Source organism: Molossus molossus, unplaced genomic scaffold, assembly GCF_014108415.1.
Source record: "Molossus molossus isolate mMolMol1 unplaced genomic scaffold, mMolMol1.p scaffold_m16_p_12, whole genome shotgun sequence".
NCBI lineage: Eukaryota > Metazoa > Chordata > Mammalia > Chiroptera > Molossidae > Molossus > Molossus molossus.
Window position 1 is genome coordinate 13,014,610 of NW_023425347.1, and position 143,369 is coordinate 13,157,978.

The window sequence follows — 143,369 nt, forward strand, 5'->3', positions numbered from 1 at the left end:
CATCTAACACTGTGACTGCTACTGAATAGTTTCTCTGAATAAATGAAAACACACTGTAGAAGTGTGGCCTAAGAGATAACACATACTTGAGGAATTGACCCTTATAAGGAATGGAAATACAAGAGTAGTTTTTCTCCAGATGCTATATGCGAAAACAAATATAAGCAGGAAGCAAACATAAGCTTTTCTCTTGCCCTTCCCAAGTCTGGGAACCAGATTTAGTGAATCAAACAAGACTTGGTAGAATGAATTGGAGCAAAAGCAAACAAAATAAAGGGCAAACCAACCAACTTTCTATAGAGAACTGAAAAGGTAATCAAGACTCTGCCAAGCTCCAAATCTAAACGGCACAGATCTAAATGGCAGAATCTAAATGAGCTCAATAGACGCACAGGTGTTCCCGGAAGTCCCGCCCCTCCGGGAGACACGGTCTGCACGACGGGGCTGGGCTTGTCCGGCTCGACCACGCCCCTCTGTGGGCGGGTGTAAACTGGAGGGCTGCGCAGGAGCTGGCGCACACCCGCCGTTTCCTAGGAGATGAAACACACAAGACGCCGGAGCTTCACACCCGAGCAAAGGAGGTAAGCGGCCGGTGCGGGCAGATAATCACGAGCCGGCTGCGGGGCCTCCACCCTCCGTCCTGCTCAGGCCGAGCCTGTTGTGCGAAGCCGGCCCGGCATGTCCCCTCGACGCCCAGTCCTACCAGGGCCAACCTCCAAAGAGAGAAGGGGCCCCGACACTGGTAGAGGGAGGGGTGGGGGGAGGAGATCCGGGAGGGGCGGGGCGGAGCGGGCAGGAGGGGGTCGGCCTGCGCGGTGCGCTCCGCGCTCTCCGAGGCGCCCTCGGCCACCTGCCTGCGCTCCTAGGCACTGAGCTTTGGTCCCGAGTGGGAGGATGACGGCGGGACATCCATAACCTGAGTGGCCCCGGCCCCCGAACCTCTTCCCCAGGGTCCCTCATGCTCACCTCCCTGTCGCTCCCTCTACTGCTGGGGCCGGAGGGGAAACAAAGTACTTTTAGGAGTGAGGGGCGGGCGGGGGCGGGTCTCCGGAGGGCAGCGAATGGAGTTCAGAACAACCACAAAATAAAAAAGGACAGGGAAGTCTTTTTAACGGCCCGGGTTTGCAGAAAAGGGGTCGGAGCGTCGGTGTAACGAAAAGTTTTTCTTTACTGCAATTAAGACGGGTTGGCAGGCGGGGGGAGCAAAAACACCAGCAAAACTGGTGTTTGGGTTTGTAATCTCAATTCTGAAAGGAAAGAGATTTATGTAACTGTGTTTAGATCACCTTTTCTTAACGAGCAGACATTTGTTCTAATGATAACGGAATTCCATACAGCCAGAGTTCTCAGTCTTATTTGAATCAGACAACCTACTGAGTCAAAATAGTGGTGGAGGCAAGTTACTTTTCAGCCTTTTGAGCTGCGTGGTGGGGAGGGGAGGTATTTTCTCGCAGGGCGGCCGCTTTCTGCCTAAGCGAGGCTGGACTTGGGCAAGGATGTTTGATCTCTTCGTTGGGGTGAGGTTTTTGTTTTTAGTTTTAAAATGATTTGTGAATATTAGCACAAAGCACTAATGCTTTTATATTTTAATACGGAATCTTTGTTTTCCCGTTGTAGAAGCTCCCCTTTTAATTTCTGTCAACATGATTTCGTTTGAAATCATTTTTCTGTTTGGCTTTTTCAACAACTTAGTGATTTTTACGATGTTATTTTAAAAACAAAACAAAACAAGAAAAACGTTAATGCCAACCTTGGAGTAAGTGGTAGATATTACAGTAGGTTCTTCAAAGACAAGTTGGAGACATCCAAAGGGCATCTGTTCGGTGACTGGCCGACTCACTCTCCCTTTGCCCTCTATGTTAATCTCTTTAATCCTATCTAAACCCCTACTTAACTGGCAGAAGCTGTTGAGAATAAAGCTCAAGTTCACAGTAATTGTGCATTTAGATAAAAATATGAAGACTCGAGTGGGAGAGAAGTTATATGGGTATTTATTTAATGCAGGTCTATAATTAAGCCTCTAAATCAGGGGTGGGGAAACTTTATTCTTCCAAGGGCCATTTGGATATTTATAACATCTTTCTCCAGCCATACAGCATTATCAACTTAAAAATTAGCCTGTTATATTTGGGCAGGTTAATTTGGTGAGGCTGTGATGTTAGCTGGTATTGATTTTGTGGGCATGACGTTCCCTACCCCTGCTCTAAATAAATGTTTTTTTCTTTAGATCAGAATATAAGGTGGTTTAACCCATAGGAAAGTACCTAAATATTTTAGCTTGATTGTAGCAAATTCCAAGTTCCTAACAGTTCTGTTAATTAATTGAGGATCATAGTTATATATACTGTACTTGTGTTTTGCCTTATTCCATGTATATGGAAATAAATAAATATGGAAATATTCGTCTACATAAGAAATCATGCTAATACATGCCTATTTTGCAGAATTAGCTTTCCATAGGTCAACAGAGAATATATGTAGCATGTAGAGAAATACTATTGTGTATAATCTGGGGACCCATAGGCAGTCTATGTTTCATATTCTGCTTTTGACTAGTAATCAGTTTAGGACCTTGCTGTGCTACACTAATAAAAGTAGTTGTTTCTGTGAGTAGGTACATGGGAATAATGATTTTTTTAAAAACCCTTATATTTGTGCCTCTTCACATAAGGCCATTGTAAGGGGACAGCTGAAATGGTCAGCATCTCACCCTGGAAAGCTGTTTATTTTATAATTAATATGACTCAAAAGAGGCCTTTCCAAAGTTTTTGTTTGAGAGCATAATATGTAAATTTATTTTACTAAAAGGTCAGGTAGAGTCATATCCATAATCTTCACCACTCCAGCCCCTCAAATTAAAGAAGCTGGGAAATGACCATGTCCCTTGTTTATTCTTCCCTGAATATAAGTATACCTACCCTGTAGCCATTCTCGCTTGGAACAAACTTTGTATTTGGTTGGTTGGCTAGGCTTGGAATGAAGTTTCCCATAGCCACTTTAAAACTGTTTGGGCTTTGAGGCCAAATGCAGAAAGTCATCAGTGACTGAATGATCTGTTGTGTTAATAGTACTGGTGATGGTGGTTCATGGTCTTAATATGGAAGAGAAAAAGGCAATTAATTCCACTTTTACAGGTTGTTAATCACTGTAAGGTGAAGTTTTGACCGCTGTTTCTGGCACACTCCCCTCTGAACTTCTGTTCCCACCTGGGCAGCTCCTTCTTAAATGACCTTCCCAAGGCATATGGTGGTAACGTGAAAATAATGGTTGCATATGAAACAACTTTGCAAAGGAAAGACAATGCTATTATCCTACTAAATGTCTTAAATAATTTTCAGGATAAGGTAAAAAATAACGTTTTCATGAGGGGAGCTAAAGGTAGACACCTTTCTCCCTTACTCACATTTTCTTTCCTCTCAATGTCTCCGGCCTATTGTTTTTACAATGTCCCTCAGGTATAGGATAAGCCAAATGTAGTCCCAGATTTTGTTAATTAGGGAACACTGTACTTTCCAGTTTGTCAGTAGCATCTTGGCGTTTTAAGGTGAGGAGTTGGGTTAGGAATCTTCAAGTGTGGGGTGTGGGGAAGCTTTCATTCTGGGGTTGTTTAGAAATTAGGGACTACAATAAAAAACAACAACAAAACAGCTTCAGGCTAATACAAGTTTAGACTGACTCCATCCTAGATTCTCTGACAGATAGGTTATTTAATCCTTTTGTGTGTTTATTTTATGATTTTACTCTATAGTGGACATAATGGTCTTTTGGACATATGTGTTCTCTGCATTGTTATTTATACAGTAAAACTATAGAGAACACCATTTCCTTAAAAGAAATAGGTGTTTATCACCTTAAATAGGGTAGCTAGAAAAGAATGTCAAGTAATTTAACATGTTGAGAGTAAATTGCAAAATACTGACTTAATACAATTCTAAATGATCAGAAGAAATACATTTTAGTTCATAGTTTAATCATAGCACATAGAACAAAACAACCCAAGAGATCTTTCAGAATTATATTTCTTGCCCTAACTGGTTTTTCTCAGTGGTTAGAACGCCCCCCTTGGACTGAAGGGTCTCAGGTTCAATTTCCGGTCAAGGGCACATGCCTACGTTGCATGTTCGATCCCTGGGCCCGGTCAGGGTTGTTCCGGAGGCAACCAATTGATGTGTCTCTCACATTGATTTCCCTCTTTCTCTCTCCCTCCCTTCAACTCTATCTAAAAATCAATGAAAAAATATCCTCAGGTGAGGATTAACAACAACAAAAAAATTATATTTCCTTATGCAGATAAAGGAAGAATTAGTAAGAGCAAATATATGTTTGGTCAGGTACTCTGCAGAGGAATGTTGCCTTTCTGTATATTAACACCTTCATATTTAGAATATCTATGTATAATGTAAAGGCCACTTGCAAAAAAACTACATAAATAGGGAACCATGTGCTGGCATTTGATAAAACCATTAGCTCAGACATAAGCTGAGAAAAATGAAGGAACCTCTAATAGAACTGGAAACCACTCTCGTGATCTCTTTGTCAAGATCTTGGCCACAGAGTTAGCATAACCTAGATTACTTCCCTTGTGGCTTTGGAGAGGTTATTATCTGAAGTAAAATAAATGATAAATTAATACACACTCCATTTATTGAAACATTCCAGGGTTCTTCCAAAGTTTCCTGTGGACAAATACATTCCTGAATATAGGAAACAACATAGTTTTACTGTATTGTCTACACTTGTTCTTTCTCCAGGAACCCTGTAGTTGGAAGTCTTAGTTACTTTAACAAGTACATCACATCCCTGTTGCTCCTAAATTTATGCGTGTAATAGAAAAGCAATTTCTATGATTTGTTTTGATTTTGATGACATGAAACTGTTACAGCTGAAAGGAAAATAGCCTTTGAATGAAGTACCAAATTATGAAAGGCAGTTTAAAACAACACACTGTTGCCCTGGCCAGTTTGGCTCAGCAGTTAGAGCATTGGCCTGTGGTCTAGAGAGACCCGGGTTCGGTTCCCACGAAGGGCATGTACCTTGGTTGCAGTTTGTCCCCAGCCCTGGTTGGGCTGTACGGGTGGCAGCCACTCGATGTTTCCCTTTCACGTTGATGTTTTTCTCTCTCTGTCTCTCTCCCTCCCACTCTATCTGAACTAAAAACGGAAAAATGTCCTGGATGAGGATAAAAAAAACAAAAACAAAAAAAACCAACACACTGTTTAGCCTTGCCGGTGTGGCTCAGTGGTTGAGCATCGACCCGGGCACCAAGAGGTCGCCAGTTCGATTTCTGGTCAAGGCATATGCCCAGGTTGTGGGCCCGATCCCCAGTGGGGAACATGCAGGAGGCGGCCATTGATGTCCTCTCTCATCGATGTTTCTATCTCCCTTCCGCTCTCTCTAAAATCAATAAAGAAAAAAAAAATTTTTTTTAATAAAATTAAAAATAAACCATACTGTTTATTTTAATGGTGCTAAACATTCTAAGCACAATAGAGACTTTTAAAATGAAAATAAAAATGAAAAATAGGTGTGAATTGAGAAATAGTTTCTTGAAGTGTTCTAAGACAGAACAATGGGAAGAAACCCATGTTGTAATGAAGTACATGCTAAGGCTAGTGCTTTGTTTTTCTGTAATCATAGTAATAAAATCAGAACCTACTGAAACCTGTACCCCTCAAATATGTACAGATCCACAACCCCTTATTTGTAATTTTGAAATCCACAAAGCTCTGAAAGATGAAATTTTAAAAATAAATTTGTGCAAACTAATTTACAACAAAATAGAACCTGAGTGGTTCCGTGAGGCCATTCATAGTCTTTATTTATTTTACTTAGTGTACTTTTTGTACATTTTTCTGTAGGTACATTAAGAGGCTAATGGAAGTCATATGGTATATGCACCATACTACTTTTCTAAAACATGGAAATTCCCAGATTCCAAACAGATCTGGCCTAGGAGTTTCACATAAGGGATTGTGGCTCAAATTAAATATGTTGCTGAAATTGATTCCAAGGATTGATGTAGTAGATGTCTGATTTTCCATGGTCTCATTTGGGATAATACAGATTATATTCAATAACAAAGGAATCATACATATCACTAAGCTGATGTTTATTGAACATTTATGGGATAAGTAGCACAGTACCATGCAAATGAAACATTCACCAAATGAGTATTATTCTGTTATACGTGAATTTCCTTCCAAAAAGCACAGATGATGTACTGACGAATGTTTAACACATTGGTATTGATATTATTTATAATTTTTCCCTGTGCTGTAGATTACCAGTAAATTTTTTGAAGAGATTCTTTTTTTTTTAAATTCCTCACCTGAGGATATATTTTTTTCCATTTATCTTCCGATAGAGTGGGAGGGAGAGAAAGGGAGAGAGAGAGAAACATTGATGTGAGAGAGACACTTGAACTGGTTACCTCCCACATAACCCTGACCAGGGCCAGAGACCAAACCACAACCAAGGTTCGTGCCCTTGACTGGAATCAAACACGAGACTCGTTGGTCCATTGGCTGATACTCTAACCACTGAGCAAACTGGCCAGGGCCGAAGAGATCCTTCAGTGAAAATTTCTTGTATTCTTACTTTTTATAGAGTGTACATAAGAATGGATGTACTGTTTCCGTGCCAGATTCCTTATTGCTGTAGCTCATGAACCTACATAATCTTGGGGAAGAGCCTATGTTTAATGATGACAACCTGTCACCAGTGTAGCAGCGACAGTCTAACAGCAAAAACAAATTAAAATAACACATTTAAATTTATATTCAACAAAGAAACCATTGCAATCAATGATTTCTGCTGCATTATTTTTCCAAGATGAACCGGTATACAACCATGCGACAGCTGGGAGATGGCACCTATGGGAGTGTGCTGATGGGCAAGAGTAATGAATCTGGGGAGCTGGTGGCCATCAAAAGGTACCGTATACCACACTGCACAACTTACCTTTGAAGCTGATCTCTCTTTTCCTTCGTTTGCTTGAGAATACGTGTCTTATTGTAGACGATCATAGAGTTCGGTACATAGAGTATTTATTGAGCGCTGAACTAAGCAGTAAACAAGCTTTTCTCAAGCATTAGTTTCTACTTTATAGCTAAGGAATTTGAGGCACAGAGAGGTCATTAAGTAGTTCATCCAGGACCGTGTAATGAGAGAGCTGCTGAGCGAGGATTTGAATCCAGGCAGTGCAGTTCCACAGCTGCATCCTTTTTTTTTAAATCCTCACTTGAGGACATATTTACTACAGAGAGAGACAGAGTGAGAAAAACCTTCATGTGAGAGAGAAACATTGATTGGTTGCCTCCCATATGCACCCCCATTGGGGATCAGGGATCAAACCTGGAACCTAGGTATATGCCCTGACCGGGAAGGGAACTCTTGACCTTTTGATGCATGAGACAACACTCCAACCAACTGAGCCACACTGGTCAGGACCACAGCTACATTCTTGACTACCATGTTGTGTTGCTAATCTTTATGCTGTCTTTCCTTTCCTTATTTCCTTACCCCTATGTATTATACTTTCGTAGAGGTTCAGATTAATTCCTATAGGAATTAGATTAATAAACAAGGATAACTTTAAGCTTCCTGAGAATCTTATAGAACATCTCAGTAGGAAATTAATTAAATAAAATCAGTAGGGCATATAGGGTTTTTAGTTTTCATAATCCAGCCTTGTAATTTTTATACCCGAAGAAACATTTTTTTAGAACATGAATCCTGCCCAGCTGGTGTGGCTCAGTGGGTTGAGTGTCATCCCATAGAATGAGAGGTCCTGGTTTGATTCTGGGTCAGGGCACATGCCTGGGTTGTGGGCTCGATCCCCAGTAGGGGGTGTTCAAGAGGTAACCTACTGATGTTTCTCTCTCACATCAATGTTTCTCTTCCTTCCTCTCTCTCTCAAAAAAATCAATAAAAAATATTTTTGAAAATTTAAACAAAAACACATGAATCCTTTTTTTTCTTGTCTTCCATTTTACATGGTGATTAAAAATCCATTCATATAAATAATATAATCTCTACTTATGACACATATAGTGGAATTACTTTATTACCCTAAATTCATTTTTTACATATTTATTTCTAATGGTATCCAGCATTAGCATGGAAGAAGGGAAGTAAAGAACAGAATTCAAGAAAGCTATTTCTAAAGTTTGTTTACTTCTGAATTACTGCTGATTTCAATAAATTACTTTATGGGCCTCTTGTTTCAAGTTGAGGTAACGATATATAAGTTGTCAGACAAAACATTTTACTAAATTTGCTACCAAAATTTATCATTTCTTTCCCCACTCCACCTAATTATAGTATTTCATATTTAGCTTTTAAATTCTAGAAAGAGAGGGGGCATTTGGAAGGAGCCCTTGTAGAAAAGCACAGTAAAACTGATTAGAGAAATGTTAGAATTCATCCAGAAGAGAAGATTAATGATGAATTTTTTACTTTTGTGTTAAAGCAGAGTTTCAGATATGACCTAGTTGTGAACTTGTACCAAATAGTCTTGAGATTTATAGAAAGGAGGCGATTTGCTTTTAAGGAGGAGGGAAGAGAGCCATCAGAATGCGCCCAGAGTGAGCTAATAACAGAGTAGGAAAGCCAGTGGTGTAATTCTTGCTTTCAAATCCTCAGTCCCTGTACACTGAACTTGTCCTTTTTCAATTTCAGGATGAAGAGAAAGTTCTATTCTTGGGATGAATGTATGAATTTGAGAGAAGTTAAGGTAAAATTCTAGAGATGAAAGAAATGGAGAAGGCCTTAACTCTACTTCACACCTATCTCATTTCTGAGGAGATTATTTTCTCTGTAGGAAGCAGTACAAAGATAATTCTTTTTCTTACTTTTCCCATTATCTTCCTAAAGTAATTTCTCATTTCTCATCAGAATACCATTGGAGAACAGAGAATAATGACTATACCCTCATATTTGAGAGTACACTCTCACTTTTTAAAAAAATGTTTTTATTTTTTTACTCTCACTTTTTAAAAAATATGTTTTTATTGATTTTTTAGAGAGAGAAAGGGAACATTGATGTGAGAGAGAAACATTGATGTGAGAGAGAAACATCAATCGATTGCCTCTCGTATATACCCCAATCAGGGATTGAACCCTCAACTTGGGCACATACCCTGCAGAAATTGAAACAGCAACCGAGCCACAGTGGGCCAGGACTACTCTCATTTTTAAAAGAGCATTTTAGCCCAGCTGGTGTGGCTCAGTGGTTGGGCATTGACCCATGCACCAAAAGGTTGCCAGTTCATTTTCAGGTCAGGGCACATGCCCAGGTTGTGGGCCCAATGCCCAGTGGGGGCATGCAGGAGGCGGCCAATCCATCTCTCTCATCGATGTTTCTGTCTCTCCCTCTCCCTTCCTCTCTCTCTAAAATCAATAAAGAAAAAATATTTTTAAAAAAATAATAAAAAAATAAGAGCATTTTAACATATTATCAAAGGAAAGACAACTTTTTAAATTACTACATACCATTTCTTTATGTTTTATGCTCTATGACTTGGATAACTTTTTGGAGACTTTTGCATGGGATTTCACATGGTTAAGTCAGAACAAAGATAGACCTACTTAGTAGACTGAGAAAAAAAGCAACAGATTGAAATGTTTCGTAGCTATTGTTGACTTGGTTTATTTTTGCACTTAACATTCATTACTTAAAACAATTTATTGCTTACTTTAAATAGGTGTTCTAAGATGTTTTGAGACATGTAAATATTGTAGATATTTAAATAATTCATTAATGAATTCAGAAGAAATGGAATATTATTTAAGATAATTATCATACCTAGTATTGCTGAGATTTTGCCAACTTTTCTAACTTTGCTGTAAGAATTTTAATGCTTATTTGCTGTGTTGCAGTCTCTGAAGAAACTTAATCATGCCAACGTGATTAAACTAAAAGAAGTTATTAGAGAAAATGACCACCTTTATTTTATATTTGAGTATATGAAAGAAAACCTCTATCAGTTAATGAAAGACAGGTATGTCTGTATTATATGAAAATTGTATTTTTCCCCTATTATCTTCTCCATAAGTTTGCATCCTTTCAACATGTCAATATCTCACACTTTACAATATACAGATTTATTTCTCTAAGAGGTGGATTTAAATTAATTAGTTGTTATCTTCATCAAAGGATAATTTCTAACATTGAAGAACTAGCTATGATATAGCTGCCATTTTTCTGCTATAATCTCTTAACAGTCAAAATAAGTATTTCTATAAACACACATACTATTTATTTTTCTATTTATATTTCTTTTTAAAACAAAAACCTATTTATAGCCCGCCTTGTGTGGTTCAGTGGTTGAGCATCGACCCATGTACCAAGAGGTTGCTGGTTCGATTCCTGGTCAGGGTACCTGCCCAGGATGTGGGCCAAATCCCCAATGAGGGGCATGCAGGAGACAGCCAATCGATGTTCTCTCTCATCAGTGTTTCTCCCTCCCCCTTCCTCTTTCTCTAAAATCAATAAAGAAAAAAAAGATCTATTTTTAATTTTGTTGTTAATCCTCACCCCAGGGATATTTTTTCCATTGATGTAGAGAGTGGAAGGGGAGGGAGAGGGAGAGAGAGAGAGAAACAGAAACATGGATGTGACAGAGACATATCAATTGGTTGCCTCCCGAATGTGCCCTGACTGGGGCTGGGGATTGAAGCTGCAACCTAGGTACATGCCCTTGACCAGGAATTGAACTCCAGACCCTGTGGTGTGCAGACTGATGCTCTATCCACACTGGCCAGGCCTATTTATAATTTAATAGTCAGTAATAAAGCTGGTCTTGGGCAAAGTTGAGAAAATTATCTTCATTGCTCTCCCAAGTGTCTTGTGAAAGGTTAATGAAAGAATGGAGGAAGGAATGAAGTAGCTTTCTAAAAAGGATCTAATAAACTCATTCATTAGAATGCTTAAGTGAATGATAAAACTTAATGTGTTACTCATCCCAAGGAAGTTCTCATTTTAATATTTAACCTATGAACAGAACATATAGAGGGAGAGCTTCAGTCATCTGCCATGAGTTTGGGAAGGATAATATTTTGGAGGTAGTTGCCAGCACATCTGGGGGATTAATGTTTAAAATTTTGCCTGCTTTTATTTTTATTTGCTTATTTTTTTATCCTCACCTGAGGACATTTTTCCATTTTTTGTTCAGATAGAGTGGGAGGAAGAGAGAGGAAGAGAGAGAGAGAAACATCGACGTGAAAGGGACACATCGAGTGGCTGTCACCCGCACAACCCAGCCAAGGCCGGGGACAAACTGCAACCGAGGTACATGCCCTTAGCGGGAACCAAACCCGGATCTCTCTGGGCTGCAGGCCGATGCTTTAACCGCTGAGCTAAACTGGCCAGGGCAAATTTTGCTGGCTTTTAAAGCTAGAGTTGAACAAAAGATCTTCAGATACTTCAGAAATAAATTTCCCAGTAGAATGATGTTGATTTCTTTCTCTACTTCTTTCATACATACACTTACCCACTCAAGGCCTCAGGATGGTGAGTGAGTTTTTCTTTAATCATTATTTTTCCTTCTTTTAAAAAAATACTTATTGAATGCCTGTGATGTTCCAGGCTGATATTATAACAGCAATAGCAGTTAAAATAAAAAGTAAAGAAGATTTCTATCTCCCATATCAGTGCTTATTTTCTAGAATTCTTTCTAGCCCTTCCATAAAGGCATACATGCTTTTTGGAGTTGTAATTTTAGTAGTGATACATTATTTTAATTTGTTCACTTACAGGCATTTTTAAATGCTGATATATAATATTTATAATTACCATAGTATGTTCTGTTAAATGACTATACCAAGCTTCAGTTAGCGCTGAACTATTTTAAAAAAACTGTCAATGGGACTTCCGGTCAAGATGGCGGGTAGGTAAACGCAGTATCTCGTCCTCCCACAACCACATCAAAGTTACAACTAAACTACAGAACAACCATCATTCAAAACCGCCTGAAATCAAGCTGAATGGAAGTCCTACAACTACGGAATTAAAGCAGCAGCCACATCCAGACTGGTAGGAGGGGCAGAAGCGGATGGGCTGGTCCCACACCCACGTGTGGCGGATAAAAATCAGGAGGCTCCTGCGGCTGGGAAGGTTCTTCCTGAGGACTGAGGGGTCCCCATCCCACACCAGGTGCCCCGCTCAGGGTTCCAGTGCCAGGAAGAGAAGTCCCCATAACTTCAGGCTGGAAAAACCAGCGGGAACTGAGGCTCAGGGATGCTGAAGCGGCTGGAGCCCCAGGCAGCTCCTTAAAGGGCCCGCGCACAGACTTATCGGACTCTCTCCCTCTAAGCTTGGAGAGGAGGCAGCTCAAGGGGCACCAGAGACATACAGGGAAGAACTGAGCTGTTTGGCACTGGAGCGAAGGCTGGAGACGGGGCTTTCTCCGGGGCAAATGGGCTGTCAGAGGCCTTTGTTCCTTTGGTGAGCCCTTCCCTGGGGCGGCAGACAGAAGCCATATCTGGGACTCCAGCAACCTGGCTCACACTGGTAGCCCCGCCCTGCTGACTCCCTGAGGCCCCACCCCGCCCCACCCAACTTTCAGGCCCACCCAACTTTCAGGCCCACCCAAGCTGTTGCCACTTGCTTAACCATAGGATTGGCCTGTCTTGGATCCTGCTTCAGGTTTTTCCTAAATTCTTTCCAACGAGCAGCATCTGGTCTCAGCTAGCCCCATACCTCTCGTTAAGTAATACACTGAAACAAACATAGGGAGGCAGCCAAAATGAGGAGACAAAGAAACAGGTCCCAAATGAAAGAACAGAACAAAACCCCCAAAAAAGAACTAAGCGAAATGGAGATAAGCAACCTAACAGATGCTGAGTTCAAAATACTGCTTATAAGGATGCTCAATGAACTTAGTGAGAACCTCAGTGAACTTAGTGAGGGCCTCAAGAGCATAAAAACGGACCAGTCAGAAATCATGGATGCACGGTCAGAATTGAAGGAGGCATTAACTGAAATAAAGAATAATTTACACAGCTTCAATAGTAGAGTACATAAATCCAAGGAGCAAACCATTGATTTGGAATATAAGGAAGCAAAAAATGCCCAATCAGAACAGCAAAAAGAAAAAAGAATCCAAAAAAATGAGGATAGTGTAAGAAGCCTCTGGGCCAACTTCAAGCGTGCCAACATTCGCATTTTGGGGGTGCCAGAAGAAGAGGGAGAACAAGAAATCAAAAACCTGTTTGATCAATAATGGCAGAAAACTTTCCTAACTTGGTGAAGGAAACAGACATAAAAGTCCATGAAGCACAGAGAGTCCCAAACAAGATGAACCCCAAGAGGCACACACCAAGACACATCATCATCAAAATGCAAAAGGTTCAAGACAAAGAGAGAATCCTAAAAGCAGCAAGAGAAAGGCAGCTAGTTACCTACAAGGGAGTTCCCATAAGGCTGTCAGCTGATTTCTCAAAAGAAACTTTACAGGCCAGAAGGGAGTGGCAAGAAATATTCAGAGTGATGAAAAGCAAGAACAACCAAGATTACTCTATCTTGCAAAGCTGTCATTTAGAATCGATGGTCATATAAAGACTTTCCCAGACAAGAAAAATTTAAAGGAGTTCATCACCATCAAACCGTTATTATATGAAATGATGAAGGGTCTTTTTGAAGAAAAAGATAAAATATATGAACAAACAAAATGGCAATGAATACATATCTATCAACAATGGAATCTACAAACAAAATGAACAGGTAGAACAGAAACATTCTCATAGATACAGAGAACATTTTCTTGGTTGCCAGTTGGGAGGGGGGTTGGGGGAATGGGTGAAAAAGGTGAAGGGATTAAGTACAAATTTATTGCTAGACTGACAAACCTCAAAGGGAAAGGGGTTGGGAAGAAATAAACCAAAGAACTTATATGTATAACCAATGGACACAGACAATAGTGTGGGAAAAGGCGGGTGGGGGGCAAGGAGTGGGGAGGAGGGGGTCAATGGGGGAAAAATGTGGAACATCTGTAATACATTTTACATTCAACAATAAAGATTTAAAAAAAAACTGTCAATGGGAAAATAGGTAATACAGTGCATAATGTTGATAGAATTACCTTGTAGTCATTAAAAATGATAATTATAAACATTATGAAAATGCTTATAAGTAGATAAAAAACAGAAAGCAAAGTTGTATTTATGTAACATCGACACGTAATTTAAAAATTACACATGCAAATGATTAGGATTAGATTAGAATACTGAACAATCAAAATAGTTTCTTGCCCTGGCCGGTTTGGCTCAGCGGTTAGAGCATCGGCCTGCGGTCCTGAGAGACCCGGGTTCGGTTCCCGCTAAGGGCGTGTACCTCGGTTGCAGTTTGTCCCCAGCCCTGGTCAGTTGGCAGCCGCTCGATGTGTTCCTTTCACGTCGATGTTTCTCTCTCTCTCTCTCTCTCTCTCTCTTCCTCTCTCTCCCTCCCACTCTACCTGAACAAAAAATGGAAAAATGTCCTCGGGTGAGGATAAAAAAAAAGTTTCTTAATAGGAGGTGAGATTATGGGTAATCTTAACTTTTTGGCTTTTGATAATAATTTATGCTGTTTAAAATATATGAAATGATAAACATGCATGATCTATCAAGATATAACTCTTGAAGAAAATGAAATTAAGTACATAGAAATATATGTCAGTTGAAGTGTTTAATGTAATAGCAAATGAATACTAAAAGAATCAACTTCAGAATTTCATGATTCAATTCAGGATTTCTAAATTAAATGGAAATAAAAGTGATATTATTTAGAAAATTTTTCAATGTCAAAGGTATACATTTAGCCATTAGCAAGTGTATATGGTAAAGGGCTGTTTGAGGTTGAGTGGCAGTTTCACACACTGTTTTTAGTAGCGTAACTTCCTGAAACATTGTTTTGAGGATCCAGATTAATTTAAAAGCCTTTTCTATTCAAGTGACTTTTCCATTTCAGTTGGAGACCAATATACACTAACCTTTGTCCTGATACTATAAACTGTACCTTCAGCATATAGCATTCTTTTTGCAAATTTAAATTTTTGGCAAGGATAAAAATATTTTGTTTCTTTTGAAATCTATAGTTTATGAAAGTCAGTTTTAAAAATAGTTCAATAATATATAATCAATACTGTTTTCAGGCCCTGGCTAAGTAACTCAGCTGATTAGAGCATAGTTCCAATACGCCAAGGTTGCGGGTCTGATCCCGGGTCAGGGTCTCTCTCTCTCCATCTCTCTCTACCCTCCCTTTCACTATTAAAAAAATAATAGTAAGTAAAAAATTTTTTAAACAATACTATTTTCAAATTTGGTATAAGACTAGTGTTCATCTTTATTGTTTGCTTCTAGCTCATTTGGTGGGGCATTTTGGAATATTATATAAACATATAGTTAACAATGTAATATTTTAAAAAAATAGGCCTTTTCCCATGTGTCAGGAACACTTGAAGAAACATTCTAAATTAATCCAGTCAATCATGCTGAAATAAAGATGTTGGAAAATGTTGAAATTTTGATAAAGTTGAAAAAATTAAAATGATTACTTCTAAAACATAGCATGGTTTCAGGGTAAAAAAAGAATTAATTCAGTGTCAGAGAATGAATGTCAATCACATTAATTTGTGGCATGCTGTTAACTAATATGTGTCAGCCTTAATTTAGCCTTTATTTGGATCTTACTTTGAGCCTTGAAATACCATATAAACTGCACTGTCCAATGCAGTAGTTATGGGTCACATGTGGCCATTTTGAAGTGTGGCTAGTCTGGATTAAGCTATAAATGTACAATAAATTACACATCAGATTTTGAAAACTTGATACAGAAAATAAAGAATGTAAATTCATTTGTAATTTTTAAATACTGATTGGCCTTTTATGTTAAAATAATATTTTGTGTAAATTGGGTTAAATAAAACATTGTTGAACATATAAGTGGTTCTCATTTGTGGCTTGGTGTGTAAGGGTGTGTGTATTTTTTTTAATCCTCACCAGAGGATAGTTTTCCTTTTTTTCTTTTTTTTTACCTCCAGACAGAGTAGGAGAGAGAGAGAAACATCGATGTGAGAGAGACACATCGATTGGTTGCCTTCCTCAGGACCCTGACCAGGGCCGGAGACAAACCACAACCAAACTACGTGCCCTTGACTGGAATTGAACCCATGACTCTTTGGTTTGTGGGCCAATGCTCTAACTGCTGAGCCAAACCTGCTAGGGCTGGCTTGGCATATATGTATATGTATATGTATATGTGTGTGTGTGTGTGTGTGTGTGTGTGTGTGTATTTTTTTTTAATCTCACCCAAGGATATTTTTACATTTATCTTCAGACAGAGTGGGAGGGAGGAGGGGGAGAGAGAGAGAGAGAGAGAAACGATGTCAGAGAGACACATCAGTTGGTTGCTACCCACATGACCCCAACCAGGGCCGGCAATGAACCACAACAGAAGTACATGCCCTTGGCTGGAATAGAACCCGGGACACTTTGGTCTGTGGGCCAATGTTCTAACTGCTGAGCCAAACTAGCCAGGGCTGGCTTGTTATATTTTTATTGGACAGTACCAATGCACAGTGTAGAACTGAAGCAGTTATACCCTTGAAACTCTAAAAGTCTGCTTATATAGTGCAGATTTGCACACTTGGCTTATCTGACAGTTATTAGTTTTCCAATTAACTTTGCTCCTCTTGGGACAGGTTAGAATTTAGCTATTAGAGTTTTACCGCCCAGCAAAACAAAAACAATTCTAATTTTCACTTTTTAAATTTATGACCTTTAGCCCTGGCCGGTTTGGTTCAGCGATTAGAGCGTTGGCCTGTGGTCCAGAGAGACCCGGGTTCGGTTCCCGCTAAGGGCATGTGCCTCGGTTGCAGTTTGTCCCTGGCCCTGGTTGGTCGTGCGGGTGGCAGCCACTCGATGTGTCCCTTTCACGTCGATGTTTCTCTCTCTCTCTTCCTCTTTCTCCCTCCCACTCTATCTGAACAAAAAATGGGAAAAAAAAAAATTATGACCTTTAGCATTATGAAATTGTGAAACTATAAATCATATCTTTACCTAGTATCATGAGGCCAATAGGGGCTCCAAGGGAGGAGGAACCTTCTTATTTCTTTTGGTTAGTTGGTTAGCAGAGTATATGACCATTTATTTGTTCATTTCTTCACAGAAACAAGTTGTTCCCTGAGTCAGTCATCAGAAATATTATGTATCAGATATTGCAAGGGCTGGCATTTATCCATAAACATGGTAGGTTTCTTTTAAGTTTCATATCTCTGCCTCTTTAGTTATTGTCAAGATCATGCACAGGAATTGTATATATATTGTTAAATAATGTTATATTTGGATAACTGCAAGTTTGGAGTCTGTACCTACACATTGATATTTTTGTTTAATAAATTTAGAATTTTCATCATTCTATATAAAATTAAAAAATTTTAAATAGTTTATTGATTATTAGAGAGAGAGGAAAGGGGAGAGAGAGAGAGAGAAACATCAGTGTGAGAGCACACTTTCTATTGGCTGCCTCCATGTGCACACCCCTCACCAGGGATCGGAATTGAACCTACAACCCGAGCATGTGCCCTTTGACCAGGAATTGGATAACACTCCACCAACTGAACCACACTGGCCAAGACTAAAATAAAATTTCTATTATCTGTAACTATCTTTCCTCTATAGCAGAATTTTTTAACAGTTTGATCATCATCAGCTTTTAATCTCAGTCATTATAAGCCCATCCTACAACCTCATTTGCCCTATTTTTACCATGAAATTGAAAAAAATAAATATGTAAGACCCGTGTTTTGGAAAAGATGGGAATGCTTGGATCTCCCAAGACCAATTGTTCATATTTAAGTAGTTTAAATCACCCATGCTATGATATTTTATAGTTTCCCTTGGTATTTACATTTAGTTGTTTCTGTTCTTTAAATGAAATTAAAGCAAGTGATTGTTCTTATTTTTATGAATTCTTTATTTATGTAATCTTAATTTATATAGGTTTTTGCATTTCTATCAAACCAAAATAATTAGTCCAAAAAGTTAGTATGGTTATTATAAAAAATGTTAGCGAACATTTGTTTAGAATCACTAGATGTTTAGATACTAAATTCGAAGAGTTTCTGCTGTACCACTGCTGCATTCTGAACATAGGCACTCAAAAAACACCATCTTTAGTCTGCGTTCATGTTTCATCCATATTTTATATTTTCTCTTCTCCTGTAACTGCTATAGGAAATAATTTATTTTCTAAAAATGCTATGCAAAATTCCACAGAAGCACTGTGAGAACATGCCTGAATATCTAGTTGTTTTTCTTATATAAGCTGTTAAGGTCATTGAAAGTCTAAACCCATGGTAACATACTACAACCCTTTGGTCAAAGTCAATCATTTGTTAATTACATGGTAATTAAAAATGCATGCTGTTTTATTTTTTTATTTTTTTATCCTCACCCAAGGACTTTTTCCATTTTTTGTTCAGGTAGAGTGGGGGAGGGGGGGAGAGAGGAACAGAGAGAGAGAGAGAAACATCGATGTGAAAGGGACACATCGAGTAGCTGCCACCCGCACAACCGACCAGGGCCGGGGACAAACTGCAACCGAGGTACATGCCCTTAGCGGGAACCGAACCCGGGTCTCTCAGGACCGCAGGCCGACGCTCTAACCGCTGAGCCAAACCGGCCAGGGCAAAATTCATGCTGTTTTAATTGTTCATGATCTTCAGCCCAAAATATAAAACTGAGTGAATATATAACGTCATTGAAACTGCTCTGGATGGTAACTCTTGATATTTGCTTGATTTACTTTATGCTAATGAAGCAAGTATTGTGTGGGAAATCAGAAGCTTCATGAGTTATTTGATATTTGTGTTTTATTGATAATTTTCAGGCTAGTAATAAAATTGTTTTAGTTTCCTTAGATGTATATCAACTATCAGCAACTTCAGAGCACGAAGGATTGAAGGAAGTTAGTTTGGGATTTTAAAATTTCTGCTGAGTATGGCTGGTGTGGCTCAGTGGTTGAGCATCGACATATGCCCAGGTTGTGGGCCTGATCCCCAGTAGGGGACATGCAGGAGGTGGCCAATCGATGTTCTCTCTCATTGATATTTCTGTCTCTCTTTCCCTCTCCCTTCCTCTCTCTCTAACATCAAAAAAGGAAAAAAAAAATTTTTTTAAATTTCTGCTGAAAGTAAATAACATGAATAATCTGGAGTTAGTGACATAATTACCTACACAGTGATTTGGGAAACTGGACTAAAAACAATAGACATTTTTACAAAACTTTATTTGCTGTAGTTGATAAACATCTTAGATGTGGTATTTTTTTTATTGTTGGAAGTATTACAGATGCCCCCCTTTTTTCCCATTGACCTCCTCCTTCCTGCTCCCAGCCCCCTCCGGCCTTCCCCAGCCGAGTGTCCATGTTGATCGGCTGTGCAAATATGCATATAAGTTCTTTGGTTTATCTCTTTCCACCCCTCCTACCCCCCATCTCTCTGAGGATTGTCAGTCTGTTCCCTACTTCCATGTCAGATGTAATATTTTTAAAATAGTAGCTGTAAAATAAATCGAGACTAATATTTTAGTTAAAATAGGACCAAGTTTCCCATATATTTATATTAGTGAGGATGAGGAAAATTTCAACTGTACAAATATGTAATTGGTTTAATTCTAAGATTTTATGGATTAATGTCACTTTATCATCACATGTGTTCCCCTTCCTGTCTTCATATTATAAAAATGCAATGTATTTCTCTTGGAAGTTAGTGAAATGGATCCTAACAGCTATTTTGAGTAAGAAGTACCAGGTAAACTGAGTTCACATATAGAGCCCACACTGGCTTTGAAAGAATTAAGAGAGTTTAGGCTTAGACAGTCTTCCTAGCCCAAAGCTACATGAAAACCCTCTCATGATGATCAGTACAACCGATGACCACCTTGCAAGGTCATTAGAATACAAGCCATCTGTGTACACGCAGTGTGCTTTAAATCTCCTGTAGAAATTTGCAAGGAGGGCTTTCATGTTTTTCTTCTTCCTGAGTTTTCTGCTTTGTTTTCCTTGGACTGCCTTTTAGCTTCCATACGAACCATTTATTTTTTATATTGATTGGTAAATAAGTATTATAATTATTGGGTTTTCAATAAAGCAACTACCAGGGAAGAACTGAGCTGTTAAATAAAATAATTTTAAATGGAAAATTGGTTGAAATGTGTAGAGTTCCATTTTTGTTTAATAGACATTTCAAATACGTGCTTATACTGAAGGAATCTCTTGCTCACTGTGATAGAGCAGCTGTAAGACCAGAGGTATTGACTTAAGCCTGATGCCGCAGCCCTCCTCAAGCTTTGGTCGGGCTGCCTCTCCCTGGGCCTCAGCCTGCTCATCTGGCACACAACAGTGATCATAATACCTCCTTAAGTTTGTTTTGCAAATTAATGGAAATGATCATAATGAGGCAGTATCTAGCTCAGTGCCTGAACTTACTGGAATCACAAATAGAAATACATGTTATTTTTAATGACCTTATATTCTGTGTGAACTTTTCTTTTTGTTGTTTGTTTTTAAATTAATTAATTAATGTTTCTTTTTTATTGACTTGAGAGAGAGAGGAAGGGAGAGGGAGAGAGAGATGGAAACATCAAAGAGAGATCATCGATTGGCCGCCTACTGCATGCCCCCTAATGGGGATTTGGCCCACAACCTGGGCATGTGCCCTGACCAAGAGTTGAACTGGTGACCTCTTGGTGCATGGGTCGACACTGAACCACTGAGCCACACCGGTCAGGCCTGGGTGAACTTTCTTGCCAATTATTTTGAAAGTAGAGTCTCCACCTCCCATCACTTTTTAGATAATAAACATAGTTTATTTTTCCCTAAGTTCACATTCCTAGTTATAACAGAGAGGCTCAGTTCTATTTTGTTTATAAGTATGTTTAAACATGGTAATTTATTAGTTTTCCCTCTTTATATTACCAGGTTTTTTCCATAGGGATATGAAACCAGAAAACTTGCTTTGTATGGGACCAGAACTTGTAAAAATTGCTGATTTTGGACTTGCAAGAGAATTGAGGTCACAGCCACCATACACTGATTATGTATCCACCAGGTGGTGAGTATTTTATGCAACTGTCCAGAGGCATGTGTCTATGTTGACGTTTTCTCCAGTACATAGCATTCTGGAGGTTCCATGGTTAAAACAAGACATAGAAGTGACTTTGTGTTCTTTGGAGAAAAGGATTGGTTCAGACTATATTAGTAAGAGAAGGAAAAAGAATTTCATTCATTCATTTATTCAACAAATATCTATTGAACACCTACTGTGTGCCAGATACTATCTTAGGCACTGGGAACACAGAAGTGAACTAAACAGAAAATAAAACCTGCCTTATACACAAAAAAGTTACAAATATCATGAATTACCAACAGAAAGACATAATAGGTATTCATCAAAAAACATGTGATAGTCCCAAACTGCAAACTGCCCACATCACCAGTGGAGGATACATTCACTCAGTGAAATGCTTAAAGCAATGAAAGCGAAAGGCCTGTAACCACCCACATGCACTGATTTGGATGAACCTCCCAGATATAATGTTGAGAGCAAGAGGCCATACTGTATGACCCCATTTACAGAAAGTGCAAAAATAGGGAAAACTAGTGTGTACTGTTAAAAAAGTGGGGACAGTAGTTACTTGGCAGGGTTGGCGGGAGGGCAGTAGTGACTGGAAGAGCGCAGGAGAGGAGCCTTCTGGGATGCCGAGAACATGCAGTTTCTTGATCTGGGTTCTGGGTCCATGGGTGTGTTTTGTTTGTGAAAAGTCATCAGGCTGTCCTCTTATGATATGTACATTTTCCTGCATGTATATTATACTCTGAAACAAGAATATTTGTATAAAGATGGAGAAAAATGAAATATGGAAAGGGAGTTGGGGGAGATCAGGGAAGAAAGAGAATGCTGCTGCTGTGAACAGAGGGTCCAAGAAGAGCCTGGCAGGACACGCCAGGGCGAGCAGGGGCTTTGCTGGGAGAGAAAATGCCGAGGGTAAAGGCCATGCTGGGTACAGGAGTGCCACGTGTGGATTCTCAGGGCACAGAATGAGTGAGGAGGGTAGTAGGAGGAAATGAGGTCAGAATGTTTAGGGGCGGCCATATCTCACAGGTCCACTGAAAGGACTGTAATGGCTTTTTTATTTTTTCTTTATTGACTTTTTGAGAGAGAGGAAGGGAGAGGGAGAGAGAGAGAGAGAGAGAAACATCTATGAGAAAGAACATCGATTGGCTACCTCCCGCATGCCCCCAACTAGGGATTGGGCTTACAACCTGAGCGTGTGCCCTGACCGGAAATTGAACCAGTGACCTCTTGGTGCATGGGTCAACGCTCAACCACTGAGCCACACTGGCCCAGTTGTAATGGCTTTTTTTTTTTTTAATTTATTTTTTTATCCTCACCCGAGGATATTTTTTTGATACTTTGTTCAGATAGAGTGGGAGGGAGGGAGGGAGAGAGAGAAACATCGATGTGAAAGGGACACATCGAATGGTTGCTACCCACACGACCCAACCAGGGCTGGGGACAAACTGCAACAGAGGTACGTGCCCTTAGCGGGAACCAAACCGGGTCCCTTTGGACCGCAGGCCAATGCTCTAACCGCTGAGCCAAACCAGCTAGGGCTGTAACGGCTTTTTAATCTAAGTGACTGGGGTTTTGAGAAGAGGTGTCATATGATCTGACATGATTTTTTTTTTTAATTTGTTTTTATTGATTTTTTTAGAGAGAGAGGAAGGGAGAGAGAGATAGAAATATCCATGGGAGAGAGAAACATCGATTGGCTGCCACCTGCACGACCCCTTTTGGCGATCGAGCCCAGAACCCAGGCATGTGCCCTGACTGGGAATGGAACCAGGACCTCTCAGTCCATGGGATGATGCTCAATCCACTGAGCCACACCAGCGAGGCTGATCAGACATGTTTTAAAAGTAGCTCTCTGGCTGTTGAATTGAAAACAGGTTTTAGAGGAGCAAGGGCAGAAGCAGGGAGACTAGATAGGAGGCTGTTCTAATAATCAAGAAGGAAATGATAGTGACTTGGATCTGGTGACTGAGGAAATGGTGAGAAGTGTAGGATGCTGGGTATGTTTTTAAAGTAGAGGAAATGTGAGTTCCTGATAAATCAGATGTGGGGGTATAATATAAGAGAGTGAAGTTTTTCCCCTGAGCAACTGGAATGATGGAGTCAGCACTAACAGAGAGGGAAATCTAGGGACCTCTTGGTGGGGAGGGGGGAAAACACTTCAGTTTTGGGTTGAGTGAATGTCGATGCGACAACCAAGGGGAGATGTCAAAGTAGACAGGTGGATCTTTGGGCTGGAGTTTAGGGGAGAGGGCTGGGATGAAGATGTAAAGTTAGAAGACCCCAGTGTTAAAAACCACAAGATTGAATGGAGTCACTAAGGGAGCAAATGTAGTTAGAGAACAGAAGAGGTCTGAGGACTGAGCTAGGTAGAGTAATCATATGCCCTTTTGCCCAGGGCAGCTCAGCCAATGCCTGTTCTTTTTTTTTTTTTTTTTTAAATTAAATTTATTGGGGTGACAATTGTTAATAAGAGTAGAAAGGTTTCAAGTGCACATTTCTGTGATACATAATCTTCATATTGCATTGTGTGCCCACCACCCAAAGTCAAATCATCCATCACCATATAGTTGACACCCTTTACCCTTTACTACCCCCAGCCCCATTCCCTCTGGTAACCACCATTGTTGTCTGTGTCTATAGTTTTGTTTGTTTTTCTTGTTTCTTAACCTGTTGCTTTCAGTTTTATATGTCACATGTGAGTGAAATCATATGGTTCTTAACTTTTTCTATCTCACTTATTTCGTTTAGCATGATATTCTCAAGGTCCATCCACGTTGTGGCAAACGGCAGTATTTCATCTTTTCTTATGGCTATAATGCTGCAGTGAACATGGGGGGTGCATATGTCTTTGGGAATAAGTGTTCTCAAATTTTGGGGGTAAATACTGAGAAGAAGAGTTGCTGGATCATATGGTAACTTATTCTTAATCTTTCAAGGAACCTCCATACTGTTTTCCATAGTGGCTGTACCAGTTTACATTCCTGCCAGCAGTAAACGAGGGTTCCTTTTTTCTCCAAGACTTCTCCATCACTTCTTATTACTTGTCTTGTTCGTAATAGCTATTATAACAGGTATGAGGTGGTATCTCATCGTAGTTTTGATTTTCATTTCCCTAGTAGCTGAAAGTTGAGCATCTTTTCATATATCTGTTGGCTATTTGTGTTTTCTTGGTGGAGGTGCCTGTTCAGGTCCTCTGCTCGTTTTTAACTGGATTATTTGCTTGTTTGGTGTTGAGTTGTAGGAGTTCTCTATATATTTTGGATATTTACCCCTTGGTCAGAGCTGCTGTTTGCAAACATCTTATCCCATTCAGTTGGTTGCTTTTTTTGTTTGTTGTTGGTTTCTTTTGCTGTGCAGAAGCTTTTTAGTTTGATACAGTCCCGTTCATTTATTTTTGCCTTTACCTCCCTTGCCTTTGGGGTCAAATTCTTTATATAGAAAATGCTAAAGATTCCAACAAAAAACTGTTAGAAACAGTAAATAAATACACTAAAGTTGCAGGATACAAAATCAATGTACAAAAATCCACTACATGCCTATATATTAACAATGATATTTCAGAAAAAGAAATGAAAAAAAGAAAAACAATTTCTTTTGCAATTGCAACACAAAGCATAAAATACCTAGGAATAAACTTAACAAAGGATGTGAAGGACTTATATACTGAAAACCACAAAGCATTATTGAAAAAAATTTTTAAAAGACACAATGAAATGGAAAGATATTTTATGTTCATAGATTGGAAGAATCAACATAAAATGTCCATATACAGATTTAATGCAATCCCCATCAAAAATCCCACTGACAATTTTTTTTAATGCTCACCTGAGGATATTTTTCCATTGATTTTCAGATAAAGTAGTAGAGAGGGGAAGAGAGAGAAAGAGGGAGAGAGACACACCGACTGGTTGCCTCCCGCATGTCCCTGACCATGGCCGGGGACCAATCCGCAACCGAGATATGTGCCCTTGCCCAGAATAAAACCTGCAACTCTTTGGTCCACAGGCCAATGCTCTAACCACTGAGAAAACTGGCCAGGGCCCACTGACATTTTTTTAAAGAAATAGAATAAAAATAATTAAATGTGTAGAACCACCAAAGATCCCAAATAGCCAAAGCAATCCTGAGAAAAAAGGGATGAAGCTGGAGGTATCACACTCCCTGACTTCACATCATTACTACACAGCAGTGATCATCAAAACAGCATGGTATTGGCAGAAAAACAGACACACAAACCAATGGAACAGAATTGACAGCCCATAAATAAACCCTGTGTACATGGGCAAATAATTTTCAACAAAGGAGCCAAAAACATACCATGGAGAAAAGAAAGCCTCTTCAATAAATGGTGCTGGGGAAATTGGAAAGCCACATGCAAAAGTTAACTCAAAATGGATCAAATACCACCCTGGCTGGTTTGGCTCAGCGGTTAGAGCGTTGGCCCGTGGACCAGAGAGACCCGGGTTCCGTGCCCGCTAAGGGCACGTACCTCAGTTGCAGTTTGTCCCCAGCCCTGGTTGGGGCCATTGTGGGTAGCAGCCAATTGATGTGTCTATCTCACATCAATGTTTCTCTCTCTTCCTCCCTCTCTCCCTCCTAATCTATCTGAAGATAAATGCAAAAATGTTCTCGGGTGAGGATTAAAAAAAAAAAAAGATCAAATACCTAAATATAAGACCTGAAGCAATAAATTACATAGAAGACATAGGTACTAAACTTATGGACCTTGGTCCTAGAGCGCCAATGCCTGTTTTCAGTGTTTCATTCAAATGAGCTGGGACAGGTCTGAGAGCCCTCCAGTGTATGCTTCCTGCTTCCTCCGTGGTCTTACCTGGTAACGTGAGAGACATGTGAACTGTGAGCGATGAACCAAGTTCACACATTAACACATGGTTAATTTGGAGATTTCCTGTCTCTCTATTCAAACCTTTCCTGAAGCAGTGTAACAAAATGTGCTGAGATAGGAGTGGTCCGCAGCCAACTGGTTCATCTTGGGTACTAACAGGAGTAATATTTGATACCCTTTCCCCTGCCAGGCACGTGGCATACAAGCCACCTGTGCAGTGGTCTTTGCCATAACCTTTGAGATGCCAGTGTGGTGGGTCATGGGAAACATAGACAGTTATAGGTTAGGTGTACAGGAAATATGTGTGGGAAATAAATATTCAGCAGGGTACTTGTAGGGCGTATAGAAAGTGGTTGGGATATTCATTTTATAGTGATTATTACATAATCTAAATCTATGACTATTTTGCTGTTTGGTGTGAGTTGAATTGTACCTCCCAAAAACATATATTGAAGTCCTCGCCCTTGGTACCTGTGCATGTGACCTGATTTGGAAATAGCTTCTTTGTAGATGTGATCAAGTTAAGATGAGATCATTAGGGCAGGTCCTAATCCAGTGTGACTAGTGTCATAAGAAAAGAAGGGACACAGAGGCACACACGGGAAAGACGTGAAAACGTACAGGGAGAACGCCATGTGAGGACGGAGACACAGACTGGAATGACGCAGCGGCAAGGGACACTGAGGCCTGCCGGCAACACCAGCAGCGAGGCGAAAGGCCCAGGACGGGTTCTCCCTTCCAGCCTTCAGAGGGAGCAGGGCCCCACTGACACTTGCTCCAGCCTCCAGAACTGTGAGACATTAAGTTTTGGTTGGATTAAACCAGTCATTTTCAACTGGTGTGCCACAAGAATATTTAAAACATGCAGTACCTGACTATTTAGTCAGGGGCACTGACCTCTTCTCCTTTAGATTATCAAATTAAAGAATGACAACAGCCAACACAACAGCAGCTAGCTGTCCAGTGTGCATGAATGAAAATTGTACCTTTTTTTTTTTTGTCAGATGGGCAAAATATATATTTTGGTGTGCCTCAGAACTTCAGTAATTAGTTTGTGTGTGCCATGAGATGGGAAAGTTTGAAAATTGCTGGTTTAAACCATCCAGTTTGTGACCTTTGTTATAGCAGCCCTAGGAAACAAATACGTTTGTTAAAACAATTATTTTGCAATGAACTCTGTTTTTCAGCAGTGATCTCCAAAAATAAAACATGCGTATTTAGTGAAAATTTAAGTCCTTTTCTGCTTCTCAAAAGAAGTTGCCGATGAACTTACGTGAAATGTTTGTTGGCGGTTGCCATCCACCACAGGAGCGTAAGTCATGGCCAGGTGAAAACCAGAGCACACACTCTGCCAAAGCAGCTCCAGCATCAAAATAATAAAAGTTAGTCGCTGTTTTAAGAAGCCTCTCCAAAGGCAGCCAGTAGCAAGTCCATCTGTAGAAGATGGGTTTACACGTGACTCTGAGGCACTGCTTTTCACTTAGATGGATGAATATTCTAAATTTCACTCTTTTGTCATTCCAAGTTTTCTTTTATTCATTTATTTATTTATTGCATTTATTGGGTTGACCTTGGTTAATAAAATAAAATAGGTTTCAGGGCTACAATTCTATAACACATCATCTGTATATTGTATTTTGTGTTCACCACCCCAAGTCAAGTCTCTTTCCATCACCATTTATCCCCTGTTTATCCTCAGCTTTTTCCCTCCACCCCTTTGTCCCTCCACCAATCACAATATTGTTGTCTATGAGGTTTTTTCTCTCTTAATCCCTTCATGTTTTTCACATAGCCCCTCTTTCCCCTCCCCTCTGAGAGCTCTCAGTGTGTTCTCTGTACCTATGAGTCTGTTTCTGTTTTATTTGTCAGTTTATTTTGTTCATTAGATTACACATACAAGAGAAATCATATGGTACTTGTCTTGCTCTGACTGCATTATTTACTTAATATAATAATCTCCAGGTCCATCCATGATGTTGCAAAAGGTAAGATTTCCTTTTTTTTTTACGGCCGAGTAGTATTCCATTGTGTTAATGTACCACAACTTTTTTATCCATTCATCTACTGATGGACACTTGGGCTGCTTCCAAATCTTGGCTATTGTAAATAACACTGCAGTGAACCATTGGGGTGCATATAATGCAATTAATGTTTCAGGTTTCTTCAGATATATTGCCAGAAGTGAATCACTGGGTCTTAAGGCGGTTCCATTTTTAATTTTTTGAGGTAACTCCATACCACTTTCCACAGTGGCTACACCAGTCTCCATTCCCACCAACAGTGCAGAGGGTTTCCTTTTCTCCACGTGCTCGCCAACACTGTTGTTTGTTGATTTATTGATGATAACCATTTGACAGGTGTGAGGTGGTATCTCATTCTGGTTTTAATTTGCATTTATCTGATGATTAGTGATGATGAGCATTTTTTCATATGTCTATTGACCATCTGTATGTCCTCTTTGGAGAAGTATCTATTCAGGTCTCTTGCCCATTTTAACTGGATTATTTGTTTGTTTGGTGTTGAGTTTTATAAGTTTTTAATAAATTTTGGATATTAACCCCTTATCAGATGTCTCATTGGCAGATGTGTTCTCCCATCAGTGGGTCATCTTTTCATTTTGTTGATAGTTTCCTTTGCTGTGCAAAAACTTTTTAGTTTGATGTAGTCCCATTTGTTTATTTTTCCTTTAATTTCCTTTACCTAAGGAGATATATTAGAAAAAATATTGCAATGAGAAATGTCAGAGATTTTACTGTCTGTGTTTTGTTCTAGAATTTTTATGGGTTTGAGTCTAACGTTTAAGTCTTTAATCCATTTTGAGTTTAATGTTGTGTATGGTGTAAGAAGGTGGTCTAGTTTCTTTTTTTTTACATAGCTGTCCAATTTTCCCAACATCATTTATTTTATTTTTATTTATTTATTTTTAATGTTTTTATTGATTTTTTAGAGAGAGAGGAAGGGAGAGAGAGATAGAAACATTGATGTGAGATCTCACTTATTTGTGGAATATAATGAACATAACAGTCTGAGGATCAGGGTAGTCCCAGAGACATGGAAGTGGGGTACAGACTGACAATCCCCAGAAGAGGGTGTGGGGGGGAGAGATAAACCACAGAACTTATATGCATGTGTGCATGAACAATGGACATGGACAACAAAGCTGGGGACAGAGCAGGGAGGGGAGAGGAGGTGGGTATCAGTGGGGGGAAAAGGAGAATCATCTGTAACAAAAATTAATTAATTAAATAAAAAAAGAGAAACATTGATGTGAGAGAGGAACATCGATGATCAGCTGCCTGCTGCATGCCCCTCACTGAGGATCGAGCCCGTAACCCAGACACATACCCTCACCAGGAATCGAACTGGGACTTCTCAGTCCGTGGGACAAGGCTCAGTCCACTGAGCCACACTGGCCAGGCCCAATACCATTTATTGCATATACTATCTTTACCCCTTTACATGTTCTTGCCTCCTTTGTAAAATATTAATTGACCATTATAGTGTGGGTTTATATTTGGGCTCTCTATTGTGTTCCATTGATCTATATGTCTGTTTTTATGCCAGTACCATGTTGTTTTAATTATTATGACCCTGTAGTATAGTTTGATATTAGGTGGCATGATTCCTCCAACTTTGTTCTTTCTCAAGATTGCTGTGGCTATTTGGGGTCTTTTGTGGTTCCATATAAATTCTTAGACTATTTGTTCTAGTTCTGTGAAATACGTCACTGGTATCTTGATAAGAATTGTGTTGAATCTGTAGATTACTTTGGGTAGTATGGACATTTAATTCTTCCTATCCATGAACATGGTATATATATGCTTCCATTTATTTCTATCTTCTTAATTTTCTTTCTTCGATGTCTTATAATTTTCCAAGTACTGGTCTTTTACATCCTTGGTTCAATTTATTCAGAATTTTGGTGTTTTTTTTTTTTTTAATGAAATTATAAATGGGATTTTTTTTCTTAGTTTCCCTTTCAGCTAGTTCTTTATTGGTATATAGAAATGAACTGATTTCTAGATATTTATTTTGTATCCTGCCACTATACCAAATTTATTTATCAGATCTAGGAGCTTTTTGATGGAATCTTTAGGGTTCTATATGTCATCTGCAAATAATGATAGTTTTTCTTCTTCCTTTCCAATTTTGATGCCATTTATTTTTCTTCTTGTCTGATTGCTGTATCTAGGACCTCCAGTACTATGTTGAATAAGCGTGGTGAGAGCAGACATCCCTGTTTTGTTCCCAATCTTAAAAGAAATGCTTGTAGTTTTTGCCTGTTGAGTATGATGTTGGTTGTGGGTTTTTTATATATAGCCTTTATTATTTTGAGGCATGTTCTCTTTATTCCCACTTTGATGAGAGTTTTTATTATGGATGGGTGCTGGATTTTATCAAATGATTTTTCTGCATCAATTAATATGATCATGTGATTTTTATCCTTCATTTTGCTTATGTGATGTATCATGTTTATTGATTTGCAGATATTGTACCAACCTTGCATCCCTGGAATAAATCCCATTTGATCATGGTGTATGATACTTTTAATGTATCCTTGCTGGATTTGGTTTGCTAATATTTTGTTGAGGATTTTAGGATCTGTGTTCATCAGGGATATTGGTCTATAATTTTTTTTCTTTGTAGTGTCTTTATCTAGCTTTGGAATTAAGATAATGGTGGCCTCAGAAAATGAGCTTGGGAGTTCCCCTCCCAACTCCCCTGAAATTTTTGGTAGTTTAAGAAGTGTAGGTGTTAGTTCTTATTTGAATGTTTAGTAAAATTCACCTATGAAGCCACTCGGTCCAGAACTTTTGTTTCTTTGGGGTTTTTGATTAGTGCTTCAATTTCACTAGTTATAATCTGTCTATTCAGATTCTCTGATTCTTACTGATTGAGTTTTGGAAGATTTGATGTTTCTAGGAATTTATCCATTTCATTTAGGTTGTCCAATTTGTTGGCATGTACTTGTTTGTAATATTTTCTTACAATCCCTTGTATTTTGTGAAGTCAGTTATTACTTTTTCTCTTTCATTTTTGATTTTATTTATTAGGGTTTTCTCTCTCTCTCTCTCCCTTTTTTTTTTTTGATGAGTCAAAGTCTTGTGAAAGGTTTGTGAATCTTGTTTATCTTTTCAAAGAACCAGCTCTTTTTTTTTTTTAATCCTCACCCAAGGACATTTTTGCATTTATCTTCAGATAGAGTGGGAGGGAGAGAGGGAGAAAGAGAGAGAGAAACATTGATGTGAGAGAGACACATCGAGTGGCTGCCACCCACACGACTCCAACAAAGGCCGGGGACAAACTGCAACCGAGGTACATGCCCTTAGTGGGAACCGAACCTGGGTCTCTCCAGACCGCAGGCCAATGCTCTAACTGCTGAGCAAACCCGGCTAGGGCCCAGCTCTTGTTTTTAATGATCTTTTGTATTGTATTTCTAGACTCTATTTTATTTATTTCTGCTCTGATCTTTTTCATTTCCTTTCTTTTATTCACTTTGGGCCTTGTTTGCTGTTCTTTTTCCAAGTTTTCTTACACAAGTAAGAAAAGTAAAGTGATTGCCTGTGTATATACAGGTTTTTTTTGTTTTGTTTTTTGTTTTTAGCAAAGGAAGAACTTTACAATTAAACAATGCAAGTTTTAAATGAGTGTCTTTGAAAGCTTCAAAGAGAAAAATCAATTATTTTATTTCTAATAATGGTTTGATTTTTTTTTTTCATTGCAATTCACAGAATCAAAAGTAAAGTTTCTGGAAGCTCTTTCTGAAAAAGGTAAAATGTCTGCATTACTGTGAATGCTGTTGTAATTCTGGTTTAAAAGTTCAGCATTGAAGATAAATTAGTTTTTGCAGTGATAATACAAATGCAAATTTTAGTGGAGCATCATAAAACCAGAGTCCTTTATCAATTAAGAAGCCTAGAACAATTGCCTATTTTTATGTAACTACATGCGAATAAGCTCCCCCCACCATTTTAAAAAATATATCAGGTGGCACTTATTTCCATAAGCAGTTAAATCGGAATTTGACTAATCAAAATGCAAGTTGTAGTTGTCAGAATTTACAATTTACACATACACACAGCGTCACTGAACTACAAAATTTTTATGTTGACTACAAAAAATACTTTAGCGCAGCCCTGGCTGGTCAGTGGTTAGAGCATAGGCCTGCGAACCAGAGAGTCTCAGATTCAATTCACGGTTGTGGTTCGCTCCCCAGCCTTCGTTGGGATTATGCAGGAGACAACTAGTTGATGTGTCTCTCACATTTATGTTTCTCTTTTTCTCCCCCTTCTGCCCCCACTCTATCTGAAGGTCAATGGAAAAATATACTCTGGGGAGGATTAAAATAAAAGTTGTTTTTAAATACTTCAGCGCAGCATATGCTTTTTCTCTTTGCTGTTACTCAAATTTTAGAATTGTTTGAGCCTTTGGAGAATTCCTTTGTAAATCGATTTAAGTAATTTACAGTGGTATCTAGCTTCTTTGTAAACAAATCCTTTATATTATGGCTACATTTTGTTCCAAATCACTTGGAAATCTTCCATTGGAATTTTTGATAAATGGATCACCAAAAACCCAAGGTTTTTGAAGTTTACAACAAATTGTAATTATTGAAAATGAACTTGGCAAACAGGGAGGCAATGATTTTTATCCTTCAAATGCAGAGGAATTGAACATATTATAAAGGACTGAAACAGTGTACTAGTTGCATTTTTTAAATTTTATTTTATTTTATTTTATTTATTATTATTTTTTTTAATCCTCAACCGAGGATATTTTTCCATTTTTTGTTCAGACAGAGTGGGAGGGAGAGAGAGGGAGAGAGAGAGAGAGAGAGAAACATTGACGTGAAAGGGACACATCGAGTGGCCGCTACCCACACGACCAACCAGGGCCGGGGACAAACTGCAACCGAGGTACGTGCCCTTAGCGGAAACCAAACCCGGGTCTCTCTGGACCGCAGGCTGATGTTCTAACCGCTGAGCAAAACCGGCCAGGGCAGCATTTTTTTTAAAATGTATAATTAGGTTTAGAAAATCTCTTCTTGCAGAAAGAATCTTTTTAAGGAGCTTCTATTTTCAACTGGGTAAATTGAAGTTCTATACTGAAATGGGATGAAATTAAGAAGACTTGTTTTCAGCATCTAAATTTGGCAAAACATTGAAAACAATTTTTGTCTCATAAAAATATTAGTTAAAGCAGATAATAACAAGTGTTGGCAAGGATGTGGTGAAATTGGAATCTTCATACATTGCTGGTGGGACAGTAAAGTTGTACATACAGTCTGGCAGTTCCTCAGTGGTGAAATGTCTAGTTACCATGTCACTGATCCAGCAATGCCCCTTCTAATTATATACCCAAGAGAAGTTAAAACACTCATTCACACAAAAACTTGAACATGAATGTTCATAACAGCAATACTCACAATAGCCAAAAAGTGGAAACAACCCAAATGTCCATCAGCTGATGACTGTATAAAAAATGTGGTATGTCATTTATTTTCATTTTTTGTAGAGTACAGACCTCATTAACTTTTTTTTCCTTTTCATTGAATTTGTTGGAGTGACACTTGTTTACAAAAGTATACAAGTTTCAGGTGCACAATTCTACAGCGCGCCATCTGTACGCTGTATTGTGTGTTCCTCACCCCAGGTTATTATTTGACATTTAAAAGGATAAAGTACTGATACATGCTACTGTATGGATGAGCCCTGAAAACATGTTAAGTGAAAGAAGCCAATCACAAAGGAATAGAGAGTATATGGTTCTATTGATATGAAATATCCACAATAGGTAAATCTATAGAGACAGAAGCATTAGTGCTGGCAGCATAGGAGATATTGGAGAGGTGTGGGGTTTCTTTTTAGGATAATGAAAACGTTCTAAAATTGATTGTGATCATGATACACAAGTCTGTGAATACTTAAAGCCATTGAATCATAGACTTTTAAACAGATGAATCATATGTTTGAATTATATCTCAATAAAGCGGTCAAAGAAAGGTACTCTGAATAGAAGCAAAAGGCAATACAGCAGAGCATTTGGGCTGAAACATTTACACATTTCAGTGTTGAAAAAGAGCTAGAATTGAGACTATCCTCCACCAGGAACTTTTGCTCTTATTTTTAAAAATTAAAAATATTGTTAGTTGAGGAAATTGAGTCAATTGAGGGAATAGCACTTTCAAACTGATAAGCAAAAAGAAAGAAAAAATACCACTACTCAGGGATAATCTTCATTAATCTTTTTTTCTTCTGGCCTTCATATGGATATAATGCTTTGTAAAATTATACAACTGTTCCCATTCAGAATATATCTGCTTCCATTCGGAGCCCCCCCCCTTTTTTCTGAATATCTCAGATAGCACATTTCCATATTGATTCGAGTTCCTGTTGTAGGCTATTTGGACATTTCATTTCATTCATTCATCTCCAGCCCTACTACTTGTTTGTGGTCTAGGAAAATGAGTGATGTCCAGCACACTGTGCCCGTGCCTGATGCCCAGAAGGCACGTAAACCCTGTTCCTTGATTGAAATGCTTGACCCAACAGAACAGCATCCTACTGCCACTTCATCAGCCAGACCACGATCAAATAGTCTGTTTCATTTTGTTTTCTTTTCTATTTCACAGGTATCGTGCTCCTGAAGTTTTATTAAGATCTTCAGTTTATAGCTCTCCCATTGACGTGTGGGCTGTTGGGAGTATAATGGCTGAATTATATACATTAAGACCACTTTTCCCAGGGGCAAGTGAGGTTGATGAAATCTTTAAAATTTGCCAAGTTTTAGGGACTCCAAAAAAAGTAAGTACTCTTGTCTTTAAGTTGTTATATCTTTTGCCTGGCTATCTGATATTTTCATTTTCAAATAGGCTTATGATTTAATGGTTAATTTTCTTATAGTTCTCAATTTATCTTAAATTAGGGTGGTATGAGGATTATAAGAAACCAGAATCCCACCAGACTGAAGAAAAAAGGTTCCTGCCTTTGTTTAAAACCTAAGAGAAAATGCTATATATTTAGAAGTCTATGTATTTAACTTTGGGTTGATGACCAGCTGACATCTACATAGACATCCTTGCTAACACTCTTTCCTACTTGGTCTGTGAATGTCCATTGGCATTACCCTGGGTGTCCTGGATCTTATTTTCTCTTAACCTTTCCTTGTTTCCTTTTATATACCTCTGCCATGGACATTTGACTTCTTGAACTGAAAACTTTTCAGTTAACTTTTATTCAGCTAGATCTTACTTTTTGAGGTGTACTTAATAAGTTTAAGTATATTTGCATCCTAATTAAATTAGTATGTGCCCTGTGGTTAATAGTAGCTACTAAAGCTTTAAGATAATTGTCATTTCCCAGCTATGTGCAGTTTTTAACATTGGATGCAATGTGTAACCTATGATGAGTATCTGTCATAATCAGGTGCTTTGGAAAGTAGGTGTCCTTATTTGTTCAGAGTCACTTGGGTGTCGTCGTCATCATCATCATCCAAATACTAGACAAGTATTATAAAAGTGCTTTCTCACTTTTTTCTAACTCAGTTCAATGTTCTTTCTATACTGTTTGTGGCACTGAATTGTATATTTGGTCTAGCATTTCATTCTCTCATTTATTTATATGAATCAACACTGAAATTTTCACGTGAGTGATTTGTACATTATTACCATGTTTTAAAATTGATTGCTCATTTTTTTTTTGCTCTCCCCCCGCTTATATATTTCTTAAACAGAGTGACTGGCCCGAAGGGTACCAGCTTGCATCCTCGATGAATTTCCGTTTTCCCCAGTGTGTTCCTATAAACTTAAAGACTCTTATTCCCAATGCCAGTAATGAAGCTATTCAGCTTATGATGCAAATGTTGAATTGGGATCCAAAAAAACGACCAACAGCAAGCCAGGTAAAATGAATCTCCCTGGTATACTTTTGTTAAATGTTGAAGATTTATAATATCAGGGATATTTTCTTTTTAAAATTTTATATTTATTAATTTGTTTTTGTTACAGATGTTTCTCATTTTTCCCCCATTGACACCCTCCTCCCCACCCCATCCCAACTTTGTTGTCTATGTACATTGGTCATGCATACATGCATGTAAGTTCTGTGGTTTACCTCTTCCCCCACAAATCCCCCCCCATCTCTGATGCTTGTCAGTCTGTACCCCACCTCTATGTATCTGAGTTAATTTTGTTCATCAGTTTGTGTAGTTCACTGTATTCCACAAATAAGTGAGATCATGTGATACTTGTCTTTCTCTTCTTGGCTTGTTTCGCTTAGGATAATACTCTCCAGGTCCTTCCATGCCATCTCAAAGAATAAGTGATCTTTCTGTCTTACAGCTGCATAGTACTCCATTGTGTACATGTACCACAGCTTTTTAATCTACTCATCTACTGATGGACACTTGTTTTGTTTTCAGATCTTAGCTACTATGAACATAGGGGTACATATATTTTTTCTGATTGGTGTTTCAGGTTCTTAGGGTATATTCCTAGAAGTGGAATCACTGGGTCAAATGGCAGTTCAATTTTTAACTTTTTGAGGTAACACCATAGTGTTTTCCATAGTGGCTGCACCAGTCTGCATCCCCACCAGCAGTGTACTAGAATCCCCCTTTTCTCCACACCCTCGCCAACACTTGTTGTTTGATGATTTGTTGATGGCGGCCATTCTGACAGGTGTGAGGTGTTACCTCATAGTTGTTTTAATTTGCATCACTCTGATGATTAGTGATGTTGAGTATTTTTTCATATGTCTCTTGGCCATTTGTATGTCCTTTTTGGAGAGGTGTATATATAGGTCCTCTGCCCATTTTTTTAAAAAATATATATATATATTTTTTTAATCCTCACCTGAGGACATTTTTTTATTTCTTGTTTAGATAGAGTGGGAATGAAAGAGAGAGAGAGAGAGAGAGAAACATCAACGTGAAAGGGACACCCGCACGACCCAACCAGTGCCAGGGACAAACTGCAACCTAAGTACGTGCCCTTAGCGGGAACCGAACCCGGGTCTCTCTGGACCGCAGGCCGATGCTCTCGCCGCCGAGCCAAACCGGCTAGCCTCTGCCCATTTTTTAATTGGGTTCTTTGTCTTCCTATTGTTGAGTTGTATGAGCACTCTATATATTTTGGTAATTAACCCCTTATCTGATGCATCATTGGCGATTATGGTCTCCCATATATAGTGGGATCTATCAGGAATATTTTCATTTGCAAAGATCAGTCTATTCTCTACCAGGGTTTATCAAGAGAATTAAGCCCTTAAGCCTTAAGGCACCCAGTATATATAATGAATTAATTTCTAGGCATGTAAAATTCTTGGGAAAATTGCACAAATAGCAACATCAGTGACTTTATGTGTTTTGTGGTTCAAATGAATAATGCTATAAAGCTGAGGCTGAAAGCAGTAAATTTCTGAAGATAAACATGCATGCATGCCAGACAACAAAGCCGGGGATGGGGCGGGAGGGAAGGGGAGGATGGTGTCCATGGGGGAAAAATGAGAAACATCTGTAACAAAAACAAATTAATAAATAAAAAAAATGTATGCATGTGACAAGCTAGTTAGGAAGAAACTTGTCATGGTAGTAAAAAGGCATCTCTCCAATCATGGGATATAATTGACTTTCCGATGCTTACCTTTGAGGTGAATTCTTGTTCACTCTCCCACAAGAGGGCAGCACATGGCACTCATGCTTGGCTCCTTTGTGATTATACCTTAGGTTGTATCTCAGCTCTTACGTTTTCTAAAACACCATGGTTTCAAATTAAAAACGTGGGCTTTAATTTAAAAAGGCTTAAATTAAAATGCCATAGTAAGATGATTGTATTTTTATTATTAATTACATGTAAATTCAGTATTAAAATTACCAAAAAATTATTTGGCTTTTAAAAAATTTAACTTGAGAAAATGTTTTCTAAAGACCATCTGGAAGAACAAATGGAAAAGAATAGTCAAGACAGGTTTGAGCAAAAATAAGTAATTGGAATATGGTGGTAGGGTTGGACAGCTTGCCCTCTCAAATGTAAAATAGCCTGTAAAGTGGTGATAACGACAAGAGCGAAGGGGAAGGAACTGCCGGAGGAATTGACAAGCAGCTCAGAGTCGTGCAGGGTCGTGCAGGCTGCAAGTCAGCGCGAGGTAAACATGGCCTCACCAACCGGGGCAGGGACACTGCAGTGAGGTTCCCGGGACAATCAGTCAACTCGTAGGGAAGTGAGTTTAGGTTTCACTTTTTACTGTACTTTACAAGTAAATCGCAGAAGGTTTAAATGATGGGGGAGGGGGAACTAAACTAGTAAGAAGTAAAGAAACTGTGGGTGAATATTTGACGTAAGATAAGAAAAAGATGGGAGTAAAGAGTAATAGAAAAAAACACAAAGGGAAAACTCAGCAGATATGATTATAAAATTAAAATTTTTTTCTTGGATAAAAATCTTAAATCAAAAGACAATTACTATTAACAAATATGACCATGTATTTTCTAATGTTTCAAACACTTATTATTTATGTAACAGTAGTATAATAAGTCTTTAAAATTTACCTAAAAAAGAAAAGTGGGCATGAAACATGAAAAAAGAATCACAGAAGCCCTGGCCAGTTTGGCTCAGCGGTTAGAGTGTCCGCCTGCGGTCCAGAGAGACCCGGGTTCGGGCATGTACCTCGGTTGCAGTTTGTCCCTGGCCCTGGTTGGTCGTGCAGGTGGCAGCCACTCGATGTGTCCCTTTCACATCGATGTCTCCCCCCCCTCTCTTCCTCTCTCTCCCTCCCACTCTGTCTGTAAAAAAAATGGAAAAATGTCCTCGGATGAGGATAAAAAAAAAAAAAAGAATCACAGAAAAATAAATTAAAATGACCAAAAAATTTGTTTTAATGTTTAGTCCTTGCTCACCATCATAAAATGCAAATGGAAATGAAATCCTTTTTTTTAAATCAAATTAACCAAAAATAAAAATAGTTTAAAGGCTATTTCTCTAGCCCTAGCTGGTTTAGCTCAGCAGTTAGAGCATTGGTCTGTGCACTGAAGGGTCGCAGGTTTGATTCTGGTCAAAGGCATGTACCTAGATTGCAGGTTCGATTCCCAGCCCTGGTCGGGTCCTGCAAAAGGCAGCCAATTGATGTGTCGCTCTCATGTCGATGTTTCTCTTTCTCCCCTCCTACCCCCCACCTTCCACTCTCTCTAAAAATCAATGGAAAAATATCCTCGGGTGAGAATTAACAAAATAAACAAATAAAAGCTATTTCTCTAAGTACTGATGGAAAGCAATTTTGCAGTATATGTAAAGAACCTTAAAAAATGATTAGGCCTGGCAGGTATGGCTCAGTGGTTGAGCATCAACCCATGCACCAACAGGTTGCCAGTTCAGTTCCTGGTCAGGGTACATGCCCAGGTTGTGGACCAAATCTCCAGTGGGGGCATGCAGGAGGCAGCCAATTGATGTTCTCTCTCATCAGTGTTTCTCTCTCCCTCTCCCTTCCTCTCTCTGTAAAATCAATAAATAAAGAAAGAAAACAAAAAAATGATCAGACAGTTGGGTAGATTTATGCGTAAAGATGTTCCAAGCTAATTAATTAAAAACTGCCCATTGGAAATATAAACCTAAAATGTTTCCAGGGCAGTATTTAAAGTATATACATCCTTTTTTTTTTATTCTTCACCCGAGGATATTTTTTCGTTTATCATCAGATAGAGTGGGAGGGAGAGAGAGAGAAACATCGATGTGATAGAGCCACATTGACTGGTTGTCTCCTGCATGACCGCAACACAGGTATGTGCCCTTGACCAGAATCGAACCCATGACTCGTTGTTTTGTGGGCCGACACTCTAACCGCTGAGCCAAACTGGCTAGGGCAGTATATATACATCCTTAATATAGACTACTATACCACAATTAAAAATGAAAATTTTAAAATAGAGTAACCATTTCAGAGAATTCTCAAGCTCAATTTTATTTTAAAAATGTTATATTGCTAGAAAGAAATACTGCTCAGAAAAACACCCAAATGTGTGCAGTAGTTTTCTCTTGGTGTTGGCATTAGAGATTATTTTAATTTCTCCTTGACAGCTTTCTTTACATTCCTTATTCTGTGCAATGATCAAATATTCCTTTAATAAACAGGAAAAAATAAATTTTTTTTAAAGATTCTCTTGAAGGATGGTATCTGGTATCTTAAAAACAAAAAGTTGTCAGAAATGAAGCTTTGAAATTACAAAACACTTTCATAAAGGTTCTAGCTCCAAAATATTTACTTTTTATTTAGGAGTGTTGACATACTAATTAATGTGACTTAATTCAGAATTTGAGTGCCTTCTGTGCTTAGGTATTTAAATTGTCTGTATTTGTTAAGTTCTACTTAGCAATGTCAGTGTAATTGACACATACATCAGTTGTGGTAGGGGACATCTTAATAACTCTTTTCACCTCCACCAAAATATAACTCCCTACCCTTAACCTTTTTCTTGATCACTATTTTGTAGCCCTTCTTTTTTTATTGTTGTTAATCCTCACCCGAGGATATTTTTTCCATTGAATTTTAGAGAGAGTGGAAGGGAGGGAGGCGGAGAGAGAGAGAAACATCAATGTGAGAGAGACCCATCGATTGGTTGACTCCCGCACACGCCCTCACTGGGGCTGGGGATGGAACCTGCAACCCAGGTATGTGCCCTTGACTCAGAATAAAACCCACGACCCTTCAGTGTGGGGTTGACACTCTATCCACTGAGCCACATGGGCCAGGACTTATAGCCCTTCTTTTTAGTGTAAGTAGAGAGCGGTTAAGTTATAGGCTACATGGCCCATGTAGAGCGTTGCTTCCTTCCCTTACATATCCGAGAAGTTAACTGTGGGTCAGGGCTCTGTTCACATAGGGTAGGAGGTGCTGTCTTCCCTCCTTCATCCAGGCATATGACACTGATAGAGGGTCAGTATCCAGAGCTGAGCTTCACGAGGCTTCAGACATTCTCTAGAGCAAGTTTCATCAACCTCAGCTCTGACAGTCCCGACCAGATCATTCTTTGCTGTGGGGACTGTTCTGTCCACGCAGGATGCTCAGTGCATTCCTGGCAGATGCCTAGATGCCAGCAGCATTTCCTACCACCACGTCACGACAATAAAAATGGCTGCAGACACCCCCAGTTGAGAACCACTGTCGCCCAGTCAGTTATCAGGCCCCCACCCCAGCCCACGCAGTAGCAGCACCTGGATGACCGATCTAGTTAAAACGCAATGATCACTTTTATTAGTGGTTTTATATTTTCTTCCCATAAATATCTTCTCTTTGCAAGTGTATTGATAAATACACTTTAACATGTATGCATTTATAATCTTCCTTAGGATTTTTTTTTATTACTAATAGGTATGTTGTTATACTTAGGCTAAGAATAACTCTGAATTTTACATAATATTATAGTTAATGATTTTAAATAAACTACACAGAAGATTTCCTAATTAATTTCTTAATGCCTTTGGATGACTTTAAACCATTACCAGTATCCAGCACTTTAGTTTGAATTGATCACATCAAATTTAGCCAGTGCTTATAAGCTGGATTTTGTTTTTATACAAAATCTTAAATAGAATGGTTGCTTTGCCTTGATGTTAAAATTACAAGTGAGTTTTACATTCTTCCCACTAATTTGTACTTTATTTCTCTTGAAAAACCATTTTTTCCTGTGGTGACTTTATCTTTCTAAAGTCGCCACATGCGGGAAACTGGCTGCTCTCTAAGTCTTTGGAACTCACCTAGGCTAGTGATGGATGCCTGGCCCAATGCCGAACGGTAGCTCATGTGCAATGAATTTAGTTGAAACCGTTTTCCATTTGTTATTTCCATGCTTTCTATAGGCATTGAAACACCCGTATTTTCAAGTTGGTCAAGTATTAGGTCCTTCCTCACATCATCTGGAATCGAAACAGACTTTGCATAAACAGGTGCAACCACTAGAATCGAAGGCACCTTTAATTGACCTAGAACCTAAGCCTCTTCCAGACATAAATGATCAGAGTGCCAGGCAGCTGCAGCCAAAACACAGCCACCAGCCACTGCAGTCCATCCAGCCGCCCCCGAACACGAGTGTCCAGCAAGCGCCAAGCCAGCAGAGCCAACAGAAACAGCCGCAGACGCTGTTTCCATGTATCATCAAGGACATGCCAACCGTGAGTAGCCCGTGATGCTTTAGGGGCAACGGTTTGACTAGTTCACCTAGGATTTCATTTCTAGGCATTCCTAAAAATGTCAGGGAAGACATAAAAGGTTGTTCTTGTCAGAGCCTCTGCTTCCTCTGGCAGGAGCTTGGCATGAGATTACTAAAGTTCTAAAATGAAACCTCAGAATGAACATAATCAAGTTTGCATGCTACGGACTTTCTTTAAGTTACTTAGATGCAGAACTAAAAAGACTAAAAAGAACTAAAAAGTTCTTTTACAAAGAACTAAAAAGACTCTGGGGCAAAAGAGAGGATTTTTTTTTTTTTTTTTTTTTTTATCCTCACCCGAGGACATTTTTCCATTCTTTGTTCAGGTAGAGTGGGAGGGAGAGAGAGGAACAGAGAGAGAGAGAGAAACAGCGATGTGAAAGGAACACATCGAGTGGCTGTCACCCGCACAACCGACCAGGGCCGGGGACAAACTGCAACCGAGGTACATGCCCTTAGCGGCAACCGAACCCGGGTCTCCCAGGACCGCAGGCCGACGCTCTAACCACTGAGCCAAACCAGCCAGGGCGGATTTTTTTTTTTTAATCCTCACCCGAGGACATTTTTTTTCCATTTTTTGTTCAGATAGAATGGGAGGGAGAAAGAGGAAGAGAGAGAGAGAGAAATGTCGACATGAAAGGGACACATCGAGTGGCTGCCACCCACACGACCAACCAGGGCCGGGGACAAACTGTAACTGAGGTACGTGCCCTTAGTGGGAACCGAACTCCGGTCTCTCTGGACCGCAGGCCGACGTTCTAACCACTGAGCTAAACCGGCCAGGGTGGATTTTTTTTTTTTTAATAATCCTCACCCAAGGATATTTTTCCATTTATCTTCAGATAGAGCCTGGGGGTGGGAGAAACATCGATGCAGGAGACATTGATTGGTTGCTTCCTGAATGACCCCAACCAGGACTGAACCTCAACTGAGGTACATGCCCTTGGCTGGAATCGAACCCGTGACTCTTTGTTCCACAGGCCAACACTCTAACTACTGAGCCAAACTGGCCGGGGCTAAAGTCTCTTCTTATAAAGGCACTAATCCCATCACGAGGGCCTCACCCTCATGACCTCCTATAATCCCCAGTTACCCCCTAAAGGCCCCATCTCCAAATATCATCACAGTGGAGTACAGATTTGGGAGAGGGGAACATATAAATTCAGGGGGGATGTAAACATTCAGTCCGTAACAGTGCTGCTTCACCTTTGTTGTCCTTTCGTTCCTCCATTTCATTGACGGCACGAAAGACCCTACCACCTGCTGTACTGAATGAAGTCCACGTGGATTATGTGTTCATGGTTCGCTTTTTATGAAAAATGGTGGCCACTTTTATTACCAGTGCCCAAAAGCTTCCCTTTAATAAATAAGCTTAGACTCTTTTCCCTCGTTCTATACTGACCTTGTTAATAAGGAGTTTGTAAAAATCCACCTCTACTTTATAAAAATTATATTTTCCCCTTTCCAGTTTTTGCAAACATACAGAACTGCTTGATATTACTGACATTGTTTAGCAGCAAACGGCATCAGCTCCCTAAAATACATAATTCAACTGAAGTAAGAGTCTTGAACTCAGTTAAATTTAACCTCTAATTAACTCTACTCCTCTGGGGCTTTAAATATTTTTATTCTCACCCAGTGGGTGTGGCTCAGTGGTTGAGCATCGACCCATGCACCAAGAGGTCGCCAGTTCGATTCCTGGTCAGGGCACATGCCCAGGTTGTGGGCCAGATCCCCAGTGGGGGACATGCAGGAGGCAGCCAGTCTGTGTTCTGTCTCATCAATGTTTCTCTCTCCCTCTCCCTTCCTCTCTGTCTAAAATCAATAAAGAAAAAAATTTTTTTAAGAATTTTATTCTCCTTAGTCTGGAGCTCATGGTCTCTGACAGGAAACAATAGCGTCATGGAATTTAGCAAATAACACTTTTTGTCATTATCCATCACTGACACCATCAGCTTCAAGCAGTAGCATATCTATTCTTGAAGCATCTTCTTGCTCCCGACATACCTGTATTTACTGACCTTGCTTCCAAATTCCCTAATTTTCTTTTTTTTTTTCATCCTCACCCGAGGACACCTTTCGATATTTTGTTCAGATAGAGTGGGAGGGAGAGAGATAGAGAGAAACATTGATGTGAAAGGGACACATCGAATGGTTGCCACCCACATGACCCAACCAGGGCCGGGGACAAACCGCAACAGAGGTACATGCTCTTAGCGGGAACCGAACCCAGGTCTCTCTGGACTGAAGGCCAATGCTCCAACCGCTGAGCCAAACCGGCCAGGGCTCAAATTCCCTAGTTTTCAATTGCCTTTTAGATTTTTTAGTATACATGTCTCCAAACCAACTCATGTAAATTTTAATAAAACCAACTCATTGTCTGTCCCAAGCCAGGTGTTCTTCCTCATTCCTTATTTCTATTAAAAGAACCACTATTCTCAGATGATCGGGCTCAGACATTGTTGTTGTTAATCCTCACCTGAGGATATTTTCCCATTGATTTTTAGATAAAGTAGCAGCTAGGGAGGGCAGGAGAGAGAAACATCGTGAGAGACACACATCGATTGTTTGCCTCCCGCACAACTCCAACCAGTGTCAGGGATGGAACCTGCAACCCAAGTACGTGCCTTTGACCAGGAATCGAACCCGAGACCCTTTGGTCTGCAGGCTGATGCTCTAACTGCTGAACCAAACTGGCCAGGGCCAGACTCAGACTTTTAAAGTGTCCTTGCCTTTCCTTCTCTGTATCCACCGGGATTACATATAGTGACAAGTTTATGACAGAAACCTGAACACTGTGGCATAAACAATAAGGGGTTATTTTTCTCTCATAAGAAGTCGGGTGGTGGGAAGCCAGGGCTGGTGCTGCTTGTAAAAGTAACCAGACTGCGCCTGGCCGGTTTGCTCAGCGGTTAGAGCTTCGGCCCGCAGACCGGAGAGTCCTGGGTTGGTTCCCGCTAAGGGCACGTACCTCGGTTGCAGTTTGTCCCCGGCCCTGGTTGGGGTCGTCTGGGTGGCAGCCACTCGATATGTCTCTCTCACATCGATGTTTCTTTCTCTCTCTTCACCCCTCTCTCCCTCCTGCTCTAATGGAAGATAAATGCAAAAAAAAAAAAAAAAGTAACCAGACTGCTTCTGACTTTCTGTTCTACCACCCTGAGCCAGCAGCTTTTCTTCCTGTGGACACAAGGTGATTGTTGCTCCTGTAGGGTCGCATCTACCTGCTAGAAGGGGGAAGAGTGAAAGACACTGGCACACGCTCGCAAAGTCTACAAATGTCTCTCCTGGAAGTCCCTCCCCATAGACTCGTCCTGACAGCTCACTAGCTAGAGTGTCAGGTAGCTACACAGAGCTGCAAGTGAGGCGGGGAATTCGGACATTGTAACTGGACATGTTGCTGCATTGAACAAAATATTAGGAAGAAAGGGAGAATGGTTACTGGGTAGGCAACCAGCAGGGTCTGCCATACTCTCCTCTGGCCTCTGTTGAGATAGTCATAAACTCTGGACCTTTTATTCTCTGTTAATAGTAAATGTATTTTTTTGTTTTTTTTTTTTTTTAATCCTCACCCGAGGACATTTCTCCATTTTTTGTACAGATAGAGTGGGAGGGAGAGAGAGAGAGAGAGAAACATCGATGTGAAAGGGACACATCGAGTGGCTGCCACCCGCACAACCAACCAGGGCCGGGGACAAACTGCAACCGAAGCACGTGCCCTTAGCGGGAACCGAACCTGGGTCTCTCCGGACCGCAGGCCGACGCTCTAACCGCTGAGCCAAACCGGCCAGGGCAGTAAATGTATTTTAATGTGTTCTTTACAAACACTGAATCCGTGGTCCTTGTCACTGCATGCTGCTGTAACTTCAAGGCCTCCTGTTCGAAGCCTGCCCTTTTTAGCATGCCGCCTTTATCATATCACTTTTCTTTTTTTAGCTCAAAACATCCAGTGTTCTCCATTACCCACAGGGAAGCTGCAGTTTCTTAGGCAGACATCGAAGGCCCTTGATAACGTAGCGTCCGTCTGTCGGGGCAGCCCTGTCCTCCACTACTTCAGCACAAACCACCTGCTTCTGCAAACAGTCTACCCTTTCTTCCTGGAATGAACTCTGGCACTTTCCTGTTAAAGGGGACATTTTTATGCACGTCCTCTTCCAAACTAATAATAACCTAACCTTCAGTGAGTCTTACGTGCTAGGCTACCTTAAGTAAGGACGTTCAGTGTATTTTACTATTGAATTCATAAACAACAGCTTAAATAAATACTATATGTTCCCATTTAAGGAGGAAGAAACTAAGGCTTTGAGAAGTTAAGTCACTTGCCCAAAGAGACACAGCCACACATGGCAGTTCCCCGAATTACACGTCAGTGAAGAGTCCATTTTGATCCTCAGCATTCAAACCTTCCTCCAAATCAAGTTCACAGGGATCTCTCCCTGCTCTCAATTCCTGTATTTTTAGCATATGCTGCCTCTATTTTTGTAAATACTTTTAAATGTGTGTATGTTTGTATGTTACTTCCTTCACTGTATGGAAGGCTCCTTGAGAAGGGGGACTTTTAGTATCAAATATAACAACTGGTGCATAAAAGGCCTTCAGATGATTCCAGATGCTGATGACTGATTTTCCACCACAGAAGCCAAGTGGCGTGCTGGGGCATAAAAGCGCTAGGAGGCGTTGGGGTCAGACTGTGTTCAAGTCTGGAGACAGCTGGGAAGAGTCTGAGGACTGTGATTTTGGAACCTCCCATTCCAAGAAGCCAAGCATCAGTGTTTTCAAAGAAAAGAGGAGAAAAGATTCTTCATTTCGGTAAGATTTTAGATTCCTCTAGGAGGTATGTTTTTATCATGCATCAACTTTATTTTACTCATCAAATATAAGTAGCTTAAAACTAAGTCGCCTCTGAAAAGGTAAGATTCTTGACTTCTCACAGTAAGGGTCTAGTGTTAATGGCTGAATGTTGCAGGTGTGTGGAGGAAGGGATTCTTTTTTTTTTTATCCTCACCCGAGGACATTTTTCCATTTTTTGTTCAGATAGAGCAGGAGGGAGAGAGAGGAAGAGAGAGAAAACATCAACGTGAAAGGTACACATCGGGTGGCTGCCACCTGCACGACCCAACCAGGGCTGGGGACAAACCACAACTGAGGTATGTGCCCTAGCGGGAACCGAACCCGGGTCTCTCTGGACTGCAGGCCAACGCTCTAACCGCTGAGCCAAACTAGCCAGGGCTGGTGAACATTTTTGGAAAATAGTTTCCTTTATTTTTTCTCTCTTTGGAACAGAACAGGAATAGGGAGAAAAGATGTGGCACGAGTCAGGAAAATTTGTCTAATAGCTGTTTGGTATTATATAGTGCAGCATCTTCATTTTGGGCTACACAGACCTCCGAAGGTACATGAAGACTCTCTAAGGGGGACACATGCCTAGATAAGTCTTAGTCAAACAATTTCTAGATCCTCGAGTTCCACAGGACTCATCCTAAAATACATGAGGTGGAGAATAAACCTGCTTAATCACCTCCCACTTTGCCAGAGAGTCACACCTCTTAGGCATTTCAAATCTTGCATGGCATAAGGGCATAACAGCCTGCATGATGCTAAACAAGGGAGAGATCAGAAAACTGCCACCTTCAGCTGGAGGCTTTCTGTCTCCTTGTCTTACACACGTTTCTCCAAAGGGGAAAAGCCCGCGTAGAAATAGGGTGTTTCCCAGATTCCTAGATACAGAGAACTTTTTGTTGCTTGCCAGCTGGGGGGATGGGTGAAAAAGATAAAGGAATTAAGAAGTACAGATTGGTTGTTAGACTGATGAACCTCAAAGGAAAGGGGGGAGGGAGGGCAGGATAAGATAAACAAACCAAAGAACTTCTCTGCATATGTGCACAACCAATGGACACCGACAACAGTGTGGGGAAGGCAGGAGGGGGGCGGGATTAGGGAGGAAGGGGTCAATGGGGAAAAAAAGAGACATCTGTAATATATTGAACAATAAAGATGAGTTAAAAAAGAAAAAAGAAATAAGGTGTTTCCATGCGTGGGAAAGCATGGAGATTCAGAGCCACTTGAAGGACTAGAGCCTAGTGATGCTTTTTGTTTTAAGTGTACTAGAATGTTTTGTGAAACTATCTGCTATTTTTTTGTTCAGATAGAGAAGGAGGGAAAGAGAGGATATAACCTATGGATATAAATTATACATAATTTTTGAAGACTCAGAGTGTTTCATGGAATAAGGTAGTTAAAAACTTACTGAGTAATACCATGAAATACTCCAATTACAGCCAGTGCTCACAATATTTCATCCTACAGAATATTTACTTTTTTATCTGCCATTAATTGGTAACAAGAAATAAAGTTATTTAATTTATGATGAAAAATTATAGACTTCAACTTAAACATGTGCAGGGAGCTACATAGTTTTTTTTTTTTTTTTTTTAACAATTCTTTGCATCTGGAAGCAAAAGAGTTTGAAGACCATTTGTTGTGGTATGTAGATGATTTGAAAAGTTCTCTTTTTAAAACCATGTCCTTCTAATTCCAGCTGAACTTTATCATATACAGGGATGGGCAAAAGTAGATTAATAATAAGTAATACAATAATTAATAAATAATAATACAAGAATGAACTTTTGCATACTCACAACTCTAAACCTACTTTGCCCACCCCTGTATTTTTAAGGGTAGAAGATGTTTGAATCAAAAGGTATAGTTAAGATCAGGTTTGTAGTCTATATACTTGATTCTGGCAAGGGGACAATTGGTAAATTTCTTCAACATTAAATACTCCTTTTCTCTTGAAATTCTTTAGAAAAAGAGAAACTATATAACAATGACTTTTTAATGTATATTCTATTTTTATGTTTTTTTAAATCTTTAAATGGCCTTATGTACTTTAAACATGTAATAATTATTAATACACTACCACTTGTTAAGCACCTGGCTAAATTTTATTTGTAATTTTCATACTTCAGTAAAAATATCTGCAGAATAGGACACTGAGCCTCAGATAGGTTCAATAAGTAGGTCACCCAAGGTCAGATGAGGTTTAATTCAAACCCAGATCTCGTCTCTTCTGTGCCGCTACTGCTTAAGCAACAGGAGCTCAGATACTTGGTGAACTGCTTGAACTCTGTCTTCTCTGCTCATTTTCTCAGGCAGCCTGGTCTTCCCCATAAAGAATACAAAATACCAAATACTGAAGTATAAAACCTTTACTTAATGGTTATCTTCTTTTAGATTCTTATACTAAATTATATTAATACTTATATTCACACTTGGTAGACATTTACTAAATAGTTGGTTGGTATTAAACAGAGGTGTGAACATAATAGTCTGTCTTCTATTCATCAAATGTATAGCAGCAGAAATAAGACCTTCAAGTAACTATAACACAAGATTGACTGTGTATTAAGGGCCACTAATGAGAGAGCTGCAGGGAGCTAGCTCTAAGAGTTCTGTTTATGGGCAAACCACTTTGAGGAGAGGAAGGTCTTTCTAGAGTAAACAGTTTCAAAAATGAGTAGAATTTCAGCAATTGGTGTAACTACAGTAGGCGGGGATGTTACCGGTGGGGAGAGGTCCTCCTCACCGGTTGCTGATGGGAGTGGGCTTCTTGCGATATCTTGACAAAAGGAATTTCCTGAGACTCGTGCAGGAGGATGAGGTAGTGTAGAAAGCCTTTTTTCTATGGAATCAAATCTCTGAGTTTCCAAGGTCCCATTTCCCTTTGTTGGACCAAGGAAGAAGTGTAGCTGTGGCTTCAGGAGGTCTAGAATCAGAGCCAGTGTCCAGAATTTTCGCTCCATACCGGAGCAGTATCCAGTCCAGCATCAGGCTAGCTTAGTCTATGTTCCCAGTTGCAGTCCATCAGTTTATTGTGTGTGGGTCCGCATGGCTGTGGACCTCACGGGTGAATGCAAGAGAGCGAAGAGACGAAATTCCTTTGTGGGATTATGTATTCCCAAACCTGTGTAGGCTTGCAGTGGCTCTGCCTACTCTAGCCAATCCATGGTTCCCCAGGCTTGATGGACAGGCACTTTGCTTGTGTCACCCACCTCATTGTGCGTGCGTTCACCTCCCCTTAGTGATCTGCAGGGAATGGGCCGGTGGTTCCCTGGGGAGTGTGAAATTGCAGCTTCCTGGAGAAGCTGCCCAAATGACATGCCTATACTCCTGGCCTTCCCTTTGCTTCTCTCCTATTAGTAATAACTAGCTAATTAAAACAGTATCAAGGGGAAGGGAAAGAAGTCAGAAATGGGGGAGACAGTTTTTAATGAAGGGGGCCTACCTTTGTCTAGGGCCGTCCCAGAGTGGGCTGGGGTGGCCAGCAGTTCAGAGGGCCAGCCAGGCCAGTGGCGGTCTCCAGGGAGTCCCAACCAACCACACCGATTTAGACTTCACTTTGGGAGACAGGTGACAGGGCTGTGATCGTCCTCCCTTTCCACATGCTGCATCCCACACTTGACATCCACAGCTGCAGCAGCCTTGGGGAGACAGAAACATACACAGGCAATTTGCTGCTCAGTTAGAAAGCTTTCTGTCACGTGATGTCTAGTATTAGAAATTATTCTGTGCACTGCCTAATATTTATTGGGAGGAAAAGGTTGTCTGTTAGTGTTCCTATGAGGAAAAGGACTCTGATAGATCCATTTAAGTGAGGTCACCTCGACGCTTTTGAAAAGATGTGCAAAGGGTGGGTGAGAACACAGCGTCTCCTCTCATCCTTCATGCTGTGATGCTGCCTTATGTTGACTTTCAAGGCCCCCAGAGTCAGTGCCCTCAGGCTCCAACCACTCAGCAGGGGAAAACAAGAGCTTACCTGCTGCTGTTTCCCTAAAATCGGAATCCGAACTGTCAACTGCTTCAACAGCTAAACAGTACTACTTGAAGCAATCAAGGTATCTTCCAGGTAAGTGCAGAAAATAAAATGTTTACCGCTAACAATATAGAGAAGTCGGGCTCACGTGTCTGGGACTCGTTTTTGGAAGGGCGCCCGTGGAGGAGTACGGTCACAGTGCCCTTTGCTAGTTCAGCCTTGTCGGCGCTCGTACCGGGAACTTTTCTGGGCCTCCTGCCGCCGTGAAGTCTGCTCGAGCAATGTCAGCAGCCAAAAATCAAGATGAAGAACATGACTCAACAAAATAGCAGCCCCCCCTCCTAAGCTTTGCCAAAGGAAATGCCAAATTTTATCAAAACAAATCTGCACCCCCAATACGACCTTCTGTAAGATGTAGAATTTTATACTTTTCCCTAAATGATCTGATTTATGTTTTTGAAAGATCATTTGGGCTGCTGAGTAGAACATGCTAGGGGCTCAAGAAGGGCAAGGAGACAGGTCAGAAGCCGTTGCATGTGTCTGGAGAGAGAAGATACTGGCTTGTTCCAGAGTGGTAACAGCAGGTCGAGAAATGGGTAACATCTAGATGCACTGCAGGAGCGGAACAGACAGGACTTGCTGAATGATTAGCATGGGTAACAGGGTCCCTGCTTGCCAGGAGCTACTTCCCAGCGGAGAGAGAAAAGGGAAATCAGCAGGTAGTGGCAAGTGCTGCTGTGAAACAGGGAATGAACTAGAGAGACTGCGGAGGGTGGGTGGGGGCGGGGTCCTTGGTTCTCTGACGTCTGAGCTGATACCAGAAGATGAGCAGGAGGCAGTCATGGAAGAGCTGAGAAGAGATGTTTCAGACAGTGGGAAAGACACTGGCTAATTTGAGAGATAAAACTTGGAGTTTATGGGCTTAGGGGAGAGCGGTGGGAGGGGAGGTGGGGAACTCTGGCAGGTTCACATGCTACCGCCCCTTGAAGGTGAGGGAGGAACCCGGGTGTATTCCGAGTCCAGTGGCGGCCTTTGAGAGGACGTAAGGAGGTGAGGGACAGGTGATCTCTAGGTTAGAAAGACTCCGTGTGAAGAATGGATTTCAGGAGGACAAGACCGGAAGGTAGGAGGCCGGTTGGGAAGCTGCTGCAGTCCTCTGGGTAAAAGGTGGTGACAGTTCAGAGGGAAGGGCTCGTGACATATTTGGATGGACTTGCGGATGGATGTTGGTGGGAAATGAGTTTGGGGCATGAATCTTGGGTGGATTGTGGGCCGTGTTCTGAGCCGGGGAAGACGAGGAGGAACAGGATTGGGTGGGGACGAGGCAGTCGATCCCATCTCGGGGCTGTGACGTGTGAGGTGCTTGTGAAACTCCGGTGTGGAGAGGCCAAGCAAGCACTTGGAGGGAAAGAGCCAGGAACCCTGAGGAAGGAGCTCGAGCCCAAGACAACAGCTGTGGGAGTCCCCAGTGACTCCCAGACAGTGTTTAAAGCCATGGACTGAGTAGGATCGCCTGTGGACAGTGAGCTGGAACCAGTAGAGGAGGAGGAGGAGCTAGGAGGGGAAAGGAGCAGCCAGACAGAGGAGGGGCAGAAACCACAGCATGGTGGTGTCCACAGGCTGAGAAGGGAGAGCTGACCTGAAAGAGGTGTTTGCCGCTGAGCAGTGGGATAAGGGTAGAAATGTCTGGTGAAATTGGACAGTGGAGAGGTCCCTGTCTGGAACAGGGAGGGAGGTCAGGGTGGGATGGGTTGAAAAGTGATAAGAAATCAATGACTGCAAAGATAGACAACTCTTTGGTGGCATGTGGCTGGGAAGAGGAGCTTGGACATGGAGCAACCAGAATGGGGGTGCAGGGGGGGGGCTTTAGAGCAGGTTTGCCGGTGGGTGGGAATGATCCCTTCCAGAGGGAGGGACTGATAATGGCAGAAGGGGAGAGGAATCAATGAGGGAATGAAAGGCTTAAGAAGGTGAGAAGAGTTGGAGTTAAGACCATAAGAGATGGGGTGCACTTTTAAAAGAAGCAAAGATATTTGTGTTGTAAACTCTATTTAGATACCAGTAGGTTTGTAAATATTCGTGTTGAAGCCATGAGGGAGTTCTGATCTGACTGCAAAAGCAGGAGAGTAAGAAAGTTCGCAGAACAGAGATTCGTGGGAGGCACTCTTCCCTGTTCTTTGTTTTTTTGTTAAATCAAGTACACTTCACTGATTGAAATGTAGCGAATCCAGAGATGTGATACCTACAGAAATGAGCCCTCTGGTGGTGAGAAAGGCTACTGTAAATTTTTCTCAGGATAAATGGATCCAAAGCACCCCATTATCATAGTTCTGCCTCCTAATGTAGTTTTCAGTAATATATTTCAGGGTATCTGAGACCGTCTGACTGTGTCCTTTTTAAACAGAAAGATCTAAAAATTCTGAAAATTACTTTGGATCAAAAGTATGGCTGTAATTGAGATTTAAGAATTAGACTCAAAATTAGAAAGAATTGTTTGAAATCTAAACTTGAGCTTTCCTGTTTACCCTATTGACATTTTTTTTTCTTTTTTTCTTGAAGATGGTCCCTCTAGAGCTGGTGAGAGTTGGAAATAGAATTGAGCTCAGTTCAGTCACTTGGACAAACATTTATTGAGCACCTACCTATCATGAGCAACTGTGGAGGCTAAAACCCAAATGAGAAGTGGGCCTTCACATTTGTGATCCAAAGTGATTTTTATAATGGAGTATCTTCAGGAATTAAAAAAATCTCTTTGGTGGCTTTTTTTTTTTTTTACATAAAGCCAAATATAAAGGGTCTTATTAAACATCAACCTTTAGGATCATGGGAACTCTAGAAATGTACCATACAATTTCAAGGCAACATGACATTCCACGACAAGGATGGGCAGATCTGTGACACTGGCCTTCAGGGGGGGAGATGCAAGCGTCCGTTCTTGACCAGCTGCTGACCGGCTGTGTACTGGAGCAGGACTGAGATCTGTTTTCGATTTCTTACAAGGGGACTGCAGTCATCAGCTCACCCTGTAAGCCTTAGGTACTGAGTTACAGCAAGGTAGTTGCAATAGAGCCTGCAGAGGAGGCGCTGACATCTCTCCGTGGTGCCGTCCGGTCTCTGCCCGGCTCCCAGAACCAGGACTCTCCAGTTGAATGGATGCCACCATGCTGGCAGGAAGACAGCTCACTCCACAGCACCGTTGAAACCCTGGTCTGTGGGTCCTTCTCAAGTCCCAGTTACCACTGAGTGTCCTTCCTTCCACCCTGTGTATTCAATGTCCTGTATCATTTCTGTACTTATCACTCCTGCTAATGTAAAATGTCTTAACTTGACATTTGTGATGTGCCCTCTCCACCTCCTTTTGTGCCACTCCTTGGGCTTGCCCCGTCCACACTGACGTCTCAGTTCTCCCACCTCAGGCGCAGGGCAGCACTGTTGCCTCTCCCAGGATCATACCCCTCCCCCTACCGGTTCTAACCAGGATTCACATCTCAACTGAAAATTACTTTTTTAAAAATCCCAACACAAGAATATGTTTTTACTGATTCTAGAGTGAGGGAAAGGAAGAGAGAGAGAGAGAATAAAGAAAAAGAAAGACAGACACTTCTAGGAATATATCCTAAGAAGCCTGAAACACCAATCAGAAAGAATATATGTACCCCTATGTTCATAGCAGCACTATTTACAATTGCTAACATCTGGAAACAACCCAAGTGTCCATCAATAGATGAGTGGATAGAAAAGCAGTGGTACATATACACAATGGAGTACTACGCAGCTGTAAGAAAGAAAGATCTCTTGTCCTTTGAGACAACATGGAGGAACCTCAAGAGTATTATGCTAAGTGAAATAAGCCAATCAGAGAAAGACAAATACCACATGATCTCACTTATTTGTGGGATATAATAAACAAGGTGGGCTGATGAACAAAATAGACCCAGAGACATAGAAAGGAGTACGGTTCAAACTGACAAACCTCAGAGTAGGGGGGCGGGGGGGATGGATGAAACGAACCAAAGAACTTATATGCATGTGTGCGTAACCAATGGACATAGACAACAATATTAGGGGGATGGGGAGGGTGGGATGGGCAGGAGGGGGTCTAGGGAGGGGGGAGGAGAAACATCTGTAACAAATATAAATTAATAAAAATTGGAGTAAAAAAAATAAAGACTGCCAGAAAGAAATACTGATGTGAGAGAATCATCACTCCATTGCTTCCTTACGCACCCCTACGGGGTTCGAACCCACAACATTTTGATGTATGGGATGATGCTTCAACCAACTGAGCAACCCAGCCATGGCAAAATTACTTTTTTTTTTAAGAAAGACTGGTTTAATTGCTTCTATTATTTGCCCCTCAGTGCCAAATTCTTATAAACAGTTTGAATACTGCTAATTATTTACATAATGATTCATAACTATTAATGTCTCCCGTCTTATTAGAGTAGATTATAAGAGCCAAAAGGGTGGACACTGGTCTGTTTTGTTCACCACTTTTTAAAATTGATTTTTAGAGAGAGAGGAAGGGAGAGGGAGGGACAGAGAGAAACATTGATGAGAGAGGACATCGATTGGCCGCCTCCTGCATGCCCCCCACTGGGGATTTGGCCCACAATCTGAGCATGTGCCCTGACCGGAATTGAACCGGTGAGCTCTTGGTGCATAGGTCAATGCTCAACCAGTGAGCCACACTGGCCAGGCTGTTGTTTTATTTATTTATTTTTTTCAAATCCTCACCCAAGGATATTTTTTCATTTATCTTCAGACAGAGTGGGAGTGAGAAAGAGAAACATCCATGTGAGAGACACTGACTGGTTACCTCCCACGCGACCCCGACCAGGATGGGGGACCAAACTGCAACCGAGGTACGTGCCCTTGACTGAAATCAAACTCAAGACTCTCTGGTCTGTGGGCTGACGCTCTAACCGCTGAGCCACACTGGCCAGGGCTTGCATTTTGTTTTTAGATACAGATTTTTTAAAAATATGAGTGCATTTTTTGATTGTCAGGTAATGGCCTGTTATAGTTCTATTTATATGTGTTCTGTTAGAAACCAAAATCCACAAGGAGCTGTATCCCGTAAGGAAGGGAAATTATTTACCTGGTGGAGTGTTTCCTTAGCAACTGATGACAGGTGATCTTGAAGCTGAGTACACAACAACCAGGCTTGTTTCTGGCTTCAAAGCAAGGCTGTTCCTCTAGGTCTCTCTCACAAAAGTGAACCCTGCCGAGGAATTTTGTTTGTGGAAAGCAAAAGCTCAGGCCGCCTGGAAACTGTTGCTGGCTTCGCACATCAGTGGTGGTCCTCAGGGAGGCTCTGTCAAACGGGCTAAAGGAATCGCCCAGGTGTGGCCCAGAGCCTTAGGCTGTGTGATGTCTCTAGGGCCTCCTACGTTGAATTCAATTTTATTGACAATAAAAAGAAAGGAAGATTTCAAGTCTCTTAAAAGTAGTTTAAACCAACACCCTTTGACCACTAGTATCAAAGTCTGAGGTTGAATCCACATTTCAGATTTCAGAAAACCATAAATCATTTGACTGCTGAGATTTTACTCTGTGTAGTGTAGGAAGACGCTTCACAGACAGATCTTTACGCACCTGCCTCAGAACTTCCCGGCCCCCTCGTTCGTGGTCACGTCTCTTGTCACAGCCGTACCAGGTGGTCCTCAGGGTCTGGCGCAGACTCAAAACAAGTGATGACCTGGAAATGTCTTTTTGAAGAAAATTTTTGTACCACCTTAATTTTTACCAAGTATTTAGCAAGAAATAGCCAATGTTTAGTTATTACTTGTGTTACAGAAAATACCTTATGTTTATAAAATACACTGGGAGGATTTCAGGTTATTGTGCTTCGGGCTTAGGATCACAATAGGGTTCAGAAAAAAGCAAGTATTTGCTACACTGTAACCAAAAGTTATTTCCACTCTCTTCCCCCTCAAAGTTATTTCTAATCTTTGTTTGAATGTATAATATATGTTTTCCTTCAAGTTTATGATTACACTCTAAACTGTGAAATGACTGTTTTGTTCTTCTAAGGTGTGAACCCTAAGAACGTGTCTTTGATAGCCAGTGGGAAGGATGCAGATCCGTATACTTGGAGTAATCAGTTATTTCCTAAGTCGTTGAGACCCATTGGGGCAGGACTTGCTTTCAAAAGGAGTAATGCAGGTAAAGCAAGAATACATTTAAGGTATAAATTGTCATTGTTTATCTTCTGCAGATTTTCACTTTTAAATGTATTGCAGCTGCCTCCTTCCAACCACGATACCCTGGGGAGACAAAGGTTTCCACCTGGTACCTGAGCACAGCTAGTTTTAAGGGAATCATTTGCCAGATCTCAACTTCCATACGGATTCTTTCCTAAAATGAATCTGCCTGAACAAGTGTTTCTGTTCTCCTACTTTACAAAAGAAAAGAAGACTTCTCACTGTTTACTATGGTGTGTTTCCATTTCCCCGAAGTGTAAAATGTCTGGGGTGCCCATGAAAGGGGCAGTTTGATGTGTTGGTGTCAGGTGTGCGACAGTGACTGGGGCACAAAGCCTTGTTAGGTCAGGTGGTTTCCAGTTCTTAACTTTCAAAACAAATTGAAGGAGAACCTAACTGAGTTCTTAGCTGGCAGATAAGTAAAAATCACTTTTTATGAGATCACTATATGACTTTTGGTCTATGATTTAATAGAGTTCGAAGACTACAGCGAGAAAGCTTAACAACACACCTTTCATTCCCAACTATTTGTTTATGTTAACAAGGTTTTTCAGGGCTTCTAGCTAAAAAAAAAAAAAAAGTAAAAAAATTGATGTTGAATGCTGTCTGGTATTAGCAATAACTATTCATTTGTGGATACATGAACGACTTGAAAAAGGCCCATCTTTCTCGTTAGTAGGTGAATTTCCCAAAAAAATTGCTTTTCATGTATAGAATCAAAATTTACATACTCATTTTGTATTAATTATATACATTGAATTATTGTAATTATAAGTAACTTAATCCAGAAGAGTATTTTCATATGCTTATGGTGATAAGAACTTTGTTAAAGGTGTCAATTTACATGTTTTGAGTGATCAATTGAAAGACTTCTAAGCCTAAAATTATTATTTGGGTAAAATTTGGGAATTAAGTTACAAATAAAAGTAAAACTCTAGAGAGAAAAGAGATTATTGTGAGATTCCGGCTGTTAAAAATAAAACTTGTTCATGTGTTTCTTAAGTCAATATTGGTAGGTATAAAATTACTATGGTATTTAGACTCCATTTAAAGAGATGTAATAGTTTTATTTTTAAATGTTAAGTACAATATGCCAGAAATTACATCTTTTGAAACTGTAAAACTTATAATGAAAAATTTTAGACATTGGCTTAAAGTGTGTGAAGAAGTAAAGAGTTGTTTGTTTTTTAAGTGTGGGTGGTGTGGGATCAAAAAGTTTGAGAATTACTGTGCAGCATTTCACAGTATTTCCAGACACTTCGAAGACTCAGCTTATCCATTCAGTATGTGCTCAGATGTCAGCTCTGCAGCACTGTACTTTCTTACTTTTTCTCAGTTTAAAAAATATATATTTACTGGAACAACCAGTGAAATACAAGTGGGCTTCAGTGAGGGCGCTGCAGCCCGGGCCCCAGATGACAGCCGCGAGCGCGGACTTTCTCTGCGGCTTCTCATTAACCACCTAGTCCTTTCTCCGCTTTTCTCAAAACATTCTCATTACTCTTTCTTTCCATCTGCCTTCTCTGTAGAAGAAAGCATAATTAAACCAATTGAAAAACTATCATGCAATGAAAGTTTTCCTGAAAAATTAGAGGACCCACCAGGTAATTTCTGGACGTTATAGACTAGTACAACTTGTCCTTTGAATCTCTGTTCAGTTTTCTTCTCAACATTTACCCCAAATCTTGTCATAAAAGGCCGTGCTGAAGGCCAAGGTCTCCTGCCTGCAGGAGCCCGGTCAGGTCGAGGAGAGGGAGACACATCCCACATCAGAACACCTCTCTTCGGCAGTTGGGACTCTTAAGACCAATGTGCTCTCAAAAAGCTCTTTGCTTGTCTCCTTATGTTAATTATGACAAATTATACAAATCAAGTAAGTCTGTTGAAAAGGATATTTTCTAATTTGGTAATATATATTCCTGGAATTTTCTAAAGTTCTGAAACTTATTTTTCATGCATTAACAATCATTGAAAAGAAAATGTTAATAGAGATGGTGCATTTCCTAGAGAGTCAGTGTTGCTGCTTTAAACAGTGCTGACTGTTGGCTCCAGCCTGAAAATTGGCAGGGCCCAAGCTGTTTCAAATGGCAAGCCAACATAATTTAAGAAGACTTCATTTTCTATGCACATGTCCTTCGTAACTTCTTCCTCCAGTAGGCAGAAGCCTCCTCGTATGTTCGGTGCGTGGCTTGAGAACCTGACGCGCATGGTGTTATTCGCCGGCCTTGCGGTGTTGGGCCAGTTTCCCATCAGTAAGATGGAGGGATACTTACCTAGACATTATTAATAACCATTCCTAGGCATTTTGTCAAACTAAGCCTTTACTAAGTGTTTGCTCCGATGGTTCTGAGGTTGCTACTGAATCACTGCCTTGAACTTCCTTTCAAAAGCCGTTTGAAGACTGACTCATGATTAAAAATGAGCCCTGGAGGGAGAAGTAAGGTCCAGTTAGTCGGCTATGCTATGCCAAATTCAGTGGTGTTAAAAATTGTATCAACTGATAACCTGTTTACTGGGTCAAATCCTTTGGGGTATGGTAAGTAACGTTGTTTGACATCTGTTGGTTCAAGAGCAAACATTTACAGTGTAGCACCAGACAGACATCAGGGACACCGAAGGTCAGAGTCGAGACTTGGGAACAAGTCGGACCATGTAAAAATGCTTCAGTGGTCGCTGCCAATGAACAGGTCTTTGAAGCCCCCAAAACTGTCAGCACTGTTTCACTTTTTCTCTGCCAGACTGGCTCCTCTCTGGCACTGCTGGGCTCCTTGAAAAAGCAGTTGTTTTCATTTTCCCTCATATTTCCAGGTTGCTCAGCTCCCTGTAGTTGATCCCCGGGCTATGGAACAGCTCCTGCTAGGTCCTGGCATCCAGTGGCCAGATGCACTGGGCAGTGCTAATCCCTCCAGACCTCTGCACCTCGTGTGTTACCCCTTCCGTCTCCACACACTGTATTCTCTTGAGTTTTCAGACCCTGCTGTTGCTACGATCTACCTTGCCATTCTCTCTCCTCCACTGGGTCCTCTCCTTCCTCTAATGCTGGTGTTCCCTGGGGTTCTGTCTGGGCTTGCTCACCTTGCAGCCCCTCTGAGATGACTCCTCCAAGCCCCCAGCTCCATAACGCCATACCTGATCACTCCAGTCTCCCAGCCTGCTCCACCTCTCAACTTGAATATCCCACAGGCACCATATCGTCTCCCACACCTGATTCTCATATTGTTTTCTTAGTCACCTTAATGTCAAACTTAGGGATTTCTATTTCTCTTTCCCTTCCCCTCCTACCCCGTATATCCCCTCAGTTCCCTTCTCTGTCCCCTCCGCCTGGTTAGCTCAGACCTGCATAACCTGTCGCTTCAGCTCTAGCTGGAACCTCCTGACTGGTCTCCTGCCTTAGTTTTTCCCTTTCAACCCGTCCCTATATTGTCCTCGATGGATCACTCGCTGATCGTGGTGAGGAGGAGGAGGAGCACAGACACTGCTGAACACACACTGTGCCCAGCGCTTTGCATACGCCTCATTCAGTCCCTACAACAACCCTGGGAGAAGAGGTACTTATCACAGTGATTTCACACAGTGAAGAGCACAGAGAGCACCGCAGGGTGCGGCTTCCTGCAGGAAGTACCTCCACGTTAACCACTGGAGTCATAAAAACCTGGTATGTGCAGGGAGAACTCGCCTTGCCTTCAGATTCTAGCTCGGTCTGATGAACTGTGAGAACGTCAGCAAGTTCTAAGAGCCACAGGTGTGGGTGACCATACGCACCTAAGGGTTGTCATATGGACTGAATAGCTGGTAAACCGTAGTGCCGCACCTGAGATACAGGTGCTCAGAAATAGAATTTAGAATGAGTAGGGGTATTATTCAAAGTTACTCTCCGGTGCTTTAAAATTTTCTCCTTCTGACAATGAAACTTTGTAATACGTCACCAGGAAATCCTGGAGGTTATGCTACTTACAAGTCAGGATATGTCCCTTCCTTTCTCAAAAAAGAAGTGGGGTCAGCTGGCCAGAGGATACATTTAGCACCTCTCAGCGCAACAGCTTCAGGTAAGGACTTTAGATGCCGTTTTTGAGAATTATGATCAGAAAGGAGCTTTCTAATGTTTCTGCAGTCACTCTTCCTGAGTGAAGACTTTTTATTTGGTTTACCCTTATTAACAACACTTCTGATTGTTTTTGGCAAAATGTCTTAGTTTTCTTCCAAAGCTGTGGTTTGAGAATCCAATAATTCTAAGAGCTCCTTCTAATTAAGTGGTTCTCTCTTGTGCCCTTGAATCCTCACAAGGACCTGGTGAAATAGAGCTCTTTTACAGACCAGGGAATTAACATTAAGTAGTTTATCTGAGGTCACAGCTAGTAACTGGTGGGGCTGGGATAGAAACTCAGTTAGTCTGATGCCACAGGGGGCTGCATCATGGGAGGTGAGAAGGTGCATTTTTCAGAGCTGCCTGCTGGGAGCTGGCGCAGAGTGAAAATGAATGTTGAACCTCTGTTACGCATCATTTAACGGCACCCTCTCCGTTCCATGTGGGAGAACAGAACTAAACTGCGCCCAGCTTCCACTGGCTTGTGCTTCGCCAGTGATGAGAGGGTTTGTCCTCCAACCTCAGTGTATGACTGACTGCCCAGGTGGCCTGTTCTGTGTGGTGTGGTGTAAGACAGCCACACTCCAGGGGGCGCTCTTGAAATTGAGGTGATGCTTTTGTACTTGAGCTGATCAGATTTGACTAGCAAATATTCTCTGAATTATTGTAATCTAAAATAGATATCCGAATCAAAGCACCTAAAACAGACACTAAGGCAGATAATCAGAAGTTTAGTAAGATACTAGTTGTATCTTGTTTAAAAGTTGACTCCAAAAGTCTTCTTACAGCCTATCCTATGCAGGAGCTTATGTGAAAACTCCCATAGGAGTTGCTGATCTTTCAAGTTCACGCTGTTGGAGCTAAAATTGTAAAATGTTTTGTAATTTTTGAACTTTTGTAATTTTCTTACTACAGAACTACTTAAACAGTACTTACTCAGTTACCTTATCTGTGAAAAGAATTACTTCATTATCTCTCTGCTGAAACAAAAATATATGAACATCATATATACAGCAATAATTTGTATGAAGCCTCAGATATTTTAAGCCAGCCTTATAACAAATTAGTTATTAGCCATGGCTTAGTAGCAGAGGAGGATTTTCTCCTCCTTAGTAGGAGAAAATCAAAATGTTTCAAATTATTTTGTTACCTAATACCTGCTCTCTGAAGGTGAAAGTGGGTAGTTTTAAACATGTGTTTATAAGATATTGAAGACCTTTTTATATTAATTATTCTGTCAGATTAGCATGTATGTTCCTGTTTTCATTTTTAGTGAATGCTTTCTCATAACTTTTCATCTCTTCATTTGCTGTGCTCATCAGATTCCCCTACAGATGGTGATAGGAGGAAAGGGAAACAAAGAAGTAAATACTGACCATTCTCAAGTGGTCAGTGCAGACCCTTAGGAGACTGTTCTGTGAGAGATGTGCCCTGCGGTCCTCCCACCTGTGTGACAGTTGTCCACAGGAGAATAAAGCCAGGTCATTACCACATTTATTCCACTTTCCCCTCATTTTCTCCTTTTCAGCTGTTTTTCTTCCTCACTCTCACATTTTGAGGAAAGTTTCTTTCTCCCTCCTTATGTGATCTCTCATCCCAAACTCCCTAGTCCTTCCTCCTCCCCTGCTTTGACAGTAACAGGGACTTGAGGGGTGACTTCTTTCACGTGCTCTATATATTGCAGCCCATTTAATCCTCCCCCGACTCTATTACAGAAGTTACTACAGGGCAGGGCAAAAGTATGCAAAACAGAGTTTATCCTTGTATTGTTTATTAATTGTATTATTTTCCACACGAACAACTGTAAACCTACTTTTGCTGCCCCACCCTGTATTATGATCTCCATTTTCCAGAATTTTTTTTTAATCTTGCTGAAAGTTATATAGTAATGGCACTGATTAAATTCTTAACTAGAGGCAGACACCTTTTCCTTTAGCAAACATATTGTACAAGAAGTGAAATGCCCTCAACTGGACACATGCAGTTTTAAAAGTAAACGCACAGCAAGGGTTCGAGGCTGGCTGCCCGCTGGCCCGCCCGAGTGGTGAGGCGCAGGGCACGGCGCTGTGCGCGGAAAGCACTTCTCGCCCTGCCTGCCATCTGGGCTCCTTCGTCAGCGACTGCTTCTTCACCAAGGGTGCCTGAGTCCTAAAGCTGTTGTTTCTCAGGGAGGAATCCTAAATGTCAACATTTGCCTTCTTGACAAAGTGATTCCTTCTTTGAAGGTTTTACAAATTTTGACCTGAACAGTTTCCTTCAAATGCATTGAGGACCCAACTTTGGTTGCCACGACCGGGACAAAGGCTTATCTGTTTTTCGCTTCCCAAGCCCCTCTCTGCCCAGCAGTGTTAAGAATGGATCCCTTTCCCCTTCTCTGAATCACCTGGGCTCCTGGCCTCCTTTCCCCTCCTCCCTCCATGCCCTCCCCCTTACATGCTCTCTCCTCTGCCTGTGGTTGCACCTGACCTGTGAACCGCGGCTGAGCTCGCTGACGGAGCAGACTGATGCTCATCTGTGTTCCAGGGGCAGGAGCCAAAGGGTTGTGCCTGGACAGCAGGGTGCACCCAACTGCCTTCCAGATGCCTTGTCCCTGCCCTTGTTAGGTAACTTTCATTGGCTTCACCTTTGAGAACTTTAAAGAGTAGAGGATGAAATGACCTGTCAAACCACCAAAGGGAGGGCTCTTGGACTCTGTCCCAACAGACAGCACAGCAGACAGTGACTGTCACTGGGGTGGTTCCTCCTTCAATGCTCTGTTCCCTTTAAGCCGAGGTTAGCAGCACATCAGGAGTCCCGTGCTCCTGTTGTTCCTCCTGCGCTCCCGTCCTGCACTCCCATAGTCCCTCCTGTGCTCCCATCCTGCACTCCCATAGTCCCTCCTGCATTCCCATAGTCCCTCCTGTGCTCCTATCCTGCATTCCCATAGTCCCTCCTGCATTCCCATAGTCCCTCCTGCATTCCCATAGTCCCTCCTGTGCTCCCGTCCTGCACTCCCATAGTACTTCCTGTGCTCCCGTCCTGCACTCCCATAGTCCCTCCTGTGCTCCTATCCTGCATTCCCATAGTCCCTCCTGCATTCCCATAGTCCCTCCTGCATTCCCATAGTCCCTCCTGCGCTCCCGTTGTCCCTCCTGCATTCCCATTTTTACAGCGAAAGTGTAAAGGAGAAACAGACACCACACAGGTAGAGCATCTCTATTTATGTTAAGTATACAGGATGTTCAGACTCACTTCAAAACTGACTCGGAGTTTAATCCAAGAAGGACATAGCCACCCAGTGTGAAGAGATACTTGAATCCCAAATGGGAAGATCAAATGACCCTCCTTAGGTAGAACACGTGGTGTGGCTCAGAGTGAAGTGAGGCAGGGGTGAAGGAGGGACTGAAGACATTCAATTTCTCTGTAAAGTGCTTTACTGCTTTGTCATTTAAGATGTTCAAGCAACTTGAACATAAACTGTTCAGATAATAAATGTGTTACTTCACACAATTTTCTTCAGCCAAATGTATGAAACAAACCTTGTGATGAAAGGTTTGGGATCCTTTTTTTTTTTCTTTATTGATTTTTAGAGAGAGAGGAAGTGAGAGGGAGAGAGAGATAGAAACATGTATGAGAGAGAACATTGACTGGCCACCTCGTGCATGCTCCGCACTGGGGATCAGACCCACCACCTGGGCGTGTATCCTGACCGGGAATTGAACTGGCGACCTCTTGGTGCATGGGTCGATGCTCAACCACTGAGCCACACCAGCGGACTGGGATCCTTTTAGAAGAATTCTGTCATCCATCCTTTTCCCAATAAAAAAAATTACTTCTTGACTCGAGAAACCACATTTTAATGTTTAAAAAGAAATCTAATACATAGCTGCATGAACCCAGAGCTTTACAGGATTCACAATTCTGTATACATTTTCTGCAGTCATACCGTGTGTGAAGATCATTTAGATGTTGCCACAGTATAGTTTAACTGTACAAAGTCGCTAACACTGGTATTGCTCGTTGAACGGGGTCTCCTCGGGTGGCGTTAGTGTCTGAGCCTGATGGGCAGCTCAGCCCACGTGAGAGCAGTGCCAGGGCTGTGAGCCAGCACCAGCTTCCGGAGCCTGGAAACTAACTGGCGCCAAAGTTCCACACTAGAAGTTTCAGTGTTAATATTCTACAAACTTTTAGAGACCATTGAACTAATCTTTCGAAGATAAACATTTCTCCTACAAAATGAAAGGATGAATCACTTTTTAAATTTAATTATCAAGTAACAATTCTAATTTCTGATTCTGGTTTCTTTCAGAATATACCTGGAACACAAAAAGTGGTCGGGGGCAATTTTCAGGACCTACTTACAATCCTACAGCCAAGAACCTAAATACCATGCACCGTGCACAGCCAGTTCCCTCAGTGCATGGAAGGACAGACTGGGTGGCCAAGTATGGAGGCCACCAGTAGGAATCTGGTGCGAAGCCCCGTAGCATTGCCCCGGAGAGTCCTCTGCCCTGGGGACGACCTGCAGATGTCTACTTCTCCTGAGTTCTGGAAGGACTATATAATAGTGGGTACTTGGAAGAGCAAAAACCAACTCCTGTTTTCTTTCCTAGAAATGAAATGCATTTTCTTGGCTTCATTTCCCATATTTGGGTAGGGCTGATATATGGGTAGGACTTTACAAAGTATTGAATAAAAAAACTATTTGCCAAAGCATGAAGTTACTTGATACACAAATTAATAGATACTAAGTACAAGAAGCTTTTTTAAAAAAATGCCTCCAGAAGTGTTTAGTGTTTTCGTTTTCATGTGTTACATATTTGCCCAAATGACTTAATATTTCATCACTTGGCCTCAGAGGTTTATTGTGTTCTCGTTTTCTGTGGCAATTAGGAAGACCACAGATGTTGTGGGCTGTCAGTGATAGTGATGTGGCCAAGGCTCTACTCTACCACTTTGACGATGGCAGAAAAATGGTCATTTATCATTTGTTTTTCTACTTTGAAATTATGGAAGCAATGATAATGCCGATCTTGAGCAGGATGTCTTTCTTAGATATAAATTTATCGTTAACATAGAGATTTCATAATTATGTCATCTGATTTTAGTGGGAAAAGAGCCTGTTACTTCATTTTCACCAATACAACTGCTATGGATTCATGGTAACTGTCAAACCCAATGGCTTGATGACTCCCAAATGAACCAAGTCAAGGTTCTCCCATGTTCACATCAAGAAAGTTCTTAAAACTATGATGTGTGTTCATCAGACTTTCAAAATATACGTTTCCATGTTCCTACCAGACATGAGGAGGGATGTCAGCTGGTTCCCCAAACTCTTGCTGCTGATCACTGACTCAGCTCTGACCTTCCCAGTTGCTCGGGAGAGCAAATGCATTTAGCTGCTACAGCAATGATTTCACTTACTACATTTTTGTCTTAGTTGTATTTCTAAATTGGTATTTGAAATAGACATTTTGAACTTATGACAATTCTATTTAAACCTGCCATTTTTTGGATTGGACATTAGTACTGTATATTCTTTTTAAAGAATAATGTTATCTACTGCTGATAATTTTATGTACTTTATGACTTTGTAATAAATGGTAATGTAATTAGTATCATCTTGTGAACATTATCCAAAGGCACATTATAGTCATGATATGGTATTTTTATACAGAAAACTCAGCTCCCCTTGTTGAAAAATGTTAAAATCTAAAGAATAATTTATGTTGGGGTAATGGTTATATATATTTGTATATTTTTAACTACTGTCTCAAAGCTAAAAAATTATTTTATGTTGCTGGGACTGGTTAAACTCTGAATAGATATTAAAATTTACATGGTTAACTAGTGTCTTTTCTTTACATTTTTTACTTTATTCTTATACTCTAAGGCCTATGTGTTTAGTTAGCTTTGGGTTTTGTTTTGTTGTTTTTTTTAATCCTCACCAGAGGACATTTTTTGATATTTTGTTCAGATAGAGTGGGAGGGGGGAGAGAGAGAGAGAGAAAGAGAAACATCAACGTGAAAGGGACACATCGAGTAGTTGCCACCCGCACAACCCAACCAGGGCCGGGGACAAACTGCAACCGAGGTACATGCCCCCAGCAGGAACCGAACCCAGGTCTCTCGGGACCGCAGGCCGACACTCTAACCGCTGAGCCAAACCGGCCAGGGCAGCTTTGGATTTTTTTTTAAGCAGTTGTACGTTCATGGAAAAATTGATCAGAAAGTAGAGTTTCCATATATACTTCCTCATCACCCCCTCCTCAGATTTCCCCTTATTATTAGCATCTTGCATTAGTGTGTGGCATTTGTTATGACTGATGAACCAATACTGATACATTATTAACTAAAGCCCATAGTTTACTGAGGGTTCACGCTTTGTGTTGTACATTTATGGGTTTCAATGCCAGTGCTTCTATCAGTTCACTGATGCATATTACCTGCCATTAGCTTTTGTCAGTTACCCTTTATCTAGTCCTGTGGCTTTATGGTAAAGTTAGAAATAATAAGCTACTGCTATCACTGATTCATCATTGTTCTAGACAAAGCAATACAACAAGAGAAATAAAGTATAAATTAATGGTGGCAAGGGACAACTGCACCTAGGTTCTGGGTTCAATTCTCGGTCGGGGTTTGTATGGGAGGCAACCAATTTATGTTTCTCTCGCACATTGAAGTTTCTCTCCCTCTCTAAAATTAATAAGGACATACCCTTGGGTGATGGGGGGGTGGGAGGTCAAAAGGAAAAAACTTAAAATGACAGACATCCTTTACAAATGAACAATGATAGACCTGTAAATTTTAGCCAAAATAGATGTGAGAAAAAAATTAAAAACTTACAAGGAACACTGGAAATATGCTGAATTTGAGCATACTTAACCATTAAAAAAGAATTAAGGATAAAAATATAAAATAATAAAAGATTTCACCCCAGCAGCAACCAACATTGTCTAGCACCCAGATCTTGGTTTCTAGGATCCTTGGAGAAATGGCTGATTCCAGTACCAGGGCATGAAGTATACAAGATGAGCTTGGAGCATCTGTAGTGCCAGAAAGGGAGGAAGTTCTGAAGAAACAAAAAGCAAGCAAAAACAGCTTACATCGATGGACTATGTCAAAGGAACACAGGAGCGAAACTGAAAGAGCTCCGTCTCCAAAAACCAACATTTGAGTAAGAAAATTAAGAAGTATTAGATTATAACCAAAAGTAGAAAATACACATGAACCCATACTGATAAAAAAATTTAATAAAGCCCTGGCCGGTTTGGCTCAACGGAGCGTTGGCCTGTGGACCAGAGAGTCCTGGGTTCGGTTCCCGCTAGGGGCACGTACCAAAAAATTTAAAAAAATAATAAAGGAAGAGGAGACAAATTTCTATGCAGCAGGATTCCAAACAATTTATGTAGCTGCTCTGACCTCCAGGAGGTGGGACATAACTCCACATTCCAAGTGTGGAATGTGCACAGTGACTTCCTCTCACAGCATACAGTATGGGAAGGGGGAATAAAGGAATAACTTCCCAGCGGAGAAGCCTGATGAACACTACCTCGTCCAGATGAGCAAGGTCAACATCAACAGTAATTGGTTGTTATGAGATGAAAATGGCATTTACCTTTATGGTCTTCCTCCTAAAAACCTGTAACCCTAAGCCTACCATGAGAAAAACAGTAGACAAATTCCAATATAAGTACATTCTACAAGATACCGGATCAGTGCTCCTCAAAACTCTCAAAGTCATCAAGAACAAGGAAAGTGTAAAATAGTCACAGCCAAGAAGAGCTTAAGAAGATATGGCTACTAAACATAAGGTGGTATCCTAGATGAGATCCTGGAATAGAATATTAGTTCAAAAGTAAGGAAATCTGAATAAATTATGGACTTTATAATGCATCAGTATTGGTTCATTAGTTGGAACAAGGTATCATACTAATGTAAGATGTTAGAAATAGGGGAAACTGGGTATAGGGTGTGTGGGACCTCTGTATTGTCTTCTCAAAACTGTTCTAAAAAAATAAAGATTATTTTTAAAAAGTAGATTTGGCCCGGCCAGTGTGGCTCAGTGCATTGAGTGTCGTCCCATGGACAGAGAGGTCCCAGTTTGATTCCCCGTCAGGGCACATGCCCCAGTTGTGGGCTCGATCCCCAGTAGGGGGCGTGCAGGAGGCAGCCAATCATTGTTTCTCTCTCACTTTGATGTTTCTCTCTCTCCCTTCCTCTCTAAAAAAATCAATAAAAACATTTTTTAAAAAATAGATTTGATCAATTTCTCTATTCAGCAAATATTTACTATCTATTATGTACTAAATGTGGTATATATGGCAGTAACAAAATGGTCATTTTCCCTGACCTCACAGAACATACATGCTGGAGGTAGACATTAAGTAAACACAAATATAATCGTCCCTCGGTATCTGTGGGGCACTGGTTCCAGGACCCTCCACTGATACCAAAATCCACAGATGCACAAGTCCCTTATATAAAATAGCATACAGCCTGGCTGGTGTGGCTCAGTGGTTCAGCGTTGACCCATGCACCACCAAGAGGTCGCCAGTTTGATTCCCAGTCAGGGCACATGCCCAGGTTGTGGGCCAAATCCCAGTGAGGAGCATGTAGGAGATGGCCAATCGATGTTTCTCTCTCTCTAAAATCAATAAAGAAAAAAATTTAAATGGCATACAATAATGCATACAGTTGGCCCTCTGCATCTGCGAACTCCCAAACCACAGATTGAAAATACTGTTTCAATTGTGGATGGATGAATTCATAAGCAAAACCTGGATACAGAGTTGACTGTGTAATTACTGAAAAAAATCCATGTAACAAGTGGACCTGTGCAGTTCAAATCTGTGTTCAAGTGTCAACTATATTTGCAAATTATGATGAGTGCTGCTGAAAAAACAACAAAAAAAAAAACAGGGTGTTAGAGACTAAAGGAGGGATCTAAACGTAATGAGAAATGAATGATTTTAAGTCTAAGAGTCTAATTATACTTGAAATATGCCTGTGCCTGCTGGGTAGAGAATGACTTACTGGGTCAAAGCAGAAAACAAGGAGTGCAAATAGAAGATTAAAAGATGGTGACACTTGGCCCTGGCCGGTTTGAGCATTGGCCCACAGACCAATGATGCGCAGGTTCGATTCCAGTTAAGAGCACGTACCTCGTACCTCGGTTGCAGTTTGTCCCTGGCCCTGGTCAGGGTCGTGTGGGAGGCAACCAGTTGATGTGTCCCTCTCACATCAATGTTTCTCTCTCTCTCCTACTCTATCTGAAGATAAATAGAAAAATATCCTTGGGTGAGGATTAAAAAAAAAAAAATTAAACAAAAAAGCCCAGCTGGTGTGGCTCAGTGGTTGAGCATCGACCCATGCACCAAGAAGTTGCCAGTTTGATTCCTAGTCAGGGCACATGCCCAGGTTATGGGCCAGATCCCCAGGGGGGCCATGCAGGAGGCGGCCAATCGATGTTCTCTCTCATCAATGTTTCTATCTCTCTCCCCCTCTCCCTTCCTCTCTCTCTAAAATCAATAAAGAAAAAAGTTTTTAAAAAATAAATAAATAAAAGATGGTGATACTTGGACTTAGGTATTAGGAATGGTATGGAAGAGAAATGATTATGGCTGTTGACGGAAGGCTATTAGTTTCTGGTGTTGATCTTTCTTGTTGCTTTATAGAACTTTGACATTAGTTCTAATAGGTTTTTAGTTGCCTTTCTTGGGTTTTGTAGATAGCCAATTATATTAGCTATTTTAAATGTTTAATTTCTTTCCACCATTAATTTATACTTCATTTATTTCTCTTGTTTTATTGCTTTGTCTAGAACAATGTTGAATCTTGTCAGTGATAGCAGTAGCTTATTATTTCTAACTTTACCATAAAGCCATAGGACTAGATAAAGGGTAACTGACAAAAACTAATGGCAGGTAATATGCATGAGTGAACTGATAGAAGCACTGGCATTAATGACAGAAATTCATTTTGTTTATGAAAAAGTTCCCACTCATAATAAAAAAATATAAAATATCCTAAAATAATCTTAATAGAAATGCAAAGAACTAAATGAATAGAGCTCTAAAATATTGATTTAAGTTCCCTGCATTGAAGAGTAAATATTTGAGCCCTGGCTGGTTTGGCTCAGCGGTTAGAGCGTTGGCCTGCGGTCCCGAGAGACCCGGGTTCAGTTCCCTCTAAGGGCACGTACCTCAGTTGCAGTTTGTCCCCGGCCCTGTTGGGTCATGCGGGTGGCAGCCACTCGATGTGTCCCTTTCCTGTCGATGTTTCTCTCTCTCTCCTTCCCACTCTATCTGAACAAAATATCAAAAAAGTGTCCTCGGGTGAGGATTAAAAAAAAAAATCTAAAGGCTCATCTGCTTTGACTCAGCTTTCTATTTTTTTATTTTTTTTTCTTTATTGATTTTAGAGAAAGAGGAAGGGAGAGGGAGACAGAGATAGAAACATCGATGAGAGAGAACATCGACTGGCCGCCTCCTGCATGCCTCACAAGAGGGATCTGGCCCACAACCTGGGCATGTGCCCTGACTGGGAATCAAACCCACGACCTCTTGGTGTATGGGTGGATGCTCAACCACTGAGCCACACCGGCCAGGCTGTTTTGACTCAGCTTTTAGTAATATAACCCAAGAGTTCATTTGCACATGTGCACCAGGATTTACATAGCAATGTTCCTTGGTAAAGCATTCTTTGTAATAGTAAAAGGCTTCGAACAGGTACTTTTCTATCAAATGGTGAATTATACAGTAACATCATACAATTAAAAAGCCATTAAAAAATGAGGTAGGACCTGGCCAGTGTGGCTCAGTGGTTGAGCGTCGACCCATGTACCAAGAGGTCGCCGGTTCAATTCCCGGTCAGGGCACATGCCCAGGTTGTGGGCCAGATCCCCAGTGGGGGACATGCAGGAGGCGGCCAATTGATGTTCTCTCTCATCGATGTTTCCATTTCTCTCTCCCTCTCTCTCTAAAAATCAATAAAGATAAAAAAAAAAATGAGGCCGTTGGCCAGGGCCTGTGGTGCGCCGCTTCAGCGAGGGGCTCGACAGTGGCCACTTGGCCTGTTGCTTTTCTGGGCACCACTCTTCCGGCCCCCTCCCCCGCAACGCGACACGCCAGTAGCGCAGCACCGATTCCTCTCGTGCTCTTGGGCGCTGCTCTGAGCAGCGTCACCCTTTATACCAGAAAGCTGGCGGGCACTATGGGGAAAAAACAAAACAAGAAGAAAGTGGAGGAGGTGCTAGAAGAAGAGGAAGAGGAATATGTGGTGGAAAAGGTTCTAGACCGTCGAGTGGTAAAGGGCAAAGTGGAGTACCTCCTCAAGTGGAAGGGGTTCTCAGATGAGGACAACACATGGGAGCCAGAAGAGAACCTGGATTGTCCTGACCTCATTGCTGAGTTTCTACAGTCACAGAAAACAGCACATGAGACAGATAAATCAGAAGGAGGCAAGCACAAAGCTGACTCTGATTCTGAAGATAAGGGAGAGGAGAGCAAACCAAAGAAGAAGAAAGAAGAGTCAGAAAAGTCACGAGGTTTTGCCCGGGGTTTGGAGCCAGAGCGGATTATTGGCGCTACAGACTCCAGTGGAGAACTCATGTTCCTGATGAAATGGAAAAACTCTGATGAGGCTGACCTGGTCCCAGCCAAGGAAGCCAATGTCAAGTGCCCCCAGGTTGTTATATCCTTCTATGAGGAAAGGCTGATGTGGCATTCCTACCCCTCAGAGGATGATGACAAAAAAGATGACAAGAATTAGCTCTCCTGAGTACCAGCCCCTGTCACATCTGACTGTGGCTTTCAAGTGGGGAGGGGAAGGAGTTCTACTTGTCTTGATACCATAGAGGTGGCTTGAGAAGATGTCCTTTGAAGAGCCAGTATAGTTTCTGTGCCCTATAGCAGCCCAAGTGCTTTAAAGCTGTTCCATACTGTATAGTTTGCACACCCATCCAAGTGGAGGGGAAGGAGGATAAGTGTTTCAAGGCAACTCATTCTGCACTTTGCTGAGAAAAACAAAGGGCCTTCTATGAAGGACAAAATTTGCAGAATGGGTGTGTGGGAGAGCAAAAAGATACTGTAGATCTTCAAAGAGCATCTCCACAACCCACAGCCTTCTTCCCAATAGTGTTAACTGCATTTTTACAGCGTAGCATGTGTGTAGTTTTGGTTATTACTGGTGTATTATTTGGGGGTGGGAGGGGTGGGGTGGGAAGGGAGATGGGTAGGATTGTTTGGTTAAATTTGGGGCCTGGTTGGGGAAATGGTGAAACAGTGGAAAGAACAAAGAACGAATGATTTGGTTATGTGTCCAGAACATATTATTTTATCCAAAAATGTCATTGGCAATCTAATTGAGGACTGTGAGAGACTGTTTAAAAGCTGTGAATGCCTGAAATTTACAAGCCAAGGTATTCCCTGCCTGAGCTTAATGCTATTCCCAACAAAGGACTAAGCCAGTTGAATGTTACCAAAGCTGCCGTTTTGGGGGTGGAAACTGGTTGAGAAGGGAAAGTCTTTTATTGGAGCATATATATATGCAGATCATTCTGTCTTAGAGGTGCTAATTCTTGAAACTGACAAGAAGACCCTTTTCTAATTATGAAGCTATAAATATTAGCTAGTCCATCCAACCTACTGGCTGAGGTATTTGGGGAGGGGAAGAAGGTGGCATAGGAGTGAGAGTAAAGAGAAGGGCCCATGCTCTTAGGGTGGAAAACTCTTGGAGCCTCTGTTTTTTGAACTTTGAACTCTGAAACCATTGGTAGCAGGGTTCGTCACTGACAGCACAAGTTCATCAAATCACTTCAAGAGTTGGATTATTTCAAAAGCCCTGGTCTCAGGAGAAGATTAAACTTTCACTTTCATACTAGGGCAGTGGTTCACTTTAAAACACACACACAAAAAATCTTTTTTAATCCTAAGAAATAACTAATACCTAAAATGCTGTCTCGACTCATGAGATCCATCAATTCTTGACATCATTCAGACCTGCATCTAGAACTTCATTGTAAAATCTTTTTAGGCATGTGTTAGATTTCTGTGAAAACTTTGTTTAAATGTAAACTTCATACCACACTGTCAGTTTTTGTCTTAATAAAACTATATAGATTTATAATCCTTAAAAAAAAAAATGAGGCTGGTCTCTACATCCAGATAAGGAAAAGGTTTAAGTGTAGCACATTTATATGCTATATATGCTCAGAAAACTTCTGGGCCTATAAATAAGCTACATAATGTTACCTATTAAGTTGAGAGACAAAGGGTATGGGATGGAAAGGAGACTTAATTTTACTCTACACTCTCTGTCTTGTGTGCCTTCTTTATCAAAAACATATTTTGTCTCCATTTTAAACATCCTTGTTAACCTTGTAACTTTGGAGTGAGAAAAGACTGTAAAGCAGCGGTTCGCAACCTTCCTGATGCCGAGACCCTGTAATGCAGGTCCTCATGCTGTGTGTGGGCAGACCTGCCTGAGACGGATAGAGGAGCCGTGTCTGGGTTCCTAAGACCATCCGAAATATGTTTTCCGATGGTCTTAGGCGACCCCTGTGAAAGGGTCGTTCAATCCCCAAAGGGGTCACGACCCACAGGTTGAGAACCACTACTATAAAGCAAGGTAATAGATCTGACAATGCAAAAATGTAGATACTATGAACAAAATTAAAAGATATGTGATATAGACTGGGAGAAAATAAAATATGTAACAAAATATTTGTACCCATCATACACAGAGAGCTTCTACACATCAATAAACAAAAAGCAGCCCTGGCCAGTTTGGCTCAGCGGTTAGAGCGTTGGCCCACGAACCAGAGTCCCGGGTTTGGTTCCTGCTAAGAGCACGTACCTCGGTTGCAGTTTGTCCCCGGCCCTGGTTGGGGTTGTGTGGGTGGCAACCAGTTGATGGGTCTCTCTCACATCCATGTTTTTCTCTCTCTCTTCCCCCCTCTCTCCCTCCCACTCTATCTGAAGATAAATGCAAAAAATGTCCTTGGGTGAGAATAATAAAAAAAAAAAAAAAGGCAACAAAAATGAGGGGAGCCCTGGCTGGTTTGGCTCAGCGGTTAGAGAGTCAGCCTGCGGTCCTGAGAGACCCGGGTTCAGTTCCCGCTAAGGGCGCATACCTCGGTTGCAGTTTGTCCCCAGCCCTGGTCGGTCGTGCGGGTGGCAGCAACTCGATGTATCCCTTCACGTCGATGTTTCTCTCTCTCTCTCTGTTCCTCTCTCTCCCTCCACTCTATCTGAACAAAAAATGGGAAAATGTCCTCGGGTGAGGATAAAAAAAAAAAGAAAAGAAAAGAAAAAATGAGGGGAAAATGGATTCAGTTCAAACTCTTTAGCTTGGGATACCCAAACTACCTAGATTTGACCTTGCCTGTCAGTCTCCTCTCCTGCTGCAGCCAACCTCATATCCAGTTACACCCAACAACTTGTAGTTCCGGACTGTGCCAGGTGCCATGCCTCTGAGGCACTGCACATACTGCTCCTTCTCCCCCTGCAACATTGGTCTGCCCTTGTCTATAAATTCCTCATTTCTCAACGTTTGTCTTAATCATCATCTCTTCTGTGAAGCCCTTCAAGGCTCCCTAAACCAGCGATTTTCAACTGGTGCATCGCAAGAATTTTTAAAACATGCAATACCTATTTAGTCAGGGGCACTGACCTCTTTTCTCTTAGAATGTCAAATAAAGTGACAACAGCCAACACAATAGCTGTCCAGTATGAATGAATCAAAATGATTACCTATTGTCTTTTGTCAGATTGGCAAAAAAAAGTATTTTTTCAGTGCGCTACAGAATTTTAGTAATTAGTTTATAAGTGTGCCATGAAATGAAAGAAGTTGAAAACCACTGCTCTAAATGGAATTGACCACCCCTTGTGTGTCCCCATGGTAATGTATAGATATCTGTTATGCATTTATTTCTATATTGCCTTTGTTTAGATGCCAGTCTTCTCCACTAGACTCCATGACTGCAAGCTATGGTTTGTTCTTCTTTCCCTTCTAGGACCCAGCACAACTTTAAAACAGCAAGTACTCAGGAACTTTGAGGAAGAGGAGGGACTTGGCGAGGGCACTGGCAGTGAAGATCCCTCCCAGCCGCTCGCCCCCCTGCCCCAGTCTGTGGGTGGCCTTAGAACTGTCAGAGCTGACCACCGGTGATCTACTTTAGATCTAAACTAATTCCCACCTTCAGGAAACCTTGTCAGTCTAATGTTAGAGCCCCTCACCTAGAACTGAAGGCCAAAATTAATGCCCTCTGGAAACACCTCAGACAGATGAAAAACCAGGGCCAACATCGTGATTCAAAATGGTATCTATGGAAGCCTGGTAGGATGGTAGCTTTAGATGGTCTAGGGCCTTCTGATGGAAAGCAGACTTAATTTTACTCTGTACCTTTCTGTCTTGCGTGCATTCTTTATCACAAACATATTTTGTCTCAATTTTAAACAACCTTGTTAACCTTGTAACTTTGGAATGAGAAAAGACTGTAAGTCCCCCTAATAGTCAACAGCCAAGTATTAGTGTGTGTGTGTGTATACACACATGCATACACACATCACATGTACACATGTATGTGTGGCTGGGTTTGCAGGATATAAAATATTGACAAAAATTATTAAATACATTTAACTATATTTTAAGTAGCTACCATGACAACCACCCAAGAGCCCTTAGAACCCAAAGTAAGTCTTTCTGATGAATTAATATAGAACGAGTATTGCATTTTTATTTAGAACAATCTTTTGCTGTGCCTTGGCCCTTATAACTCATTTGATTCAAACATCTGAGTAGTAACAAGTCACTGTGTTCACTTCTACCTCGCCCTCGAACAACAGGGTTTTGTGAAACAAGCCTAACAGTGAAAGTTAGCTCTATAAACACACACCGTACACAGCTCTCCACTGCTCATGAGGACACCCAGGCCACCCGTGGGTGTTCCAATCTTTGTAACACTAACTACATCAGTTATTTTTCTCCCAAACACACTTTCCGAAAAATTTTAAAATATCAGAAAGATAATGAAATGTTCTGTTTACTGGATTTTCTTTGTCCACCTTCCCTTAGACTATATAGGACTAATGTTTAGAAAATCATGATAATGCAACTCACCAGGGCATGAAATCATAACATGCATCAATGAACTGTTTGTAAGTGTTTGTCTTTATTATTTAAACAATGAATTTGGTATAATTATATGATAAATGTAATAACTGACTATACCAGGAACTATGGGAAAATTTTTTAAGTATTCGCAAGTATGTGACATCAGGCGCTAACCCTTTCACTATCTTTGAGTAACAACTAACAGCATATGTGAGAAAAAGACCTTGGGGTCTCAGTAGACCAAAAGCTTAATGAGTCACTGCTCTGATGGGGCTTTCCAAAAATCTTATTTTGATCCTGGTTGCATGAACAGAAATGCAGTCTCCAGAATACAGTGCTTTTGTCACACCCCCTTGTGTAGAGCCCCGGGCATTATACTTTTGAGAATGTGCCCTGGCTGACATATCACATAAAACGAGGACGAGAAAACTAGGACTCTTTTCAAGGACCTTAAGCAAATACATAAAATTAACAGGTGACTAATTTATAGTCTAAATCCAACCAATACCAGTTAGGTTGGAGGTAAGTAGCAAATACCCATTCCTTTATATTCATTTTTATTTTGTGTTAATCCTCACCTGAGGATATTTTTTCCATTGATTTTTAGAGAGGGTGGAAGGGAGGGAGGGAAGTGAAGGGCAGGGAGGGAGAGACATGGACAGGGAGGGAGGGAGAGAAATATCAATGTGAGAGAGACAATTGTCACCAGCACATGTCCCAACCAGGGCTGGAGATCCAACCTGCAACCTAGGTACGTGCCCTTGACTGGGAATCAAACCTGTGACCCTTGTCTGAGGGCCAACTCTCTAACCACTAAACCACACCAGCCAGGGCATTCGTTCTTTTTTATTTATTTATTTTAATCCTCACCCAAAGACATATTTAGATATTTTGTTCAGATAGAGTGGAAGGGAGAGAGAGAGAAACATCGACCTGAAAGGGACACATCAAATGGTTACCACCCACACGACCCAACCAGGGCCGGGGACAAACTGCAACTGAGGTACGTGCCCTTAGTGGGAACCAAACCCGGGTCTCTCCAGACCGCAGGCCAACGCTCTAACTGCTGAGCCAAACTGGTCAGGGCTTCCTTTTTTAAATAGAGGGAAACTAAAGTAAGGAGTCCAGAATGAGTTAATTCTCAAAGCTGAACAATACACAGTAAAGTGACAATGTATCAGTATACAGTTAGAGTGTCCAAAGCAGAGACTCACCTAGGTAAGGTAATTCAAGTTCCACATAGGTCTTCTAGTTTCCCAATTACAGTTTAACTAGTTATCCCAAATTTCATTTTTCCTTTTGATTACAGTCCTAATTTTTTTTTTTTAATCTTTATTGTTGGATGTAAAATGTATTACAGATGTTTCACATTTTTCCCCCATTGACCCCCTCCTCCCCACTCCCGCCCCCCTCCCACCTTTTCCCACACTATTGTCTGTGTCCATTGATTATGCATATAAGTTCCTTGGTTCATTTCTTCCCACCCCCCCAACCCCTTTCCCTTTGAGGTTTGTCAGTCTAGCAATGAATTTGTGCTTCTTAATCCCTTCACCTTTTTCACCCATTCCCCCAACTCCCTTCCCAATTGGCAACCAACAAAATGTTCTTTGTATCTATGAGAATGTTTCTGTTCTACCTGTTCATTTTGTTTATAGATTCCATTATTGATAGATATATATTCATTGCCATTTTGTTTGTTCATATATTTTATCTATTTCTTCAAAAAGACCCTTCATCATTTCATATAATAACGGTTTGGCAGTGATGAACTCCTTTAACTTTTTCTCGTCTGGGAAAGTTTTTATATGTCCATCGATTCTAAATGACAGCTTTGAAGGATAGAGTAATTCTGGTTGTAGGTTCTTGCTTTTCATCACTCTGAATATTTCTTGCCACTCCCTTCTGGCCTGAAAAGTTTCTTTTGAGAAATCAGCAGATAGCCTAATGGGAACTCCCTTGTAGGTAACTAGCTGCCTTTCTCTTGCTGCTTTTAAGATTCTCTCTTTGTCTTGAACCTTTTGCATTTTGATGATGATGTGTCTTGGTGTGGGCCTCTTGGGGTTCATCTTGTTTGGGACTCTGTGCTTCCTGGACTTGTATGTCTGTTTCCTTCACCAAGTTAGGAAAGTTTTCTGCCATTATTGTTTCAAACAGGTTTTTGATTTCTTGTTCTCGCTCTTCTCCTTCTGGCACCCCCAAGATGCGAATGTTGGCACGCTTGAAGTTGTCCCAGAGGCTCCTTACACTATCCTCATTTTTTTGGATTCTTTTTTCTTTTTGCTGTTCTGATTGGGCATTTTTTGCTTCCTTATATTCCAAATCGATGGTTTGCTCCTTGGATTTACGTACTCTATTATTGAAGTGTGTAAATTATTCTTTATTTCAGTTAATGCCTCCTTCAATTCTAACTGTGTATCCATGATTTCTGACTGGTCCTTTTTTATGCTCTTGAGGACCTCCCTAAGTTCACTGAGGTTCTCACTAAGTTCATTGAGCATCCTTATAAGCAATATTTTGAACTCAGTATCTGTTAGGTTGCTTATCTCCATTTCGCTTAGTTCTTTTCTTGGGGTTTTGTTCTGTTCTTTCATTTGGGACCTGTTTCTTTGTCTCCTCATTTTGGCTGCCTCCCTGTGTTTGTTTCTGTGTATTGCTTAACAAGAGGTATGGGGCTCGCTGAGACCAGATGCTGCTCGTTTGAAAGAATTTAGGAAAAACCTGAAGCAGGATCCAAGACCGGCCAATCCTATGGTTAAGCAAGTGGCAACAGCTTGGGTGGGCTTGAAAGTTGGGTGGGGTGGGGCCTCAGGGAGTCAACAAGGCGGGGCTACCAGTGTGAGCCAGGTTGCTGGAGTCCCAGATATGGAGACTATCTGCCGCCCCAGGGAAGGGTTCACCAAAGGAACAAACGCCTCTGACAGCCTGTTGTCCCGGAGAAAGCCCCTTCTCCAGCCCTCGCTCCAGTGCCCAACAGCTCAGTTCTTCCCTGTATGTCTCTGGCGCCCCTCGAGCTGCCTCTCCTCCGAGCTTAGAGGGAGAGAGTCCGAAAAGTCCGTGTGCTGGCCCTTTAAGGAGCTGCCTGGGGCTCCAGCCGCTTCAGCCTCCCTGAGCCTCAGTTCCCACTGGTTTTTCCAGCTAGAAGTTATGGGGATTCTCTTCCTGGCACTGGAACCCTGAGCGGGGCACCTGGTGTGGGGCGGGGACCCCTCAGTCCTCAGGGAGGACCTTCCCAGCCGCAGGAACCTCCTGAGTTTTATCCGCCACACTTGGGTGTGGGACCAGCCCGTTGCGCAGCCGCCGCCACCGCCCCTCCTACCAGTCTGGATGTGGCTGCTGCTTTAATTCCGTAGTTGTAGGACTTCCATTCAGCTTGATTTCAGGCGGTTTTGAATGATGGTTGTTCTGTAGTTTAGTTGTAACTTTGATGTGGTTGTGGGAGGACGCGGTACCGCGTTTACCTACCCGCCATCTTGACCGGAAGTTACACAGTCCTAATTTTAGAAATTCTCACTACAGCCCTGGCTGGTTTGGCCGGGTGGTTAGAGCGTCGGCCTGCGGTCCAGAGATCCGGGTTCGGTTCCCGCTAAGGGCGCTTACCTCAGTTGCAGTTTGGCCCTGGCCGTGGTTGGTCGTGCAGGTGGCAGCCACTCAATGTGTCCCCCCTTTTTTATTTTTTATCCTACTCAAGGACATTTTTCTATTTTTTTGTTCAGGTAGAGTGGGAGGGAGAGAGACAGAGAAACATTGATGTGAAAGAGACACATCGAGTGGCTGCCATCTGCACGACCAACCAGGGCCGGGGACAAACTGCAACCAAGGTACACGCCCTTAGTGGGAACCAAACCTGGGACTCTCTGGACCACAGACCGACGCTCTAACCACTGAGCAAACTGGCCAGGGCTCGATGTGTCCCTTTCACATCGATGTTTTTCTCTCTCTCTCTCTTCCTCTCACTCTACCTGAACAAAAAATGGAAAAATGTCCTCGGGTGAGGATAAAAAAAGAAATTCTCACTACAGATCATTTTTAAAACCGGCAATGTATAATAACTTCCCTTGGTACTTAAATTTTTCAAAATGAGTAATCTCTAAATAATTTTTAAAACTCTCATTTCCCTCTATTGTCCTACTATTCATATCTCATTTTATGTTCCAAGCAACTGTGGCAATGAAGACACCATAGAAAATGTTATTTACAGTAAATTTTATTTTCATTGATATTTCATTTAACATAATTTCAAAGTAGGTCTGTGCTCTAAGATGAGCAAAGGAACAGATATCCTAATCTCATGAGATTTTTTTTCACACTGTTCCTCTAAGTAGGGAATGGGGTTTCAGGGCCCTCAGTGTTGACACTTAATATTTTACCCTTTGAGACTTTATGTAAAAATACAAAATGAAGAAAAAACATCAATACATGTAAGAATCAAATTATATGAGAGTATTATAATAAGCTCGTATGTTATATGATACCCACCTCTTTAGGGTTGTAATAATGACTGATAATTTTCTCTGCAAAGTTCAGTATCTTTTTTCTTTTAAGTAAAATTATCAGTATATGTGAAAATGCTCCATTTATTTCTCTTAATAAAAATAGTGGAAGTTTTAAAATTCTTCATGAGCCCAAGCTGGGACATGACTATGATCAATGGGGTCTATTGAGCACGCTAATTCCAAGTTTGGCGACCATCAGCAAACTGTTTAAAAAAACACACAAAAAACAAAAACGTCAGGTAAAGGACAGAACAGGCACTTGACTATTTTTTTTTAAAGGATTAGGGCTCTGCGGGTCTCTCACTGCAGTGAGCAGGTACCAAGGCAGAGCAGGCAGAGATGGAACTTCCACCCCTGGGAGCACGAAAGAACACACACACCAACGGGCACTTTTACGCTGTGGCCTTAAAACAGTACATACGAGTTGGAGTTCCTAATCTCACTGCCAATAACTCAGAGATGAAAACACTGGAGGCAGGCAAGACCGCGGCCTGCCCACGGCCACAGAGCTAGCTGATGGTGCATCTGAAGCCTCCCAGTTTGCTGCTCTCAGTCTACCCCAGCGGTTCTCAACCTGTGTGTGCGTTGCGACCCCTTTGGGGATCAAGCGACCTTTTCACAGGGGTCGCCTAAGACCGTCAGAAAACACGTATTCCCTGTGGCAATTCATAACAGGAGCAAAATTACAGTTATAAAGTAACAACAAAAATAATTTTATGGTTGGGGGTCACCACCACATGAGGAACTGTATTAAAGGTCGTGGCATTAGGAAGGTTGAGAACCACTGGTCTACACTAATGATTAAATTTTGCTTGACAGCATAACAACAATGACCGAATTCATAATCCTAGGTAATTCTTCCTCAAAACAGATTTTTAAAAATTCCCTTATCTTCATGGTCTCTCTATTTATGCTTAAGGGCTACATTTTTTTTTTTAAATCTGGTTTAGATTTTACAATAAGTTAATTGAAAACAGGAATTAAAAGACATTCCCTTCTGGCAAAATTTCCAATCATAAGGGCAGTCATACAACTAAGAAATAAGGAGCCCACGCTGAATGAGCTGCAGTCATAGCTTTGCAATGAAGTTTCTTCCTCTGCAGGGAAGAGCCAGGATGGACCAGACAGCAAATATGAGAACAAAACTATTTCCATAGTGAATGAATATATTTACTTCACTTTACCACTAAATCAACTACTGTTTTTTGCATCCTCTCCTATTTGTGTATAAATTAAATCATTTTAGTTGATGCCCAGCACCAGGTATACTGAAACAAGTAAATTTGTGGGTTTACAAAGTATTATGGGCATTAAGCTAAAATCTATACTGGTGAAGAACAGTAATAGAACAGAAAGTACCTGGCACCTGCAATTAAGCCTGCAGGCATAAATTTTCCAGAGTGGTAGAATCTCATTCCCATAATGCCAGCCAAGGTTCCAGATGTAACTGATGGGAAAGAAAGAGGCAAAGATAACTGTATCTTCAATTTGGAGAATTAAAATACGTGACCAAAGACCCACCTATCTTTCAAGGGCCATACTCCATCTCATACCTCCCGAGCCGGGGAGCTTCAATACCACCACCATCTTACGAAACTAAGCACAAATACTAGAATATAAGACCGTCACAATCTGGGCCCAATCAATCTGTATCATGGAGAACGAACTGCAGGGAAACTGGTGCTTGTAGGGATACCAATTAAGAAACTTCCTCTGAGCCCTGGCCGGTTTAGCTCAGTGGTTAAGAGTGTTGGCCTTTAGACCAATGAGTCTTGGGTTCGATTTCAGTCAGGGCACATACCTCGGTTGCGGTTCGACCCTGGCCCTGGTCGGGTCATGTGGGAGGCAACCAGTTGGTGTGTCTCTCTCACATCGATGTTTCTCTCTCTCTCCTTCCCTGCCTCCCTCCCTCCCACTCTTATTTGATGATAAATGGAAAAATATCCTCAGGTGAGGAATAAAAAAGAACTTCCTCAGAAATGCAGAGGAAAGAGATGGATGACTGGAATGAGGATAGTGGTCATGGAGACAGAGGAGGAGACAATTTAGGATACTATGTTGCAAGTAGTATTGATAGGACTTGCTGATGAGTTAGAAAGATGGAGAAGAATGCAGTCAAGACTTGAATGGGCCCTGGCCAGTGTGGTTCAGTTGGTTGGAGCACTGTCCTGTACACCAAAAGGTCACAGGTTTAATCCCTGGCCGGGCCACATATCCAGGGGTTTGATCCCAGGTCAGGGTGCGTGCAGGAGGCAACCAATCAATGTTTCACTTTCACATCGATGTTTCTCTCTCTCTCTCCCCTCCCTCCCTCTCCCTTTCTCTCTCTCCAAAATCAATAAAAGCAGTTCCTCGGGTGAGGATTTAAAAATGATAAAAAATAAAAAAGACCTGAATGAATAGAGAACACCAGAAGACACAAAGTGTGTGAGAACATGAAGTCAGGCCTTGAGACATTTAGATTTCAATCAGACAACTATACATGTAAGAGTAAAGCTGGGAGGAGACATAAATTTGTGAGTCATTTGTGTACTAACAGTAATGTAAGGCCTGAGCTTCAATGACATTGTTAAGGAAGAAAGTATAAAGATTAAATAAAAAAAGAGAGGCCTTAAGCACTTTGATACTTAATGGTCAAAAAAAAAGATGGGTCCAAAAATAAAAAGGAAAACCAGGAGTGAAAAATGGATTGGGGTACTGTGCTGAGAGCAGCTAACAGGCCAAATAAAATAAGGACTAATAAATGTACACTGGGTTTTGAAAAATATAGGTCACTGGCAACCTCAGGGAGAGCTACATATTTCCATGGACAAAGGGGACAGAAATGGAGACTGAAGTGGATCAAGAATGTATGAGAGCTGTGGAAATGAAGACAGGAAGTGTAACAATTTTTTTAGAGAGTGTCTAAAGGGGAAGAAGAATGGCAGCACACAGAAAAGGAAATAGTTTCACGAGAGGTCCTCTTTTTAAAATGGATGAGATGAGCACATGAGCCTCAATAAGAGGAATCCATCTGAAAGGTGGAAGACAAGTAAGAGACGGCATCAGTGACCATATAAAGCTCTAAGGTATGGGAGAAGAGACCCAAAGCTGGGGTGAAGGGGCAGGCCTTAGAGAGGAGAGATACAGGATAAGAGAAGGACTAGAGGTCAATGGCATGAAGCTCGGAGTCCCCATGTGATGGCTGCTGTTTTTTCTTCAAGCAGGAAATGAGGGTCATTTGTTAGAGTGAAGCAGGATCAAAAATGGGAAAATAGGTCTGAAAGACATTCTGGAGCTTGAGTGAGGAAGCTGTTAGGCAGAGCTGAGAGCTGGGTACCTCCTCCTTCCCAGCACACCCCAAATTTGGCCATTGCTGACTGCCCTCCCAGCCCAGGCAGACTTTTACAAACCACTGTTACCATGTTTGTTCTCCCACCACACTTGTAAGGGCCAGAACTGTGGGTTTGTGGAGACAGTAATGAACCCACACCCCTAGCAGGCTGTCAGACACATGGTTGTAGCTCAGTAAAACGTTACCAAAAGCCACCCTGATAAGAAATAATCTTCCCGCCCAGCCAGTGTGGCTCAGTGAATTGAGCACTGTCCCACGGACTGACAGGTCCCAGTTCAATTCCTGGTCATGGCACATGCCTGGGTTGCAGGCTCAATCCCTAGGGGTGTGGGGAGTGGGGGGTGTGTGTGCGCGTGCAAATGCGCAGGAGACAGCCGATCTATGATGTTCTCTCTCACATCAATGTTTCTCTCTCTCTCTCCCTAAAAAAAAAAAAAATTTTTTTAAAATAATAATAATAATAATCTTCCCTTCCCTGCATTCCTCACTGTCTGTGCTATTCACAGGGCATGTCAGCAGCCCCGCAGAACCACTTTTTATGTCCCTAATTAAGGTATAGGTTCCTTGAAGGCAAAGCCTATGTCTCACACATCTAGCTTACTGCTAAAGGACTCATGATTTCAAAATGGAAAAAATGCAATATTGATGAAAACTTAACCAGACACATGACTTTTTAGTGATGCTCAAGCAGTCTTTAGTAGGCAATCACAATGGTTAATAGACATACACTTTACTTTATGTAAGTTTAATACTAATTTCACTGGGTAAATCCAAATTCATGAGGTATGAAAACCTTTCCACATTCTGTACATAAAAGCAGGAACCTACACAACCATGCCCTCTCCCACCCCCTTTAAAAACTGTACTAGGATTTGGCAGAGCCAGTGAAAATGTCTTAATGTAAAGAACCTAACACATCCCACCAAACTAGGGCCTTTGGTAGGGTATTATGGATAGGTAATTGACTGGGGAGCACATGAAGTTGACATACCTAGGAAAACCCAAACGTTCTTTGGGTCCTGAGACAGCTGATAAGCACCCAAGCCTGCTAAACCACCGAAGAGGAGCCCAGCAGCCAGGGATGGGACACTACCTGGAGGAGAGCAAACACATAACTGTACTGTAATGTCAGGCAATCATTTCATTAACAGAATCCACCAGACTTCCCTTCCTGACAAAGGAAAATAGAAAAATGAATTCCCAACACAGTTCACAACCAAGTTCTCAAGCACGAAAATATTCTGGGGAGTTTGCTAAATAGCTCTGGTAAAATCACCAGAAATCAGTCATACCATACCACACTACTCTCTCTTCTAACAGGGAGCGTACTTCCACCTAAGAAGAAGGACTCCTACTGCTTATTAAAGCACCCATTTAAGAAACAAAAAATTATGGCTAATTGGGGTCCATTCATGTATTGCCTTTAGTTGTTTTTTAAAAGAAAAATTGTGCCTTTGAAATCAATTCCATATCATGTCTGAATGCCATACGTTTTGCATATGTATTATACAAAGGTAATGCATACTGTACTTTCATGTGTGCACATTTATCATCAGATCTTTTGTACCCGGTGGCAGCATTGTAGCGGATCAAAAAACGTTTGATATCTTAGCAATTTTGCATTTTTGTGTCTCAAATAAAAAACATTTTGATGCAAACAAAAGAAAAAGAAGACGAAGAAGGGCTCCTGAACAGGCCTGATTAACCTGTCAAGGACTGGAACTGTCCACGAACAGGACCTTGGGCAAATCCCAAAAGGAGAAGGAAATGGGGTTAGTTAAAAGTAGATCTGGAGAATAAAACTTCTGGGGTGTGTGTGTGTGTTGGGGATGCAGATAAGAAAGGGGTAGAAATGAACAGGCTCTGTGACACACCCCTGACTAATTTAATGAGGAGGCTTCAAAAAATGAGGATAAAAAGATTAGGTTTCCTGCTACTTCAAGAAAAGAGCAGAGATGGCGCTCCAGGGTCAAGGCTGATGTATGGCAATTGACGATAATAGCAATCTGCTACCACTCCTGCCCCGCACCTTTAGATAAAGAGGCACAAACAAGTGATTCAATAAGAAGCCTGGCTTAGCTCACCAGATAACCCAAAGGCAAGTGCAGGAAGCAGCCACTGCAGGAAGAGCTACCAGAGGAATTGCTACAGGACTGACATTAAGTCTGAACTCAAGCTAGAGGGACTAAAGCAAACTGGATTCAAATAAGACTGCACTTTGGGGACTCTGGGAACTCACTCTTCACCAGGAGCAATGTGAAGATCCTAAGGGATTAAGTAACTATAAACCATACCTGCTTTGGCATAGCCAATGATCCCACCAGAAGCAACCAGTGCTGCATAGCCAAAGCCAATCCAATGTAAAGGCACTCTGCAAACAAGAGTAAGAAATCAGTGCCAACCATGTTTAAAACAAACAACAAAAAGACCCACAATCATAGAATGGGAATAAAAGGTCATCATTACAGAACAATCCTACCACTGTTGAAATGAAAATAAAGTCCAGAGGTTAGATGACTTGCCTAAAGTCACACAACCAGTCGGTGACAGAGCTGGGACTCAAATCGTGTCCTGCATGTCCATCCTCTTCTACCCAATAGTGCCCTGGTATTCTACTCTTAGAGCCCTTTTCAAATGGGGATAAAAACTCCTGTTCTGAGAAACTCCTGGCAATTCCCCTCCCATTCACTGTGCACTTACAGTGGGCCGGAGTCCTTCTGCATTGTTCTTTCACACTGTCCAGGCAGGAGACCACACCACCCGGCCTATGCCTGCAGAGGAGGGGCTGGATCAGAGATGGTTAACAGCACAACTCTAGCCCTCAGAAAGAAGGGGGTCCAAGTTCCAGCTCCACCCCATAGCTAAGAAGCAGTGGGCAATTACCCAACCTCCCTAAAACTGTTTCCTTCACTATACTTTGAGGATAAAAATGGTACAAATTTCTTGGGGCTGCTGTGGACATTAACTGGGATAATATATAAAAGTGCTGGAACAATCATTTTTGTAACAGCCTCAATTCTAATAATATAGGCCCACAGAACACTGAGGAAAATTCACTAACCAGCTCTGTACAAATCATGAGTTAACCTTTTCAACAGTTCACCAAGTTACGTGTTACTAAATAGGAAAGCAAGTATCTTCTGTACCCTTAATTCAACTACTTTAACTGCTCCTTTTAAGGGAGAAGGGTGCTGCTCTCCACCTTTGCTCCGAGAATCAAACTATTTCAAGTTAACGCTTGTTAGTTTTAAAGTTATTTACTTTTGCTAGCAACTCATAGTTCTCGGTGGAGGGGGGGGCGGGATAAAAAACTGAAGTCCTAATTACGGCACAACAAAGGCCCTTGTCAAAGCAGCTCCTAATTTCTTAAAGAAACGCATCTGAATCCAGTGAGGCTAAGACTGGAAGCAACACACACCCCGTTTCGTTTAAACCATTAAGGGTGCATTAAAAGAGAGGGCCTGGAATCCCGCCCAGTCATTAATTCAAAGTGGCATCGAGTTACTGAGCTTTTAAGGAGACAAGCAATGAAGCCTCCAGGGAACTAAAGAGCACTACGCTATTTGCCTCAAGAGCTCCGCTTCCACAAGATGCACAACCTACTCCGAGGAAGGCAGAAAATGCGCGACTGGAAAAGCAACTGGTAAAGCCCCCGCCTGGACCCAGGGGACGAGGAGCACGCCGCAGCAAAGCCTCTCGTACAATCCCCCCAAGTCCGAAGATTATGTAATAATAACCCCCAAGTACCCGAACCGCTTCCCTACGGATCCGCAGCGGTCGACGAGAAGGCACACGCCGTGGGGCGGGGAGTCCGGCGCCGGAAATGTCGCAACGCGCGCTCGGCGTCCCGGAAGCAGGGCGGGGCCGGGGGCGGAGCAGAGCGTGGGGGCGGGGCTGGAGGCGGAGAGTCGCGCCGGACCCCTGAGGCCCGGCTGCGGGCTGTGTCCTCCCGCTCCAGTCCCAGCTACCAGCCTTCCTGGCTAAAGCCGAAAACCCAGAGTTTGATTCGGGTCTTGCAGGAGGCCGAATGAGTCGTACCAGGCCGGTAGTGGAGGCCACCGAAGCGGGAGGAGGACGTCTGAGGCTGGATTCTGAAGGACCCCATTGAGGTGGACACATTACTAGGTGTAAACTGGACGCAGGCCATCCGGGAGGATTGTCACTCTAGCCGGAGCACGTTGTTCCAACAACAGGAAGGGACTCCCTTCACTGCGGAAAATTCGGTGGCCACCGGCTAGACAATTGGCTCACTTCGGTGTTTTAGAGAGTGATGCTACTTGAGAAGCATCTTTAAAGGGGAGAGAGGGTAAGTTAAATGTGGTTTACAACTTCCTCTGCCAAGTCCCAGTGCTCACAAGACATTATCTCCACTCCACTGCAGATCTGCTCCTCTTCCCTGCCTTTCCCGCACCATTCACTCAGTTGCTGTGCACCAAAATTTGAGTGTCACCCTTGATGTCTCTTCCTCCCCTACAAGTGTCAACGTGGATAAATCTTATAAATACAATCTCCAGTGAAAAGGAAATTGAAACGCATACATATTCTAAAAGAAAAACTTTCCACTTGCAGCAGCTCCTACCCAACTTCCAGGTTATCCGTGTTTAGCATAGCTGATCCTAAACAGCCACAGCTGATAATGACTAAGAATTTTGAGGAATTCCTACTGGAATTGCCAGACCCTCATCAACTCAATGGAAGACTATCCTGAAGAGCTTAATATCTTTTAGGTCCATCCTCGTTGTCACGAACCAAAGATGGGACTTGGTTTAACTAGCTGGATGGATTTAGGGATTCACTTCTTTCTCTGCTGGTGCAGGCTTCAAACCTTGTTATATCCCCCTGCCCTTCAGACTTAAAGAAATTGAACCACAATATTTAAGTAAATTTCCTGTAGTCCTAGTCCTTGGTAGTCTGTCATACACACTTAACTCTACATTATGCTAACTCTTATAGTGTCATTCCTCAGCCAAAACGCACAGCTCTTCTGTGTGTGTGCAGTCCATCATAAGATATAAAATAGGGTCTCTGAATTGCAACCAAAAGAACTGTGTAAGATGTTTCCCATAAGTTTGTCACATTTTGCCCAACTTGGACTAATCACATATATACTCATCTTGCCATACAACTTATTCCATATCTCACCCATTACACATTTTATTTATTTATTTATTTATTTATTTATTTATTTATTTATTTATTTATTTATTTATTTTTGTTATCCTCACCCGAGGACATTTTCCCAGATTTTGTTCAGATAGAGTGGGAGGGAGGGAGGGAGAGAGAGAGAAAGAGAGAGAGAAACAGAAACATCGACGTGAAAGAGACACATCACGTGGTTGCCACCTGCAGGACCCAACCAAGGCCAGGGACAAACTGCAACCCAGGTACATGCCCTTAGCGGGAACGGAACCCGGGTCTCTCTGGACTGCAGGCCGACGCTCTAACCACTGAACCAAACCAGCCAGGGCCCATTACACATTTTTTTTTTTTAATTCAGATAGAGCAGGAAGGAGAGGGAGAAAGAGAGAGAGAGAAACATCAATGTGAAAGGGACACATCGAGCAGCCACCACCCACACCACCCAACCAGGACCAGGGACAAACTGCAACCGAAGCACATGCCTTTAGCGGGAACCGAACCCAGGTCTCTCCGGACCGCAGATTGATGCTCTAACCGCTGAGCCAAACTGGCCAGGGTCCATTACACATTTTTAAAAATCAAAGTGAAAGGAACTGGTTTCTGCTCTGTTTTGGTTAGTGTCACACATGATTTGTGTTTAATAATGTTTCTAATGACATTAACATTTTAGGAGAAGCTTGGCATTTTTTCTCCAACCATCCTCCCCTCCCCTTTGGCAACCATCAGCTTGTTCTTTGTATCTGTGGGTCTTTTTCTGTTTTGTTTACTCATTTGTTTTGTTTTGTTAGATTCTGCATATAAGTGAAATCATATGGTATTTGTCTTTCTCTGTTTGATTTATTTCACTTAGCATAATACCCTCTAGGTCCAACCATGTTGTCGCAAATGCCAAAATTTCATTCCTTTCAGTGCTGGGTAATGTTCCATTGTATATAGAACCACATCTTCTTTATCCATTCATCTATCAGTGGACATCTAGGTTGCTTCCATATCCTGGCTGTTGTAAATAACACTGCAGTGAACATAGGGCTGCATATATCTTTTCAAATTAGTGTTTTTGTTTTCTTCAGATAAATACCCAGGAGTGGTATTGCTGGGTCGTATGGCAGTTCTATTTTTTTTTTTAATCCTCACCCGAGGACATTTTTGCATTTATCTTCAGATAGAGCAGGAGGGAGAAAGGAAGAGAGAGAGAAAAACATCAATGTGAGTCAGACATATCGAGTGGCTGCCACCAGCATGACCCCAACTGGGGCCAGAGACAACTGCAACCAAACTGCAACCAAGGTATGTGCCCTTAGCGGGAACCGAACCCAGGACTCTCCAGTCTGCGGGCCAACGCTCTAACCACTGAGCCAAACTGGCCAGGGTGACAGTTCTATTTTTAATTTTGGGGGGAACCTCCATACCATTTTCCATAGTGGCTGCGCCAATTTACAAGCCACTGACAGTGCACAAAGATTCCCTTTTGTCCACATCCTTGCCAGCACTTGTTGAGTTTTTTGATGATAGCCATTCTGACATGTGTGAGGAAGTATCTCATTGTGGGCTTTCTTTTTTCTTTTCGTTTTTATAAGAGTTTATTTGAGCCAAAATGAGAACATATGCCTGGGAACAAGATTTCAAATGCTTTCTCATTGTGTTTTGATTTGCATTTCTCTGATGATTAGTGGTGTTGAGCACCTTTTCATATGTCTGTTGACCATCTGTATGTTCTCTTTGAAGAAATGTCTGTTCAGGTCCTTTGCCCATCCTGAATTGCTACAAAAGTTTTGGCATCATACAGATTCCAATTTACATTATATATTAACATTCCTAAAAACCTACAAGTAATATAACCCCTCTAAAAGTCAGGCTCACATTTTATAACAATATCAAACTCTAATAGAATTCATCTTTTTATTACCGCCTCCCCACCTTTTGAAATCTCAAACATCAAAGTAAGTGATATCTATTAACATCTGTTGTCCAAATGACAAAACATGTTCCTACTACTAAGATTTTTTTTTTATTCCTCACTGGAGGATACTTTTTCCACTGATTTTGTAGAGCGAGTGGAAAGGAGGGAGGAAGGGAGGGGGAGAGAGAGAGAGAGAGAGAGAGAAGAGGGAAAGAAAGATCAATGTATCTCTCTCACATCTATGCCCTTGACCAGGAATTGAATCCTTGACCCTTTGGTTGGCAGGCTGACTCTCTAACCACTGAGCAACACCAGCCAGGACTACTACTAAGATGTTAATAGTCGTAATGGTTGGCCTTTATTGAGTACTGGTAGTATGCTAAGCACTGTTCAAGACTATACATATTGACACATTTGATATTCATAACAACCCTATGAGACAGGGAAAGACTGTCAGCTTCATACAGATGGGGAAACTGAGGCACACAGAAGTAAGTAGAAGAGCCAGGTTTGAACCCAGGCTACCTAGTTCCAGGGCCCCAGCTCTTAATCACTAGGCAACTCTCTCTGTATCTCATTTCCTGTATCAGAGATTAGACATGAGAATAGGAATGAAAAGGAATACCCAGTTCTCAAAGGAAATGTTTTCTAAAACATTACAAAACAATCCCCCACCTACAATATCCCTAAATCTATAACCTATTTCGCAACTATCCACTGGCAAGCCACTGGCAAAATAAGTAAGTGAAATTTTGAAGCTTAAGTTGACTTTATAAATCAAGAAGCAAGCTAACTTGGGCTGTTTAACTAGAATATGAAAGTGCCTACACTCCATGGGAATAGATATTTTAATAACAAGGGTTCCTGGATCAACATCAACCTAAGGGGAGATGATGCCGCAATGACACTGACATCTAGTTTCATTAACAACTTGTCAAATGGAATGACAAATTTATGGATGGCAGTGGGAAGTACAAATGGGTGCAGGCCAATATGCTGGGATAGCTGACAACCAACAAGACAAAATTTTACAGGATAATGTAAAGTTCTGAGCCAGAAAGAATAAAAGGTTTGGGGTTATGGAGGTGGTGGTGATAGAGTCAGGACTAAAACAAATCCCTTTTCTAGGCTTACTGAAAACACTCTGGGGAGCTCAATAGTCACCCTTCTAGTTATAGGCTCCTAATCAATCATCTTCACTTTGGGTGAGATGAGCTAAATGAGGTAACTAGAATTACTCTAAGCATTCATGTCCAATGATGTCATGGAAAAGCAGAGGCAACAGTAAGATATTTTGAAAAGTCTTCAGGATAGCACACTTTTTAAGAACACAAACATACAATATACGATACGACCTAAGTATTTAAGGTCTTACTCTAAACTTAATGAAAATGAGTTGAAGAGGCTGAAATGACAGTTTCATCATTTCAGTTAATTGCTCCCACCAATAATTGTTAACAGCTGATGGGAATGTTGTCCTGTGCATTATATTCAATACTGCTGTGATATGCATTTCCTAGACCCTGGAATTAAATACATGGAGGCTTCATCAAGTAACTTCTTTATAAGCTGATCCCACATCATCATTCTAGAGAGGATGGCATAAGGGGAATTATTTGTATCCATTTTCAACCTAAAAACACTTCAGGGAATGTCCATTTCTGGGAAGATGGAGTTTACATAATTTCCTCTATTTTCTCTGAGGACACCCAGAAACCATGAATATCATGTATAGATCACACAGAAGATTCAGAAAGCTGAAGAGAAGGCAAACTGACTAATGACCTCAGAACCAGAGGAACAACATGGTAGTGAATTCCCTAACTTGTTTCAGACTTCAAGAAACTGGAAGCCCAGAAATGCCGATGATGCAGACAAAAGAAGCCCCAACAAAATCCAGCTCTTTCTAGCCACAGGACCACAAAAGGGGCGGTCTTGCAAGACAGAACAGTTTTAGACAATAACCACTCCACTCCAGCCAAACACTACAAAAAAAAATCTTTGCCCCCTCCAATCCATGCCAGCAAAGGCCTAGAAGGGAGCCTCGACTTTCGCCTTCAAGAGGCTGTAGTGTGTCCAACACTCCTGCTGTGTGGTGTCTGAAAAGACCATGGAGAGCGCTTGTTCTTTCATCTCTACTGGCTGGTAACAAGTCCGCTCTCCACAGTGTCTTCAGGAATCCAGAGCTCTCACCTCTTCCCAGCAGCAAAGTTCTCCCAGAACTATACAGGAATATGTACAGTGGCTTTATTCATAATTTCTAAAACTGTAAACAACCAGATATCCTTCAACAGATGGTTAACATGTAACTGTGGTATATCCATGCCATAACTTAGACTATGCCATAACTTGGCCCTCATTTATTGTGGTTAATCAGTTCCAGATTCTACCATGATAAATGAATTTCCACAAAGTAGGATTCTTTATTTATATAATCGCCCCTCGCCACTTCACGCTTCAACTTTCTTGGCTTTGCTCTATTGCAGTTTTTTCAAATACTGTACTATGTACTGTATATTTGAAAAAAATCTTGATAGAGTGAAGGTGCGAAAATCGAAGCACGAAGTGGCAAAAGACAACTGTAACCCAAATCAATTCTCTAGAATTATACTGAGTAAAAAACTCATCCCCCCAAAATGTATAATCCCATTTATTATAATTCTGTCAAAATTATGGAGATAAAGAACAATGAGGGTCCGGCCGGTGTAGCTCAGTGGTTGAGCATTGAAACATGCACCAAGTTGCCAGTTCGATTCCCAGTCAGGACACATGCCCAGGTTATGGACCAGATTCCTGTCGGGGGGCATGCAGGTGGCGGCCATTCAATGTTCTCTCTCATCGATGTTTCTATCTCTCTCTCCCTCTCCCTTCCTCTCTCTCTAAAATCAATAAAGAAAAAAAAGAACACTGAGCATTGCCAAGAATTAAGGAGGGGGTGGGGTGAAGCTATAAAAGTACAGAAGGGAAGCGGCTATAGAAGTCACGTGATGAATCATGGTGAAATGTTCTGCCTCTTGCTTGCAATAATTTTCTACAGCCCAGATATATTTCACTATAGTTTCCAAGATGTTACCATTGAGGGAAACTGGGTAATAGGATTTCTATGTATTATTTTTTCTATCTTCATGTGAATCCACAATTATCTCAAAAAGTTGAACTTTAAAAAGAACCAAATCCACTACTCCTTTTCTAGGAGTCCTTGCTAAATGCAAAAAGGCAAGGCAAAGAAATAAAAGGTATACAGATTGGGAAGGAAGACAAGCTTTGTTCAGATGACATGATCGAAAGAATCAACAAAAAATAAACTAGAACTGATTACAGCAACATTGCAGGATACAAGGTTAATATGCAGTCAACTGCTTTCCTGTATGTCAACAAGTGGAATTTGAAATTTTATAAACACTATAATACCATTTACATTAGAACCCCCCCCAAAATAAAATACATACTTAGTTATTTAAATTTTTTCATGATCTATATGAGGAAAATTACAAAACTCTGATGAATGAAATCAGAGAACAAAGTAAATGGAGAGATATTCCACATTCATGGATAGGAACACTCAATATTGTCAAGATGTTAGTTCTTCCCAAGTAGATCTATAGATTCAATGCAATCCCAAGTATTGAAACCCCAAGTTATTTTATGTAGTGACAATCTGATTGTAAAGTTTATATAAAAAGGCAAAAGACCCAGACTAACAAACATAATATTGAAGAACAAAGTTGGAGAACTGATGCCACCTGGTGTCAAGACTTACTTACTATCAAGCTACAGTAATTAGGATAGTGTAGTATTGGCAAAAGAATAGACAAATAGATCAATGGAGCATAAACAGACCACCACAAATATTGTCAACTGACCTTTGACAAAGGTAACACAGCGAAGCAAAGAATCTCTTTGCGACAAATGGGGCAAAAAAATGTTCACAAACCTTAAACCTTTCAAAAAAATTAACTCAAGCCCTGGCCGGTTTGGCTCAGCGGTTAGAGCGTCGGCCTGCGGTCCGGAGAGACCCGGGTTCGGTTCCCGCTAAGGGCACATACTTCGGTTGCAGTTTGTCCCCGGCCCTGGTTGGTCGTGCAGGTGGCAGCCACTCGATGTGTCCCTTCACATCGATGTTTCTCTCTCTCTCTCCCTTCCTCTCTCTCTCCCTCCCACTCTATCTGTACAAAAAAAAAAAAATGGAAAATATCCTCGGGTGAGGATAAAAAAAAAAAAAATTAACTCAAAATGGATTTTAGGTCTCAATGTAAAATGCAAAACTATAAAAATCCTAGAAGGCAACATAGGAGAAAACCTAGATGACCTGGGTATGGTGGAGCTTTAAGATACACCAAAGATATGATCCATGAAAGAAATAAGCTGGAGTTCATTCAAGTTAAAACTTCTGCTCCGCCCTGGCCGGTTTGGCTCAGCGGTTAGAGCGTCCGCCTGCGGTCCGGAGAGACCCGGGTTCGGTTCCCGCTAAGGGCATGTACCTCGGTTGCAGTTTGTCCCCGGCCCTGGTTGGTCGTGCGGGTGGCAGCCACTCGATGTGTCCCTTCACGTCGATGTTTCTCTCTCTCTCCCTTCCTCTCTCTCCCTCCCACTCTATCTGTACAAAAAAAAAAAAAAATGGAAAAATGTCCTCGAGTGAGGATAAAAAAAAAAAAAAAAAAAAAAAAAAAAAAAAACTTCTGCTCTGCAAGACAAGCCACAGATGGGGATAAAAATATTTGCAAGGTAGCCCTGGCTGGTTTGGCTCAGCGGTTAGAGCATCGGCCAACGGTCCTGAGAGACCCGGGTTCGGTTCCCACTAGGGGCGCGTACCTCGGTTGCAGTTTGTCCCCGGCCCTAGTCAGTTGTGCGGATGGCAGCCACTCGATGTGTTCCTTTCACATCGATGTTTCTCTCTCTCTCTCTCTCTGTTCCTCTCTCTCCCTCCCACTCTACCTGAACAAAAAATGGAAAAATGTCCTCGGGTGAGGATAAAATAAATATATATATATATTTGCAAGGCAGCCCTGGCTGGTTTTGCTCAGTGGTTAGAGCATCAGCCCACAGACCAAAGAGTCACGGGTTCAATTCTGGCCAAGGGCGTGGACCTTGGTGGACCTTGGTTGCAGTTCGTCCTGAACCTGGGGTCTTGTGGGAGGCAACCAGTCGATGCGTCTCTCTCACATCAGTGTTTCTTCCTCCCTCTCTCCCTCCCACTCTATCTGAAGATAACTGGAAATATCCTTGGGTGAGGATTAAAAAAAATAATTTCTAAAAAATATTTGCGAGGCATGTATGATAAAGGATTGTTATCCTAAATATACAAAAGACCTCTAGGTGCCTTACCAAAGATACACAGATGGCAAGCAAGCATATGAAAAGATGTTCCACATCATGTGTCATCAAGGAAATACAAATTAAAAGAATGCAATACCATTACTACACACCTACTAGACTGGCCAAAGTCCAGAACAGACATCTAATCCTGGTGAGGATGTGGAACAGCAGGCACTCACGTTGCTGGTGGGAATAAGATGGTACAGCCACTTTGGAAGACAGTTTGGCAGTTTCTAACAAAAATTAAACGTATTCTTACCATATAGTCTGGCAATCACGTTCCTTATTTACCCATAGTTGAAAACTCATGTTCACCCCAAAACCTGCACGTGAGTGTCTATAGCAACTTTATTCATAATTGCCAAAACTTGGAAACAATCAAGATGTCCTCCAGTAGGTTAATGGTCAACTGTGGTATTGATAAGAGAGTGGAATATTATTAAGCATTAAAAAGAAATGAGCTATCAAGCAATGAAAAGATATGAAGGAAACTTACATGCATATCAATAAATGGAAGAAGCCAATCTGAAAAGGTTACAATACTGTATGATTCTAACTATAATATTATGGAAAATACAAAACCATGGAGACATAAAAACATCAATGAATGTCAGAGGTAGGAGAGATGAGTAGGCAGAACAGAGTTGTTTCAGGGCAGTGAAATACTCTGTAAATTTTAATAGATGTCATTATATATTTGTCCAAACCCACAGAACATACACCAAGAGTGATTCCCAAGTTAAACCTGACTATGATTTGTCAATGTAGGTTCATCCTTGGTAAAAATGTACCCTTCTTATGAGTGATGAGTGATACAGACAATGGTGGGGGCTATGCATGTGTGGAGGTAGGGGTATTGGGAAATCTCTGTGCCTTCCTCTCAATTTTCTAACCCTAAAACTGCTCTTAGTCTTAAAAACAAAAAAAAACCTAACCTATATTCAGTTTTGTTTATAGGCCTGAAATAAGTTAACCAAGAGGTAGACTGAGATGTAAGACACAATTTGATTCATTTCCTAGATGACTCCCTCCTATGGAATGGCATTTCCAGGGTCCCAGTGGCCTCCGGTATTTGACATCTGCCCAGCTATTTAAAACCTAGAAATCCCCTATTAATGTGTGTTTTCAAAATATCCAGTAATCTATGAGGAAATGAAAAAATTATGATACAGTCAATAGGCTGAATTTAAAACTACCTGTTAGATTAGCTATGTGAATTTTTTTGATGGCCTGAAATGGACCAAAAAAAATTGGATATGTCATCTTCCTGCCCTTAAATCATGCCATCCACTGTTTGGAAACAAAAGTTTAACAAAATTTGACAATCTCTCCAATAATCTTATATATGTAGCCCTAAACTCAAGCATATGCTTCATACATTCTTTTTTTAAAAATCCTAACCCGAGGAAATTTTTTTTTTTTGGTATTTTGTTCAGATAGAGTAGGAGGGAGAGAGAGAGAGAGAGAGAGAGAGAAACATTGACGTTAAAGGGACACATCGAGTAGTTGCCACCCACACGACCCAACCTGGGCAGGGGACAAACTGCAAGCAAGGTACGTGCCCTTAGCGGGAACCAAACCCGGGTCTCTGCAGACCACAGGCCAACACTCTAACCGCTGAGCCAGACCGGCCAGGGCTCGTATTTTATTTTATATGGCCATAATTTTAAGTTTGTCCTAACATCCTAAGATGAAAATCTTTTTATACTTTTTGTACAAAACTATTTTATAACAAAATAAAGAAAATCTACATTAAAATTACTAGACCCATTTAAAGAAGCGCGAGTAAAGCAGTTTTTTCACTCTTCCCCCATTTAGGCAAACATTCCAAAAAACAACTCTCTTATCAGATTCTGTATTATTTTAAACATTTTGAGAAAAATCTTTATTTGCTTTGCATACAGTAAAAATTATATTACACGTTAACATAATATATATCATTATATATATTGCCAACTAAAAGGTTTTACCACTGTTTAAAAAAACCTGAAAATGATTTTTTTAAAAAAAGCTGTACATTTTCTCCAAAAGAGGAAATTTCTAGCTTTTACTTGGGGGAAAACATTAGGTACATATGAAAAGAATGAATCCACCTTAAGTTTTTCTCTTAAGAGAAATTTGGGATTCACTAAATTGTTCAAATTTTCTTTTTCCTCTTCTTCCTTTCCAACACTTCTCCTATCTTCCTCTTCTTGGGTGACACCAGGCCACTTCCTTTCGTTCGCTTCTTACTGACACCAGCTAAACCACATTTCTTCATGTTGGGTTTTGACTGCCTTCCTGCTTCTTGCACTCCATTGCTCGATTCCTTTTTGTTGCTTTTGGGCTGTTCCTGCTTACTTACTAAAACACAAGAGACAGGGCATTTGAGATTATTTATCCCCTTTGGGAAAAATCACAGGCTGACAATAAAATGAAGTTATCTGGATCTCCTTCACTTCAATAATTCAAAGGTAACAGATTAGTTTTTTATTTTATTATTATTATTATTTAAATCCTCACCTGAGGACATTTTTGCACTTATCTTCAGATAGAACGGAAGGGAGACAGTGAGGAAGAGAGAAACATCAACATAAGAGACACATTGACTGGTTGCCACCCACATGACCCCAACCGGGGCTGGGGACGAACTACAACCGAGGTACGTGCCCTTAGCAGGAACTGAAACTGGGACTCTCTGGTCCACGGGGCGACGCTGAAACCGCTGAGCCAAACCAGCCAGAGCAGATTATTCCATTTTTTAAATGAACAATTTCACTTACCAGGAGAAAGCTCTGCAGTGGGAGGAAGGCTTTCTTTCGTGTCTGTCACGCTGTCTAGCCACACTCCAAGACACGTCAGCCTGGCGTTAGTGTTTACTTCACAAAGTAGAGATGGGGGAACATCCTAAAACAAGCAAGAAAAATGCATAACAATGCAGGGGATTTTATTTATTTATTTATTTAATTTTCTCCTCATCCGAGGACATTTTCTTTGGAATTTATCTTCAGATAGAGTGGGAAGGAGATAGGGGGGAAGAGAGAGAGAGAGAAACATCAACATGAGAGAGACACATCCACAGGCTGCCACCCACATGAACCCGACCGGGGCTGGGGACAAACTGCAACCGAGGTACGTGTCCTTAGTGGGAACTGAACCGGGACTCTCTGGTTTGCGGGCCGACGCTCTAACTGCTGAAACAAACCGGCCAGGACAACACAGGGGCATTTTAAATCATTATTATTATTTTTCTATAATTAGCTCCTTAATTTAAACCATCACATTTTCTTGAGAATAAAACATGCTATTTAGAAGAAATCTATTATCTTGATTCAGGATTGGTTTGACTAAGTCCTTCATAGAGGTAATTTCTGACTACTCAGAAACTGTAAATTCACCAAGGAATGGGACCATGTCTTGTTCATTTCTAGGTTTTAACAAAGAACCTTGCAAAAGTAGGCACTTCACAAACCATATTCAGAGTAAATAAACCAAGACTGTCTATGAGAGGGACACCATCAAAGGGAATTTAATTTTCCAATTATTTGGTTAAAACTATTATTGGTACCTATTAATGATAATTAGCAATTCCCAATGTTTTTTCAGTAATGGCAGTATTTTATCTAACAAAATTTTACAGAGAACATCAACATACAAAAAAGAAGAAAGTGGCACCTGACTGAAAAAGCAGGAGTTCTGGGATCCTGCCAGCTCCGACCCACCAGTGCCAAACCCTGAGGCAGCTCTGTGGAACCCTAGCTGTGAAATCATGAATGTCAATCATGCCTGGAAGAGATTTCAAAACCTTACTTGAGCCCTGGCAGCTTTGCTCATTGGTCACAGCGCCGGGCTGTGGATCCAAGAGTCTTCAGTTTGATTCCAGCCAAGGACACGTACCTCAGTGGTGGTTTGGTCCCCAGCCCCTGGTCAGGGTCGGGCAGGAAGCAGCCAATAGATGTGTCTCTCTCACATCAATGTTCCCGCGCCCCCCCCCCCAGTCTATCTGAAGAAAAATGGGGGGAAAAAATCCTTGGGTTAGCATTAAAAAAGAAAAACCTTACTTGAAGATCTCGTCTATGACCCTGAAGAAAAAATTCCATCTCACTTAACTCAAGGCAATATTAGTAAGACTTGCATTAAAGTATATTTTTAGTGTGCCAAGACACTGACCTTATCCTGTTTAAGCTTCCACATTTTGATGAAACCATCATTCGATGCTGTAACAATAATGTGATGCTCTGGAATTTCAAAACTGAACATGTCTTTTACCCTAGAATAGAAACATTAATACCATAAATGATTCTTTCTTCAAATAGTGCAATACTGTTATAAGCTTCTCTGCACACAGGCTCTTAATTTTTCAAGAACTATGCTTCATTCCCATGAGTCAGTGAGTCATTTTTCAGGATCTAAATTCTAAGATAAAACTGACTGTTAACCATATCTTTAAAATAAAGCTGAAAAGCCATGGTGGTGTAGCTGTTAGTTCGAGCATCATTTGCGAGAGGCAACTGATCGATGTTCTCTCTTTTCGCTCCTCCTTCCTCTCTAAAAATCAATTTAAAAAAAAAAGCTGAGCCCGGGCCGGTTTGGCTCAGCGGTTAGAGGGTTGGCCTGCGGTCTGGAAAGACCCGGGTTCGGTTCCTGCTAAGGGCACATGCCTCGGTTTCAGTTTGTCCCCGGCCCTGGTTGGGTCGTGTGGGTGGCGACCACTCGATGTGTCCCTTTCACGTTGATGTTTCTCTCTCTCTCTCTCCCTCCCTCCCTCCCACTCTATCTGAACAAAATATCGAAAAATGTCCTTGGGTGAGGATAAAAAAAAAATAAAAAAATAAAAAATAAATAAAAAAAAGTTGAAAATATGATGATGATGATAACTATAATCAGGTTATCACAAAGAAGATAAAATACTTAAAGCCTCTCCCCTCCAGAAACTACATGTTTAGTATGGAGAGAAAAGACAAAGGGATGTATCAAGACTTGTCCTAGCCCTGGCCGGTTTTGGCTCAGTGGTTAGAGCGTAGGCCCGCGGACTGGAGAGTCCTGGGTTCGGTTCCCGCTAAGGGCACGTACCTTGGTTGCAGTTTGTCCCTGGCCCCAGTTGGGGTCGTGTGGGTGACAGCCACTCGATGTGTCTCTCTCGGAGACATCGATGTTTCTCTCTTCCTCCTTCTCTCCCTCCTGCTTTAGCTAAAGATAAATGCAAAAAAAAAAACCCGTCCTCGGGTGAGGATTAAAAAAAAAAAAGACTTGTCCTATACACCCATTCCTCTCATTCCAATGCCACCACCTCTAGTCTAAGCTACTACCATTTCCTTCTGAATTATGAAGTGGCTTAACTGGCACCTCTGCTTCCTTGCCCCCTAACAATTTTTTTATTTTTATTTTTTTTATTTTTATCCTCACCCGAGGACATTTTTCCATTTTTTGTTCAGGTAGAGTGGGAGGGAGAGAGAGGAACAGAGAGAGAGAGAGAAACATCGATGTGAAAGGGACACATCGAGTGGCTGCCACCCGCACAACCGACCAGGGCTGGGGACAAACTGCAACCGAGGTACGTGCCCTTAGCGGGAACCGAACCCGGGACTCTCAGGACTGCAGGCCGACGCTCTAACCGCTGAGCAAAACTGGCCAGGGCCAATTTTTTAAAATGGAAATCAAATCATATTACTCCTAGGCTTAAAATTCTACAAAGCTAGGATCTACATTAAAATAACACGGGAAAGGAGGAAGTTATTGGGGCTATTTAGGAAGCAAGACTGACCATAAATTGACAACTGCTGAAGCTGGGTGGTGGGTCTATAGGGGCAGTTTTTTAAACTGGCTTATCTGCCTTTAAATTTTTCCATAAGAAATAAACATAATAAAATATACAAAGGCATTTAATATAAAATCCAAACTCTTCCCAACTTGGTACACTCTGATCTAGTAACACAGGTTGTCTATCTGTTCCTAAAATACACCCAGACCTTTCCTCCCTCAGAGCCAGTGAGTGAGCCAGCAGTTCTCTCCTTCTTAAAAACAGTTTCCTTTTTTATCTCTAAGGCCCCACTCCCCTTCCCTGATCATGTTAACTAGGCCTGTCTTGTGATAGCAGTATTGTGAGTATTTACAAAGAGATTTCTCAAAACTTAACTATTACTTAGAAAATAAGAACTCTTACTTAAGATGTAGAACATGGACTTCCGGTCAAGATCGCGTCCTCCCACAACCACATCAAAATTACAACTAAACTACAGCACAACCATCCCTCAGAACCGCCTGAAATCAAGCTGAATGGAAGTTCTACAACTTCAGAATTAAAGCAGCAGCCACACCGAGACTGGTAGGAGGGGCAGAGGCGCAGACGGGCTGGTCCCACAGCTATATGTGGCGGATAAAAATCAGGAGGACGCCTCAGTTGGGAAGATCCTCCTTGAAGAGTGAGGGGTCCCCATCCCACATCAGGCGCCCAGCTCAAGGTTCCAGTGCCAGCAAGAGAAGTCCTCATCACTTCTGGCTATAAAACCAGGGGGAACTGAGGCTGAGGGAGGCTGCGGCTGCTGGAGCCCCAGGCAGCTCCTCTTAAAGGGCCGGTGCACAGACTTAGTCGGACTTACTCCCTCTAAGCTCGGAGGGGAGACAGCTTGAGGGGCGCCAGAGACATACAGGGAAGAACTGAGCTGTCTGGCCTCCGGACGAGGGCTACGAGGCAGCTTTCTCTCAACAAACGTGCTGGCGGAGCCTTTGTTCTCCTGGTGAGCCCTTCGCCAGGGTGGCAGACGGCTGCCATATCTGGGACTCCAGCAACCTGGCTCACACTGTTTGCCCTGCCCTGGTGATTCCCTGAAGTCCTGCCCCCCCCAACTTTCGAAATCTCTCAAACAAGCAGCACCTATTCTCAGTGAGCCCCACACCTCTCGTTAAGTGGCCCCAGGCCTGGCACTAGAAGCAGCCAGCCTTGGTTCACAACCTGGCTTTTCCTGGTCACCTCCAAGCCCAGCACAAGCAGCAGCCATTGGCAGATCACTCTGCAGCTTATCCAGGTGGCCCTGGGTAGAACACAGGTGAGGCTGACCTCGCTCCAGGGCCAGCACACCCAGTGAACACCTTCAGACCACACTGAAGCACCACCACCCAACCACCTCCACAAGTGACACACTCAAGGAGTGGACTCAGTGGGTACCAGCGCCCTGCTGAAGTAAGTCTTGCTCTGTGAGGTGGGACCCTACACCACTGATCCTCCAAGGCTGTCAGAGGCCAGTGGTCAGTGGGCACAGCCAGTCCTTGCAGATGGTCAGCCTGAGTAAATTACTCCCACTGATGTGCTAACAGCAATCAAGATTCAATTACAACAGAAGAGTGTACAGTCCATAGCAGGGCCCAGCTGGGGTGATCAGGGAGGCTGTACCACTGGATCCTACAGGATACCTACTGCAATAGGCCTCCCTACGAAGCCTAAGAGATACAGCAACTCTACCTAATACATAGAAACAATCACAGGGAAGCAGCCAAAATGAGGAGACAAAGAAACATGTCCCAAATTAAAAGAAAAACAAAACTCCAGGAAAAGAACAAAATGGAGATAAGCAATCTATTAGATGCAGAATTCAAAACACTAGTTATGCCCTGGCTGGTTTGGCTTAGCGGTTAGAGTGTCGGCCTGCGGTCCAGAGACACCCGGGTTCGGTTCCTGCTAAAGGCGCGTACCACGTTTGCAGTTTGTCCCCGGCCCTGGTTGGGCCCTGCGGGTGGCAACCACTCGATGTGTCCCTTTCACATCTATGTTTCTCTCTCTTTCTCTCCCTCCCTCCCACTCTAGCTGAACAAAAATGGAAAAAACGTCCTTGGGTGAGGATTAATAAATAAATAAATAAAAACACTAGTTATATGGTTGTTCAAGGAACTTGGTGAGACATTGAAGGACCTTAGTGAGACTTTCAAGGAACTTAGAACATCAACAACATAAAAAAGGACCTGTCAGAAATGAAGGATGCACTGACTAAAATAAAGAATAATTTACAGGGAATCAATAGTAGAGTAGGTAAAGCCAAGAAGCAAACCATCAATTTGGAATATAAGGAAGCAAAAAACACCCAATCAGAATAGCAAAAAGAAAAAAGAATCCAAAAAAATGAGGATAGTGTAAGGAGACTCTGGAACAACTTCAAGCATGCCAACATTTGCATCTTGGGGTGCCAGAAGAAGGGAGGGAACAAGAAATCAAAAACCTATTTGAAACAATAATGGCAGAAAACTTCTCTAACTTGGTGAAAGAAACAGACATACAAGTCCAGAAAGCACAGAGAGTCCCAAACAAGATGAACCCCAAGAGGCCCACACCAAGACAAATCATCATCAAAATGCAAAAGGTTAAAGACAAAGAGAGAATCTTAAAAGCAGCAAGAGAAAAGCAGTTACCTACAAGGGAGTTCCCATAAGACTGTCAGCTGATTTCTCAAAAGAAACTTTGCAGGCCAGAAGGGAGTGGCCAGAGAAGGTGAGTTCATCACCACCAAACTGGTATTATATGAAATGTTGAAGGGTCTTCTTGAAGAAGAAGAACAAAAATATGAACAATAAAATGGCAATATAGTCCTGGCCGGTTTGGGTCAGTGGTTAGAGCGTTGGCCTGTGGTCTGGGGAGACCCGGGTTCAGTTCCCGCTAAGGGCATGTACCTCGGTTGCAGTTTGTCCCTGGCCCTGGTTGGGTCGTGCAGGTGGCAGCTACTCAATGTGTCCCTTTCACGTTGATGTTTCTCTCTCTCTCTCTCCCTCCCACTCTATCTGACCAAAAAATGGAAAAATGTCCTCAGGTGAGGATAAAAAAAAAAAAAAAGGCAATATATATCTATCAACAATTGAAGCTATAAACAAAATGAGCAAGGAGAACAGAAACAGATTCATAGATACAGAGAACTGTTTGTTGCTTGCCAGATGGGCGGGGCCTGGAGGGATGGGTGAAAAAGATGAAGGAATTAAGAAGTACAAATTGGTTGTTAGACTGATGAACCTCAAAGGCAGCGGTTCTCAACCTGTGGGTCAACGACCCCTTTGGGGGTCAAACAACCCTTTCACAGGGGTCGCCTAAGACATAACAGTGGCAAAATTACAGTTATGAAGTAGCAACAAAAAGAATTTTATGGTTGGGGGTCACTACAACATGAGGAACAGTATTAAAGGGTTGCGGCATTAGGAAGGTTGAGAACCACTGCTCAAAGGGAAGGGGGGATGGAGGGTGGGATGAGATAAACCAAAGAACTTCTATACATATATATATAACCGATAGATACCAACAATTTGGTTATGCATATATGTATAGAGTAGAGAAGGCAGGAGCGGGGCGGGATTGGAGAGGAGGGTCAATGGGGAATAAAAGGGGGGACAATCCACAATACATTCAACAATAAAGATGAGTTAAAAAAAAAAGATGTAGAACATGCAAATGAAATACATTTGAGTATAACTCTTTACATTATCACCTTTTTCAAAATTATACAGAAAGCAGGGGAAGAGTCAGACAGAACTGGGTTTGGATCCCACCTCCATCAGCTAACAGTGGGGTAAATCTTGACAAAGTCACTTACTATTTACTCTGGGACTCAGTGTCTGCCCCCAGAAATACAGTGAGCAGTAAGAGATAGCAGAGCCTGGCACAAAACAGAAGTCTGTAATGCCCCGTATTTTTTCTGCAGGAAAAACAATTGGGGTATCAAGGGGGAAGATGTGGACAAGGGGGATAAAGTAAAAAGGAAAGAGTGATCAGGTGTAAAGTTCAAGATTGTTTACATTTTTTCCCCCATTTAAATATGAAATATGGTTGATTTCAGGCCCCAAGACTAATGAAATTATTGGAAAAGTATCTTGTCCAAGTGACTAGTCCTGATGACAACCTCACTACTTTTCCATTTACTACGGTCAAGAAGACATTTCCACCATCCTCAGATTCCAGATATCATATACATGCAGATACGCCTATCTCTACAATTGTTCATAAAAAACATACACCCTGCTTTATGAAAGTATTATAACATTTATTGAGACTGTACACATATACACAATAAATTGGGAAAAAAATACCTGTTTTCATGAGCTTTAAATTCACAGAGGCACATTAATGAATCAGTGTCAAAAAACCTTACAACTTCTTCATCTCCAGCCACTGCAAGAACAGACTCCTAAGAGAGAAAAGGAATAATACCCAGAATGTCAAACAATTCCGACCATCACATATATTCAACTTCTACCACTTATTTCTGATCACTTACTGAAAGAAACGTAACAGAAGATACTCTCTTTTCATTTGTGATGGTGCCACTAACAGATGCTGTGTCAAGATGATAGACATCTATTTTATTCAGTATGACAACGATGTATTTCTCTCCTCTTGGGGACCACTCCACTATGTGAGCATCTATAAGTTAAAAAGCAAAATCTTTTCATTTCATAAATAAAAAATAAAATGATCAGGGTAATAATAAAAAAACAAATATTTATGCTGCACATTTTCACATCCATTATCCTACTGAATACTCAAACTTATGTTATTTTGTGGGTTCAATTTTAGACAATAAACTGGGTTAAAAGAATCATTAAAGGTTAGAGAGCTGGCAGGTGGCAGAACCACAGGAATCCCTACCTAAAATGAGGAAAGTAACCCAAAGCATTTGCTCTCAGAGGTAAGCACCCTCAAGCAGGAGAATAAACATGTACATGCATACCCATAAGTGCGTGTGCATACGCACGTGTGCATATTCATATTTCAAGTTATCATAAAATACATTCCAAACAAAAATACTCACTCTGTTTTATATTTTTTATGAATGCCGATCTTCCTTCCACAAGATTCCACGTTCTGTAAAACAAGAAGCTTACTTACGGCATGATCACTAACTTTTACTAGATATAAAGGTAAGCATAATGAAGACTTACTCAAATGACAATTTACTAAATATGTGGCCATTCAGAAGAACTGCCATTTTTCCTACAGCAATATCTGAAATATTTATTATCAAGATCAACTTGTTAGAGGGGTATCCCCATATCCCTTTAATATATTTAATGTATTTTCAAAAGTTTTCACCTCTTAAAACATTTCTTTTTAGGACCGTGCTCCCCTTCACTTCACAGCTTACAATGACTGAAAGGTAATACAGAGCCTGTCCTTTTTCCCTACCATTACGAACAGGTTCACTAGCTTTCAACCTTTCCTTGTATCACAATATTTTTGGGATTCTTGTTGTACTTGGAGAACAAAGACCACAACTAAGTAAAGATGCTCTTGGGCATGAATAACTTACCTTAATGTCTTATCTGTACCCACAGACAGGGCCAACTTGCCAGATGGGTGAATAGAAAGAAACGTCACATGTCCTCTAAAAGGAAACCAACAGTTAACCCCAAACTCGACTGGCACCTGGAGACTGCCTATGAGAAAGGGCAGGACTCACTTGTGTGCCTTAATCGACTTCAGGCACTCCCATTTCTTTGCATCCCAGACACAAATGAGTCCGTCTTCCGCCCCACTGATTAAGTGCCTGTTGCCATGGAATTTCAGGCAAGTTATTGAGCCTATGGAAAAACAAAATAGGCAAAATTAATATTCAAAACTATTATTTTGAATGCAAATTCCATTTCTGGTTTGAAGACTATGCTGTGGTAAATAAAACATCCATGTAAGTATTACTGAATTAAACCGTAACATCTTAAGTGAAAAAATTAATTTTTAATATAATAGTTTCAAGCCTATGCAAATATTTTCTCTAGTTGTAGATATCAACTTGAACTGACCAGTTCACTTTCTTGCTGTACATTCCCATAATCATAAATTTAGGAGCTAGCTATAAGAGTGTTTGAGAAGTCAAACAAAAATGACCAGCTAGCAGCCAACCTGGGGAAACAAGCTGAGATGTACAACCACATGACTTCTACTTTCTTAACTTCTACAGTCAGCTACCATTCACTCACAATCCCACAACCATGCCAGAGCTGTTTCTGATTTGACTTCTACACAGTTCTCATCCCTGTGATAAGAAATAAAATGTTTCTCTTCTACTATGCCCTCTATCCCTCCCATAGTTCAAATATTAAAAGGCTGAAGGAGGTGAGTTGATGGAAGAACCCAGCACACCTCTAGCTCTAAAAGCAGTCCATGCCTTTATACATTTACCCTCAAGTAAAATTCCCTATCCTTTGAAGCTGTGTCAGCCCTATAGCTCAGGAGCGAGCAGGCCAAGTCTGGCCGGAAGAGCTTTTGTCAATGCAGTGTTACTGGAACATAGCTTTACTCATTCAGTTATAAGACATGGCTGCTTTCACACTATAGCCGCAGAGATGAACAATCATAACAGAGGCCAGGTGGCCACAGAGCCTAAACATTTACTATTTTGTTTTCTATGGAGTAAGAATATAAACCCCTGGGACACTACTGTTCATCTGCACACCTACTGGTCAGTCCTTTACATTGCCCTTTAGAATGAAAGAGCCAAAGGTCTTTGATGAATAATTGTGTACCTCTCCCCGGCCCCACTTACTATGCGGGCTTACATACCACCTTCTTCTCAAAGTGGGAGGCTTTTGCTCTCTTTGCCCATGTTTTCCTTCTTTCCTAATACTTTTTTTTTTTCCTTTTTAATCCTCACCCAAGGACATTTTTCCATTTTTTGTACAGATAGAGTGGGAGGGAGAGAGAGGAAGAGACAGAGAGAGAGAAACATCGATGTGAAAACCGAAGTACGCGCCCTTAGCGGGAACCGAACCCAGGTCTCTCCGGACCGCAGGCCGACGCTCTAACCGCTGAGCCAAACCGGCCAGGGCCTAATACCTTATTTCTTACTCTGGATATTCTGCTTTCCCACATCTACTCTTGCCCGTGCCCCCATCTGCTCCCTGGAAAAGAGCTTATCTATTACCAACGTACAGACAACGAGGACTTATACACGGAATAAAGGAAACCAAGGGCCCTATTTCGTTCACCCCCACCCCCTTCAAACTCCTAAGTAAATCCTTCTCTTATTGTTGAACACCAGTACCAATGGGTTTGGACAGATCAGTTTTGTGTACAAACATATTTTTCTACTGAGTTTTTATAGAGAAAGAGAGAAATAGAAACATCAATGTGAAAGAGAAACATTGATTGGCTGCCTCCTGCATGCCTCCTACTGGGATGGAGCCCGAAACCAGGTATGCGCCCTGATTGGGAATTGAACCAGGACCTCTCAGTCCATGGGACGACGCTCAATCCACTAAGCCACACTGGCTGGGCAAACCAGTTTATTTAAATTACCTCTTCCAACCCGGCTGGTACGGCTCAGTGGTTAAGCATCAACCCATGCACTAAGAGGTCGCCGGTTCGATTCCTGGTCAGGGCACATGCCCAGGTTGTGGGCCTGATCCCAGTGAGTGGCCTGCAGGAGGCGGCCAATTGATGTTCTCTCTCATCGGTGTTTCAATCTCTCTCTCCCTCTCCCTTCCTCTCTCTAAAATCAATAAAGAAAATAATAATAATTAAATAAATAAATTACCTCTTCTAAGTCTTTGAGAGAAGCCTTCCTTATATAAACTGGGATTAGAAGACAGAAAGGAAAAAAAATGTATGTTGAAATGAATCAAAGCCTAGCTTCTGTTGAAAAGCAAGACACTTGTCAAAGTAGCTAAGGACCACATAATATAAGACAGACACTGATCACTCCAAATTTATTGCCAGACAGCAATGCTTGAGGTGGGACTTCTGAAATATATGAAGACAAGACAGGAAAGGGTACCCATCTTAATGGCAGGAAACCAACTTTCTTGGCTGAGTTTCCCTAAACTAAATATCTAATTAATTCTACTCATTTGAGTTGCTCCTCTCCATTTTCCCTTTTCTTGAACACATGTTAAACCCCTCATTCTTTTTTTTTTTTTTTTTTTATCCTCACCCGAGGATATTTTTCCATTTTTTGTACAGATAGAGTGGGAGGGAGAGAGGAAGGGAGAGAGAGAGAGAAACATCGATGTGAAGGGACACATCGAGTGGCTGCCACCCGCACGACCAACCAGGGCCGGGGACAAACTGCAACCGAAGTACGTGCCCTTAGCGGGAACCGAACCCGGGTCTCTCCAGACCGCAGGCCGACGCTCTAACCGCTGAGCCAAACTGGCCAGGGCAAACCCCTCATTCTTTGTCTCCTGGGAAAACACAATGAAAATAGAATATAATGTTCAATACTGAGAAAAAAATTACCTGTTCAGTCTTTCTATTCCTTGATCTTGCCACTATCCTGGGCAACTGCACCATCTGTGTGGAAAACCCAATCATGACTTGAGAATCACTATTTTTTTTACTTATTCAAGTCCGGTGACCTTTGCCTTCTCTGTATTTTAGTCCCTCACACCCACAGCCTGAACAGTTACCACCTAGAGCTGCTCCACATCAGAACTCTTGAACTCTAAGAATCTATTCTCTAAACGAAACCTCACATCTTTCCAGCCCTTTCGTGCCTTCCATCACTCACATTCCACGTGCTTTCTTATTTCAGAGATTTGCAAACCCTTAATAATCCATTTTCCCTAAGATGAAATCCTAAGCTGTTCTTTCACCAAAATCCTCAATACCTCTCTAATTTAACCCTTCTACTGCACACACCAAATAACTTCCCTTGCTCTACAGAAATGCTTGTAGCTTACTGCAAAGTGATGTCACTAAATCCAGAACCTTCAAATTCAACTGGGCTGCTCTCATCAGTCCTTTTGCTTGTTCTTAATCACTGTCTCTTTTACATCATTACTAACTGCCAGCACTTTCCTCAAACCTGAATCACTCCCTCGCTCCCATTCAATTCTTAAATTCCTCCTCTCAAGGACCACCAGGATCTGGCACCATCTACTTCTCCAGCCATTTCAACCTTCATTTTTAAAAAAATCCTCACCTGAGGATATTTTTTCCCATTTATCTTCAGAAAGAGTAAGAGGGTAAGAGAGAGAGGGGGGGGGGGGAGAGGGAGGAAGGAAGAGAGAGGGAGGGAGGAAGAGAGAGGGAGGGAGGGAGGGAGGGAAAAACATCGACATGAGAGAGACACATCAATTGGTTGCCTCTTGCATGACCCTGACCAGGGCTAGGGACTGAACCACAACCGAGGTACATGCCCTTGACCGGAATTGAACGTGTGACTCTTTAGTCCATGGGCCGATGCTCTAACCACTTAGCAAATGAGCCAGGGCATCAACCTTTATTTTTAACCTTCTCGAAATACTAACCTGTTTACAATCCTCCTGCACACTAGTGATTAAAAACATGGGCTTTAGACCTAGGTTCAAGTTCTAGTTCCACTGTTTTGTGACCTTGGGCAAGTCATGTAACATCTTTGAACCAAGGTTTTCTCTTCTACAAACTGAAAATACAATGTACCTTTTTGGCACACTGCTGGGTACCTAATACCCCTTCATTAAAATTAGCTATCAGTATGATGCTGCTACTTATGCTCCTCACACTGCCTACTCTGCATGGAATGCCCTCTCCCTCTTTGCAAACTTTACCTGGCTAACAGCTGGTGTTTCTCTTTTAAGGTAATTCAGCTGTCATTTTAAGGAAGTTTTCAGTGAAAATTCATTTCCTTCCCCTTCCCCCCAGATAGTTAAATGCTTCCTTTCTGTCTCTCAGTACAGATTGTGAACAACTTAAGGACAAAGAACCACATTTTTTTCATTTCTGTAATTCCTAGCACAGAATCTGCTTAATGAATTGTGCAAGTGAAGTCAAACTGAAAAGTAATAATACCTCAACACTTTTACTTTGCAGGGATGAGGAACGTCCAGCCCACGGACCACATAAGGCCCACTAAATCAATACCAGCTAATAGCACACGCCTCACCAAATTGTCCTAACCAAATATAGTAGGCTAATTTTTTTTTAAATCCTCACCCTAGGACATTTTTGCATTTATCTTCACATAGAGTGAGAGGAAGAGAGGGAGAGAAACATCAATGTGAGAGACACACTGACTGGTTGCCACCCACACAACGTCAACCAGGGCCAGGGACAAACTGCAACCGAGGTACATGCCCTTAGCAGGAACCAAACCCGGGTCTCTCTGGTCTGCCAGCCGATGCTCTAATCGCTGAGCCAAACCGGCCAGGGCAGTAGGCTAATTTTTAAGTTGATAATTCTGTATGGCCCACGAATGATGTTATAAATATCCAAGTGGTCCTTGGCAGAAAAAAGGTTCCCCACTCCTGGGAGGATATCATTTCTTACCATTGTGATGCACTAGAGCCCCATGGTCTATCTTCTTTTTCATGTCATAAATATGAATTGTTTCATCTTTGCTTCCAGTGACTACAAAACGACTATTTGTAGCCACCGCTGACAAGGAGGCCGTGTGGGCATGGTGAGTAAAATCAGCCACAGGAGTCCATTTCTGCTGAAGAGTAAAACATACAATCAATGTCACAATTATATCAGAGATCTCTAGAAACTGATAAGTGGGCCTGGCCGGTGTGGCTCAGTGGCTGAGCATCGACCCATGCACCAAGAGGTCACCAGCTCCATTCCTGGTCAGGGCACATGCCCAATTTGTGGGCCTGATCCCCAGTGGGGGGCATGCAGGAGGCAGCCAATTGATGTTTTTTCTCATTGATGTTTCTGTCTCTCGCTCCCTCTCTAAAAAAATCAATAAAGAAAAAAAAAATTTAAAAGAGAAACCAATAAGTGGTTCCACAATCCATGAAAACTTCCAAAGGATCTTACAAATGGAGAAAAAAACTATGCAATGAAAAGTAGATTAAAACAAAGAACCCACCCTGGCCGGTTTGGCTCAGCAGTTAGAGCATCGGCCTGCCGGTCCAGAGAGACCTGGGTTTCGGTTCCCGCTAAGGTCATGTACCTCGGTTGCAGTTTGTCCCCAGCCCTGGTTGGGTCGTGCGGGTGGCAACCACTCGATGTGTCCCTTTCACATCGACATTTCTCTCTCTCTCCCACTCTATCTGAACAACAACAACAACAAAAAAAGGAGCCCTGGCCGGTTTGGCTCAGCGGTTAGAGCGTCGGCCTGCGGTCCGGAGAGACCCGGGTTCGGTTCCCGCTAAGGGCACGTACTTCGGTTGCAGTTTGTCCCCGGCCCTGGTTGGTCGTGCGGGTGGCAGCCACTCGATGTGTACCTTTCACGTCGATGTTTCTCTCTCTCTTCCTCTCTCTCCCTCCCACTCGATCTGTACAAAAAATGGAAAAATATCCTCTGAGGATAAAAAACAAAGAACCCAATAAGTGAAAAGGGAAGGTAAAACAAGGAGATGGGACTGTGATGCTGAGTATCATGATTCCAAAACAGTTATGAGGACTGGACTACAGGGCCTTTAAGTTCCCAGACAAATCCTTAACTCCTTATTATATTTACTTATATGTGAGACTCTCATACTTTTCATTCATTTAGATGTTCAATTTTGATTTGAACTTATTTACTCAAAAACTAAGTGACTACTATGTGCCCGGCATCATTTTAGGCAGTTGATACATAGCAATAAACATGAGAAACAAAAATCCCTTTCCAAATAAAACTGCCATTCCTGTGGAAGAGACAAACAAATTAATATGTCACACAGAAATAACTATAATCACAAGCCCTGTAAAGAAAATAAAGAGGATTAATAGTATGTTTCTATTAGTACCAATATAAGCCCTAGAGACTAACCAATGAAGTTTCAAGAACTCTACACTTACTGACATGTAACGTTTAGACTGGATAAGTGTGATTGGTTGAGTGCAAAGAATAGATGCACACACATCTCTCCAAATGAAAGAGATGCATCAAGAAATATTACAGTCATCCCTTGCCACTTCACGCTTCGACTTTAATATAGTATAGTATTTGAAAAAACCACGATAAAGCGAAGCCACGAAAGTCGAAGTGCGAAGTAACGAGGGACAACTGTATATAAATAAAGAATCCTACTTCGCAGAAATTCATTCATCGCAGTAGAGTCTGGAACTGATTAACCGTGATAAACGAGGGCCAACTGTACTCAAACAAACCAACCAAGGAAGAAAAATCCCACCAAATTTCTTTGAACACATTTATAGTGTGTTATTGCAAAGTAATTCTTAAGTAAATACAGCAACAGATAGTCCTTCCGTCAACCAAAACTCAAGGAGCCTCCTCTGAGTAAAGAGAGAGACAACATTGGGGGGGGGGGGGGGGAGGCTACTGTGGCCATAAATCAAAAAGAATAACCTTTGCATATCTGTATTATAGAGGGAATGTTGGTTATCTGGGCTATTGTCTATCTAGGTGTATAAGCAGCATTGGGCAATGGTTAAGAGCTTCGAGTGCTCAGAGATGCCTGGGGGATTTGAGTCCCAGGTCTGCCAAATATTAGCTGTATGACCTTGAGGTCACTTAACCTATCTTTTTTATTTTCCTTTATTGATTTTAGAGAGAAAGAAAGGGAGAGAGAGAGAGATAGAAACATCGGGATTTGGCCCACAACCTGGGCATGTGCCCTGACTGGGAATCGAACCAGTGACCTCATGGTGCATGAGTCAGTGCTCAACCACTGAACCTCACCTGCTAATCCACTTAACCTATATCAATGTCAGGTTCCTCATATGTAACATGGATATAACTGTACCTGCCTCAGAGGATTGCTGTGAGGTTAAATAACTGTGAGGTCTGGACCATGGTAAGCAACATTATTACAAAGAGAACACAATCAGTAGCATCATCTTTAAATATTCAAAACGTGTCACCTTCCAACCAAAGGGAGATTAACAACCAGCGCAGAAAACAGTCAACAAAAGCAATTAGTTAAGTCACATACTTCTAATTTTCTGGTTAATTCAAGACTGACACCTTAACTTTTCCATTAAGAAACACTCAATGGCCCTGGCCGGTTTGGCTCAGCGGTTAGAGCATCGGCCTGCGGTCCAGAGAGACCCGGGTTCGGTTCCCGCTAAGGGCACGTATTTCGGTTGCAGTTTGTCCCCGGCCCTGGTTGGTCATGCGGTGGCAGCCACTCAATGTGTCCCTTTCACATCGATGTTTCTCTCTCTCTCTCTCCCTCTCTCTCCCTCCCACTCTATCTGTACAAAAAATGGAAAAATGTCCTTGAGTGAGGATAAAAAAATAAAAAATACGAAACACTCAATGAAAAAGGTTTTTAAGAGATACCTAGAAGTACTAAGGAAGAAAAAATAGTCCTGGACTAAAAGATCTTATTTGTAGTCCTGGGTATACCCTAATTACCTGTTTGACTACTGGCAATTTACTTAATTTTTTATTCATATATCCAGTAAAATACTTATATTTTGTTGTAATTTTTCTCCATATATTTGTCTCCCAGTCTCCTCTCCCTTATGTCAGGAAGATCTCTAGCGCAGGATACATACCTTAGGCTTCTTTGCACCTTCACTGCAAGTAAGGGTCCACAGTAATGAGCTAGTGTCATCCTGACCCAGTTCTAGTATTTTTTAAAACTCCAGGACAGAGATTCAGTGCGAACACCTAAATGCTGTCAATTTATGACAGCGACCCTTAAAATCCATAATATACGACTCATTTGAGAGTTCGCAGAAATGCCTGCTTTCTTTGTGCACCGTAGTAAAAAAATATGTGCCATAATAGACATTACCTAGTTTTATGAAATGCTTACTTCATGTTTTAAAAAGATAACCTATACTTAGGTCTCCTGAGCTTGATTCATCAATTAATCAGACGGTGTGTTCACCTCTGGTTTTGTGTTTACCTCGGCCGTGTGGGAACCAGGCCTGACCTTCCCCCACCCACACGTCCGGCGGTCCCTCGGTGCGTCGGCGCTTACCTGGCGGTCGCCGCTCGCCTTGGGCTCCGGGTGTACAGCGAACCCAAAAAGGACCTGCTCGTAGCTACCAGCGACCAGCTCCATGTAGTAGGACACGTGCCCCTCCAGGGCTCAGCGTAGGGGGCGGAGACTAAAGCGGATGCAAGCGCAGGGGTCCTTCCTCCGTCGGCGCTCAAAATGACGTCATGACCGTGGGACTGCCAAAGCGCCTGCATCCGTGAAAATGGGTTTAGCGCTCAAAGATCACGCAAGATTTTCAAGCGAAGAATAAGGAAGGATGCTACATGAGGGGTTCTCATTGCTAAGAGAAAAAAATTGAAGTAAACAGGCATATTCTAGGAAGCTGTGAGCCAGGCGCGTCTGAGGGAAGTGGGCGGGACATCTCGGCAAAAGCCCCTTGTTTCCGTGACGTCTAAGGAAGGGGCGGGCCAGCTTCCGGCCTGGGCGGGGTCCCTGGCAGTGTACTGGTGTTAGAGTGTGTGGAGCCTTACGTGCTGTGGGCTGTGACACGCGGGGTAGTAGGTTTCCTTTTTGTGGTGGAGGCAGTGGAATGAGCCTTTTTCTCCCACGTTGTCTCATAGCAGGACAAAGGGGGTGAGCTGTGGGGTTCGCGGTTACTGGAGCAGGCGGCAGAGTCCGGGCCCTGAAAGTTCGTTTCCCGCCTTCCGGCCTGCTCAGGCCAGGTAATCCGGCCCTGCACACCTGCCTTCCCACCTAGGTTCGCTTGTCTAACCCTGGGGTCCGGTTGGCCGTCGTTGTGGTATATCCTGGGGAGGGACTAGGGCGCTTTGCTGGAAGGATGTGAAGACTTCTTGAGGAAGAAAGGCGCATCCTTGGTCAGCGTTCCAGGAAGAAATCTTGCTAAGTTTCACCACCTCCACAGCTTGGGTGCAAAGTCAGACGTTATTAAAAGCAAGATGACCTTAATTTACACTTCAGATTTTCATGAGATTTGGAGATCCAGGGATGTGTTAGAAATTACATCTTCGGAAACCAATAGAATAAACCTTGGAATGTGTAATTCGTCTCATAAACGCCACAGCAGGTCTATTTGACAAGCAGGAGGTAGATGCATGTCAGTGTCTATTCTTTAAACCCCATTTAGTACTAATTCTGTAGCACTTACACCCTTTTGTTCCCAAGAACATTTGTTCTCTGGTGTTCTAAACTGTCAGTACATATTTGTGTTTAACTCAGGTTTGTTTTAGGTGATGCTCAGTCTTATAGAAATGACTTCACTTTGGATGCTTTGGTTGTCATTGTAGCAAGAGGAAGGCCTTGTCTTCTGTGCATTTTGGCGACCCCTCATGTAAACACTACCTACGCACAGAAATGCTGTAAAATTAATTCTCAGTCTCTGGGAAACTGGTGAAGTCATTCACTATTTTATAGTAACTTATTTGCTTTGTAGTAGTTACCTTTTTATGTTACAAAGTCAGACGTCATTTTACCATTTTAATTATTTATTTACTATTTCTTGACTGTTTTTAAAATTTATCTTTATTATTATTACAGATATTCCTCCTTTTTTCCCCCTTTGACACCCTCCTCCCTTTCCCCCCCCACACCCTTCGCAGCACTGTTGTTTGTGTCCATCAGTTATGTATACATGCGTATAAATTCTTTAATTTATCTCTTTCCACCATCCTTCCCTCTGAGATTTGTTAGTCTATTCCCTACTTCCATGTCCCTGGATCTATTTTATTCATCAGCTTCCTTTGTTCACTAGATTCCACATATAAGTGAGATCATGATACTTATCTTTTTCTGACCAGCTTACTTCACTTAGCATAATGCTCTCCAGGTGTCTCCATGTCGTCTCAAAGAGTAAGAGATCTTTCTTAGTTGCATAGTATTCCATTGTGTATATGTACCACAGCTTTTCTATCCACTTATCTACTGATGGACACTTGGGCTGTTTCCAGATCTTAGCGATTGTAAATAGCGCTGCTATGAACACAGGGGTACATAATGTTCTTTCTGATTGATGTTTCAGGCATCTTAGGATATATTCTGAGAAGTGGGATCACTAGGTCAAATGGCAGTTCAATTTTTAATTTTTTGAGGAAATACCATATTATTTTCCATAGACTGCACGAGTCTGCATTCCCACCAGCAGTGTACTAGAGTCCCCTTTTCTCCACACCCTCACTAGCACTTGTTGTTTGATGATTTGTTGATGGCAGCCATTCTGATAGGTGTGAGGTGATACCTTATAGTCATTTTAATTTGCATCTCTCTGATGATTAGTGATGTTGAGCATTTTTTCATATGTCTCTGGGCCATTTGTTTTGTTTTTATTAATATAAAGATACTTTTTAAGCCCTGGCCAGTTTGGCTGAGCGGTTAGAGCATTGGCCTGCGGTCCAGAGAGACCCGGGTTTGGTTCCAGCTAAGAGCACGTACCTCGGTTGCAGTTTGTCCCTGGCCCTGGTTGGTTGTGCGGGTGGCAACCACTCAATGTGTCCTTTTCATGTCGATGTTTCTCTCTTTCTCACTCCCACTCTATCTGAACAAAAAATGGAAAAGTGTCCTCGGGTGAGGATTAAAAAAAAAAAAAACTTTTAAAATTTGTTTATTGTTGAAAGTATTACAGATGTCCCCCCCTTTTTCTCCCATTAACCCCTTCCCTCTCCCATTCCCAACACCTGCTTTCCCTAAACTAATGTCTATGTCAGTTGGTTGTGCATGTATATGCATATTCTCGGGCCATTTGTATGTCCTGTTTGGAGAAGTGTCTATATAGGTTCTTTGCCCATCTTTCAATTGGATTGTGTGTCTTTCTTTTGTTGAGTTGTATGAGTACTTTATATATTTTGGAAACTAACCCCTTATCCGAAAGTTTATATGGAACCAAAAAAGACCCCAAATAGCCACAGAAATCTTGAAAAAGAAGAACAAAATTGGAAGGATCACAGTATTGGATATAAAATTATATTACAAAGCTATTGTAATCAAAACAGCCTGGTATTGGTAGAAGAATAGGTATATAAATCAATGGAACAGAATAGAGAAACCAGAAATCAACCCAAAACATTATGCTCAATTAATATTTGACAAAGCTCAACTAATATTTGACAAATGAGATAAGAACATACAGTGGAATAAAGATAGTCTCTTCAGTAAATGGTGTTGGGAAAATTGAACAGGTACATGCAAAAAGAATGAAACTAGACCACCAACTTACACCATACACAAGAAAAAACTCAAAATGGATAAAAGACTTAAATATAAGTCCTGAAACCATAAAAATCCTAGAAGAAAATGTAAGCAACAAAATCTCAAACATCACAAGTAGCAGAATTTTCACTGATACATGGCCAAGGGCCAGAGAAACAAAGGAAAGTAATAAATGGGACTATATCAAACTAAAAGGCTCTGCTCAGCAAAAGAAACCAGCATCAAAATGAAAAGGGACCCCACTGTATGGAAGAGCATATTTGCCAATGATACTGTTTCCTGACTTTTTAATATGTTTTTTTATTGATTTTCTAGAGAAAGGAAGGGAGTGAGATAGAAACATCGATGTGAGAGAGAAACATCCATCAGCTGCCTCCTGCATGTCCCTTACTGGGGGATTGAGCCCGAAACCCAGGCAGGTGCCCTGACCAGGAATCAAACCAGGACCTCCCAGTCCATGGGATGATGCTCAATACACTGAGCCACACTGGTTGAGCTGTTTCTTGAGTTTTACCTCCCCGGAACCACTAAGGTCAGAGGAGTGTGAATTGCTCAGGTGGGTGTCCCCTGGGCGTGGGACAAAGAATGAGCAAGCAGGGCCCTGGCCAGGTAGCTCAGTTGGTTAGAGTGTCCTCCATATATGCCAAAGTTTCGGGTTCAATCTCCAGTCAGGGCACATTCAAGAATCAACCAAAGAATGCATAATAAGTGGAGTAACAAATCAGTGTTTCTCTCTTTATCTTCCTTTCTCTAAAATAAATAAAAATAAATTTTAAAAAGAATGAGTATCCCTGGCCTTTTTGGCTCAGCAGTTAGAGTGTGGGCCCACGGACCAGGGTCCCGGGTTCGGTTTCCGCTAAAGGCATGTACCTCAGTTTTAGTTTGGCCCCGGCCCCGGTTGGGGTCCTGTGGGTGGCAACCACTCTATGTGTCTCTCTCACATTGATATTTCTCTCTTTCCCTCCCTCTCTCCCTCTCACTCTATCTGAAGATAAATGCAAAAATGTCCTCAGGTGAGGATAAATAAATAAATAAATAAATATAAAAAGAATGAGTAAGCTCTAGCCAGTTTGGCTCAGCAGTTAGAGCATTGGCCCACAGACCAGAGTTGCAGGTTAAAGTCCGGTCAAGGGCATGTACCTCAGTTTCAGTTCTGTCCCTGCCCTGTTTGGGGTCATGTGAGAGGTGACCAGTTGATGTGTCTGACATCGATGTCTCCACTCCCAACCCTGCTCTGAAGATAAATAGAAAAAAGTATCCTCTGGTGAGGATTTAAAAAGAATGAGTAAGCAGGACATTTCTTTGAAGTCTTATATTTTATCTTAAAAAATGTCTTTTTGTATTTTACTCCATGACATATCTGTTTATTTTAATGTGGAAGTAATATTTTCTCATCCAAAAAGGAAAAAAAACAGTTGGAATAAAACTGTTTCAAAATCCTGTGCTTTGTACAGTCTGTTGCTCCTGGAATGCCTCTGGTGCCCTGCCTTATTACCCCAGAATTAGTGCTCATTTAATGTTTTTTAAAATTAATTTTAACATCACTCTAACAGGATATTTACTGTATTCAGCATTAATTACCAGATTGTCACACTTTACCTGCTTAAGTATTTGACACATTTTAGAGAAGAACCTTGTGACTTGAAAAAGGCTTTTGCTTCAATCTTTTAGAATATAGTTGGTTCTAGAGTGAAAACCATAGTGTAAGCAACATAAACAGAACTCAAAGTGGTTTACTCTTTCTTTTTACTGTAAGTAATTAGTGGCACCAAGTACAGAGCTCAGATGACCTTAACATCTAGTTCAAGTGTTTCTACTAGGGAATTCATGGATTGGTTTGGGGGATTTTGAATCCCCCGAAATTATGTGCAAAATTGTGTATATACATTTTGGAGGAGAGCATTGATAAAATTTTGTTACATTTTCAAAAAGATTAGGGTCTTATTAAGGTTAAAATACACCAATGGAGTCTAAGGTCATAAATGCTAAAATAGGTGCAGAAAAGGAACTCTTTCAAAACCACACAGCTAAGTAACAGTAGACTAGTGCTGCTGCTGCTGCTTTTTGTTTCCTTGGACTTAAGCATTCTCTTTAACAGAAGAACAAGTGATTTTTCATTGTCTAAAGAAAACACAGTACAAAACTATATACCTGTTCAACTGGATTCAAACTGGACATACTTCCTGCAAAACCTGTTCCCTTTTCCAAACACAGGATATAAGAAGCCATTTAGTCTTATTGTTGTGGCATGAGAGAACCGAGAGACCACCAGAGCCAAATTAAAGCCAAATAGAGAGCAAAGCCGGCCTGCAACTGGTCCCAAGTTCTCGGAGACCAGACCTGGGGCCTCCAAATGTTGTGGTGCGACAGAGTCAAAGAAAGACCACTAGAGAATTGAAGTCCAAATATGAGCCGTTTATTAGCCGGCCTGTATCTGATTCTGAACACCCCTGTGACAGTCTTTGGAATCAGCCCCGACATGCTTATTACATGCCTTTTATGCCTTACAGAAAATAGGATCTTCTTGATATAATGTCCAGGGCCACAGGAATGCTGTATAGAATTACTTTGCCTTGCGGATAACAGGAAGACCCAGGAACCCAGGTATTTCAAGGTACATTGGGTCACACTTAGTCCCGAGCTGCACAAACACAATGCAAGCCTAATTCCTTGAGATTGTGGGGGAGGTCAAGTCTCTGACTCAAGACCTCCAGGCTTCGTGGACTCTGTCAGACAGGTAGCCGGTTCCCAACAATTTCTTGTTTCAGGGAGTATTCCAATTTACTGAGGTTATTTGACTAAAAAGGTTCAGCTAGAGGGCACACAGTGACTTTCCCAATCATCAATTATGGAGCAGCACAGTAATTTACCAATCATCAATTATGGGGTTATAAATAATCCACCACGTGAAAACTGTAATTGCCAAAAAACAACCAACTGTTCCAAGTTCATTTAACACTAAGACAACAGGATTTTTAGTTTTGCTTTTAGATTACTAATTGAAAGCTTTTTACATTTAAGTCGTGTATTTATTCATTATTTCAATAGATACTTACTGTCTGGCTTTGGTTTACCAAAGAAAAAAATAGCCAGTTTTTCTTTTTGGGGGGAGTAGGGATGATGATGAAGTAGATATATTGGGCTAAAAGCAGGATACAGTGGAGAAAAATCAGCCCTGTTAGAAATATGTGAGTCTAATATCCCTGCTCATTTATTCTCCTTTCTCAGTGTAAAAGGTAGCAAGTCTGTTAAATTTTAGGAGTTCAGGGGTTGTATGTGCTTGTATTCCCAGGACTTTGGTCTCCTTTGCATATAGAGCTGAGGGAAGCAGAGAGTATGGGCTTTTTCCCCAGGACACTGGCCAATGGTCTACCCTGGTATAAATTCACTTTACTTGGAACTGATCCAGGTGAAATATGAGAAGTTTGCATTTGAGGCTTTAGAAAGCAAAACAATATTTGTGAGCCCTTGTCACTCTGATCTACAAAACCCTGAATGTCTGTCTTCCTCTCTAGAGATCAGAGATGTGTTAGAAATGACACACAGTACTCTGTGCCTCAGCTGCCATCTTCCCAGGTGGTTTCAACATGCTACATTGGCCCCTCCCTCAGCCTCCTTACCACTTTATTATCAATGTTCAACTCCCATACTCCTTTCCAGCTACAGTTTCACTTCTCACCTGTCATAGCCAAAATTCTGATCTTTTTATTAAAAAAACAAAAGTCCTGAGAAAAAAAATCTGTATTAAAGTTTTTATAAAAATAATCTTTAGCTGATATTTTATTTGATGTCTAAGCTGTTCGAGTAGTTCAGAATTGTGTTTAACTTCATATAAATTAAAACAGTGGTTTAAACGAGACATTTACTTCTAAAACCTGGAGGTAGGCCAGTCTAGTGCTGGTACAGGGAGTCAGTCCATAGCCACTGGGACCCAGACCTGTTCTCTATTTCCTATCCTGTATTTGTGTGCCTGACTTATTCTTTAGTATCATCCCACAGGCCAAGATAGGTGCAGAGTTATTTTGGTTCTAGCCATCATACTGTAATTGCAGCACTAGGCTTGGGGGAAGGGTGGAGGACAAACAGGACTAGCTAAGTGAACTCCCTTTGTTTACCAGCCTTCCTCAATCCCCTTATAGTTCTTATTTCCGTCTTATTAGCCAGCAGACTGGCCACCTGACCATATCTCCCTGCAAGGAGTAAGCTAGGAAATGTAGCCTTTTAGGAAGACCCGTTGCTGCCCCCAAATTGCATCAGGGTTCTCTTATTAACGAAGAAAACAATATTGGGTGGCACCTAGCAGTGTGTGCCACAGCTGCTAATCAGTGACATCTCCCTTGAAGACATGAGAAATGCACTAGAGTATAAGCCCCACTATGTCACCAGTGCCAATCACCATGCCTTGTAGGGGCTCGGTAAACAATGGGTGAATGATTTAAATTCATCATGATTATTATTTTTCTCATTACAGTTACATATAGAATACACCAAGCACTTGAATAGTGGAATAATTCATTATCATTTATAGTAGAATAGTTAGTTATTAACAAGCTTCAGGGAAATTGCCAAACCTTAACTGTTGCTTTTTTTAAAATAGTAATTATAGTTAATATTTATTGAGAGCACAGTATGTGTTTGTTTTCCAATCCTCACTCGAGGACATCAGAGGACATGTGTAGAGAGAGGAAGTGGGAGAGAGAGAGAGAGAGAAACATTGATCAGTTGCTTTCCCAACTGGGGATCAAACCTGCAACCCAGGTATGTGCCCTGACCTGTAATCAAACTGGCAACCTTTCCGTACACAGGAGGATGCTCAACCAACTTAGCTACTCTGACCAGGGCCCTAACTGTTCCTTTTTTGGCTCACAAGTTACCTTCTTAAATGTTGACACTTTTTGTAGTCTTGCTATGAGAGTGTGTGGGAGCTGGCTAGAAGAGGCAGAATCAGAGGCTCCACTCCAAACCTACTGAATCAGAACCTACATTCTAAACAATAAATGCGAATGTGCGTTGAAGTTTGGGGAGCTTTATTGTGCTTTAACAAAATACTGAACCACAGATTTTTGAATTGGGGGTGGGGTGTGTGTGTGTGGTGGGTGTGTGGTGGGTGTGCGATGCACCAGTTCTTCCCACCAGCTGGTTGGGATGATTTCAACCTGCAGGGGAAAAAAAGTCCACTAGGTGCTGGTTCTGTTTGCAGATAATTGAACTGAGAAAGGAATATCAAATGGTAGTATTTGTCTTAAAGTTTTAATTATTAAAAGTGACTCAGTTACATAGGAGTGGGGTGGAGACTTCTGTGTCCTTCACAGTTGCCCCACACATACTACCCCTCTGACCCCCTGGGTTCTGGCAAGCTTCCCCAGGCCTGACAGTTGGGGGAGGCAGCTGGCGGCTCAAAGCCAGCTGAAGAGTTGGCTGCAGTTCGCCCAGGTGACTCCCATGCATTCCTGCCTCTCCCCTTGCCTTAACCCCATTGTCCCGAAGTCAAGCAGTTGATTGCCGAGCAGGAATTGCCGCTAAAAGGAGTTACTCTCTGAGGCAGTGGTGGGAGTTATTTGTTGGCTTGAGAGGTTTTAGCCCAGGAGCTAGAATTTTTCACTAAAGAGTAAAAACTGGATTCTTTGTCTCTCTCGCTCTCTTTTTTAATCATTTCTGGATAAATGGCTGGAGAGGAGAGTTTTGCAGGTTTTGACATAGCTCAACAAAATAATTATTACTGGTACTGGCAAAGGTGAGGTGTTTTTTTCCTACTCTGAATGAAAATGAAGGTCGTTTAGTATTCTGTTTCTTATATATGTTTTTTGGCAATTTACATGCTAATGCTTTGAAAATTGGTGTTCTTAAACAGTTAAAGCAGAAAGGATACTTACTTGTACTTCTGGGAAAGGAGAAAAAGCCCAGAGGTTTTGAAGGATTCTGCCTTGGTTGGTGATGTCATTCCTGTTGTTTCCCCTGTGCTATTAGAGTGAACCCGAAGTCCCAGCTCTACCAGAGTTGCCCCTTTGGCAGCAGGTATGAGCAGCAGCACAGCTGTTGTCCTCTTTCTGGCTACAGCTGTGGTTGTGCAGTGACTAGAAATGAACACAACCTTTCTATGCATGGGACCTCAAGTGCGACCGCTGGACACCCAGCTGAAACTTCGCTTACGCCAAAGGTATCGGTCTCTAAAATGAATCCTGTGTGCTTCCTGTGCCCAACATCGAAACATCTTTTTCCCATCTTCACACCTTCACATCCTGCCATTCAAATTCCCACAGCGGTGGCTTTTGCTTCCTGTTTGAATACCAGGGAGTAACAACTGATGAGCCAAGAAATTTTCACTTGCAAACGGTTTCAGCCCTCACTCTTCCAAGAGCAAAACAGTAGGCTAATGAAGTCCTGTGCCTAAATTCTTGTTACTAAATTTTAGATTATCATCTTTCAATAGATTTTACTGTTAAACTCTTAAAATAGGACAGGAGGTAGTTTTTTGTATAGTTTTGATACAGCAGTGAACATTAACGTACTTTTAAAAAGATGCTTTAATATTTTGATTATTAAAGTAACCTATTTCTGAAACCATGCAAAAATGTATTGGAGTGAGGGAAACCTCACACTACCCTACTTCCCCATTTCCCACTTGGAAGACAACACTGTTTAAGTCGATCTTGTCCTTGAAATTTTCCCTTGTACTCTTGCTAAATCACTGTAATGAGGTTTATTTCTGTTTGGGGAGTTGGGAGCACCTTGGTCAGGAATGGACTGTGTGGTACATACCTGCTTGCTTTTGCTTATAGGTTGCGTTGGGAGAGCTTTCTTTAGAAGCTGCCTATTTGGATGTGCAGTGATTTTAGTTCATTTCAATGGATGGACACTTAAAATCGCAGTGTCTTAACAAACTTCCTTTTACTTATCTATCTTCAAGCGTTTGAGTGGTTTTTGGCTAAGCAGACTTTCTGCAAGTGGAAGATCTGGATGAAAGGATATATCATTTACAATTTTAAACAGCAACTTACCAAAAAGCCTTCTTGACTTTGTGCTTTCCACCACTGTTGTAGGTGTGCTTGCTTCTCTGCCCCCCCCCCCCCCCCCGCTCTGTGTAATTAGCCAACTGGATAAGTGAGGAAGGCATTTGTCTATTATTGAGGGCAAATATGTTTTCAAGTTCTTATTGGTATCTGTGTTCTGACTTAGTAGATGTTTTTGCCTACCTTTCTTCTCTTGTGTTGTATGTTGTATGTGCCCTTTTTCTTGACTGTGTATTTACTTATTAGGGAAATTAGCCCTTTGCAGTCAAAGTGTTCCAGGTTTTACTCCCTAGTTTATTTCCTAATGTGCACAGTGACCCTGTTTGTGGAATGGCTTTGGCCTTAACACCAGAGCTGAATTTTAACAGCTAAACTGTTTTTAAAATTTGCATTTGCTTTTTTTTTTTTTTTATTGAATTTACAGAGAGAGGAAGGGAGAGGGAGAGAGAGATAGAAACATCAATAACAGAGAACACAGATTGGCCGCCTCCTGTATGCCCCCCACTGGGGATTGGGCCCACAACCTGGGCAAGTGTCCTGACCGGATATTGAACCAGCGACCTCTTTGTGCATGGGTCAACGCTCAACCACTAAGCCACACCGGCCAGACTGCTTGGTATATTATTGCCCAAACGTTCATTTTCAGCTTTTCAAGTCTGTTTTGGGTGTGCCTTTTAGAGAAAATATATTGTTAGACTTCTCAGCTTTTTTTTTAAACCCAAATTGGTTTTTCCCCATTTAGCTGATGTTTGATATTATATCTTTTACAAAAATACTTTGCCAGATTGCCTGAGGTTTTAGCACATTTTTTTTTCACCTCTTTTATTTCTTTTTTGGGAGATGGTCTCTCTGCCTTCTAGTGGTTACCTTTATATCTTTAAATAGAGAAGTATAGGTTTGGGTGTATTACCAACTCCAGAAATGAAAGTATTTCTTTATCTTTCCACTCATGAAAAAAAAAAAAAAGAAATTAAGATCATTTTTTCTCTCCCTGCCGCCCCTTCTCTCTTTTCTTTTCCCCATTTTGGTTGACTCATTTTGGTCTCTTAATATTTCACTCTCTAGTCAAATTATCACTATAACATGCAGTTTTCCATTCAAGAATTATAAATAGACTCTTTTTTATGATTGTGGTTACCGTACTTGTGCCCCTGCCTGTTCTCTTGGGAGTTCCCTGTTACAAAGCTGGTCTGCAAAATTGGAGATGGTCTTTCACTCACATGTCCTCAGAGTCTTCCCTAATAAAGTGTGCCCGCCAGCAGAGGTCATGGTTTTATTGCCCGCTTCCCCCACTGTAGCACACCTGTGTCCATCGCCCTTCTCGCCCCAAGTTAAGGGGTTAGTCTCTCAATTTTGACATTGTGTCTTGCTTAGGATTATAGGAAGTGGATGTCTTCAAAATGATTCTCAGGTCTTTGGGGGTCCGTCTGCACAACTTGCCCATACTACTTCTAACAGAGGAACACCACAGATGTCCCCTTCTTTAAGGACAACCAGCAGCATGTACTGCCCAGGTGAACCCCAGACTGAGAGAATGCTCTGTCTCCAGACAGCTTCTGCTTCCCCACACGCTTGTAATTTGGGGTTCACATTTAACAGAGCACTGAAAAGGAGGAAATATGAGGTTACTTGGACATTGTATTAAAAGAAAGGCCTCATTTAAGCACAGATTCTGGCTTCTTAGCCATTTCTAAATAGAAAAAAAAACACATTGATGGTGTGATTAAATTTATGGTAACCAAATGATTTATTTTCCCAATCAGAGTGAAAGGGAGGCAGACTTTCAGATAGACTGAAGAGAAGAGATAGCAAATCTTTGGCTTTCAATGCAATCTCATTCTCATCAGCAAGGGAGGCTTAATTAAGGTCACTGGTGCCACAAGCTACCTCAGCCTTCCTGGGTGGGATGATTCCTTGGAACAGCTGTACAGCCTTAACAGGTGCCTATAAAGAGGAGTCAGACACGCCTGCCCCAGTAGAGCCGACAGAGTCTGGGCTAACCAGCCAACATTTGTTTGAGGCGTGCTTCTGGAATTTACTTCTCTCATTGTGTAAGATGATGGTTGATTGGTTTGCTTTTCTGTAGTCTCTGTATTTCCTTAAACACCTACTGTCCTGGTGCTTAGGGAGCCATGGAGTAGGGGATGTGATGAGAAGTCCATGGGGTGGGGGGGGGTGCTCGTGGGGACTTTGCAGATTGTCATCTGGAAAGAAGTGCAGAGCTCCATGTAGAGAATTGGACATCTAGTATGGGGACAGTGGAGTCTAGATGCCGCGTTCCTGGTGTCGGGTTCCTATCCCAGGTCCTAGGATGCCAGTTAGTTCTCAGAAGCTTCAGAGAGGCCGGAGGCCTTTGTCAGGTTTGCTCCTCCTCTGTGAGCTTTCTTCTCGTTGACTTGGTTCACTCATTTCATAATTGTCATATTATGTCATTGAAAGATTCTTCTAATCAAAGTTCAAAAATAAATTTGATCCAAAGGAGTGTAATGTTTTAGATATTATTTATAACAGCTAGATTTTTCTAGGGAAGCATGTGTGACAGTAAATTTTTTTTTAAGATAATATATTTTATTTTATCCTCACCTGAGGACATTTTTTGATATTTTGTTCAGATAGAGTGGGAAGATAGAGTGGGAGGGAGAGAGAGAGAAACATTGACGTGAAAGGGACACATCAAGTGGCTGCCACCTGCATGACCCAGCCAGGGCTGGGGACAAACTGCAACTGAGTTATGCGCCCTTAGCGGGAACCAAACCCGGGTCTCTCCAGACCGCAGGCTGATGCTCTAACCGCTGAGCCAACCCAGCCAGGGCGTGACAGTAAACTTTTAAGTAAAATTATTTTTTCTTAAAATACTGATTTCCATTATAGGAAACCACAGCTCTGGCAGAAAACCAAGATGAAGACCTACAAGAAGGTAACATAAACCTCGTGTTGCAGTTGTTAAAAACAAAACTAACCCAGTTCTCAGGTTCCTCATTCACTCAATGGGCTGGAAACTGAGAGAGCCTACTGGAAAACACCAGCTGTTCTCTTTAGCAATTCATCCAGCTTTTGGCAACTGCCTCTCTGAGATCAGCTTTAGCTCAGCTTCCTCTCCGGGCCTTTCTGAAGGACTGGGAGATGGGGGCATTGCCAAAAAAGAAGGCAATAAGTTGATTTTAAGATCTGTTTCCTCCATAAATTTAGACTTTGAGATTACGCTTTAATTTTTATTTTTAAGGAGAAAAGCATGAGGCTGTCGCTCTGGTCTTAGCTTCCTAATTTCCTTCAGGGTTCTTGGTTCCTGGAGGACCTAACAGCCCCTCGGTGGGGTCAGGTGTTTCTTCATGTAGTTCTTGATTTGTTTTGAAGAGACCCAAGCTACCTGTTCAGAGAAGAACTCTGTTTCTGAAGAAGAGAAAGGAAGAGAACATTTGGCTTCTTTTATTTATTTTAAGTTATGGGAAAGAGAAATGCATAGATCACTTTTGCCTGTTTCTTATCAAATGTCTGTCTTATCACATGTCCATCTGGTGTCTTCCCCTACCCTCGGCCTATGTGCACAAGACAAACCCATTCACTGCCTTTGTGACTTTATAAAATGTGGATCATCCATCTTTGTAGTCCCAGTAACCAATACAAAGGCTGCATGTTAGTTGGTGTTCAATGTTTAAATGGAATGAAATTGATGTTTAAAAGAAATCTTCAGCCCTGGCTGGTTTGGCTCAGCGGTTAGAGCATCAGCCTGTGGTCCACAGAGACCTGGTTTGGTTCCTGCTAAGGGCATGTACCTCGGTTGCAGTTTGTCCCTGGCCCTGGTTGGTCATGTGGGTGGCAAACACTTGATGTGTCCCTTTCACGTCGATGTTTCTCTCTCTCTCTCCCCCTCCCACTCTATCTGAACAAAAAATGGAAAAATGTCCTCTGGTGAGGATAAAAAAAAGAAATCTTCAAATGCTATGGGGCAGTTCTAGTTTTTAGTACTTTGATTGAAATGTGAATAACAGGTGCCCATTCCAGCTCTTGAAATTTCATTGTGGTTAAAGTGTGAGTCTATTCTCCCTGCTTTTTATCAGTTCTTCAGATAGTCTATGAAAATAACAGAGGAAGACATACAATAAGATTGTGCTTTCTGGATCCAGACTGCCAGGGTTCAGATCCTTACTAGCTCTGTAGTTCCAGACAAATTAATCTCCAGTGCATTGGTGTCCTAACCTGTAAAATGGGATTTAAAACCTAACTCCTACAAGTGTGAGGACAATAGCTCTAAAGTGCTTTCAGCTGTTTTAACAGGGTCTGGTATATAGTAACCTCTTGAGGGCTAGCTACTCATATCTGGAGCAGCTCTGGCCAGTAGAAAAGCAATGTGAAACACAAATCCATCCACATAGGTAGTTTTACATTTTTTAAAATTAACTAATTAATTAATTAATTAATTTATTTATTTATTTATTTTCTTTATTGAGTTTGAGAGAAAGAGGAAGGGAGAAGGAAAGAGAGAGAAACATCGATGAGAGATGTTTCTCTCATCAATTGGCCGGCTCCTGCATCCCCCCCCCCCCCCCCCCCCCCGGGAATTAGGCCTACAACCTGGGCATATGCCCTGACTGGGAATTGAACTGGTGACCTTTTGGTGCATGGCTTGATGCTCAACCACTGAGCCACATTGGCTGGGCCAGTTTTACATTTTCTAGTAGCCAAATTAAAAAAAAAAAAGAGACAGGGAAAATGAATTTAAATGTTTAAACTTTACCTAATATATTCAAAATATTATTTCAACATGTAATTAACATAAAATTTTAATGAGATTAAAAAATATTTAAGCCCAGCTGGTGTGGCACAGTTGGTTGAGTGTCATTTCACGCACCAAAAGGTCTCCAGTTCGATTCCCAGTCAGGGCACATGCCCAGATTTCGGGCTTGATCCCCAGTGGGAGGGCATGCAGGAGGCAGCCAATCTATGTTTATTTCTCGTTGATGTTTCTGTCTTTCTTTACCTCTCCTTCCTCTCTCTCTAAAACCAATAAAAACATTTTGAAAATTTTAATATCAAGTCTTCAAAATGCAGTGTATATTTACATCACATCTCAACTAGGATTAGCCACACTTCAAGTGCTTGATAGCTACCTGTGGCTAGTGGCTACTGTATTGGATAGCATAGGTCTAGACGGCCCACAGGTTTAGGAAAGATGTAATTAGTTTCTTTCATAGGCTTCTATTACCCCTATGGCTAACATCACTGGAAGGGCCTAGATCACTAATCTGCGGTTCTAGCTGACGTTTGTTTTCTAGGCTGTGGTTATAGGAGAGACCTCATAAGCATGTGGTCCTGACACATCCCCACCAGGAGGATGCAGAGTCAGGAGGCTTTTAATGGTCAACTGCCCATGACAATGAAGGAAAGGAGCCTGGGGCATGACTTTAGGAAAGAAAATTTCAAAACATTTAGGGGAAAACCAGAAATATCTAATTTTATGACCCCTAGTTCTCAAAGGAGAGATAGTTCAAAGGGATGGGAAGCTCTAAAGAACAAGAAGCAGACAACAGTCACAGATGACTCCAGTGAAGAAAAATAAGGAGCTCATGAAACTTATATGATGGGCAGGGGCTATTGGATGATCTTGGTTCTAAAATGATAAATACAGAAGGACATTACATTAGGGAGTTCAGGCTGCTATAAAAAAAATACCACAGACTGGATAGCTTGAACAATAGAAATTTATTTCTCATAGTCCTGGACAGTGGAAAATCTAAGATTAGGTGCTGCCAATTCAGTTTCTGGTGAGGGCGCTCTTCCTGGCTTGCAGATGGCCACCTTCTTTAATCCTCATGTGGTGGGGAAGAGAGATCTCAAGCTCTGATGTCCCCTTTATTTATTTATTTTTTATCCTCACCCAAGGACATTTTTCCATTTTTGGTTCAGAAAGAGTTGGAGGGGGGAGAGAGAGAAACATCCACGTGAAAGGGACACATCGAGTGGCTGCCTCCCGCACGACCCAACCAGGGCAGGGGACAAACTGCAACCGAGGTACATGCCCTTCACGGGAACCGAACCCGGGTCTCTCTGGACCGCAGGCCAACACTCTAACCACTGAGCCAAACCGGCCAGGGCTGATGTCCTTTTTATAAGGGCACTAAGCCCATGCAACTAGGGCCCTGCCCTCATGATCTCATCTCACCCTAATTATCTCCCAAAGACCTCATCTCCAAATACCATCAAACTGGAAGTTAGAGTTTCGACGTATGAAGTTTTGGTGGTGGTTGTGGGGGGCACAAACTGTCTATAACAGGCATGTAAATAAATACAAATGAATAGCATGAACACATGTGAGTATTAGGAAGCAAATTATGGCATTAAATGAGCTAAGGCCTGCAAAACTCATAAAGGAAAACAAAGAGCTTCTTCAATTACATTCAATGCAAGGAGAAAAAAGTGGACAACATTCAAATAGTGATCTTTGAGACCTCACAACTTGAACTGATGTTTTCATGATAACATAGCACCACCTCTCATCACCGGGTTTCAGGTTTCAGAGAAGGAAGGCCAGGCTCCTCTCTTTTTCTAAATTAGTTGCTATATATAATTTATTCACATATCAACCTGTTAACTAGGCAAGTAAAGCAGCATGGTTATTTTTTCAAAGCCCTAGCAGGGACCTGGTCCGGGCTCACTGGTTGGCATCCTATCCAACCAAGGGCTCATGCCAGAAACTCTGAAGTCATCCTCCACCCTCCTTGTCTTTGATCCCAATTTTAATCCATCTCCAGATATTGTCTGTTCATCTCCAAAACCTCTCTTGATATTATCCCTTTTCTCCTCCTCGTTCCGCATCCAGATGCTGTTGAATCTGGTAGCTACTTCTTTTTTAAGTTTCAATTTCTATTTTCTATTATTGAAAGGAAACACACAATTAAAAAAATTTAACATTAATTGCCTTTAATATTTCCTGCTACTGTTTTTTAAAAACTGTAAGCCATTTCTAATATATGTTTATGTCTTGTCAAATTCTTTTTTTTTTTTTTTTTTCATATATGTTATTGGCTTCTGCAGATCCCAACATTCATTTGAACATTGAGGAATTAAACAAAGAGTTTATGGTGAAAAGTGAAGAACTCTACGACTCTCTCATGAATTGTCACTGGCAGCCTCTGGATACAGTTTACTCTAAAGTCCCAGATGAGACCCCACAGAAGCCAGATGTTCATTAAGCTACCCAGTTATCATATTAATTGTATCCTGTTTTGTTTTTTGTTTTTCCAAAAAAAATTCTCCCAGGAATATACTGGGTTCTATATGTAAATACAAATTCCCAGGACTTAAATATGATTGAAATGGTAGAACACACTGTAAATAAACGTTACCGGCAGATCCATTTCTGGAAGTGCGTTGTATTGTATAAGTGCTAGAGGAGGTCACAGTAGACCAAGCTGCATTTGGAGATGTTTGGAAATAGATTTGTGTGATGGATCTGACCTGCACTGACAGTGTGTGGCCTTAGCTACTTGATATGATTTGCTGCTCTCCTCTAATGTTAAACTGTCGTGGAGAGAACTCCTATCCACAGAGATGCAAGGTTTCTTGCTTGCACCTTTATGGGAAACGTGGATTAAAACTTGATGTTTGATTTCCATTTTCTGACCCTCGGGCGCTCTCATGGGAGGAGGAGACAGTAGAAGACAGTGGAGACTCACTCATCCCAATTGAATAGGAAAATTTCTAAGCATGGGAAAAGCTTGCCCATTAACCTTCTAAGAGAGGAATTAGGCCCCCTAAAGGCCAGTTCCAAACTTCAATGCATGTACTGACTGTGTCCTTTATAAAATACCTTCCTTTTTGTCCTGAAGATAAGCACCAACCTGTTTATTGCTTTGTCAGAGGTGGATACTTAAGTGACACCCCTGGGACTGATCTGGGTAAGTTGGAGGTCTGAAGACTTGCTGCTTAGAAGAGTTGATCAGACTCTCTCCTGCTCTGAGAGTGGCTAAGACATGCTGGTCCTTGTCCCAACTAGGTTCAAAGAGCCAAGTCCAGTGTGGAGAGCCAGGTGGCAATCAAAGGAACATGGCGCCAGCACAAATTAGCAGGGCAAACATTTGAATTTAGTAAAGCAAATATTTGGTAGAGAAATGACCACAAATACATGTGTTTTTGCATATTTGTTGTAAAGAAACAACCAATTTATTTCATTTATGTCAACCTTGTGTATAAAAAGTATGATTTAGAAAGAGCATCGGGCCCTGGCCGGTTTGGCTCAATGGTTAGAGCATCTGCCTGCGGACCGGAGACCCCTGGGTTCGGTTCCCACTAAGGGCACGTACCTTGGTTGCAGTTTGTCCCCCGCCCAGCTGGGGTTGTGTGGGTGGTGGCCACTCAATGTGTCTCTCTCACATTGATGTTTCTCTCTCTCTCCCTCCCGCTCTATCTGAAGATACATGAAAAAATGTCCTCTGGTGAGGATAAAAAAAAAAAAGAGCGTTAGCCCATGGACCAAAGAGTCGTGGGTTCAATACCAGTAAAGGGCACATACCTCGATTGGGGTTCAGTCCCCGGCCCTGGTCAGGGTCCTGTGGGAGGCAACCAAGCAAAGTGTTTCTCTCTCTCTTCCTCCCTCCCTCCCATTCTATCTGAAGATAAATGGAGAAATATCCTCAGATGAGGATTTAAAATAAATAAAAGTGTGTCTAAATGAAGCTAGAACAGCAGTGGGCTGGATAGTGAATTTTTTTTTTTCTTTATTGATTTTAGAGAGACAAAGGGGGAGAGAGAGAGAGAGAGAAACATTGATGAGAGAGAACATTGATTGGTTGCCTCCTGCATGCCCCCCACTGGGGATCGGGCCTACAACCTGGGGATGTGCCCTGACCAGGAATCGAACTGGCGATCTCTTGATGCATGGGTCAGTGCTCAACCACTGAACCACACTGGCTGGGCCGATAGTGAATATTTTTGCTTTGGGGGCCGTACTGTTTTTGTTCCGCTACTCGCTACTCGTCTCTGCCACTGTGGTGCAAAAGCAGCCACAGCCTGGGGGTAAACGATGAGCAAGGCTGTGTTCCCATCACACTTGACTTAAAAGAATGGGGGCAGGCCAGATTTGGCTCATGGATCATAGTTTGTCTACCCCTGTTCTAGAAGAACTTCTTTTAAAAGTTTTAAGTAAAATTTTTAAGTGGTAAGAAAGCATTGCCATCGTTTAATTGGCAAGGTTTGTATTTCTCAGTGATACAAAAAATGATGGGCCTTCTAATCAGTGGTATTTGGATTCAATAAAATACAGTGTCTTAATATATAAATGTGTAAGGATTATGGTATCACATCTTCTGACTTGATGGGAATGAACAGCCAGAATTTAGCAGGTGAACATGCTTTCAAGTTTTGGGCAGCACTGTGATTGAAACAGTTTGGTGGGGCAGGGTATAGCATGACATGCAAAACTTGATGAAACTGGATTAAGAAGGTCTAGATTTGGTGTAAGATGATTCAGTGAAGGATAAAGTGAAAGTATCAGCATAATTCCTGTTGAAAGGGCTCCTGCGCTGTTGCTGGAATAGCCCGCACTGCCTCTGAGACCATTCTGCTTATCACTATTAGTCCTGTGAAATGGTAAACAACCAGCTTAGGCATGAAGGTCGTGTTTACTTTCTTCATTTCCTAGTGGGATGAGGTAACTTGGAAGATAGCAAATGCTGGATTGTGGGGCAGAGGAAGCAAGAACGTCTGAATTCTCTGATTGTTGGAGAAGCATGCTTCAGAGTTTTCTGGGTTAGCAGTGATGGGGATGAGCAGTCCAGTGTGAGCAGAGAATCTCCCTCATGGCAGTGATCAGACCGGCAGATTGAGCATGCGAAGTAATGGTTACAGCCAATCGGAACAAATTATAGCTGCGAAAGGGCCAGGTGCTCTAAGCTCCTAAAAAAAATAGATGAACAAAAACACAGATGTTTATATAATGTTAACCTTGTTTATAAATATCATGGGCTCAATTCAAGTTCTAGGTAACAGTGATATTATCAGTCACTGATTGTTGTGGTCCCACAAAGTTCTTAGGCTGTTCAGGTTCCTCTGTTGAAAGTTAATAGTAAGTGACCTAATTGATGGTGATAAAACCCATTGAATGGAGCAGTGTGGGTCATAGATAATCAACAGTGGACTTTCTTGTTCTGTTTATGTGATTATCTTGTCTATGGAGATGAGTACCCAAGAGCTAGAGAAGAAAGCAAAAGACCTTGTACTCACCACTGATTGATGACCAAGCCTGGGAAAATGTCTTAATTTCTGGTGCTGCTACTTCTGCTGTATTAAGAAAGAGAAAACCACCGGGCCAATGGAATGGAATCCCCAGCATCTGATGAGGCAGTTTTAGGATTGTGTGGACCAGTAGTTATAGACCCTTTCTCCCAATTGAGTAACCTGTAGGGACATGGGGACTGATGGATCAGGTTCTTCCTTGTGATGAAAGAGGGAGGAAATGCTGAGGGCTGACCCCACCCCCGCCCCAGGTGGACCTGTGGTTGTGTACACTGACTTGTGGGATGCTTTGAGACTTAATGGAATGAATGCTTTAGCTTCCCCTCAATGAACAGCGATTGGAGTTTCAGCAGCAGAGTCCAAAGGCCATCAGGAGCCCTATAGTTATTGAGATGTGACTTGTCTTGGAAACCAGGAGTGGGAACTAGAGGAAGAAAGGACGTGTGTCACTATTTCCATTGTCTTCTGTACCTTCAATAAACAGGCTTCTGTGTTCAGAGTCTGGATGTTGTATAGTGGGCACTCGATTTCGTCTGCCCAGCCTACCTTTTCTAGACAATGCTTTCCTGGCTCTTATCTTGAGATTCTGATGAGGCCTTCCTTTCTGGCCACAGTTGATGACTGGCCTAGGAGCGGGCTCCAACCCAGCCTACGCCTTAGTATCTGCCTCAGCTGATTGGTAGGAGTGATCTCATGACCTGAATTGAACCTATCAATTCTTTCCTGGAATTTCTGAAGACACGCAGCCCTTCCCTGGTGGGGAAGCTGGGAGAGAGGGGACCCAAGCAGCTGCAGCAATGTGTCCTACTGTGGGATCAAGTAATTTAAGAGAGAAGCAGATAGAAATGCTAGAGGGAGAGTCAGGTAGGGTTTTATTCTCTACTGTTTTATTTTCTGAACCCCTGTTCTTTTTAGGAATCACAAAACTTCCAATACAAGTTCATGTTTGGTTCAATTTTCCTCATTGGAATTTGAGGTATCCTAATATGATCAGGCTCGTCATTTGGCCATCCCATGTGGACAAGTTAGAAAGGGATGTTCCCCACTTTCACCCCCTAGTTAACTCCCTCCCAGGCTGCACGTTCTACCTCTGCATTCTCAGAGCTGTTCCGTTCCCATTCCAGTCTACTCTCTGCGTTCTGCAAGGAGCCCACATTTAGTTTTGCAACACAGGCCTTTAAAAAAATATATATTTTTTTTCTTTATTGATTTTTAGAGAGAGAGGAAGGAAGAAAGAGAAAGATAGAAACATCGATGAGCGAGAACATTGATTGGCTGCCTCCTGCATGCCCCCACTGGGGATTCGGCCCACAACCTGGGCATGTGCCCTGACCGGGAAACGAACCGGCAACCTCTTGGTGCATGGGTCGATGCTCAACCACTGAGCCACACCAGCTGGGCCAGCCCTTTCTCTTAAGCTCCACATTAAGTGTATCCTACTGTTTACTTGATTACTCATCTTGGCTGTCAAATAGGCATTTCAAAATTACTACATTCTTGGTTTTCTATCTATGTCAATAAATGGCATATTCTGTCAACCAATGGTAAGTAGTTGGGTATCCCTCTGCCCTAAATACAGAGGGAGTTGGACCTCAGAGAAGAGCAGTGGACAACTTTGTGAACTGATTGCTGTTACTGGAGGGTAAGTTTTCTTTCGACTCCGGGGAAAGGTGGAGACTAGGGCTGCAGGGTGTGAAGCACCGTCCATGCTGGGGACCTGGCCCAGGTGGGGTGGCAGAAGCTGATCCGGTGCTGTGGCTGTCGTCCCAGGTGCTAGAGCAGAACACTTTTTCAGTAGAGTTTGTTTGTTTTTAATTGTGTGTGCACTAAAATACACATAACTTAAAATTTACCATTTTAACCATTTTAAGTGTACAGTTTAGTGACATTAAGTACATTCACATTGTGCAACTATTACCACCATCCATCCATAGAACTCTTTTCATCTTGTAAAACTGATACTTTGTACCCATTAAACTATAACTCCCCATTTCCCACCATTCTAACTTTCTGTCTCTGTGGATTTGACTATTCTGGTATTTCGTATCACTGGAATTATACAAATCACACATTTTGTGACCTTTTGTCTACCTCGGATTTCTCCAGTTCTCTCCAGTACACAGCTACTACCCCAGGATGAGCCTCCAGCCTCTCTTCCAGGGCGGCTGCAGGTTTCCGTACTGTGCTGCCCACCTCTGCTCCCACCTCCCTCCAAGCTATGCTGACCAAACACTTGTCTTAGAGCCGATCAGAGAGCTGGGTAATCACTGAGTTACCAGCAACCCCAGTGCCACACGGGTCTGGGTGGGACCTGAAGATTTTCAGCTCTAACAAGTTCCTAGGTGCTGCTGCTGTGCTGCCACCTCTCCCCGACCAGCAACTTGCAGAATCAGGAGCCTTCTAGCAAATAACAGTGAGGGAAGGACCCTGGGGCAGGACTTTAGAAAAGGAAAATTTGGAAAGTTCAGGAAAAAATAGATCTAATTTTATGACCAGAAGCTGTCAGAGGAAAGATGGTTCTGAGGACAGGGAAGCTCCAAAGAACAAGAATCAGACAACACAGTCACAAATGGCCCCTGTGAAGAAAAGTGGGAAGAAAAGTATGAAACTTCCATAACGCACCGGGGCTATTTGATCATCTTGTTCTAGAAGGGCATATACATAAAGATGACAGCACCGCAAGGATAGCATAGAGAACGTAGTCAATATTGTACTAGCTATCTATGGTGGCAGATTTATTGGGGTGATCACTGTAAGTTATGTAAATGTCTAAGCACTATGTTGTACACCTGAAACAAATATAGTATTGTATGTCAACTGTAATTGAAAAATAAAAGATATAAATAAAATAAATAGTATAAACCCATGTGAATATTAGGAAGGAAATTATGGTCCTGAATGAGCTAAGGCCTGCAAAAATTTGAAAGAAAACAGAAAGGGCTTCTTCAGTTATGTTCAGTACAAAGAAAGGAAGGAATAGATTAAGGTTTTTTGGGGATTTTTGTTGTTGTTAGAGAACCATCTTTCCTTTCTTAATCTAAGAAAGAGGAAGGGAGAGGGAGAGGGAGAGAGAAACATAGATGAGAGAGAACATCAATTGGCCGCCTCCTACATGCCCCCTGACCAGGAATCGAACTTGTTACCTCTTGGTGTATGGGTCAATGCTCAATAACTGAGCCACACTGGCTGGACCAGAAATAGATTAAGTTTTAAAAGGTAATGACTCCAGAGAAGCCAAAACAATTTTTAAAAAGAAGATAAAATATGGAGGACTCACATTTTCTGATTTAAAAATTTACTACAAAGCGACAGTAATAAAGACTGTTTGGTACTAGTACAGGAATAGACATGGATCAGGAGAAAAGAATTACCAGTGTAGAAATAAACCCTTACAATTACGATCAATTGATTTTTCTGTAAGGTTGCCATGGTAATTTGATGGGAAAGAAATAATCTTTTCAACAAATGATACTAGAATAATTGAATATCTACATTGAAAAGAATTAATTTAGACCCCTATTTAATATCACTGGAAAAATGAAATCATGTTCTGATGAAATTTCCAATTTTCAAAATAAAAGATAAAATCCTAAAAAGTTTTATATAGAAAAAGAGAAAGAATAGATTATCTACACAGAAAAATGGTCTTGGTAACAGATTCCTCATTAGTGACACTTGGTACTAAAAGTGATCAAAACAGCCCTGGCTGGTTTGGCTCAACGGTTAGAGCATAGGCCCGTGTACCAGAGAGACCCGGGTTTGGTTCCCACTAAGGGCATGTACTTCAGTTGCAGTTTGTCCTCGCCCCCAGTTGGGGTTGTGTGGGTGGCATCCACTCGATGTGTCTCTCTCACATCAACGTTTCTTTCTCTCTCCCTCCTTCTTTCCCTCCCGCTCTATCTGAAGATAAATGCAAAAATGTCCTCGGGTAAGGATAAAAAAAGAAAAAGTGATCAAAACAAAGTACCAATTTTATTTATTTTTTCTTTGTATTGATTTTAGAGAGAGAGGAAGGGAGAGGGTGATAGAAACACCGATGAGAGAACATCAATTGGCCACCCCCTGCAGGTCCCCCACTGGGGATTGGGCCCACAACCTGGGCATGTGTCATGACCAGGAATTGAACCAGCGACCTCTTGGTGAATGGGTCAACACTCAACCACTGAGCCACACCGGCTGGGCTAGGAAAATTATTTTAAATTCAGAATTATCTATCCAGTTAATCTATCAGTCAAGAGTGAAATCAAGAATGCAAATAGTTTATACCACTTTCAGAACACTTATTAAATACTCAAAAATCTACTTCAACTCAGTAAAATATTAATCTAAGAAAGAGAGAAATAGAATACAATGAAAAATAGCAAACAGAAAAGTAAGTTAAACTCATAGTTAATTCTTAAGTATTTGTTGATTACATTGCTTTGAGGCTCATAATAATTGTGAAGAAAATGTCCCTTAAAAATAGAGGTAGCCCTGGCCGGTTTGGCTCAGCGGTTAGAGCGTCGGCCTGCAGTCCTGAGAGACCCGGGTTCGGTTTCCGCTAAGGGCATGTACCTCGGTTGCAGTTTGTCCCTGGCCCTGGTTGGGTTGTGAGGGTGGCAACTACTCGATGTGTCCCTTTCACATTGATGTTTATCTCTCTCTCCCTCCCTCCCTCCCACTATATCTGAACAAAATATCCAAAAATGTCCTCGGGTGAGGATTTAAAAAAAAAAAAAAATAGAGGTAGCCCTGCCCTGCCCCGTTTGGCTCAGTGGTTAGAGCGTTGGCCTGCTGTCCAGAGAGACCCGGGTTTGGTTCCCGCTAAGGGCATGTACCTCGGTTGCAGTTTGTCCCCGGCCTGGTTGGGTCGTGTGGGTGGCAGCCACTCGATGTGTCCCTTTCACGTCGATGTTTCTCTCTCTCCCTCCCGCTCTAGTGGAACAAAAATGGAAAAACTGTCCTTGGGTGAGGATAAAGAAAAAATAATAATAATAATAGAGGTAACCCTGACTGGTTTGGCTTAATGGTTAGAGTGTCAGCCTGCTGACCAAAGGGTTTGGGGTTTGATTCCCGGTCAAGGGCATGTACCTGGGTTGTAGGTTTGATCCCTGGTACCTGTCAGAGTTGTGCAGGAGGCAACCACCTGATCTCCCCTCCCCCCCTCCCTTCCCCTCCCCCCCTCCCTTCCCCTCCCCTCTCCTCTCTCTTCCACTCCTCTCCCTCCCTTCCTTCCACTCACTCTAAAAATCAATGGAAAAATATCCTTGGGTGAGGATTAACCAAAAGAAAAAAATAGAGGTAGAAATATTTTATTCTCCTTTCTTCCCTAATTTCTACCCATGACAGAAAGGATCTCTCTCTTATAAAAGATATATATTTTAGACATAATTAATAAATTCTAATACAAAAACAAGAAAGAGTGTTATCAGAAGGTCCTTTGGAAGACAAAGAGCAGATGGGACAGTATTAAGGTGTAAATCCAAGCCCAAAGCTTATGGAAGCAATGCATTGTGGTTAGAGTAGAAAGGGTACTGGGATTGTATTAAGCTCAGAAGCAGAAAGAAGGCTCAGATGGAACCCTGGGGGAAATGTCAGAGTAATTGGTTGGAAAACTAAATTATGAATAACCTGATAAGTCAGTCTCTCTTTCATCCTCCACTGACATTAAGCAACAGGGAGCAGC

The 143,369-nt window shown here is 41.6% G+C and overlaps 5 protein-coding genes across 12 annotated transcripts; 3 read left to right on the forward strand and 2 right to left on the reverse strand.

Annotated features, from left to right (window-relative positions):
* Window positions 1–515: 515 nt before the first annotated feature.
* MAK (male germ cell associated kinase) lies at window positions 516–65,951 on the forward strand. Of its 4 annotated transcripts, XR_004959018.1 has the most exons (16): window positions 516–581; window positions 6,832–6,932; window positions 8,680–8,734; window positions 9,880–10,001; window positions 17,147–17,226; window positions 20,960–21,092; window positions 34,595–34,766; window positions 35,695–35,862; window positions 41,810–42,121; window positions 46,793–46,965; window positions 50,913–51,061; window positions 57,005–57,136; window positions 58,704–58,778; window positions 61,104–61,220; window positions 62,581–62,739; window positions 65,547–65,582. XR_004959018.1 is itself a non-coding variant. In XM_036257380.1 (15 exons), exons 2-15 carry the CDS (start codon window positions 6,832–6,834, stop codon window positions 65,699–65,701), a joined length of 1,944 nt encoding a protein of 647 aa, XP_036113273.1. In that variant the 5' UTR covers window positions 516–581; the 3' UTR covers window positions 65,702–65,820. The 4 variants fall into 4 exon arrangements, 3 of the variants coding, with proteins under 3 accessions (XP_036113273.1, XP_036113274.1, XP_036113275.1); XM_036257380.1 differs by lacking the exon at window positions 62,581–62,739 and having other exon boundaries at window positions 65,547–65,820; XM_036257381.1 differs by lacking the exons at window positions 58,704–58,778; window positions 62,581–62,739 and having other exon boundaries at window positions 65,547–65,951.
* A 6,398-nt stretch (window positions 65,952–72,349) lies between these two features.
* On the forward strand, window positions 72,350–73,041 carry LOC118626980 (chromobox protein homolog 1-like). Its single transcript, XM_036257052.1, has one exon. The coding sequence runs from the start codon at window positions 72,452–72,454 to the stop codon at window positions 73,007–73,009; it is 558 nt and encodes a 185-aa protein (XP_036112945.1). The 5' UTR covers window positions 72,350–72,451; the 3' UTR covers window positions 73,010–73,041.
* Window positions 73,042–81,571: 8,530 nt separating this feature from the next.
* TMEM14C (transmembrane protein 14C) lies at window positions 81,572–89,005 on the reverse strand. Of its 2 annotated transcripts, XM_036257454.1 has the most exons (6): window positions 88,928–89,005; window positions 87,881–87,951; window positions 87,475–87,551; window positions 86,172–86,273; window positions 83,206–83,293; window positions 81,572–82,049 (listed from the first exon to the last, which is right to left on the reverse strand). In XM_036257454.1, the coding sequence occupies exons 2-6, from the start codon at window positions 87,901–87,903 to the stop codon at window positions 81,998–82,000; spliced, it is 342 nt and encodes a 113-aa protein (XP_036113347.1). In that variant the 5' UTR covers window positions 87,904–87,951; window positions 88,928–89,005; the 3' UTR covers window positions 81,572–81,997. The 2 variants fall into 2 exon arrangements, with proteins under 2 accessions (XP_036113347.1, XP_036113348.1); XM_036257455.1 differs by lacking the exon at window positions 88,928–89,005 and having other exon boundaries at window positions 87,881–87,965.
* Window positions 89,006–97,647: 8,642 nt separating this feature from the next.
* On the reverse strand, window positions 97,648–117,381 carry PAK1IP1 (PAK1 interacting protein 1). 3 transcript variants are annotated; one of them, XM_036256168.1, is made up of 11 exons: window positions 117,285–117,374; window positions 113,728–113,893; window positions 108,944–109,064; window positions 108,794–108,868; window positions 108,296–108,348; window positions 107,762–107,907; window positions 107,574–107,671; window positions 101,685–101,784; window positions 100,298–100,421; window positions 99,629–99,878; window positions 97,648–97,768 (listed from the first exon to the last, which is right to left on the reverse strand). In XM_036256168.1, the coding sequence occupies exons 1-10, from the start codon at window positions 117,366–117,368 to the stop codon at window positions 99,673–99,675; spliced, it is 1,173 nt and encodes a 390-aa protein (XP_036112061.1). In that variant the 5' UTR covers window positions 117,369–117,374; the 3' UTR covers window positions 97,648–97,768; window positions 99,629–99,672. The 3 variants fall into 3 exon arrangements, with proteins under 3 accessions (XP_036112061.1, XP_036112062.1, XP_036112060.1); XM_036256169.1 differs by lacking the exon at window positions 97,648–97,768 and having other exon boundaries at window positions 99,493–99,878; window positions 113,728–113,890; window positions 117,285–117,381; XM_036256167.1 differs by lacking the exon at window positions 97,648–97,768 and having other exon boundaries at window positions 99,493–99,878.
* A 378-nt stretch (window positions 117,382–117,759) lies between these two features.
* On the forward strand, window positions 117,760–134,665 carry CUNH6orf52 (chromosome unknown C6orf52 homolog). Of its 2 annotated transcripts, XM_036257451.1 has the most exons (4): window positions 126,128–126,198; window positions 126,432–126,621; window positions 130,346–130,391; window positions 134,507–134,665. In XM_036257451.1, exons 1-4 carry the CDS (start codon window positions 126,128–126,130, stop codon window positions 134,662–134,664), a joined length of 465 nt encoding a protein of 154 aa, XP_036113344.1. In that variant the 3' UTR covers window position 134,665. The 2 variants fall into 2 exon arrangements, 1 of the variants encoding a protein (XP_036113344.1); XR_004959032.1 differs by lacking the exons at window positions 126,128–126,198; window positions 126,432–126,621; window positions 134,507–134,665 and adding an exon at window positions 117,760–118,349.
* Window positions 134,666–143,369: the final 8,704 nt, after the last annotated feature.

What these genes read in the sequence shown, in the direction of transcription:
- MAK (XM_036257380.1), top strand. Translation starts at nt 6,832, where the DNA reads ATGAACCGGTATACAACCATGCGACAGCTGGGAGATGGCACCTATGGG. An exon ending in GAGCTGGTGGCCATCAAAAG is followed by an intron (nt 6,933 to 8,679) that starts GTACCGTATACC and finishes TTTCAATTTCAG; the next exon opens with GATGAAGAGAAAGTTCTATT. An exon ending in TTTTAGGGACTCCAAAAAAA is followed by an intron (nt 34,767 to 35,694) that starts GTAAGTACTCTT and finishes TTTCTTAAACAG; the next exon opens with AGTGACTGGCCCGAAGGGTA.
- LOC118626980 (XM_036257052.1), top strand. Translation starts at nt 72,452, where the DNA reads ATGGGGAAAAAACAAAACAAGAAGAAAGTGGAGGAGGTGCTAGAAGAA.
- TMEM14C (XM_036257454.1), bottom strand. Translation starts at nt 87,903, where the DNA reads ATGCAGAAGGACTCCGGCCCACT. An exon ending in CATTGGCTATGCCAAAGCAG is followed by an intron (nt 86,274 to 87,474) that starts GTATGGTTTATA and finishes GCTCTCCTCCAG; the next exon opens with GTAGTGTCCCATCCCTGGCT. An exon ending in GGCTTAATTGCAGGTGCCAG is followed by an intron (nt 82,050 to 83,205) that starts GTACTTTCTGTT and finishes TTTTTTAAACAG; the next exon opens with TTTGCTGATGGTCGCCAAAC.
- PAK1IP1 (XM_036256168.1), bottom strand. Translation starts at nt 117,368, where the DNA reads ATGGAGCTGGTCGCTGGTAGCTACGAGCAGGTCCTTTTTGGGTTCGCT. An exon ending in GGCTCTAGTGCATCACAATG is followed by an intron (nt 109,065 to 113,727) that starts GTAAGAAATGAT and finishes GTTTTTCCATAG; the next exon opens with GCTCAATAACTTGCCTGAAA. An exon ending in GGAAGCTTAAACAGGATAAG is followed by an intron (nt 100,422 to 101,684) that starts GTCAGTGTCTTG and finishes TGCTTGTTTTAG; the next exon opens with GATGTTCCCCCATCTCTACT.
- CUNH6orf52 (XM_036257451.1), top strand. Translation starts at nt 126,128, where the DNA reads ATGGCTGGAGAGGAGAGTTTTGCAGGTTTTGACATAGCTCAACAAAAT. An exon ending in TATTACTGGTACTGGCAAAG is followed by an intron (nt 126,199 to 126,431) that starts GTGAGGTGTTTT and finishes CTGTGCTATTAG; the next exon opens with AGTGAACCCGAAGTCCCAGC. An exon ending in AAACTTCGCTTACGCCAAAG is followed by an intron (nt 126,622 to 130,345) that starts GTATCGGTCTCT and finishes TTTCCATTATAG; the next exon opens with GAAACCACAGCTCTGGCAGA.